At 41.8% G+C, this 144,179-nt stretch overlaps 1 protein-coding gene, 2 long non-coding RNA genes and 1 pseudogene across 4 annotated transcripts; 3 read left to right on the forward strand and 1 right to left on the reverse strand.

Moving 5' to 3' along the window:
* Positions 1–2,844: 2,844 nt before the first annotated feature.
* LOC310820242 (uncharacterized protein) lies at positions 2,845–3,634 on the forward strand (the record flags this gene model as incomplete). Its single annotated transcript, XM_083691826.1, has 2 exons — positions 2,845–2,956; positions 3,158–3,634. The coding sequence occupies 2 exons, from the start codon at positions 2,845–2,847 to the stop codon at positions 3,592–3,594; spliced, it is 549 nt and encodes a 182-aa protein (XP_083547952.1). The 3' UTR covers positions 3,595–3,634.
* Positions 3,635–5,997: 2,363 nt separating this feature from the next.
* On the reverse strand, positions 5,998–89,254 carry LOC310820243 (cytochrome P450 3A27-like; annotated as a pseudogene). The gene is made up of 13 exons: positions 89,243–89,254; positions 86,861–86,916; positions 29,187–29,286; positions 28,940–29,053; positions 28,358–28,446; positions 28,099–28,247; positions 27,650–27,777; positions 27,452–27,527; positions 27,105–27,265; positions 24,133–24,352; positions 23,767–23,929; positions 20,653–21,255; positions 5,998–6,018 (listed from the first exon to the last, which is right to left on the reverse strand). The product of its transcript is annotated as a cytochrome P450 3A27-like (transcript).
* Positions 89,255–119,348: 30,094 nt separating this feature from the next.
* On the forward strand, positions 119,349–122,764 carry LOC310820645. The gene is made up of 4 exons (XR_014554824.1): positions 119,349–121,037; positions 121,312–121,412; positions 121,794–121,871; positions 122,098–122,764. It is a non-coding gene; the product is annotated as an uncharacterized lncRNA (long non-coding RNA).
* A 1,264-nt stretch (positions 122,765–124,028) lies between these two features.
* Positions 124,029–126,970, forward strand: LOC310820193. The gene is made up of 3 exons (XR_014554804.1): positions 124,029–124,122; positions 125,127–125,188; positions 126,853–126,970. It is a non-coding gene; the product is annotated as an uncharacterized lncRNA (long non-coding RNA).
* The last annotated feature ends 17,209 nt before the right edge of the window (positions 126,971–144,179 follow it).

The raw sequence follows: 144,179 nt of genomic DNA on the forward strand, positions 1-144,179 counted from the left end.
CCTCTGCAGACTCCTATATAGTACTATTCATGTGGAACAGGAAATATGATAGTGACAGTATTTTAGAGGGTACTGATGAGTGTGTAACCCCTGTGCACTGTAGACTCCTACAGTATATATTACTGTTGCTTTGGAACAGATGGTTAGATAGGTGACAGTATTTTGCAGTGTGCTAATGTGTCTGTAGCATCCCTGTGCAGACTTCTGCCCAGTGCTATTCATTTGAAACACGAAGTAGATAGGTGTTGTTGGAATCTTCAGAATAGTTAAAAGGCCAGTACCTGAGGACCTGAGGGATCTACAGGGTATATACCTTAAAAGCATGTCTGACATGCAGTGGTGTGCGTGACCATAGACTCTAGAATCTAGATCAAGAGAAGGCTGAGTGAGTCACCAATTCTTAGCAGGTGGGTTTGGAGCAAATTGGATAAACTGTTCAAAATAGCAATATGAAACTGGAGCTGTGTTCACACTACAGCACTGTTATAACTACAGTGGTGATACAATAGTACACCCTACTGGTCGAAATGAGGAAAAGCTTACGGCACCGGATCCTCAACCGACCAATGGTTGAGCGCCGTTGAGCGCCGTTGAGCGCTAACCCACCAATGACTTTGTCTTTTCTATTCCTAAATGAACCAGCTGATCAGGTTTTTTTGTTGAATTGAAAGATGTTTTAATATTTTGTAGCGCTCAACTCACCAATCATTGAGCGAGGAATTTCAAACGTCATCTAATGTATACGGCTCCGGCGGTCACTATCGGTGAATCTCATGTACGATGTCCCTGTTACTCAGGTAAGTTTTATCCTCTTCATCCTTCGCTAGTTAGACATTTGTTAGGCATGTATAAAGCTGTGCCGATTTTGTCAAAAGATAAAAGATTGTCTGGAAATCAGCAACTGACCATACCATCGTTGACATATGCGGGATTTGGCTTGTTAATGTGTAATGACAACGTATTGACAACCTGTCAGTAGGCTAGCTGGCTAGCGCTAGCAGCTAATGGGTCTGGTGACACGGAGTTGAGAACGAACAAACATCCCATAAAAAGTGTACCCACACACTTAGAACAAGCGCATGGCGAGAGGTCTCATTGCCCGGTTTCGACGTGCCAATGCTCCTGCGCCAAAAGTCTTATATGCAGACAACAACTGCTGTCGGTAAGTTTAATAACAATTCCATTGAAACCTATGATGAAATTGATAATCCAAGTGATGTACATATCAGTTAACTTCATATAATTTTTTTGCAAGACACACATGGATAACACAGTTATAAAAACATGTAACACACGTACACAAAATGTTGATATAATTTCAGTGACAGCGGTTCATCCTTCCTGGAGAATCTGTTTGGTGACTGGGTGCAGAGGGGTACTGTGGTCAGGCTGGACATCCGACACTGGCTGCACCGCTGGGATACTGTTGTCATCAAACAGAGCCACGCCAAGTACGGGGTGTTCATGAGTGCCTTGGCAGGTGCAGTGCTCGCCTACAACAAGGCGGACATGATGCTCCTAGTCCAGGCGGTCAGGAGTGGCAACCAAGAGCTGTACGCCAGGTATTCGGACGAGGAGATGATGGCGTTCCTCAAGCCTCACCAGGTCAGGTCGTATGTCAGGCGCATTACCCGCGGGGTTGTGGTAAGTGTGATATTGATCCATGTATGAATTTCATGAATAAGAAGCAAACATACTTGTTTATTTGTCAATATGGATTCAACTGTACTGGACTAAGGTGCCACTCAGATCTAGTTTTGAAAATAAATGTAAGATCATTAGGAGTAACGACTGATTTAACACTGTGACGGCCCGCTGGCCTGTGCCTTTCCCTTCACCATATTTAACCCTCTGTTTGTCCTCGTTGTTTCTGTGAGTATTCCAGGTGTGCAGACTCTACCTGTGTCATGCTGTTTCCTTTGTTTTGCCTTTGCTATCTTTTGTCTTTGTCATTTGGATTTGGTGCAGACGTTTTGCCCATTTGTTTGTTTGATAATTGCACCATATGGGAAAATAAAGCCAGTTTTGTTATTGGTAAAACCTACTCCGTCCATCAATTGTGTTACACTCATTCTAGTTGTGACAACACTCAAAGCTGAGAATATATATGTTACAGGAGACCGCTTTGGTGATTGAGTCCATCATTGCAGAGTTCAGGGGACCAGCAGGCCTTGACATTGACGGAATCCACCTGTTCAAGTCGACAGAGGCAGTTGATGCTCACTGGGCAACTGCAAGCAAGCATCTCAGTTGCATGCAGGTGGGTTAATGTCTTTGCAGTCATCGTGTGTCATTATAAAACCATTCAAACTTGTATGGCAACATTTCAAAGGACACCAGAATAAATAAGGAACTTGCAATTCGTTGTGCTTTACAGGATCCCCCTGGCATACAGCTGTATGTTTCTGTGAAGGTGGTGGTGCTGAATGGCGTTCGGCTGAACAAGCACAGGTGCCGGCGAGGCAGTAACTCTTTGGAGGGGTTGCACGCACACCTGTACAATGCCATTCCTTCACAGAGATGTGGGATTATGCCATTCCAAGTGAGTAATTAAAAAAAACAAAAACACTTCGATATAGCGTAGTTTCAATGATGCATTTTATTTCACAGCTTTAGTCATCGCTTCTAAGCATATACAATAACAGTCAAAATGGTCATGTGTTTCAGGTATACCTGATGGCCTTTGCTGTGCAGTGGAACAACCGCATGGCATCACTCCGGGTTGCTGGTGGTCAGGGTCGGCAGACGTCGTGCATGGACGTGCGACAGATCCAGCGCATCAATCAGCAGGCCGAGGTTATCTTCGGCAAGGATCACATCCTGGAGCCCAACTTTGCTGCTCCAATGCCCGTCCCTGATGCGTACGAGCACCCAGACGAGGAGGAGCTCCTTGGCGTGGAGTATGCCATGTGCCAGTCCACCAGCTTCACTGCTAGGGACTACTATGTCCAGAAAGGTACAGTACTTAATCACACACTTACGCAAGGTTATCCTTAGTTATCCATAGTTTTTCATGCATATTCTAGCAATGACGACAAACATGGTATAAAGTTAAGTTTTAAAAGCAAAGAAACCGTGCATATTATTGAATGAATCCACAAGTGGTTGTTGTAACTACGCAGACACATTTGTGATTAGTACAATTACATATTTGCAGTTGAGGAAGAGCAGTCTCGTGAGGAGTCGGAGTCGGAGTCGGTTGAACAGGAACAAGGTGAAGATGAGGAGATGGCAGACGAGGGTCTTGGCATGTCTGCAGAGTCAGAGGAGGATCCTATCGACAGCGTCTGTAGGAAGCATGCCATCCTAACCCAGGCAGAACAGGTGGAGGAGGAGGATAGTCCTGCTCTGCAAGATGTGCTCATGAGCCAGAGACATCTGCATCTGCCAGGAATAGAGGAAGTGGAGACACTGGCCTTGCTGCTTCTAGAACTGGCAGACAACAGCGACCTCCACCTAGTGCCAGCCGACCTCAGGCAGAAGATCACCACCGCCGCCAGCTCTCTTCACGAGCACGACAAGACCGCCGCCCTATTCGTCAAACAGTATGAGTCCAGGTGGGGCTACACCTTGTTTGGTCGGTGCCTTGTTTGAGTCAGTGTTTCAAAGTGTTTTAGCAAGTAGAGCAATACAGTCAGCCTATTTATTTATATTGTAGTTAAAAATGCACTTTGTAGTTTAATTAAAGAATGTCCTTGTCTTTTTTTATTATTTATATTGTAGTTAAAAATGCACTTTGTAGTATTTTTTTATACAAACATGTTCTGGTCTATGTCCAATATCCGGTCCAATCTAACCTCTGTTTCAATCTAACACAATTCATTTACATACCCTTTATTGTTAGTTTATGTTCAATTAATCGGTGTTTTTGTCATGCGTGTCCTCGTGCCGTTTTTTTGTGTGCATGTCCTTGTGATGTTTGTATGTCTTTGTCAGCTCCATGTTTAACTAAATGTTTGTAAATGTTTGTCTCTCGTCATCTCACTCATGGCCTGTACCTTGACGTGGTGAGTGGGCTTTCAACTAAACAGGTCTGCCTACTTGTGTTTGTGTGTCATAAAAATTATATATCTGTGCCCCATACATGGAATCTGAGTGCATATGTAGTAAATGGAAAAATGTGCATGTTGAAACCTTTACATTGGGTTCTTTGTAAATTTTGAATGCATTTTCGTTTCACAAAATGCACTGTTCTCATGTCTTATTCAGTAACTGTTGGTGACCATCTGCGGCATTTTAGCAACCACACTCTCGCAGTTCGTTGGGACGAAACACATTCTAGTTAAAGAATAAAACTGTAATACTATTTGGTAATTTGTGAATAACACTTTTAAGTAATAGTATAAATAAAAGTATTATAAAAGTATTTCAAGTATTTTGGAGTCTCTGTATGCTTGGGTTTCAGAAAAAAAGAGGAGGGTGGGACATGTCAAAAATGATTGTAGGTGAAACACCTAGAGTATAAGCTCTAAGAAAATACTTTTACCAACACCCAGTTTATTAATTATGGGCTGCATGGTAAGTAGGATGGTGGGGCATATCTCATGTCACACATCATAACACGAGGTGCAAGCATTCAGAAATGGTATGGTTTGTATGATCAGTTTCCCCTTTTAAAGGGGAAATACACTATGGTATTTTTTGGTCAAAGCAATGCATCAATGGTGATCAAGTATTATAGACTACAATTTAATCTGACTCCAATAAGATTAGTAGGTTGACCTCGAATGTAGTTTATCAACTAATAACACATGAGTAAGGCTAAGAAGGGCTACGGAGGAAAGAGATATGAATGGTGGTTTATTTAACAGTTACCAATAACCTTAAATGTAACCAAGTAAACCAAATGAAAGAAATCAAGTTACATAGGTTAAAACCAGATAAAACAGAGAAGTTGTCTTTGTGTCTTCTCCCAGACTCTGAAGTGTCAATATGCATTGCTAATTAGATTGTGCTGACTGCACCCCCTGGGTGGTCATTACAATGAGTCGTGTGAATGGCTCAGATGTCTTCCAGACAAAGTGAGAGTGCATTAAATACATTCTTACACCCTTTATAGTTCAGGCCAAAAATGTTATAATTGTACACTTTTCCACCTAAATATATAAATCTCATCAATCTACATACCTGTTTATACCTGTTTATACTGTTCATACGGCATTCCATTTTTATATTTATTCTGCTATCTACCCTATTGTTACTGTTAATACATATATACTGCTAGACTGCATTGCCTATACAGCTCATATGCTGATACACTGTTCATACTGTAACCTATTTATTCTGCTTATAATGCTACTGCTATTCATTTACTGCTTACACTGCACTACTATACTATACTGCACTACTTACTGCTCACATACTGCACTACTTGTATATACTGTTCATTGCATTTTCTGCTTTTTGCACTTCTGGTTAGACGCTAACTGCATTTCGTTGTCTCTGTACTTGTACTCTGCACAATGACAATAAAGTTGAATCTAATCTAATCTAATCATCTACATCAACTCAAACTATGCAAATAATGCAAACAACATTCAGCAGCCAAGTGGATTTCAATCAATTCTTATACATGACATTTCTGTAAATAGAACTTCAGGCCAGTGAACACCAGGGGGCATCCTTCTTTCTGATCAATTTTCATCCGATCCCAGGTTGAGCAATAGGGACTTGGGGGGGTCATGGGCCATTCCCAGGCGGTCTCCCATCCAAGTACTAACCCGGCCCGACTCTGCTTAGCTTCCGAGATCGGACGAGATCGGGCGTGCTTTTTTTTATTTTTTTATTTATCTTTTTATTATCAAAAATACATATTACAAAGCATATTTTACATTATTTACAAAAGGTGTTCAATACATCTAACATGGACATGACATAAACACACTACATTAAACGTGACGGACATAACACACACAGAACATTTGTGAAATTGTATTCAAAACCCCCAAAACAAATCAAAGAACTAAAAAAAAAGTGCCCAATGCTACACATTAAAACCTAAATCCCCAAATCCAGTTGCTGATATCAGAGTGCTGTTTTTTACAAAGTGTTTTTCAAAATCCACCCTCCCAAAAGTGTACACTAATCTAATATTCTTTTTAAAAAGTGACACAAACAGATCCCACACCCTCATAACTCTCACCTCATAATGTGCTACATTCCTCCTACATACAATAGCATACCTTACATTGCTCATTATTACATTCACCAAATTAACATTAACATTTTTCTTTATTCCACACATTCCAAACAACAATAGTTTCTTCCATTCCCTTTCATTTCCGACTTTCACCCCACAGTGTACATTCAACAAATTTTTCACATTCTCAAACAGTACAGACAACATTGAACATTCAAAAAATAAGTGATCAAAATTTACATCTTCCATTTTACATACATCACATTCCCTACATACATTCTTGTCAATTTGGTGCAAAACAACATTTGTGAAAACCCTATTGTGCCTAATTTTAAAATCATTGTGCTCACAGTCAATACTATTATATTTTACATTCAAATTTCCCCAAACCTCTTTGACATTTAACCCCTCAAAAACCTTTTCCCACACCTTTTCCGATGCTGGCCTCTCCATCCCATCACCCAGTAAATCCGTGTATATACATTTAGTTGTGACATTTTCAAATTTAACCCTAAAACCCTTCCTCTCTACACTCAACTCTACCATCCTGTTTGATTCACCTACCTCTCCCTGTCCTAACATTAATATTTTCCACCCATTACTAATGCTGTCCCTAATTCTCTTGTACATTCCTATAATAACCTGCCTTCTTACATCCTTATCTACTCTTCTTATTCCCTGTATGATTTCCTGTTCTGATTTGAAATTGTTATTGCTTTTGGATATTAAATGTTTGACCTGTTTTATTCCTGCTTTTTCAAAATGTTTATTTACCAGAATTGCATTGTTATGAGTTATTTTTGTGTTGTGAAAGATTGGTTGATTTAACACCTCCCCCTTGTCCACACACTCATACTTTACATGTTTTAAATATTTCCCCCACGCTTCAAAAACCTCCTTATAAAAATCTGATACTCCCTCACACCTTGGTTTGTTAAAAATCATACAAAGACCATTCACACCACATCCACCACACCTGTGCAAGTAATCCTCAAAAAAACCCATCCAACAATACTCATCCCTACTATATAAATATTTTTTAATCGTTTTAACCCTCAAAGCCCTTTTTTTCACCTCTACATCTATCAATTTTAACCCTCCATCCTTAAACCCATTCATTAATACCCTGTGCCTAATTTTTGCCTGCTTCCCATCCCACAAAAAACTATTAATGGCCCTATTTAACTCATTCACAACCCACAACGGCAGCTCTAGTGCACTCAACACGTGATTCACCCGTGACAAAATTAAACAATTTACTACTATCACCCTGCCCCTCAACTTTAACTTCCTCATTTTCCATAAATTCAAATTCTGCTTTACCTTATTCACTACCCCTGCCCATGTAACATCTCTTGCTTCCTTTTCATTCTCACCTACATTCACTCCTAACACTTTTATCATCCCTTTCGCAACTTTCATTGGTACCTGAAATTCCCTCATATCTACATTCCCTACACACATAATTTCTGATTTCTCTATGTTCATTCTCGCCCCTGATGCTTTCCCATATTCCTCTAATAAATACATAACCCTATTTAAACTGCCTACATTTTTCACTGTTATGTTTGTGTCGTCTGCATATTGATGAATTAAACTCCTCCCTCCCCCTGGAATATTGATGCTTTGTATGTGTTGATCTTTTTTTAACATGGTGGCTAATGGTTCTGCTGTTATGCTGTATAATAAAGATGATAATGGACACCCCTGCCTAACTGATCTTTCTAAACTAAAACTATCTGTCACTACCCCATTACACTTCACCCTACTCTTTGCGCTACTATACAATAATCTAATCCAATTCACTAATCTATTTCCAAACCCAAATCTCTCTAATGTCCTAAACATAAACTCATGTTCTACTCTATCAAATGCCTTGTTGAAGTCTACACTCAAAACTATACCTCCCTCTTCCTTCATATGCCTCACTACATCCCTGACTGACCCTATCGTATCTGCTATATCTCTCCCTGGAATACTGTATGCTTGTGTTGATGAGACTATGGACCCTACTACTGACTTAATTCTATTTGCTAATACTTTTGCTAATATTTTGTAATCCGTATTTAATAAGCTAATCCCTCTGTAATTCCCTAACTGCAACTTGCTACCCTTATTCTTATATAATATTGTAATTAAACCTGTTGACATTGTTTCACTAACCTTCCCTATCCTTTCCATTTCCCTATATACCTTTAACAAAATTGGACTAAATAACTCGCTAAAACATTTATAAAACTCGCCTGGCAGGCCATCAGAGCCTGGGCTTTTGTTGTTAGATAGACTTCTGATGGCCGCATTCACTTCAAATTCTGACAACTCACTCTCACAGACTCCCCTATCACTATCTGATAACCTATGCTCAACTGTCCCTAATACCTCATCTACACTATCTTTATCTACACTACCTTTCTTAAATAAATCGCTATAAAACCCCTGTACTGTTTCCAATATCCCTACATAATCATTCACTATCTCTCCTCTTTCATTCTCTATTTCTTCTATATAACTCCTACACTGTGTCCGTTTCTCTAACCCCCAAAAAAAAGATGTGCATTTTTCCCCTTCCACCGCATATTGTGCCCTACTCCTAACTATTGCTCCTTTACATTTTTCTTTTTCATGTGCTTCTAATTCTCCTTTGATACCTATATATTCTACTATGTTTGTATTCGGATTCCTATCTATTTGTCTTAGTTCTTCAGCCATTCTTTCTCTCAATACCCATTCTTTTCTCTTTCTTGCTTGATTCCTTTTCCTACAATACCTCATACTTAAACTTTTCACTTGCTTTTTTACACATTCCCACCATTCACACACATCCTCCTCATACTTTTCACACATACTTTGCTCCACAACACACTTCATCACCATCTCTCTATACTCCTTTTCTGCTAACACACTCGCATTCAAACACCACACTCCCCCCCCTTTCCCTTTCTGCCTGTTTCCTAATTGAAATGTGATTGCTGCATGATCGCTATATCCTGTAAATGTGTACTGTATATTAGTTATTTCTTTTGTGATTTCTTGAAAAGCTAAAACTAAATCTATCCTACTCTGTTTCAAAACCCCATTAACTATCTGCCTCCTTGAAAATTCCCTTTTACTCGCATTTCCCTCCCTCCATACATCTATCAAATTCCTAACCTCAATCATTTCTAATAAGCCCCTCCTCCCTGAATCCTGCCTAAAACTATCTACCCTATATGTATCTAACTTGGTGCAACATACATTGAAATCCCCCACCAGAATACAATTACCCTTACAGTGCACACCCAGTGAAACAAAAAACTCTCTCTTTTCAATCTCCCTATTTGGTGCATACACATTTATCAATCTATACTTTACATTATTGACATCAAACTCTACACCTAGCACTCTCCCTTTCCCATCATTCAAAACCTCTGTTATATTTTGCACCACATTTTCTTTTACAAATATTGCAACCCCACATGATTTCCCCAATCCACAATTTACAAACAACAAACCCCTCCATTTTCCCTTGACTTCTGTGATTTTTTCTGTTGACCACTTCGTTTCTTGTATTAACAAAATGTCTGTTGTAAATCTTGCCAGAACTTCCTCTACTTTCTCCATGTCATTCAAACCATTGACATTAAGTGAGGCAATCGTGACCATCATAAACAAGTGAATTAAAGTGTATGTCATTTTCAACATCATCTTTTCTTTTTTCCTTTCCTCCTTTCTTTGATTTTCTGCCAGCTGGCCATTTTGTTCGGTTGTCCTACAAATGCCCTCTTTCTCATTCCCTTTCCCATCAACATTTCCTCCTCAGACCCACTGTCACTCTTCTCCTCCTCAGTTACCATTAACACCATCGAGTCAGACATTTGGGGTGGGGGAGTTATAGGTATTCCACCTCGCCAGCTAGCCGTTTCGTCTAGCGTGGGTGTATGGGTCGCCTCTCTAGACTCCATAGCTGCTTTCTTTCCTTCATTCGGGCGCACAGTTCTCGGAGGCAAAGGCTCCCATAGTTTAAGAGGAGACTTAGGGCAAAACATCCTAAAAAAACAACAACAGTCACTGCAACATAGGTCTGGCAGAGCATTACCAGAGAAGATACCCAGCGTCTGGTTGGGTCAATGGGTCACAGACTTTTGCACTTTTGCATACAAAGGATTGGGGACCAAATACTAAACATGAGTGCTTAATTTAGACATTTGATAATGCAAAAGAAGGAAAAATGCTTGGGCACCAAAATGGCTAGAGCCAACCCTGATTAACAGAACCTTTATCGAGCGCACAACATCACATTAATGCCCATAGGAAGAATGAGAATAGAGTATCAACAAAATAACCAATTTAACACAATTTAAAACAACATACGTCTGTAAGTTTTAACCATACGTTAACGTGCGTCAAGGACAACGCGGGAGAATGATGCCCGTGATGGGCCTAACCCAAAACTCAAAGAATATCTCGCTGTCCCTCTCCTTAAATATCATTCCCAACAAAGGACAAGGTGTGAGATACATTACAATAGCAAAGGAATTGACAAATGGTGAAAGCTGAAAAATCTGAAACATAGTCAAAACCTTAGACTTGCCAAAATCAAGCACTGATGAGCTCAGCAATTGCAAATGGCTGAGGCTTCACTGCAAGATGCAAACCACTAGTTATTCTTAAAAAGGATAGTCAGGTTACAGTTTGCTAAGAAGTACCTAAAAAGCCTGCAGAGGTGTGGAAAAAAGTCTTGTGGACAGATAAGATGAATATTATCAGAGTGATTGCAAGAGGAAAGTTTGGAGAAAAAAGGATCTGCCCAAGGTTTACAGCATACCATCTCATCTGTGAAACATGGTGGAGGGGATGCTATGGTTTGGGCATGTATAGCTGCCACTAGAACTTGCTAACTTATCATAATTGATGATGTTACTGCTGACAGCAGCAGCAGAATGTATTCTGAAGTGTACAGAAATATCTTGTCTGGTCGAGTAAAAGCAATGCTTCCAAATTCATTGGATGGCGCTTCATCATACAGTAAGACAATGACCCAAAACATACTGCCATTGGAGCTAGGGAGATTTTCAGGGCGAAAAAGTGGAAAGTTCTTGACTGGCCATGTCAATGTTTGGATTTAAATCCTATTGAACATGCATTTCATTATCTGATGGTAAGATTTTGGGCAAAAAGACCTGGCAAAAAGATGGCTGGCCTGGCAGAATATCACCAGAGAAGATACCCAGCACCTGGTGGGGTCAATGGGTCCCAGACGGTTATTGCATACAAAGTATTGTCGACCAAATACTAAATATGAGTGCATAATTTCGACCATGTATACCAATACTAGACAAAAGAAAAGAAAAGAATCTAGCAAAAGCAAACTATGTTCTGACAGGGTTTGACTCATCTAATACGACATCAGATTTGGATAGGTTCCTTGATTTCCTCTGAAAGGTGACATAGGCTTTAAAACATGTACACAACATCAAGAAGAAACCATTGATTAAAGCCAAATCAATTGACAGAGGCATGGCAGAAAATGTGTGTTGTCTCTTTAAAAGAAATGTTAAAAATCTCTTTGTTTTCCCTGAATGAAACAAAGCACAGGTGTTTAAAAGGCCAGCCCCACCCCTGATTACAATGATCCACACATGGAGACAGCCAAAGCAACATAGATCAATAAGACATCCCACATGTCACACCAGAATGTGTGTTGGCAAGAGTGTGCCCTTATAGCCAGGATCCACTCTCTGGTCACATCTCCCTGATGTTGGTTATGAAGAACTTTATCAAACGTTTGGATTTGAAATTAAACAATTACTACAAGGTTAAAGTAGAGATTCTCAGCTTTTATTTGATGGTATTTGTATACACATTGGTTTCACCATTTAGAAATTACCCCACTTTTATGCATAATCCCCCTATTTCAGTGTACCCAAAAGTAATGGGACAGACTTATCAAATGTCTAAATGAAGCAGTCATGTTTAGTATTTAGTGGACAATCCACTAGTATTTAGTGGACAATAACTGCCTGAAGTCTGCAACCCACTAACCCCACCAGACGCTGGGCATCTTCTTTGGTGATGCTCTGCTAGGCCTGTACTGCAGCCATCTTTAGTTGTTGTTTGTTTTGAGGTCTTTTTGCCTAAATTCTTATCATTAGGGAAATGTAATGCATGTTCAATTGAATTTTAATCTGAAGATTGACTTGGCCAATCAAGATCTTTCCACTAGTTGCTATGGCAGTGTTTTGGGTCATTGTTTTATTGTATGGTGTGGCTCCATCCAATGCATTTGGAGGCATTTGCTTGCACTCAAGCAGACAAGATGTTTCTGTGCACTTCAGAATACATTGCTGCTGCCATCAGCAGGTACAATCATCAATTAAGACAAGTTAGCAAGTTCTAATGGCAACTATACATGCCCACACCTAACACCCCCTGCACCATGTTTCACAGATGAGGTGGTATGCTGTAGATCTTGGGCAGATCCTTTTTTCTCCAAACTTTTGTCACTCTAGTCCATGATAATATTCATCTCATCTGTCCACAATATCTTTTACGAGACCTCTGCAGGCTTTTTAGGGACTCTTTTTTTAGCAAACTGTGACCATCCTTTTTGATGATAACTAGTGGTTTTTGATGATAAATGTGTCTTCCTCTTAGTTATAAACAAACCAGAATTAAATGCATAGGTCTATGTATGTATGGATGGATGGATGTTCTCATTGGAACAGCTGGAAGACTTTCTCTGCATCCCCGAAAAAACACATGTACGCAAGCACGCACAAACACACACACACACGCACGCACGCACGCACGCACGCACGCACGCACGCACACACACACACACACACACACACACACACACACACACACACACAGAGGCATGTTTAAGATATGCGTAGCCCATGTTTATTAGTTGACTTAGTTGTGGGGTTAGTTTAGATACAGCGCACGATGCAACAAACAGGTATAATATCAGCACACCTCAGCATTGCTACACCCACGTGCCACCCCAGGGAACTGGTACCCGTATAGTTAGATATGGTGCTGGTCCCCGTGAGAATCATAGGCTGAGGTGTAGCCAGCTACAACAACACAACTACAGTACACTTTTCAACCTAACGCCCCATGAGAATCATAGGCTGAGGTATAGCCAGCTACAACAACACAACTACAGTACACTTTTCAACCTAACGCCACATGAGAATCATAGGCTGAGGTGTACCCAGCTACAACAACACAACTACAGTACACTTCAGACAGTCAGAGAGTGAAGAGTGGAAAGGATGAAATGGTGCGCTTGTAGCATCCCTTTATTGGGACAGGTGATAGGCGTTGCTATCACTTGCAAGTGTGTACGAGGTGTGATTCTGTGAATCAAGATGTAAGTACAGTGCTCTCGGAAAGTATTCAGACCCCTTCACTTTTTCCACATTTTGTGATGTTACAGCCTTTTTCCTCATCAATCTACACACAATACCTCATAATGACAAAGCAAAAACAGGTTTTTAGAAATTGTTGCTAATTTATTCAAAATAAAAAACTGAAATATCACCTTTACATACGTATTCAGACCCTTTACGTTTTTTGTTGAAGCACCTTTGTCATTATTGCGTATTGTGTGTAGATTAATGAGGAAAAAAAATAATTTCATCTATTTTTGAATAAGGCTGTAACATAACATAATACGGAAAAAGTGAAGGGGTCTGAATACTTTCAGAATGCAGTGTATGTGCCTGTTATAGTCCCATTGTGTGATTGGTGTGTGTACTGATTTCTGGCACAGGCCTTAACTGATCCAACAAGTTCACCAATCATCAATGGTGTGATATGAAGTTGATGGATTTTAATGTTACATGCTACACCAGTGCGTGTGTAAAGTGTTGACATTGCACGGCTGCTGCAGCAGCAACGCAAAATGATTCTTGGAGTGCTGGTATCAATGCTTTTTGGACGCTTAAAAACATATTCAATTAGTTTCATAGTATGGTAAAGTAATAGAAACATAGATTATAGAAATACATACAATAGTGGTACCTGTATGAAAAACAAAGTGATTGTCCTCGTTTATATTTGGAGGTAGAGGACAAACCCCAACTCTAAGATATTCAGACTTGACAAGACTCTCAACATAAAACAATGTACAGAATCCATAAATTAGAAGTTCCTTGCAGAAACAGACTGGGAGGCTATTTCTTCTGCATCCACACGTGCAACTGGTCACGTTTCTGGTGTAAGAGTAAATACTGCCATCTAGGGTTTAGAGATGGTTAACAGGAAATGGATACATTATTTTACGGATGTACTTCAGGCCTACGTTTGAGTAATTTAGCAGAAGCTCTTATCCAGAGCGACTTAAAATAAATAGCTACATCACGGTCATCACAAGTAAGACTTTCTATAATAATAAATGCCACAAGCAGTCACAGTGGTAGAGAAAGGAAGTCAATTTAATTTAATGTTCAACTTAATTTATTGAACTTAAGACAACTATATAAATTGATTTGCTATGTATCCCTAAATAGCGGCCAATTGTGTTGAGGTTTCCAGGCTAACGGTGTCGGCATGTGCAGTCCCCTGTCTTATCTCTGCACCCCCACACGCTCTCAGCCAGGGCCACATCAACAAGGCTTTTGACAGAAAGGCTCGTCCCCTGGTTTGCCTGATTGTGTACCAGCTGAGCCATCAGAGGAGTCGCTCTCAACGAGAACATGAGGGTTGTGGCATATCTGGAGCCATCGTTCATCTGAAATTAAAAAAGTAACATCAGAGGGGAGTGCAAGGTGAGACAAGAATTGGACAAATTCAACTGAGAGTTGAAGGTCATGGACTAAATGCTATAGTAAAACTAGCAACAATCACCTTCATCTACTTAGTCTATAGGTTCTCTACCATCTCTCTAATCGTCACCATGCTCACCTTCTTCAATGTCTCCCTCTCCTGTTCTAGCTTCTCTTTTTCCAGACTCTGTTTCGCTCTTTCTTCAGCCACCATCACCAGGGCCTCTCTCCTCTTGATGGCCTCTATCTCTTTTTCCATCTGTTTCTTATCCTTTTTAAATGTCTCCTTCTCCTTCCACATCTTGAGCATTTCTCGCTCCACATCCTGCCCGTCTCTTTTGATTTTCATCCACTCCTTCTTTATCATTTGCAACTCTGCTCCGACCTTCTCTGTCTTTCTAAGCATCTCCATTGAGGTCTCCTTTTCCTCCTCTAGCGTCTCCTTTTCCTGGCTCAGTTTAAGTCTTTCTTCGGCCTCCATCACCAGGGCCTCTCTCCTCTTGACTGCCTCCATTTCTTTTTCCATCTGTTTCTTGGCCTTGAGAAATGTCTCCTTCTCCTTCCACATCCCGAGCATTTCTTGCTCCACCTTCTGCCCGTCTCTTTTGATTTTCATCCACTCCTTCTTTATCATTTGCAACTCTGCTCCGACCTTCTCTGTCTTTCTAAGCATCTCCTTTGAGGTCTCCATCTCCTGCTCTTCCTTCTCTTTTTCCTTGCTCAGCTTAAGTCTTTCTTCGGCCTCCATCACCAGGGCCTCTCTCCTCTTGACTGCCACCATATTTTTCTCCATCTCTTTCTCCATCTGTTTCTTGGCCTTGAGAAATGTCTCCTTCTCCTTCCACATCCTGAGCATTTCTTGCTCCACCTTCTGTCAGTCTCTTTGGATTTTCACACTCTCCTTCCTCATCATATTTAACTCTGCCTCTGCCTTCTCAGCCTTTCTAAGTATCTCCTTTGAGGACTCCTTCTCTTTCTCAATCTCCATCATGAGGATCTTGATCCCACTGTCCATCTCCTCCCTCTCCCTATTGAACTCATTCCTGTCCTCCTGCAGTCTTTCTGCCTTTCTGGCCAGGATCTCCTCCTCCCTCTGCCTAACTTTTTGGTCCCTTCTCTTTTGTTTCTCATATTCCTCTATCTTTTTCTCAAACTCTGCCTTCTCTGTCTTAATCCTCTCATGCTCCTTCCTAATATCCTCAATACTCATATATATTTTCACCTCCATTGTTTTTATGCACCTACAGTAGATAGAACACAAACAAAAATGATTGAAATAATCTCCACACACCCATACTATAATGCAACAGGAATGTCAGAAAGATTCCCCAAATGAGAAAGGGATAACAATCTTTGAGTTTGCCCTTCTGAATCAGTCAACAAATACCAGTACACCGATTGGCAGCAAAGAAATGTTATTATCTATAATGTGCGTTCGGCTGGCGTCATAATGGGTTTGGAATGACTATCATGGTAATTCACTGGCTAACAACTCTTATCAGCGTTCGATGCAATGGTTCGAAGTGACTTGGTCCTGTCAGAGGCCTATGTTAGAGTCAGCAAAAGCTTCCAGTGTGGGTTGGCTGGCTATGTTTGTTGACACGCCTTGAAATATAGCCTACAATTGTGGTCAACAGGTCAAATATCAGTGGCCATATAATGGGCACATTTTATTAACTGGAATCGGCCTGGTACAGGTAGGAGCCTATAGGCAAAGAAGCAGAAGACCTCCGCAAAATTAAAATAGCCCTAATTCAATTCATGCATTTAGGTCTCTAATAATAATAAAAAATATATTTGATTTGGAATGTGTTTTTCATTTGTAGCCGACAATTTCAAAGCCTGTGCAGTTGAGTGCAATAGACACACAAACAAAAACACAAACAAAACACTAACAACAACAAGAGGACAGGACCTAAAGGAAGGCCTTTCTAAAGATGTGAGTTTTTAGGCATATAGAAATATCCAACGCTGAATTCGACTTAATGGGAATATCATCTCCTAGTGACAGATATCTCTCAGTGACATTTTTACGCGTCCCTTGTCCAAATGCTGTAAAGGTAGTCGGCCTATGCCGTCTCAAGTATTTACAAATACAAGTGTTATAAAACTATACTATATGTCAACTATACTACATCTCTGGCCTACATTAGCCTACCTCAGTCAGTAGGCTGTGTATAAGCGCCGAATCTTCCGGTTATAATCTCTTTATATCTCACTCTGGTAATACTGATTGCACAGGTTCAGGTTGCGTCTTAGCTCGTTATGCCACTGAACTAAAAGTTCAAGAACTTTGTGTATTATTGCAGAACATTCTCAATTCTGTGTACATAACAACGTCATAATGATACCAATAGCAACGCATTTTGGGTGGAATCCTAACTCCAAATCCGCGCGCGTAAATCTTGCATTCATGTCAATGGGAAATTGATTCGATTTACACGCGGATCTCGAGTTAGGATTCCACTGCAATACACATTTAAGTTTAAGTTCATTTGAATTTATAGTGCATTTTACCCACAATATACGGCTTACACAAAAGTAGCCTACAAGACAAATACAACATTTGAAAAAACATATTGCATAGAATCAAATTTGGGGATATACAGGTTTTTTTTCTTTATAAAGTACATTACAAACATAAAGTCTCATAAAGTACATTACAAATACGAAACAATTATTAGTCATATTTTTTATTAGTAATAATAATAAGTATTTTATATTTAATACAAAATAGATTAAATGGTGAAATTGGTGTGTATAAATATAATAAACTTGACTCATAATCCGTATAGTGCTGTTTTTGGAGTAATTACTAATTACTAGTAATTACTAGTGTGTGCGGACTGCGCTCCCTGTCCCGTCTTTCTGCTGTGGGGCAGCGGAGCACTATGCCCCATCGTTGCGAGGGGAACAACGTGAGCGTGATTGGCGTAAGCAGGGAAAACCTCACGCAAATTATATTGGGTATGAATTCTGCCTAGCAACAGGTGGCGAAAAACTATTAAACGCTAATGTCGTTAACGTGGTCTGACATGACAGGAAATAATCACAAAGCAATTCAGTTCATCTACTGTACGTCTATCGCTAATGCTAGCTAGCTAAAGTTTTCACAATGAATCGTGTAGATTATTTGTTGACCATGCGGTTCAGTACATTGCCTTTGGAAGAGAAGTTGGAGATAAAACGTTTAGGGCCAACAGGAATGGTTTGACAAAAAGAGATGGCTAACCGCTACCACCTCGAAACATGCGCTGTTCTGTTTCCCATGTATGATTTTTGGTGGAGACTATTTGGGCATCGGCTGGATTCAAAGACATTATACATCTGTCAGAACAGAACAGACACCAGCGACTGAACGGCCTTGACATGCTTTCCATTGAAAATGCATTGATCCAGGGACAGATGGATTTCAACAGTAAAGTCATCGAGAGGTTTGCTGAAGCAACGAACCGCCGCGCTACTTTCCTATTCAAGTGATTCAAGATTCAAGATTCAAGATTCAAGATGGTTTTATTGTCATATGCACAACAGTTACAGAGCAATCGCTGGCAATGAAATTCTTAAGTCTTGGGCTCCTCCAACAGTGCAATAAGAAGTGTAAATAATAAAAATAAGAAACAACAACAATAACAATATTTACCTAAATATAAAACTAAATAAATGTAAATGTAAAATGTAAAAAGTGAAATGTAAACAGACGTTTTTATCCAGATGTCGACTGGTCTAAAGTGGCATTTTATAGTGGCATGTTATAAAGTGGCATAGTTAAAGTGTCATTGTGGTGAGCTAAGTAGCTCAGGAGTTCAACAGTCTTATAGCCTGTGGGATGAAACTGTCCCTGAGTCTGGTGGTGCGAGACCGGATGCTGCGGTAGCGTCTGCCAGACGGGAGCAGCCGAAACAGTTTGTTGCTGGGGTGATGAGGGTCTTTAATAATCCGGTTAGTCTTCTTCCTGCAGCGCTGAGTGTAGAGGTCCTCCATGGATGGCAGCTCCGTCCTGGTAATGTGCTGGGCAGCTTTCACCACCCTCTGTAATGTCTTACGGTTGAGGGCGGAGCAACTGCCGTACCAGGCGGTGATGCAGCCAGTCAGGATACTCTCTATGGTGCACCTGTAGAAGTTGCAGAGTATCCTGGAGTCCATGTTGAACCTCCGCAGCCTGCGGAGGAAGAAGAGCCGCTGTCTTGCCGTCTTTGTGATGGCGTCGGTGTGGTGAGTCCAGGTCAGGTCCTCGCAGATGTGGACCCCGAGGAACTTGAATCTGCTGACTCTCTCTACTGCCGTCCCGTTGATGGTGATAGGGGCGTGCCCGGCTCCCTGCCGCTTCCTGTAGTCCACAATCAGCTCCTTAGTTTTGCTGAGGTTGAGCTGGAGGTTGTTGTCCTGGCACCAAGATGTCAGGACTCTCACCTCCTCTCTGTACGCCGTCTCGTCGCCGTCGGTGATCAGGCCGATGACGGTCGTGTCGTCAGCAAACTTGATGATGGTGTTGGAGCTGTGTGTGGCCACGCAGTCATGTGTGAACAGGGAGTAGAGGAGAGGGCTGAGCACGCAGCCCTGGGGTGCGCCGGTGTTGAGAGTCAGGGTGGATGATGTGGCGCCTCCTATCCGCACTGCCTGGGGTCTGCCCGTCAGGAAGCTCAGGATCCAGTCACAAAGCGTGGTGTTGAGCCCGAGGTCCCTGAGCTTCACAGCGAGCTTGGAGGGCACAATGGTATTGAATGCTGAACTGTAGTCAATGAACAGCATTCTCACATATGTGTTCTTCTGGTCCAGGTGGGAGAGGGCAGTGTGGAGGGCGAGGGCGATGGCATCGTCTGTGGACCTGTTTGCCCTGTATGCAAACTGCATGGGGTCCAGTGAGTCAGGGAGGGAGGAGGTGATGAATGATTTGACTAACCGCTCAAAGCACTTCATGACGATGGAAGTCAGTGCTACTGGTCGGTAGTCGTTGAGGCAGGATGTTTTTGACTTCTTTGGGATGGGGATGATGGTGGACTTTTTGAGACATGTGGGGACCACCGACTGGAGCAGTGACAGGTTGAAAATGTCTGTAAACACACCTGCCAGCTGATCTGCACACACCCTGAGAGCCCGGCCAGGTATGCCATCCGGACCAGGGGCCTTGTGTGGATTGATCCTTTTGAAGGATTTGCACACATCTGCCCTTGTTATTGCTAGTGTGCAGGGGTCCTGGTCCATCTGTACTTCCTCAGCCGGAGAGTAGCTCTCAAAACGTGCGAAGTAGGTGTTAAGGTCATCTGGGAGAGATGGAGACACTTCCTCAGTCACACTCGTAGTCCCTTTAAAGTCTGTAATTGTTCTGAGTCCGGTCCACATGTGCCTTGAGTTGGAGCCCTCAAAGTTGGACTCCATTCTGTCCTTGTATTGTCTCTTAGCAATGTTAATAGCTTTCCTGAGTGCATACCTGGAATTGCTGTACTCCTCCAAATCACCTGAGTTGTAGGCGGCAGTCCGTGCCTTAAGTTTGGCTCGGACTTCTCCATTAACCCAGGGCTTCTGATTGGGAAATGTCCGTACAGCAATCCGCGGCACGACGTCATCAATGCATTTGCCAATGTAGCAAATCACCGAGTCCGTGTGTGTGTTTAAATTGTCGTCCTTAAACACATCCCACTCCGTAGTGCTGAAACAGTCCCGTAATGCGGAGTCTGATTGGTCAGACCAACGTTGAATGGTCCGCGTCACCGGCCTGTCACGTTTGAGTATCTGCCTGTAGGAAGGCAGAAGCAGTACTGAGCTGTGGTCTGATTTGCCGAATGGGGGTCGTAGGAGGGCCTTATATCCGTCGCGGAAGGGAGAGTAAACATGGTCGAGCGTGTTTGCGCCTCGCGTGGGAAAGCTGATGTGCTGGCGGTATCTCGGCAGGACTTTCCTCAAGTTGGCTTTATTAAAATCCCCAGCCACAATGAAAGCAGCCTCGGGCCGTGAGGTCTCCGTCCTGTCGATAACTCCATACAGCTCGTGCAGCGCTTGGTTGGTATCAGCGTCTGGTGGTATATAGACAGCTGTAAGCACAACCGATGTAAACTCCCTGGGCGAATAATAAGGTCGACATCCGATCATGAGGTGCTCTAAATTGGGAGAACAGTCCGATGAAAGTATCTCCACGTCTGAACACCACTTGTTATTCACCATGAAGCAGACACCTCCCCCCTTGCTCTTCCCCGATGTCATTGTCCTGTCCTGGCGGTGAATGGAGAATCCGTGTGGAACAATGGCGCAATCTGGGGCCGAAGGGTCGAGCCAAGTCTCCGTGAAAACCATAACGTTACAGTTCTTAATGTCCCGTTGAAACGCCATCCTGCTCCGGAGTTCATCCAGCTTGTTGTCCAGTGACTGGACGTTCGCCAGAAGAATACTGGGGAGAGGAGGCCGGTTCTCACGTTTCCTCAGCCTGACCAGCACTCCCGCCCGCGAGCCTCGCTTCCTCCGTCTCCTCCATTGTCCAGGTGAGGCAGCAGGTAGCCAGGGTAGATTGCCATTGTTTGCGGGTGGTGGTGAAAAAGTGTTTTCCACCGACGATCTAATGCGCCTAAGTGAGCATCCTACTAAGTGAGCAGGTCTGTTTGGACATGTATGACAAATGGACAATGCGCCGTTCACTGTAGACTATATTGCTTTTGTTTTGTAGTCATTTTAAACATTATACTGGCTGTGATATAAAGTGGAGGACTAAATGTTACGTATAGGCCTAATATCTAGACAGTTGATGGGCACACTTGTTACTTGTCGCTTTCAGAACCCTGGACTGGGCTCGGGCTGTATATTCATATAGTTCCGTTAATTAGCCTAGCCTACTTTCCGTGATTTAATGTGACTTTTGTAGTGTGTTATAGCCTCTGCACTGATGCTATTTATTTCACATTTAAAATAATACAATTGATAAAACCTGATTAAACTTTCCTACAAGTTAACGATGTGCCGAATGCTTGTATTTTGATTAAACATGCAAGTTATTGAAGACACGTGTCTGTCTCATCTTTTTACTTTGTTGCAGTATAGGCGTTCTGTGTCGCGCTGAAGCGTATGAAGTGTATTCAGTTATGGGGTTTACTGTACATACTTTTTCTCTGCACTGTTCCTGCTGCAGAGGATGCGTAAACGATTTTCCCATGTTGTTTTTTGGTTGTGGTCTGTGTTTATACATTTATGCTATTAGTTGTATCCTACTTTTCAGTTTTACAAGTCAAATCTTATGACAGATGAGATGGCACTTCAACCGATAAAATGCAGGTACATTTTGACTACTGCTGCACTACGATACCCATAGATAGACCCAATACATTGGTAACTGCACTACTTATACAGCTCATATACTGCTTATACTGTTCATACTGCATTCTATATTTATTCTGCTTATAATGTTACTGTTAATACATATATTGCTTATACTGCACTACTTATACTGCTCATATACTGCTTATACTGCTCATATACTGCTTATACTGCACTACTTATACTGCTCATATATTGCTTATACTGCTCTACCTGTATATATTGTTCACATTGCACTTTTCTGCTTTTTTGCACTTCTGGTTAGACGCTAACTGCATTTCGTTGTCTCTGTACTTGTACTCTGCACAATGACAATAAAGTTGAATCTAATCTAACACCTATTTATTGTCATGTTTTGATGGCATGTTGTTCATTCTCATGTTATGATTTAGTTTGTGATTATACACACGTTTTTAGCGTGATGATAGAGACCCACTACCAGACGAGTACAAAACATACACAAGTCACATGCAAATCCCTGCACTGCAGACGACAGACAACAACTGTCTCTGTACAACGAGTCCTGGACCTCCACTAATAGACAGATACAAAGAGAGCAGCATACAGTAGCAGCAGAGCCCAGAGGCAAGGCAAGGCAAGGCAAGTTTATTTATATAGCACATTTCATACACAGAGGCAATTCAAAGTGCTTTACGTAAAATAGATAAAAAGGAAAGAGCATGAAAGAAAAATTAGAATAAAAACGCATAAAAGACATAAAAAAAAGAAAATAAGTCACAGTGCATTTTAGGGTCACAGTGCAATTATTAGCGCCAATTTAGTTTCAATTTAAGGCAAAAGCGAAGCCCTTTTTTTTTTATTTTTTCCCATTTTTGAAAGTAGCCAGTGTTGGGGCTGATCCTAGATCTATGTGTAACATAATAACTGAGAGACCTGCAGCAGGGCAGGTCCTCATCACTGGCTGTCTGCTTTGAGCTGGTTGTCGTTGGACTCCTGGCAGCGGAACAGGTCCATCTCAATGGGGATCTGGTGAGAGTTGACACACAGTTAAAGTATGAAGGAACGAGTAAAACAGATGTCAGCGTTACACTATGAATGTTACCTAACACAGTGTCACTGTTACGTTCGGGTAGCATTGCACTATAAATTCAAATAAACTCAAACTCCTGGACAACCTCTCTTGGGTCGACATACATTAAAATGGCCCTATGAAGTCTCGAGGGAGTTTTGCAGAAATACAAATAGCTTTTTTTTAAATCTCACACTTCCATCATTTAGTAGGTAGCCTATACTGAGGATGATTGGCGCCTAGTACTGAAAAATGCAATCTGGGAAATTAAATGGGGAGTACATACTCATGCAGTACGCAAGTACAGAATTGTAGTATGGGGGTTCAAACCCGGGTCTCCCATGTGGAAGACACAAACGCTACTATTAAGCCAAGAGGACATCCTCAAGGTCTGAGGGCGACACTTCAGTTTACATGTCTCAGGCAGGGCTACCTCATCACGCGAGTGTGATTCCAAAATCACCTCTGCTACATATAGAAACGCAACAAAGTCATAGGTACAAAATTATATTTACAATCATTGTATCATTATTTTGTCTCACCTCTGTCTCTTTGCAGACGGTGAAGTTGAACCTCTGTAGAATCTCCACCATCGCCAGTTTCATCAATACCAGAGTGAATCGCATCCCGATACAGTTCCGTGGGCCCAACCCGAACGGCATGTAGGTGTATGGGTCGATGCTCTCCTTGTTCTCCTTACTGAACCTACACACGGAGAGTTCAGAGGAGGAGGGGTTAAAGAACATATCAATTAAATCACAGTAATATGATGGTTATACATGGTTGAAGAAACCTGTTTGTGTTTGGTCGTCGCATTTAGGTTTGTTTTATGGTTGTTTGTGGAACACTGCTCTTATCGTTGCTGTTGTGATTGATATTGTGGTTGTGGTTAAGATGTGGCCCATTACCTCTCTGGTTTGAACTCCTCTGGGTCTTCCCACACATCGGGGTCACGGTGCAAGGTCCAGATGGGTATCATGACGACCATACCCTTGGGGATGGTGATGCCGCTGATCTCAACAGATTTCTTGGCGACTCTTTCAAGTCGATGGGGTACAACCTGAGAGACTCGTTGATCACGCTGTCTAGATAGTCCATCTGCATCAGAGCCTCGTACTGGATAGGAGCCTGCACAGGGATATTACACTCACATGAGCACTAGTGATTGGTCGTTCACGTAGCCGTAGCCCAGAACTAACTCTTTTTCGTCGCAAATCTGAAGAGCTGTTAGTTTTTTGTGTTTTTTGGGGGGGAAATGAACACAGTACTATACTTATTCTAATCTGCATAGCCTAATTTCATGACACCCGCATACAGAACGCCATTACTTTCAATGTACGTGTGTAATAGTGTCTTGCTTTTTTGTTATACATGAATAAACAAAAAAATCGCTAAATAATGTTATCTTGATAGTTAGAAGAAAATACATTTAGATTCCACTGAACAATGTAAATGATAGATGTACACAAGGATCAATCAGAAGTCAAAATGCCACTAAACTGGGCTGCTTTTAGTGGATTGACTGCTTGGAATACTGAATGTGCTACAGTCTATTATTTCCTATCACAGTCGACAGACTACAAGAAAACTGTCAGGTGGTTCAAATGTGAATAACTTGGTATCCATTCCATTAACTGTGGCCGGGCAGCACCGAACAGCCCAGAGAACATTACCATGGTGCTTTTGAATATTAGGTCCCTATCTGGCAAAACCTTTATTGATCTTATCTCAGAGCGAAAGCTGCACTGTAATGTTTTTATCTGAAACCTGGCTAAACATGAATGCATGTCAGTCTATTAGAAGTGGGGAAAAATATATTTTCACTCTATTATTTATCTAGCCATGTCGCTGAGCAGATGAGAATTTCATGATGAATATGAATATGAATAGTACACCATCAACAGCTTCCTCCTGTGATAATGATTTAGCAACCAGCTTCAACACCAAACTAAGGGCAACTATCGACTCTGTAGCACCAGTCAAACTGAAAAAGGCTGTGGCCAAATTTAAAAGAATTTGCAGAAAGTCTGAGCGGACAAAAACTGCAGGTCCACCTTGATATTCTTCGAGAGCATCTTTCTGCTTTTAATAAGGCAATAAAAAAACGCCAAGACAGACGGGATCATTTCTCAAAATTGATAATGAATCATAACAACTCAAACAGTGCTCTTTTCAACGATTGACAGCCTTATAAATCCCGCCCACAAGACACCTGGTGATCTGCTCTCCACCTACAAATGTGAGGAATTTGCAACATACTTCTGAGATAAGAGAACCAATATTAGGTGAGGAGGATCACTCAGGCAAGACCTGAAGATGTGTTTGATGACTTGTTACCCCACCTTCCACCACATGGAAGCACTATGAACTCTTTTGCAGTGGTCATACAGAAATGCTCAGCAAAGTGGGGGTCTGTTCATCTGCACCTAAAACTACCATGGTGAAACCCCTCCTGAAGAAAAGTAACTTAGACTCTTCAGTCCTTAGCGATTTTAGGCCAATCTCCAACCTTCCCTTTTTAAGCAAAAAAATAATAATTCTTGAAAAAAAGGTGTTCAAACTGTTAAATAATCTCCTTCTTCCCAACTGTACCTTTGACATGTTCCAATCTGGCTTTTGTGCCGATCATAGCACTGAGATAGCACTATGTTGTTAAGTTATTAACTAGGTTCTTAATGACCTTAGAATTAATTAATTAATGCTGATGCCAAAATGCTCTTTGTCCTTGTCCTGGTCAAACTGTCTGCACACTTAAAGACACTACTTACAGTAACACTAAGCACCAGGCAAAAAAACAAGGTGTTACCATTGACTCAGATCTTAATTTTGAAACCCATATCAAGAATGTGACTAAAACATATTTGTATCACTTAAAGAAGAGTAAGTAAGTTTGCCGGAAATCTGCCATCGTGGAGAAATTATGTCTGAAGTTGTCCAAACAACAACATCCTCCCTAATAATAATATATCCCCCCGAAATGAACTTGCAGTGTTGGACATTAGCTGTTGTGTTTCTACATGCGCACACGATTGGGAGAGGCAGCCACCAGAGAAAGGTCAGTCTACTCCCCTAGAACACCCCTGGCACTCACAACATGTTTATATGCAAACCGAATGTCAGGTAGGACACTGCATTTTAAAAAGCGTGTTTTTATTCATAAGGGATTTATTATAAGGGATCTTGTTCCTTGATCGCTACCGATTAAAGATAGTCATTACAACCGTTAGGAAGCTTTTAGAACGCTTGAATATTACATGGACCTTTACAGAACACAGCTGTAAAGGTGCAACCTTTCCTCTCACAGGCTGACACTGAGAGAGGAATGCATGCTTGTATTACTAGCAACCTTGATTACTGTAACACTCTCCTGTCTGGTCGACCAAAGAAAGCTCTTGGCAAATGATACAAAATGCAGCAGCACGAGTCAGATGGAGAGCACATATCATAAAAGTCTCTGCACTAATAACCTGTTCGTTTTATAATTTATTTTAAGATAATTGTATTAGTTTAGAAATCACTCTATGGTCACGCACACCACTGCATGTCAGACATGCTTTTAAGGTATATACCCTGTAGATCCCTCAGGTCCTCAGGTACTGGCCTTTTAACTATTCTGAAGATTCCAACAACACCTATCTACTTCCTGTTTCAAATGAATAATACTGGGCAGAAGTCTGCACAGGGATGCTACAGACACATTAGCACACTGCAAAATACTGTCACCTATCTAACCATCTGTAGGAGTCTGCAGTGCACAGGGGTTACACACTCATCAGTACCCTCTAAAACACTGTCACTATCATGTCACTATCACACTGTCACTGTCACTATCACCTGTTCCACATGAATAGTACTATATAGGAGTCTGCAGAGGGGTTACCTTGTTGGGAAACACAGTGTCTATCTCCTCCTGCAGCTTGGTCATAATGTGAGGGTTGGTTGCCAGATTGTAGGCCAGGAAGGACAGAGAGCTACTGGTGGTCTCATAGCCAGCAAAGATGAACATCATTGCCTGGGACAAGATCTCATGGTCACTCAATCCTATGATGATGGGAGAAATGGGGTGGTAGGTGTGTTTGTAGGTATAGGTGTTTGAGGCAGGTACTGTATGTGTGTGTGTTAGATGCTAGTATACAGTGTGTGTGTGTGTGTGTGTGTGTGTGTGTGTGTGTGTGTGTGTGTGTGTGTGTGTGTGTGTGTGTGTGTGTGTGTGTTTAAGGCAGGCACCTTTACTCTGCTCCTCTCCCTTTGAGTTGCTGTCTTTCTGCGAGTCTATCATCAGCTGCAGGAAATCTACCCGACTCTGGAAGCAGGCTTACGTCAGATCAAAATCACATGAGAACTACCAGATGCTACCAAATCTCTACAATTGTATTACACAATACTGGCTGAAGATCGTATATTTGATCAGATATATTTACATACCTTCCTGGTGCTAGCCACGCGATTGGACTTGATCTTCTGAAAGACAGCGTAGAAGAAATCTGTGACCGAGGCAGGGAATAGGGATACCTCCTTGTTTGCCATAACAGGACCCATGAAGGGGAAGAATGCTGGACGGACAGGAAATGCCACGGTTACAAACAGGAACAGGAAATACCATGATACGTGACTCCAATCCTATTCAATGCACAGCCCTGTCCAGAAACAACTCCTAGGCTCTATCCCTAGACACTTCTGTATCCAATCCACTCAGATCTCCAAGTGTCCAGCATTTAGGAACTAGAGGTTGGTTCTGGACAGGGCCCATGTGTTTGTCAAATGAGTAGAGCGCAAACCATTGGCAGTGTGGTTTATGTCAGTCTAATCAATGAAATCAATAGCTTCATTTATTAAGCACAAAATGACTGAAAGTTATATGGGGGCAGTTGTACCGACTGTGAGGAACAGTGGGCTGAAGATGTCAAACTTGAGCATTTTCTTGATGTTGGTCACAAAGGGGTCGGAGGGGTTGTTGAGGGAGTCGATGTCGACACTGAATGAAGTACTGACGACCACATCCATACTGTATGGTCCAAAGAACCTGGAACACAACCACACAATCTCTGACTACCAGAACCACAACCACAAAATTAAAGGGGGAGTTCACTGAAATTACAAATTCACCTTATCGTCTCGGAGATAAATACTCACTCCTTTAGTTCAATGGGCTCATCGTTATCAGCCGTCTTCTTCAGATTGCTGACCAAGTTACCAGAGTGCTGCTTCATGATCCCGAACATCTGAGTTGGGAAGGATACATGGAAAAATATCATGATTGATACGTGGATTAATATGTGCAAAACATATATTAATATCATGTTTGAAACAGGAATTATTTTAATGTTTATATAGCCTGAGAATATACATCCATACAGGATACATTATGTCAAAGAATAAGTGACTCCAAAGATGAACTATTATTCTATACTCTGTCATCTGACCACTGAATTTATCGAAGATAAGATCAAATATACTTTATTGTCCCGGATGAAAATTTGTCTTGGATTAATTAATTAAAGTTGCTGCTTCACACAACAACAAACAACAATGAATACACACTATACACATAGTACAAATCACACACACACTCTCACACACACACACACACACACACACACACACACACACACACACACACACACACACGCGCGCGCATCAGAGTTGTTAGTCATTCATTTATTTGTGTTGTATAAAGGAATGAATGAAAGAAGGAGAGGAGAGATGGGACTGTACCTCTTTGATCCGCCCACTGGTGAAGGAGGGAGACAGGACACTGCGGATCCGTCTCCATGCATCATCCTCAGCGATAAACACGGCGTCATACAGAGGCCCGTTGAGATAGATATTCTAGAAAAATAATAATAATTATATACTGCAAGATTAACCTACTATTAATAATGCTATAATAACAATGATATTATCTATTTAAGGAGTCCTTATGTTTTTTTCCCCATACAACAACTTCAATTCAGCGTATTACCCTCCTGTTAGTGAAAAGGGAGTTGCATTCCTTGATGAGGATGGTTTTGATCATGGCTGTGTCCATGATACACAGGATGGGCTGACGGCCATCATAGATCCTACAGACCAGCAAAAACAAAGATAGCCTCAATTCTTCGTGGCATTGATTCCACAAGATGTTGGAAACATTCCTTTGAGATTCTGGTCCATGATGACATGATTGCATCACTCAATTCCTGCAGATTTTTCAGGTTCACTTTCAAGATGTGAATCTCCCGTTCTATCACATCCCAAAGGTGTTCTATTGGATTCAGATCCTGGGAAGGCCACTGAAGAACACTGAACTCATTGTCATGTTCATGAAACCAGTTTAAGACAACTTTTGCTTTGTGACATGGTGCATTATCATGCTGGAAGTAGCCATTAGAAGATGGGTCAATTGTGGCCATGAAGGGATGCACATGGTCAGCAACAATACTCAAATAGGCTGTGGCATTCAAGCGAATATACCGTAGATAGAGACAGACAGACCCATCACAGATCCTGCACTCTTAGAAAAAAAGTGCTACCTAGAACCAAAAAGGGTTCTTCTTCCACTCTCCCTTTGAAGAAACCTTTTGGGTTCCATGTAGAACCCTTTTCCACAGAAGGTTATACAGTACCGTGCGAAAGTAATGGGACAGTGAAGCATTTTTTCTTCTTTTTGGAGTTGAAATGAGAACGTAGAGATTCTCATCTTTTATTTGATGTTATTTGTTATTGGTTTATCATTCAGAAATTACAACATTTTTATGCATAATCCCCCTATTTCAGGCTACACTAAAGTGATGGGACAATTGGCTTGACAGGTGTGTTCGTCAGGTGTGTTCCATCACATAATTTGTGCAGTCTGCTATTGGTGTCTTGTCAACATGAGGACCAAAGAGATGTTATTGAAAGTCAGGGAAGCCATTATGATGCTGAAATATCAGAAAAAAATTAAACATAGCCAAAACCTTAAACCTACCAAAATCAACAGTTTGGAACTTCATTAAAAGGAAAGAAAGCACTGGTGAGCTAAGAAATCGCAAATGGCAAGGAAGACTTCCAGTGGATAACCAAAAAATGCTCACCATAATAAAAAAAAAAAAATATGAGTCAGAGACTACCATCCGCAGAAGACATCACCAGCAGAACTACAGAGGCTACACTGCAAGGTGCAAACCACTACTTGGTTACAAAAACAGGCTGGCCAGGTTACGGTTTGCTAAAAAGTACCTAAAAGAGCCTGCAGAGTTCTGGAAAAACATGTACCAGAGTGATGGCAAGTGTAAAGTGTGGAGAAAAAAAGGAACTGCCCAATATCCACAGCATCCCACATCATCTGTGAAATATGGGGGAGGGGGTGTTATGGCTTGGGCATGTATGGCTTCCACTGTAACTGGCTCACTTGTCTCCTTTGATGAGGATGAATTCAGAAGTGTTCAGAAACAGCTTGTCAGTCCAAGTACAAGTTAATTGCTCCAAACTCATTGGACGGCATTTCACCATACAGCAGGACAATGACCCAAAACATACTGCCATAGCAACTAGGAAATTATTCAGGGCCAAAAAGAGAATCCTATAGAATCCTATAGAACATGCATTTAATTTGCTGAAGAGGAGGGCAAAACATCCTAAAAAAACAAACAACAATCGCTGCAATATAGGTCTGGCAGAGCATTACCAGAGAAGATACCCAGCGTCTGGTTGGGTCAATGGGTCACAGACTTTTGCACTTTTGCATACAAAGGATTGGGGACCAAATACTGAACATGAGTGCTTAATTTGGACATTTGCATAATGCAAAAGAAGAAAAAATGCTTGGCCCATTACTTACGCAGGGCACTGCAAATGGAACCCATAAGAGTTATTCAACCAAAGAATCCTTTTAGAACCCTTTTTTTCTTTATTTTTTTAATTACATTTTTGCCCTTTCAATGACATGGAGGGAAGACACAATCACTTCCGATTTGAATTCTGACATGTCGTGGCTCCTCTTTATTCATGCAGTTTGAGACGTGCTCAGAGGCAATATAGGAGCCTCAACCAATGAGAATCCAGGATGTTGTCAAACATTGGCAACGCACAAGTTGTGTTTGGGACCATACTACAGAATACTTAAAAGCTTAAAACTTAAATCGCTCAATAACAGATTCAAATTATTAATGTGGAAGCATGAAATTGTTGCTTGGGCAGTGTACTTGCATCAAGACAGATCATTTGTCTTGGTGTATGAGACCATTTCGTCGGTTGGATCGTCTGTGTTTGTGAAAATCGCACGGTGTCCGCCTGGTTTAAGAGTGTATACTGTAGACACTGAGAGATATATATATCCATCATAGTTAACAATAACCAGGATCAGTTTAGCAGACTCACCCCCACAGTTTCCCATATTTCTGGAAGCTTTATTGCCCATTTTTCTGGGTAAAACAATTCATATTCAGCTCCCATGGCTTTCACCACAACAACACACATCATGGATGAGTCTACAATGTTGTTGTTTATGGGCTTAATCTCTACAAACCTTCTTATATCCCATTATCGTCCCGAGGAAAGGGATGGGTTTAGGACTAGGAATGCCTAGTTTTTTGAATATTCCATATGGCCAGTATCCATACCTGGTCAGAATAAATATAAATCAACAATCTGACTTGAAACAAAAGCAAAACGATCAAGTCATAGGTATCATTGAAACTGTTAGATAACTGTAATTATCAATACTATCATTTGTATGTATTATCACAACTAACTAACTAACAAATAATATTTTTTATTAAAACTTCTTACACTACGATCAGAGAGATGAGTAAGACAAGGAGAGTCCATGTCTCGGTGGAGAAGTACGGAAGGTAACCCATCTTTACAGGTTCAATCGCTTCTTCTGAGTAACCCCGGACACGTCTGCTGAAGTGATTATTTTATCCCGTCATGACACCTGTGTTTCAGATCATGAAACACAGGCGAAAGAGTATGTGAGAGGTGAAGTTGAAGCCATGGCTAGTGAATGATTGAAAGGGGATCCCTGCGCAGAGGGCAAAACTCAGTGATGTTATTGTCGGCCTTTATCTTAACATCCTGCTAATAGTTGCTGCCTGTTTGATCCCTATCGGGTTTTAATAGTTTGCAGACCCATTGATTCAAGAAGGACTATGGGGCAAATATTTTTGGCCAAATATTTTCTTTCGAGTAATACTGAATTTTACATATTTGAACTCCTCTAAAAATGTGTTATGTTCTTTACATGTATGCACTTGATTTATATCATTGGCTCCTAAAAACAGTATTTCAAAATACTAGTTCAAAACACATCACATATTACAGTAATGAAGCAACTGATTAACATGAATACAGTGCTCTTCATAAGTATTGGAAAGAGGAAGCATTTTCTGTTCTTTTAGCTCTACACTTGGATTTGAAATCAAACAAATATTATGGGGTCAAAGTAGAGATTCTCAACTTTAATTCAATGGGTTTTTAAAAAAACATTTGTAAACATACTCCCACTATTTCAGGGCTTCAAAAGTATCATATAATGTCCAAATAAAATACTAATGTTTCGTATTAGGTCAACAATCTGCCTGAAGTCTGCGACCTCACCAGGCACTATCCACTATCCACTATCCACTATCCACTCATCTTTAGAAAATCATTGACATTTCCACATGGTATTGTGTCATAGACTAGCCTCCCTACAGCAATATTATCTTGACATTGGGATCCTTTGTCCAAACCATATTTCAGGGTGTATGTTTGGTTGCAGGGGCCCAGGCTGTGCTCTCTGACTGCTCCAACTGTAGTAGACCCTGCAGTGAGGAAGAGGTCAACATGCTGCAGTACCGTCAGCCAATCACACACAAGAACCAACAGATCGCCAAGACCTCCATTGCACCATGCACGCACGCACACACACACACACACACACACACACACACACACACACACACACACATACACACACACACACACACACACACACACACACACACACACACACAAACACTGTCTCAACAGCCCCTTCCTTCACTCTCACTCTCTCTCTATGTAGGTGGGTCAGGCTGCGTATTCAGCCTCTAAGGGGGGTATTGTTGGGATGACTCTACCCATCGCCCGAGACCTGGCACCCATGGACATCCGTGTGGTCACCATCGCACCCAGTCAGTAAACACACACACATACATACGCACTCTTTCACACACTCCTCCCCCCCCCCCCTTCCTCTCCATATCAGACAACCTCTCTCTCCCTCTCCTTAGGTCTGTTCTCCACTCCTCTCCTGGCGGGTTAACCTGAGAAGGTGCGTTCATTCGTGGCCCGCCAAGTGCTCTTCCCCTCGCGCCTGGGAGACCCTGCAGAGTTTGCCCACCTGGTGACATCACTGGTCGAGAACCCCATGATCAATGGAGAGGTCAACAAACTGGATGGAGCTATCCGCATGCAGCCCTGAGAGAGAGTGAGTGTGTGTGTGTGTGTGTGTGTGTGTGTGTGTGTGTGTGTGTGTGTGTCTGTGTGTGATCCAAGGTATGGATCTAATAGGACAAATGAAGGTACACTTGCCTCATAAGGCTCATTCTTGTTTCATTTGTCCTATTAGAAGTGAATAGAACGCCTGGACACAGGAAATGCTAAATGCTAAAGCTCTCATAACATCACACCTGCACCAGTGTATAGCTTTATGTACATGTCATCCACAACATTTGAGTGAAGGGAAAGGGAAGCACACATTTCTTTTGGAATGGAAAGGAGTCGAGGTACAGTATCTTGGTATACACACGTTTGCTCCAGTTTTGTACCCATTGACTGTGACCCTGTTTGTGTAAGAGGCTAGGGCTGACCCATTCTGATTCAAGATGTTTGTGTAAAAAAGGTATTTATTGCATATATTGTCCACTAAAAAGCAGATGATGGTACAAGTGTAAGGGACCAAGTGCTCCAACCTCAGTCTAGCCTGAAGATCATTCCATATCTAAGGAGCACAGCAGCTAAAAAGTTCTTCTCAATTCTGTAATCACTTGAAGGACATTAAATAGTAACAAGCTGCAAGTTTGATCGCCACTAAGTCGCCATAAAAGCAATGATGTGAGGTAAAATGGGAGTTTTAAAAGAACTGCTTTATATACAGATGAAATCCAATGATAAGCCCTTCTCAACGTCAAAGAATCCCAACCCACAGACTGATACAAAAGACAATGGTGGGTACAGAAAACATGCCTACAAATGAACTGATAAATGAAGTGATAAATCGGGTCTAGTGGTTTAAGAATTGAGGCTGTCGTGTGATTTTAAATTGTGTCACCATAATCACGGACAGGGAGGAGCGTTGCCAAGACAATCTTCCTCCTATTATCAAAGGTGAAGCAAGACATTTCTTTACAAAACAAGTACAAGTCTAACTCGCAAACTCTTGATCACTTTTTCAACATGTATTTTAAAAGTGTATCATCTATCTAAATGCCCAGGTACTTATAATGGGGAACTTGTTCAGTTTGGGTTCTTTTCAGGGTACAAATATGTTGATCATTGTAATCAATATTATGGGATATAGAGAAAAACATAACAGACCTCATGCATACCTCTTCAAATTAAGGTTTACCCAGATTGTTTCTAATCTAACCCATGTGCATACATGTGCCATGTTTTTTCTTCCTCAACTTGTAAATGTAAAAAACACAAACACCACCACTTTGTCTTTTTGTGGTGTTAGGAATACAGACCTCACAGATAAAAATGTTTTGATAAAGGTCATAAACCGAAATGTCGACACAATAAATAAGCAGAGGTAACAATCGTGTGTGCAGGAGTATTAATTTTTTTACATACCTTTTCTTCCTAAACTCATCATCACTCAACATAGTTTACAGCTATGCAACTTGTAAAATACAGCATTTCAAACATGACACACAGTTTGCCTTTGAATATGACTTTAATGAAAGAGAATTGAAACGGCAAGTGTAGTTATAGTGGTAGTATGCAGGGTAGTTATTGTGGTAGTAAGTTCGGGATAGTTGTGGATTTCCAGAATTGTCTCTGTGTTGAAATATCTGAAAGAGAAAAATTGTCTTATCATTTGTATAGATAAAATCAAAATTATTTTGAGGTGATTTGAGAAGCCAAAAGGATCATGATTAGAATGCTCTGTAAGCAGATAATGGAGGGCATACCTGTATTTTGTTTCCCTTTATGGAAAGCCCTCTCCATGCTCTCTCTGGCAAACTCCAGGTTCGCCGCCATTACTCTTTTCTTTTCAGTCTTCTCCTTCTCTCTCTCCATTTCTGTCTTCATCCTCTTCACGACATCTTCTGTAATCTTTGTCATCAACTCTTTCACTTCCCTCTCCCTCCTTTCCACCATATTATTTATCATCCCATCCATCTCTTCTCTCATGCGTTTAACGTCATCTTCTTTCTCCTTCAGGATTTTCTCCATCTCTTTCTCGACCACTTCTACTCTCTTCATTGCCTCCAACTCCTTTTTCATCCATTCAATATCCTTTTCTTTCTCCTGTTCATTCCTGTTTCTCTGTCTCTCCTCCTCTGCCCATTTCATCACCCCCATCCTCTCTTTCACTTGTTTCACCTCCATTTCTTTCTCCTCCAGGATTCTCTCCATCTCTTTCTCGGCCTCCTCTACTCTCTTCATCGCCTCCAACTCCTTTCTCATCCATTCAAAATCCTTTTCTTTCTCCTTCTCACTCCTGTCTCTCTCTCTCTCCTCCTCTGCCCATTTCATCACCTCCATCCTCTCTTTCACTTGTTTCACCTCCATTTCTTTCTCCTCCAGGATTCTCTCCATCTCTTCTACTGTCTTCATACCCGCCTCCATCTCCTTTCTCATCCATTCAATATCGTTTTCTTTCTCCTTCTCAATCTTCTCCTTCTCCCTCTCCATCTCTGTCTTCATCCACTTCACGACATCTTCTGTAATCTTTCTCATCTCCTCTTTCACTTCACTCTCCCTCCTTTCCAACATATTCTTTATCACATCCATCTCTTCTCTCACTTGTTTCACCTCCCTTTCTTTCTCCTCCAGGATTCTCTCCATCTCTCTCTCCATCTCTTCTACTGTCTTCATACCCGCCTCCATCTCCTTTCTCATCCATTCAATAACCTTTTCTTTCTCCTTTTCAATCTTCTCCCTCTCTCTCTCCATCTCTGTCTTCATCCTCATCTCCTCTTTCACTTCCCTCTCCCTCCTTTCCACCATATTCTTTATCATCACATCCATCTCTTCTCTTACACGTTTAACGTCGCATTCTTTCTCCTCCAGGATTTTCTCCTTCTCTCTCTCCACCTCCTCTACTCTCTTCATCGCCTCCAACTCCTTTCTCATCCATTCAATATCCTTTTCTTTCTTCTTCTCATTCCTGTCTTTTTCTCTCTCCTCCTCTGCCCATTTCATCACCTCCATCCTCTCTTTCACTTGTTTCACCTCCATTTCTTTCTCCTCTAGGATTCTCTCCATCTCTCTGTCAACCTCTTCTACCCTTCTCTTCATCACCTCCATTGTTTCGGTCTCCTTCTCACTCATCTTTAATCTCTCTTCGCTCTTCTTTACCTCCTTCTCTCTCTCCTGCACCACCCTCTCTCTCTCCTCCACCTCCTTCTCTCTCCTCTTCATCTCATTTCTTGTTTTTTCCATCTCCCTCTGGAAAGTCTCCTCCATCTCCTTTGTCACTTTCTCCACCTCCTCCACCTCTTTCGCCTTTATTTCCAACTGGACAATCCTCTCCTCCAAATCCTTTTTGTTATTTTCCTGCGTCTTTTGAATGCGACTGAGTATTGCATTGCATTCATTCACTTTCTCAGTGTCTCTATCCAACACTTTCCTCTTCCTCTCCATATTATCTTTAAGATGGTTGACTATCTTCCTCTTCCTCTCCACCATTTCTCTGTCCTTGTCCACCATTTCTCTGTCCTTGTCCACCCTCTCTCTCTCCTCCATCAGCCTCTCCTTCTCTGCATCGGTGTGCTCCTTCACCTTATGCAGAAGGTTTTGGGCTCCCTCCACCTCTTCCGCTCTCTCCTCCATCTCCCTCCTCCAACCCTCCTTCTCTTCCTTTCTTTCTTTGGCCACTCTGGCCCTCTCTCTCGTGTGCCTGGCCCGTCTTGATGTCCTCTGTGGGAGTGGGGTGTAGGCTGCGAAAGCTGCCGGTCCTGCTGCCTCCATCATCAGGGCAGCCTGATCCTCTTTACACTCCTGTGGACATACAGTGAACACACTACAGGTGCAGTCTCGAGAATGTCTCTATGAATGTATTTGTCTTTTCTGAGTATAAAACCATTCAATTGTCTCCAGTGATCTTTACATATTGTCTATGTTTAGCCATCCTGAATGGGGTGAGTGGGTAGTTATCAAATACAGTAGCATAGGGCTTTGAAACTTCCTGATGGAGATGACAGACACAATGACAGGGAAACGTCAAGAAATATGATTGCGTTAGATAACAGGCTTCCCTCGCAAAGAGATTGCGGTACCTCACAATGTTCTCAAGAATAGGCTGTTGCGTTCCCAATTTCCCAAAAGGGGCTCTCTAGTTTTGCCTTTAAAAAAGGCCTACATCTACCTTTTATTCAACATATCGGACACAATTTATATTGCAAATCATGTAGGCCTGTACAGTAAGTAATTGTAGGCCCTTTGCAAAGTCAACTTACGACTTACTTAAGGAAAGGTCCTGTCGATTAAGACCTATTAGTGCCAACTATGTTTGGTTATATTTTAGATAGGGCCTACCTGAAAACATCAAATTAACCATTTTGATATTGTTCTGTCAATCATCTTTCTTCGATAGTCCATCCTCTATAGGTTATTTATAAAGCTGTCTCGTTTTAATGTTGATCTTTAAAATGGTTGATTTTGCAGCCACATTTCTCTCTGTAACAACGATTGAGCTCGTCCCGTTTCACTTTTTAGGCTGTTACACTGCTCTTTCACTGACAAACAGCTGTTTTTGGAATTAAGCGCTCACCGAAATTACCGCGATTTGACTTGATGTTGGGATCAAACTGTCTGCCGAGTCGGATGAATTACTTCCCAGAGATCTAACAACAAAGAGTAGCCAATTAAGGGTATTTCTTTGCAGTAGGTCTAGGTCCTGATTGTGGGGGAAATGTTGCTTTGAATTGTAGGCTACTTTGACTGGACGATAACATACGAATACAAACAAGTGTACAGTAACATGTTGTCACCACGGATGATAGAGCTTGATTTGATTAAATTTGATTAATTTTCAGCCCTGCTTCTTACAGCTTTGCGTTTACTTGAAGGCAGTTCACGGACTTGAGGTAGGCTGAAAATATACAGGAGCTTGTCGGCCTAGTGCTTATTCGATTAAGGTAGGGGGGATCTGCGCGAAGCCCACACATCGTGTCGCTCACCGGCCCCGCAGCCCACAGATCGACCGGCCCACCAGCAGCCATGGCACAGCCCTTTACACAACATTTAGGCAGCACCCCCTCTCGAAAGATACATCCTACGTCCTTGGACATTTGGCCCAAGTATTGGGGCAATTTAATGTAAAGTATTCCCGTTTATTTAAACTAAAATAGAGCAAGGCAAACTTACCTGCGGCGGGTCCCACCAGTTTTTCTCCATTGTGTTGAAATGTAATTGAATCTATTTCCACTAATGAGCGTACCACATTACAAATGACAATCAGCAAAGGCTATTTGACAACAACTGGAGGTTCAAGTGACCAAAGTGACTTTTACATAAATTTACGTCATTGCTAGCAGCGTCATCAAGACAACAGCATTATGACGCAGGAGATATTTATTTGATTACAGATATGCTCATGTTGTTTCTTGGAAAATATACGTCGTTGGGATTAATCATCATCATATTATTAATTAATAGACAAAACACAGACATAGATATAGGTATATAGATCAGTGGTAGGGGCTCGGGGTCGTTTCTGGACATGGCCCTCCATTGTAATTTACATTTACATTCATGGCATTTAGCAGACGCCTTTATCCAAAGCGACTTACAACAATACATTTGTTTAAGAAATTGAATCATCTATCCAACAGTCATCATAAGACAAAGTAATCAATGCTCACACCAGGGGCCATAGGCAGTCGGCTATTTCATTTTATTTGTATTAGCAGGAGAGAACTTGTACAAGGGGGGTAGCGGGGATGAAGAGGTCTCTGGGTGGGGTTGGGGTTAGGGTTAGTATAGGGGGGGGGGGATAAATGGAAAACATACTCGTGGTTCAGGTATTAACTGCCAACTGAACTTAGTTGGAACAATACAAATTACAATGTAAAACAATAACAATATAATATCAACATTTCAGTATTATATCAAAATAATGATTTAGAAATATGGTACAACCTGTGAGCTGCCTGGTTGCCTTGGCAACGGTAAACTACAGCGCTGTTCATCAGCGGTTCGGGCTCTGGCTCTAACCGTCTACCTTCTCTTAACCGTTAGGAGAAAACGAAGAAAAACAAAGAAAATGTAAACTACAAAACACTCTAACATTAAATCCTACACATACATCTGTATCAGTGGAGTCAGGCAAACGTTACACCAGACTCCCTTCGACATGTTTTGTCAGGTGTCATTTGACAACAACCACTCATCGTAAACGGCAAACTAGTGCTAACTCGTCCTCGTTTAGGATACCAAGCTAGCGCAATTACCGCTAACAGACTACAAACGTCATATGCTACTATGCATAACGGTACACTAAATAGAAAGCCTACATTAATGACAAACTGTATTAATGCTTATGCTTAAGAATAAATGGAAAACACACTAGTGAGTCGTCTGGTCCTCAGTCTTTACTGGTTCAGGTATTAACTGCCAACTGAAGAACGCAGCGCAAGCCACAGCTTATATACCCGCAGGTGATCTAGTGCCTTTTATACTCCAAATAGAAATGCGTGAAATTGAATGGGGGGAGTCTGTAAACATGCAAGATAAAGTGCATACATATAAAATAACACATTTGGGCGATTCTTCAACTACAGGCACTTTTGGCCTTGTGAACTTGAGGGGAAAAAAAATGTTCAAATCTAAATTGTCACAGTCTAACAGGTTAATATAACTAGTCTAGTTTCATGATCCATAAGAGAACGCACTAACATTACAAGACAAATTGGTGTTTTTTTACATATTGTCCGACCCGCATTGAACAAATGTAATTTCCATCACATGTAAACATTTGATTATTATTTAAAAAAAGTATGATATACATAATTTCTCAACAGTGTAAGACCACTTTCACACATAGTTTTACCAGTTTATACCTATATTGCAATTACCATACATTTGTGGATTAGGTACATTAATTGAGATGAGGACCAAACACAAAGCTTACATCAACCACAACCTGAAATATAATATTGGATTGGTTAGATACATTTCAGGAAATAACTACTTGTGTTATTACATTAAGTGGAACATTATCCCATAAACTATGCAGAAGTTTTTAATGAGTGATTAGAATTTTGTAACTATTTTTTAAAAAAGGTATGAGGTGGTGGAAATGACTGGGTCATTTCTGGGTCATTTCTGGGTCAACCCCTCTTTCTTTTTTCCTCAGGTATCTCTCCCTGTCTCTTTTCAGTCGCTCTTCATATTTGACAGGGTCCTCTTTTATTCTGTCCCTATAGGCCTGAGACCTTTCTGCAGTAGAGGTCCGTGGCATCTTAAAAATAGATGAAAATGCATTTCAACAAATATGCATTTGAATAAAACATTAACATTGTACATTTTAATAAATAAATGACACATATGTAGTCTCACAATCTATGAATTGCACCTTGTAAGCATAAATGTAATTTCCACCTCACCTTTGTCATTTCCACCCAAGAAGGTAATGTGTTGGAAATGACGGAGGTGGAAATGACAATCTTACAGTATTTTGTAAGAAAATCCAAGCTAGCATCACAGATTAGCTATGAATTGGTACCTAGCATTTCATGCATGCAAAATACATCTATGTACGTTAAAAAATCGATTTATTTACAAACTCAATTGATGTTACGTCATGTTTGGAAATGACATACAATAAAAATATTTTCATTTCAAGCAATATTTACCTTGAGTTTTCTTCAAAAGTTGGTGAAGAAATCCAAAATATCCTCCATATCAGACATGTGCTGTGATGTAACTGTTCATCTCCATAGAAACTACCCAAACCATCTTTCACACAAACCTTTTAAAGGGACATTACAGTGTTGTGGTGGAAATGATGGCAATACTGTGGGACAACTACATTTTGTATATAAAATCACATAAATAGTTGTTTGACCTTAAATACCCCAATTATGTGTTAATTATTTTACTGATACTTTATTCAGTCACATTTAAAAAAAATAGATAAATCATTTTTTTACACTTCATTTTCATTATTGAAGATCAGAAGTCTGGGTGTGGGACAGGCACAAAACAGCAATATTTGCATCTATAACGATGTTGAAAAAGGTGAAAAAATCATCATAGACTACCGGTAAAAAGTTCCTAAAGTACTTTCATTGTAAAGATAACTATGAAAGTGTGAATATTCCCTTTTTTTTTTTTTTTTTATAAAATATGATCAAAGGACATGAAAGTGCCCGTAGTCTAAGAATCGCCCATTTACGTAAGTGGCCAATTACATATAAATATCCTATGTGCCACATAAACAGTGGAAAAAGCAGTGAAGCCCTTAGCAGACATAGGGGAAAATGTACAGTATATACAAACATGTACAGGAGCAGGACGTATTGTGTCTCTGTTAACACAGTTGTGTCATATGTAATTGTGTTAAATGATCCATAATAAGTGCTGTCCAGTTTCCTCTATATTATATATAACATGGTGAATAACTCTTCAGATATTTCTTTAAGGCCAATATCAGATATATCTGTCAAGCTCTAATTACAATGAGCTGTCCTCCCATTTCTACCTCCATCAGCCTCCTGTTGCACAGTAATGAGTGATAAAGACACCTGATGACAAGGATGAGAAATGTAAAGATCACAGTTTCATCCAAGGCCCATCTACCTTTCATTCAAATTATGCTAAGATTATTATCATTGGTGATTTTAACCTACATGTGGACAATGAGACTGACTCGACAGCCATGGATTTGATGAATCTCTTGAATTCTACGGACTTTATTCAGTGAGTTACTGGGCTCACCCATAACCACTGCCACACCCTGGACCTAGTGATTACAAAGGGTCTTACTCCTGTTGCATCCTCTTTATCTAGCCATGTCGCTGAGCAGATGAGATTCATGATGATGAATATGAATAGTACACCATCAACAGCTTCCTCCTGTGATAATGATTTAGTAACCAGCTTCAACACCAAACTAAGGGCAACTATCGACTCTGTAGCACCAGTCAAACAGTTTGATTGATTTCCTGGTGAAATGCATTGCGGACATATGGATGTCACAGAACTAGTCATTGGAGCAAAAACCGAAAGAGAGAAACTGTCTGCATACTTAAAGACACTTCTACTTACAGTAACACTAAGCACCAGGCAAAAAACAGAGGTGTCACCATTGACTCAGATCTTAATTTTGAAACCCATATCAAGAATGTGACTAAAACATATTTGTATCACTTAAAGAAGAGTAAGTAAGTTTGTCGGAAATCTGCCATCGTGGAGAAATTCTGTCTGAAGTTGTCCAAACGACAACATCCTCCCTTATAATAATATAACCCCCCGAAATGAACTTGCAGTGTTGGACATTAGCTGTTGTGTTTCTGCATGCGCACACGATTGGAAGAGGCAGCCCTCAGAGACAGAAAGGTGAGTCCACTCCCCTAGAACACCCCTGACAGTAACAACATGTTTATATGCAAACCGAGTGTCCAGGTAGGACACTGCATTTTAAAAAGTGTGTTTTCCGAACCAAAACAGCGTTTGTAAATGAAATATTTATTTCAAGGGATCTCGTTCCCTGATCGCTACCGATTAAAGATAGTCATTACAACCTTTAGGAAGCTTTTAAAAAGGTTGAATATTACATGGACCTTTACAGAACACAGCTGTAAAGGTGCAACCTTTCCTCTCCCAGGCTGACACTGAGAGACGAATGCATGCTTGTATTACTAGCAGCCTTGATTACTGTAACACTCTCCTGTCTGGTCGACCAAAGAAAGCTCTTGGCAAATGATACAGAATGCAGCAGCACGAGTCAGATGGAGAGCACATATCATACAAGTCTCTGCACTGATAACCTGTTAGTTTTATAATTTATTTTAAGATAATTGTATTAGTTTAGAAATCACTCTATGGTCACGCACACCGCTGCATGTCAGACATGCTTTTAAGGTATATACCCTGTAGATCCCTCAGGTCCTCAGGTACTGGCCTTTTAACTATTCTGAAGATTCCAACAACACCTATCTACTTCCTGTTTCAAATGAATAGCACTGGGCAGAAGTCTGCACAGGGATGCTACAGACACATTAGCATACTGCAAAATACTGTCACCTATCTAACCATCTGTTCCAAAGCAATAGTAATAGATACTGTAGGAGTCTGCAGTGCACAGGGGTTACACACTCATCAGTACCCTCTAAAATACTGTCACTATCATATTTCCTGTTCCACATGAATAGTACTATATAGGAGTCTGCAGAGGGGTTACCTTGTTGGGAAACACAGTGTCTATCTCCTCCTGCAGCTTGGTCATGATGTGAGGGCTGGTTGCCAGATTGTAGGCCAGGAAGGACAGAGAGCTACTGGTGGTCTCATAGAGTGTTTCCACAGTGTATGTCAGTCTAATCAATGAATTCGATAGCTTCATTTATTGAGCACAAAATGATTTAGACTGAAAGCTATATGGGGGCAGTTGTACCGACTGTGAGGAACAGTGGGCTGAAGATGTCAAACTTGAGCATTTTCTTGATGTTGGTCACAAAGGGGTCAGAGGGGTTGTGGAGGGAGTCGATGTCGACACTGAATGAAGTGCTGACGACCTTATCCATACTGTATGGTCCAAAGAACCTGGAACACAACCACACAATCTTTGACCACCAGAACCACAACCACAAAATTAAAGGGGGAGTTCACTGAAATTACAAATTCACCTTATCTTCTCGGAGAGAAATCCTCACTCTTTTAGTTCAATGGGCTCTTCGTTATCGGCCGTCTTCTTCAGATTGCTGACCAAATTACCAGAGTGCTGCTTCATGATCCCGAACATCTGAGTTGGGAAGGATACATGGAAAAATATGATGATTGATACGTGGATTAATATGTGCAAAACATGGGTTAATATCATGTTTGAAACAGGAATTATTTTAATGTTTATATAGCCTGAGAATATACATTCATACAGGATACATTATGTATATAGTCAAGGAATAAGTGACTCCAAAGATGAACTATTATTCTATACTCTGTCATCTGACCACTGAACTTATCTAAGATAAGATTAAATATACTTTATTGTCCCGGATGGAAATTTGTCTTGGACAATTAAAGTTGCTGCTTCACACAACAACAAACAACAATGAATACACACTATACACATAGTACAAATCACATAAACACACACACACACACGTCAGAGTTGTTAGTCATTCATTTATTTGTGTTGTTGGAATGAATAAAAGAAGGAGAGGAGAGATGGGACTGTACCTCTTTGATCCGCCCACTGGTGAAGGAGGGAGACAGGACACTGCGGATCCGTCTCCATGTATCATCCTCAGCGATAAACACGGCGTCATACAGAGGCCCGTTGAGATAGAAAATCTAGAAAAATAACAATGATTACATACTGCAAAATTAACCGAATATTAATAATGCTATAATAACAATGATATTATCTATTTAATAAGCCCTTATGTTTTTTTCCCCATACAACAACTTCAATTTAGCGTATTACCCTCCTGTTAGTGAAAAGGGAGTAGCATTCCTTGATGAGGATGGTTTTGATCATGGCTGTGTCCATGATACACAGGACGGGCTGACGGCCATCATAGATCCTACAGACCAGCAAAAACAAAGATAGTTAGATATACACTCACCTAACACTTTATTAGGAACACTATACTAATACTGGGTAGAGCCTCCCTTTGCTCTCAAAACAGCCTCAATTCTTCGTGACATTGATTCCTTTGAGATTCTGGTCCATGATGACATGATTGCATCACGCAATTCCTGCACATTTTTCAGGTGCACTTTCAAGATGTGAATCTCCCGTTTTGCCACATCCCAAAGGTGTTCTATTGGATTCAGATCGGGTGACAAGGAAGGCCACTGAAGAACACTGAACTCATTGTCATGTTCATGAAACCAGTTTAAGACGACTTTTGCTTTGTGACATGGTGCATTATCATGCTGGAAGTAGCCATTAGAAGGTGGGTAAATTGTGGCCATGAAGGGATGCACATGGTCAGCAACAATACTTAAATAGGCTGTGGCATTAAAGCAAATATACCGTAGATAGAGACAGACAGACCCATCACAGATCCTGCACTCTTTGAAAAAGTGCTACCTCGAACCAAAAAGGGTTCTTCTTCCACTGTCCCTTTGAAAAAACCTTTTGGGTTCCATGTAGAACCCTTTCCACAGAAGGTTATACAGTACCATGCGTAAGTAATGGGACAGTGAAGCATTTTTTCTTCTGTTTGGATTTGAAATAAAAACGTAGAGATTTTTATTTTTTATTTGATGTACATATTGGTTTATCATTCAGAAATTACAACACTTTTATGCATAATCCCCCTATTTCAGGCTACACAAAAGTGATAGGACAATTGGCTTGACAAGTGTGTTCGTCAGGTGTGTTACGTCACATAATTTGTGCAGTCTGCTATTGGTGTCTTGTCAACATGAGGACCAAAGAGATGTTATTGAAAGTCAGGGAAGCCATTATGATGAAAAAAAGTAAACATAGCCAAAACCTTAAACCTACCAAAATCAACAGTTTGGAACTTCATTTAACTTCATTAAAAGGAAAGAAAGCACTGGTGAGCTCAGAAATTGCAAATTACCTAGTAGGCCAAGGAAGACTTCCAGTGGATAACCAAAGAATGCTCACCATAATTGAGAATCATTTATTTACATCTTGTCAGTCCAAGTACAAGTAAATGGCTCCAAACTCATTGGACGGCATTTCATCATACAGCAGGACAATGACCCAAAACATACTGCCATGGGAACTAGGGAATATTTCAGGGCCAAAAAGTGGAAAGTTGTTGACTGGCCAAGTCAGTCTCCAGATTTAAATCCTATAGAACATGCATTTCATTTGCTCAAGAGGAGACTTAGGGCAAAACATCCTAAAAAAACAACAACAGTCACTGCAACATAGGTCTGGCAGAGCATTACCAGAGAAGATACCCAGCGGGGTCACAGTGGGTCACAGACTTTTGCACTTTTGCATACAAAGGATTGGGGACCAAATACTAAACATGAGTGCTTAATTTAGACATTTGATAATGCAAAAGAAGGAAAAATGCTTGGGCACCAAATGGCTAGAGCCAGCCCTGATTAACAGAACCTTTATCGAGAGCACAACATCACATTAATGCCCATAGGAAGAATGAGAATAGAGTATCAACAAAATAACCATTTTAACACAATTTAAAACAACATACGTCTGTAAGTTTTAACCATACGTTAATGTGCGTCAAGGACAACGCGGGAGAATGATGCCCGTGATGGGCCTAACCCAAAACTCAAAGAATATCTCGCTGTCCCTCTCCTTAAATATCATTCCCAACAAAGGACAAGGTGTGAGATACATTACAATAGCAAATGAATTTACAAATGGTGAAAGCTGAAAAATCTGAAACATAGTCAAAACCTTAGACTTGCCAAAATCAAGCACTGATGAGCTCAGCCATTGCAAATGGCTGAGGCTTCACTGCAAGATGCAAACCACTAGTTATTCTTAAAAAGGATAGTCAGGTTACAGTTTGCTAAGAAGTACCTAAAAAGCCTGCAGAGGTGTGGAAAAAAGTCTTGTGGACAGATAAGATGAATATTATCAGAGTGATTGCAAGAGGAAAGTTTGGAGAAAAAAGGATCTGCCCAAGGTTTACAGCATACCATCTCATCTGTGAAACATGGTGGAGGGGATGCTATGGTTTGGGCATGTATAGCTGCCACTAGAACTTGCTAACTTATCATAATTGATGATGTTACTGCAGCAGAATGTATTCTGAAGTGTACAGAAATATCTTGTCTGGTCGAGTAAAAACAATGCTTCCAAATTCATTGGATGGCGCTTCATCATACAGTAAGACAATGACCCAAAACATACTGCCATTGGAGCTAGGGAGATTTTCAGGGCGAAAAAGTGGAAAGTCCTTGACTGGCCATGTCAATGTTTGGATTTAAATCCTATTGAACATGCATTTCATTATCTGATGGTAAGATTTTGGGCAAAAAGACCTGGCAAAAAGATGGCTGGCCTGGCAGAATATCACCAGAGAAGATACCCAGCACCTGGTGGGGTCAATGGGTCCCAGACGGTTATTGCATACAAAGTATTGTCGACCAAATACTAAACATGAGTGCATCATTTCGACCATGTATACCAATACTAGACAAAAGAAAAGAAAAGAATCTAGCAAAAGCAAACTATGTTCTGACAGGGTTTGACTCATCTAATACGACATCAGATCTGGATAGGTTCCTTGATTTCCTCTGAAAGGTGACATAGGCATGAAAACATGTACACAACATCAAGAAGAAACCATTGATTAAAGCCAAATCAATTGACAGAGGCATGGCAGAAAATGTGTGTTGTCTCTTTAAAAGAAATGTTAAAAATCTCTTTGTTTTCCCTGAATGAAACAAAGCACAGGTGTTTAAAAGGCCAGCCCCACCCCTGATTACAATGATCCACACATGGAGACAGCCAAAGCAACATAGATCAATAAGACATCGCACATGTCACACCAGAATGTGTGTTGGCAAGTGTGTGCCCTTATAGCCAGGATCCACTCTCTGGTCACATCTCCCTGATGTTGGTTATGAAGAACTTTATCAAACGTTTGGATTTGAAATTAAACAATTACTACAAGGTTAAAGTAGAGATTCTCAGCTTTTATTTGATGGTATTTGTATACACATTGGTTTCACCATTTAGAAATTATCCCACTTTTTATGCATAATCCCCCTATTTCAGTGTACCCAAAAGTAATGGGACAGACTTATCAAATGTCCAAATGAAGCAGTCATGTTTAGTATTTAGTGGACAATCCACTAGTATTTAGTGGACAATAACTGCCTGAAGTCTGCAACCCACTAACCTCACCAGACGCTGGGCATCTTCTTTGGTGATGCTCTGCTAGGCCTGTACTGCAGCCACCTTTAGTTGTTGTTTGTTTTGAGGTCTTTTTGCCTAAATTCTTATCATTAGGGAAATGTAATGCATGTTCAATTGAATTTTAATCTGAAGATTGACTTGGCCAATCAAGATCTTTCCACTAGTTGCTATGGCAGTGTTTTGGGTCATTGTTTTATTGTATGGTGTGGCTCCATCCAATGCATTTGGAGGCATTTGCTTGTACTCAAGCAGACAAGATGTTTCTGTGCACTTCAGAATACATTCTGCTGCTGCCGTCAGCAGGTACAATCATCAATTAAGACAAGTTAGCAAGTTCTAATGGCAACTATACATGCCCACACCTAACACCCCCTGCACCATGTTTCACAGATGAGGTGGTATGCTGTGGATCTTGGGCAGATCCTTTTTTCTCCAAACTTTTGTCACGTCCATGATAATATTCATCTCATCTGTCCACAATATCTTTTACGAGACCTTTGCAGGCTTTTTAGGTACTCTTTTTTAGCAAACTGTGACCATCCTTTTTGATGATAACTAGTGGTTTTTGATGATAAATGTGTCTTCCTCTTAGTTATAAACAAACCAGAATTAAATGCATAGGTCTATGTATGTATGGATGGATGGATGTTGTCATTGGAACAGCTGGAAGACTTTCTCTGCATCCCCGAAAAAACACATGTACGCAAGCACGCACAAACACACACACACACACGCACGCACGCACACACACACACACACACACACACACAGAGGCATGTTTAAGATATGCGTAGCCCATGTTTATTAGTTGACTTAGTTGTGGGGTTAGTTTAGATACAGCGCACGATGCAACAAACAGGTATAATATCAGCACACCTCAGCATTGCTACACCCACGTGCTACCACAGGGAACTGGTACCCGCATAGTTAGATATGGTGGTCCCACACCAGAGAGAACTGGTATGTTCCAGATCATTATACGAGGTAAGTAGCTAGTAAATTATTAATTACTAGAAAGTGCTCAGTAGTCCTAGGGCTACAAACACAAGCTGACCAACCCTCCTGCAAACAGGGTGCTAATATTTCTCAATATTACCTTGTCAAAGCTAGCCAAGGTTCTCAGCTGTCCGGAAACAACAAGTAACTTAGTTAGCCGTCCGTCCCAAGTGCTAGCTGTAGCCTACACATGTGACCTTGCAAGTTCTAATAATAACCTGAGGAATTATCGTCGAGCTAGGGTTCAACAATAACAAAAAATTGAGAGCTCACAGGTTAGCCTGCTAGCTCAGAGAGTTAACAGGTGCTCAGAAGGTGAAAATCATCGTTGAGCTGAACCGTAGGATTCTATCAGAGACAATCTAACGCCCCGTGAGAATCATAGGCTGAGGTGTAGCCAGCTACAACAACACAACTACAGTACACTTTTCAACCTAACGCCCCATGAGAATCATAGGCTGAGGTGTACCCAGCTACAACAACACAACTACAGTACACTTCAGACAGTCAGAGAGTGAAGAGTGGAAAGGATGAAATGGTGCGCTTGTAGCATCCCTTTATTGGGACAGGTGATAGGCGTTGCTATCACTTGCAAGTGTGTACGAGGTGTGATTCTGTGAATCAAGATGTAAGTACAGTGCTCTCGGAAAGTATTCAGACCCCTTCACTTTTTCCACATTTTGTGATGTTACAGCCTTTTTCCTCATCAATCTACACACAATACCTCATAATGACAAAGCAAAAACAGGTTTTTAGAAATTGTTGCTAATTTATTCAAAATAAAAAACTGAAATATCACCTTTACATACGTATTCAGACCCTTTACGTTTTTTGTTGAAGCACCTTTGTCATTATTGCGTATTGTGTGTAGATTAATGAGGAAAAAAATTAATTTCATCTATTTTTGAATAAGGCTGTAACATAACATAATACGGAAAAAGTGAAGGGGTCTGAATACTTTCAGAATGCACTGTATGTGCCTGTTATAGTCCCATTGTGTGATTGGTGTGTGTACTGATTTCTGGCACAGGCCTTAACTGATCCAACAACTTCACCAATCATCAATGGTGTGATATGAAGTTGATGGATTTTAATGTTACATGCTACACCAGTGCGACAGTGCGACATTGTTGACATTGCGCGGCTGCTGCAGCAGCAACGCAAAATGATTCTTGGAGTGCTGGTATCAATGCTTTTTGGACGCTTAAAAACATATTCAATTAGTTTCATAGTATGGTAAAGTAATAGAAACATAGATTATAGAAATACATACAATAGTGGTACCTGTATGAAAAACAAAGTGATTGTCCTCGTTTATAATTGGAGGTAGAGGACAAACCCCAACTCTAAGATATTCAGACTTGACAAGACTCTCAACATAAAACAATGTACAGAATCCATAAATTAGAAGTTCCTTGCAGAAACAGACTGGGAGGCTATTTCTTCTGCATCCACACGTGCAACTGGTCACGTTTCTGGTGTAAGAGTAAATACTGCCATCTAGGGTTTAGAGATGGTTAACAGGAAATGGATACATTATTTTACGGATGTACTTTAGGCCTACGTTTGAGTAATTTAGCAGAAGCTCTTATCCAGAGATACTTAAAATAAATAGCTACATTCATCTTCAGCTACATACATCACGGTCATCACAAGTAAGACTTTCTATAATAATAAATGCCACAAGCAGTCACAGTGGTAGAGAAAGGAAGTCAATTTAATTTAATGTTCAACTTAATTTATTGAACTTAAGACAACTATATAAATTGATTTGCTATGTATCCCTAAATAGCGGCCAATTGTGTTGAGGTTTCCAGGCTAACGGTGTCGGCATGTGCAGTCCCCTGTCTTATCTCTGCACCCCCACACGCTCTCAGCCAGGGCCACATCAACAAGGCTTTTGACAGAAAGGCTCGTCCCCTGGTTTGCCTGATTGTGTACCAGCTGAGCCATCAGAGGAGTCGCTCTCAACGAGAACATGAGGGTTGTGGCATATCTGGAGCCATCGTTCATCTGAAATTAAAAAAGTAACATCAGAGGGGAGTGCAAGGTGAGACAAGAATTGGACAAATTCAACTGAGAGTTGAAGGTCATGGACTAAATGCTATAGTAAAACTAGCAACAATCACCTTCATCTACTTAGTCTATAGGTTCTCTACCATCTCTCTAATCATCACCATGCTCACCTTCTTCAATGTCTCCCTCTCCTGTTCTAGCTTCTCTTTTTCCAGACTCTGTTTCGCTCTTTCTTCAGCCACCATCACCAGGGCCTCTCTCCTCTTGATGGCCTCTATCTCTTTTTCCATCTGTTTCTTATCCTTTTTAAATGTCTCCTTCTCCTTCCACATCTTGAGCATTTCTCGCTCCACATCCTGCCCGTCTCTTTTGATTTTCATCCACTCCTTCTTTATTATTTGCAACTCTGCTCCGACCTTCTCTGTCTTTCTAAGCATCTCCATTGAGGTCTCCTTTTCCTGCTCTAGCTTCTCCTTTTCCTGGCTCAGTTTAAGTCTTTCTTCGGCCTCCATCACCAGGGCCTCTCTCCTCTTGACTGCCTCCATTTCTTTTTCCATCTGTTTCTTGGCCTTGAGAAATGTCTCCTTCTCCTTCCACATCCCAAGCATTTCTTGCTCCACCTTCTGCCCGTCTCTTTTGATTTTCATCCACTCCTTCTTTATCATTTGCAACTCTGCTCCGACCTTCTCTGTCTTTCTAAGCATCTCCTTTGAGGTCTCCTTCTCCTGCTCTTCCTTCTCTTTTTCCTTGCTCAGTTTAAGTCTTTCTTCGGCCTCCATCACCAGGGCCTCTCTCCTCTTGACTGCCACCATATTTTTCTTCATCTCTTTCTCCATCTGTTTCTTGGCCTTGAGAAATGTCTCCTTCTCCTTCCACATCCTGAGCATTTCTTGCTCCACCTTCTGTCCGTCTCTTTGGATTTTCACGCTCTCCTTCCTCATCATATTTAACTCTGCCTCTGCCTTCTCAGCCTTTCTAAGTATCTCCTTTGAGGACTCCTTCTCTTTCTCAATCTCCATCATGAGGATCTTGATCCCACTGTCCATCTCCTCCCTCTCCCTATTGAACTCATTCCTGTCCTCCTGCAGTCTTTCTGCCTTTCTGGCCAGGATCTCCTCCTCCCTCTGCCTAACTTTTTGGTCCCTTCTCTTTTGTTTCTCATATTCCTCTATCTTTTTCTCAAACTCTGCCTTCTCTGTCTTAATCCTCTCATGCTCCTTCCTGATATCCTCAATACTCATATATATTTTCACCTCCATTGTTTTTATGCACCTACAGTAGATAGAACACAAACAAAAATTATTGAAATAATCTCCACACACCCATACTATAATGCAACAGGAATGTCAGAAAGATTCCCCAAATGAGAAAGGGATAACAATCTTTGAGTTTGCCCTACTGAATCAGTCAACAAATACCAGTACACCGATTGGCAGCAAAGAAATGTTATTATCTATAATGTGCGTTCGGCTGGCGTCATAATGGGTTTGGAATGACTATCATGGTAATTCACTGCCTAACAACTCTTATCAGCGTTCGATGCAATGGTTCGAAGTGACTTGGTCCTGTCAGAGGCCTATGTTAGAGTCAGCAAAAGCTTCCAGTGTGGGTTGGCTGGCTATGTTTGTTGACACACCTTGAAATTTAGCCTACAATTGTGGCCAACAGGTCAAATATCAGTGGCCATATAATGGGCACATTTTATTAACTGGAATCGGCCTGGTACAGGTAGGAGCCTATAGGCTAATAAGCAGAAGACCTCGGCAAAATTAAAATAGCCCTAATTCAATTCATGCATTTAGGTCTCTCATAATAATAATAAAAAATATATTTTATTTGGAATGTGTTTTTCATTTGTAGCCGACAATTTCAAAGCCTGTGCAGTTGAGTGCAATAGACACACAAACAAAAACACAAACAAAACACTAACAACAACAAGAGGACAGGACCTAAAGGAAGGCCTTTCTAAAGATGTGAGTTTTTAGGCATATAGAAATATCCAACGCTGAATTCGACTTAATGGGAATATCATCTCCTAGTGACAGATATCTCTCAGTGACATTTTTACGCGTCCCTTGTCCAAATGCTGTAAAGGTAGTCGGCCTATGCCGTCTCAAGTATTTACAAATACAAGTGTTATAAAACTATACTATATGTCAACTATACTACATCTCTGGCCTACATTAGCCTACCTCAGTCAGTAGGCTGTGTATAAGCGCCGAATCTTCCGGTTATAATCTCTTTATATCTCACTCTGGTAATACTGATTGCACAGGTTCAGGTTGCGTCTTAGCTCGTTATGCCACTAAACTAAAAGTTCAAGAACTTTGTGTATTATTGCAGAACATTCTCAATTCTGTGTACATATCAACGTCATAATGATACCAATAGCAACGCATTTTGGGTGGAATCCTAACTCCAAATCCGCGCGCGTAAATCTTGCATTCATGTCAATGGGAAATTGATTCGATTTACACGCGGAACTCGAGTTAGGATTCCACTGCAATACACATTTAAGTTTAAGTTCATTTGAATTTATAGTGCATTTTACCCACAATATACGGCTTACACAAAAGTAGCCTACAAGACAAATACAACATTTGAAAAAACATATTGCATAGAATCAAATTTGGGGATATACAGGGTTTTTTTCTTTATAAAGTACATTCCAAACATAAAGTCTCATAAAGTACATTACAAATACGAAACAATTATTAGTCCTATTTTTTATTAGTAATAATAATAAGTATTTTATATTTAATACAAAATAGATTAAATGGTGAAATTGGTGTGTATAAATATAATAAACTTGACTCATAATTCGTATAGTGCTGTTTTTGGAGTAATTACTAATTACTAGTAATTACTAGTGTGTGCGGACTGCGCTCCCTGTCCCGTCTTTCTGCTGTGGGGCAGCGGAGCACTCTGCCCCATCGTTGCGAGGGGAACAACGTGAGCGTGATTGGCGTAAGCAGGGAAAACCTCACGCAAATTATATTGGGTATGAATTCTGCCTAGCAACAGGTTGCGAAAAACTATTAAACGCTAATGTCGTTAACGTGGTCTGACATGACAGGAAATAATCACAAAGCAATTCAGTTCATCTACTGTACGTCTATCGCTAATGCTAGCTAGCTAAAGTTTTCACAATGAATCGTGTAGATTATTTGTTGACCATGCGGTTCAGTACATTGCCTTTGGAAGAGAAGTTGGAGATAAAACGTTTAGGGCCAACAGGAATGGTTTGACAAAAAGAGATGGCTAACCGCTACCACCTCGAAACATGCGCTGTTCTGTTTCCCATGTATGATTTTTGGTGGAGACTATTTGGGCATCGGCTGGATTCAAAGACATTATACATCTGTCAGAACAGAACAGACACCAGCGACTGAACGGCCTTGACATGCTTTCCATTGAAAATGCATTGATCCAGGGACAGATGGATTTCAACAGTAAAGTCATCGAGAGGTTTGCTGAAGCAACGAACCGCCGCGCTACTTTCCTATTCAAGTGAGCAGGTCTGTTTGGACATGTATGACAAATGGACAATGCGCCGTTCACTGTAGACTATATTGCTTTTGTTTTGTAGTCATTTTAAACGTTATACTGGCTGTGATATAAAGTGGAGGACTAAATGTTACGTATAGGCCTAATATCTAGACCGTTGATGGGCACACTTGTTACTTGTCGCTTTCAGAACCCTGGACTGGGCTCGGGCTGTATATTCATATAGTTCCGTTAATTAGCCTAGCCTCCTTTCCGTGATTTAATGTGACTTTTGTAGTGTGTTATAGCCTCTGCACTGATGCTATTTATTTCACATTTAAAATAATACAATTGATAAAACCTGATTAAACTTTCCTACAAGTTAACGATGTGCCGAATGCTTGTATTTTGATTAAACATGCAAGTTATTGAAGACACGTGTCTGTCTCATCTTTTTACTTTGTTGCAGTATAGGCGTTCTGTGTCGCGCTGAAGCGTATGAAGTGTATTCAGTTATGGGGTTTACTGTACATACTTTTTCTCTGCACTGTTCCTGCTGCAGAGGATGCGTAAACGATTTTCCCATGTTGTTTTTTGGTTGTGGTCTGTGTTTATACATTTAGGCTATTAGTTGTATCCTACTTTTCAGTTTTACAAGTCAAATCTTATGACAGATGAGATGGCACTTCAACCGATAAAATGCAGGTACATTTTGACTACTGCTGCACTACGATACCCATAGATAGACCCAATACATTGGTAACTGCACTACTTATACAGCTCATATACTGCTTATACTGTTCATACTGCATTCTATATTTATTCTGCTTATAATGTTACTGTTAATACATATATTGCTTATACTGCACTACTTATACTGCTTATACTGCTCATATACTGCTTATACTGCACTACTTATACTGCTCATATATTGCTTATACTGCTCATATACTGCTTATACTGCACTACTTATACTGCTCATATACTGCTTATACTGCACTACTTATACTGCTCATATATTGCTTATACTGCTCTACCTGTATATATTGTTCACATTGCACTTTTCTGCTTTTTTGCACTTCTGGTTAGACGCTAACTGCATTTCGTTATCTTTGTACTTGTACTCTGCACAATGACAATAAAGTTGAATCTAATCTAACACCTATTTATTGTCATGTTTTGATGGCATGTTGTTCATTCTCATGTTATGATTTAGTTTGTGATTATACACACGTTTTTAGCGTGATGATAGAGACCCACTACCAGACAAGTACAAAACATACACAAGTCACATGCAAATCCCTGCACTGCAGACGACAGACAACAACTGTCTCTGTACAACTAGTCCTGGACCTCCACTAATAGACAGATACAAAGAGAGCAGCATACAGTAGCAGCAGAGCCCAGAGGCGAGGCGAGGCAAGGCAAGGCAAGGCAAGTTTATTTATATAGCACATTTCATACACAGAGGCAATTCAAAGTGCTTTACGTAAAATAGATAAAAAGGAAAGAGCATGAAAAAAAAATTAGAATAAAAACGCATAAAAGACAGAAAAAAAGAATAAAAGTCACAGTGCATTTTAGGGTCACAGTGCAATTATTAGCGCCAATTTAGTTTCAATTTAAGGCAAAAGCGAAGCCCTTTTTTTTTTAAGCCCATTTTTGAAAGTAGCCAGTGTTGGGGCTGATCCTAGATCTATGTGTAACATAATAACTGAGAGACCTGCAGCAGGGCAGGTCCTCATCACTGGCTGTCTGCTTTGAGCTGGTTGTCGTTGGACTCCTGGCAGCGGAACAGGTCCATCTCAATGGGTATCTGGTGAGAGTTGACACACAGTTAAAGTATGAAGGAACGAGTAAAACAGATGTCAGCGTTACACTATGAATGTTACCTAATACAGTGTCACTGTTACGTTCGGGTAGCATTGCACTATAAATTCAAATAAACTCAAACTCCTGGACAACCTCTCTTGGGTCGACATACATTAAAATGGCCCTATGAAGTCTCGAGGGAGTTTTGCAGAAATACAAATAGCTTTTTTTTTAAATCTCACACTTCCATCATTTAGTAGGTAGCCTATACTGAGGATGATTGGCGCCTAGTACTGAAAAATGCAATCTGGGAAATTAAATGGGGAGTACATACTCATGCAGTACGCAAGTACAGAATTGTAGTATGGGGGTTCAAACCCGGGTCTCCCATGTGGAAGACACAAACGCTACTATTAAGCCAAGAGGACATCCTCAAGGTCTGAGGGCGACACTTCAGTTTACATGTCTCAGGCAGGGCTACCTCATCACGCGAGTGTGATTCCAAAATCACCTCTGCTACATATAGAAACGCAACAAAGTCATAGGTACAAAATTATATTTACAATCATTGTATCATTATTTTGTCTCACATCTGTCTCTTTGCAGACGGTGAAGTTGAACCTCTGTAGAATCTCCACCATCGCCAGTTTCATCAATACCAGAGCGAATCGCACGGATACAGTTCCGTGGGCCCAACCCGAACAGCATGTAGGTGTATGGGTCGATGCTCTCCTTGTTCTCCTTACTGAACCTACACTCGGAGAGTTCAGAGGAGGAGGGGTTAAAGAACATATCAATTAAATCACAGTAATATGATGGTTATACATGGTTGAAGAAACCTGTTTGTGTTTGGTCGTCGCATTTAGGTTTGTTTTATGGTTGTTTGAGGAACACTGCTCTTATCGTTGCTGTTGTGATTGATATTGTGGTTGTGGTTAAGATGTGGCCCATTACCTCTCTGGTTTGAACTCCTCTGGGTCTTCCCACACATCGGGGTCACGGTGCAAGGTCCAGATGGGTATCATGACAACCATACCCTTGGGGATGGTGATGCCGCTGATCTCAACAGATTTCTTGGCGACTCTTTCAAGTCGATGGGGTACAACCTGAGAGACTCGTTGATCACGCTGTCTAGATAGTCCATCTGCATCAGAGCCTCGTACTGGATAGGAGCCTGCACAGGGATATTACACTCACATGAGCACTAGTGATTGGTCGTTCACGTAGCCGAAACCCAGAACTAACTATTTTTCGTTGCAAATCTGAAGAGCTGTTAGTTTTTTGTGTTCTTTTTTTGGGAAATGAACACAGTACTGTACTTATTCTAATCTGCATAGCCTAATTTCATGACACCCGCATACAGAACGCCATTACTTTCAATGTACGTGTGTAATAGTGTCTTTCTTTTTTGTTATACATGAATAAACAAAAAAATCGCTAAATAATGTTATCTTGATAGTTAGAAGAAAATACATTTAGATTCCACTGAACAATGTAAATGATAGATGTACACAAGGATCAATCAGAAGTCAAAATGCCACTAAACTGGGCTGCTTTTAGTGGATTGACTGCTTGGAATACTGAATGTGCTACAGTCTATTATTTCCTATCACAGTCGACAGACTACAAGAAAACTGTCAGGTGGTTCAAATGTGAATAACTTGGTATCCATTCCATTAACTGTGGCCGGGCAGCACCGAACAGCCCAGAGAACATTACCATGGTGCTTTTGAATATTAGGTCCCTATCTGGCAAAACCTTTATTGATCTTATCTCAGAGCGAAAGCTGCACTGTAATGTTTTTATCTGAAACCTGGCTAAACATGAATGCATGTCAGTCTATTAGAAGTGGGGAAAAATATATTTTCACTCTATTATTTATCTAGCCATGTCGCTGAGCAGATGAGAATTTCATGATGCATATGAATATGAATAGTACACCATCAACAGCTTCCTCCTGTGATAATGATTTAGCAACCAGCTTCAACACCAAACTAAGGGCAACTATCGACTCTGTAGCACCAGTCAAACTGAAAAAGGCTGTGGCCAAATTTAAAAGAATTTGCAGAAAGTCTGAGCGGACAAAAACTGCAGGTCCACCTTGATATTCTTCGAGAGCATCTTTCTGCTTTTAATAAGGCAATAAAAAAACGCCAAGACAGACAGGATCATTTCTCAAAATTGATAATGAATCATAACAACTCAAACAGTGCTCTTTTCAACGATTGACAGCCTTATAAATCCCGCCCACAAGACACCTGGTGATCTGCTCTCCACCTACAAATGTGAGGAATTTGCAACATACTTCTGAGATAAGAGAACCAATATTAGGTGAGGAGGATCACTCAGGCAAGACCTGAAGATGTGTTTGATGACTTGTTACCCCACCTTCCACCACATGGAAGCACTATGAACTCTTTTGCAGTGGTCATACAGAAATGCTCAGCAAAGTGGGGGTCTGTTCATCTGCACCTAAAACTACCATGGTGAAACCCCTCCTGAAGAAAAGTAACTTAGACTCTTCAGTCCTTAGCGATTTTAGGCCAATCTCCAACCTTCCCTTTTTAAGCAAAAAAATAATAATTCTTGAAAAAAAGGTGTTCAAACTGTTAAATAATCTCCTTCTTCCCAACTGTACCTTTGACATGTTCCAATCTGGCTTTTGTGCCGATCATAGCACTGAGATAGCACTATGTTGTTAAGTTATTAACTAGGTTCTTAATGACCTTAGAATTAATTAATTAATGCTGATGCCAAAATGCTCTTTGTCCTTGTCCTGGTCAAACTGTCTGCACACTTAAAGACACTACTTACAGTAATACTAAGCACCAGGCAAAAAAACAAGGTGTTACCATTGACTCAGATCTTAATTTTGAAACCCATATCAAGAATGTGACTAAAACATATTTGTATCACTTAAAGAAGAGTAAGTAGGTTTGCCGGAAATCTGCCATCGTGGAGAAATTCTGTCTGAAGTTGTCCAAACAACAACATCCTCCCTAATAATAATATATCCCCCCGAAATGAACTTGCAGTGTTGGACATTAGCTGTTGTGTTTCTACATGCGCACACGATTGGGAGAGGCAGCCACCAGAGAAAGGTCAGTCTACTCCCCTAGAACACCCCTGGCACTCACAACATGTTTATATGCAAACCGAATGTCAGGTAGGACACTGCATTTTAAAAAGCGTGTTTTCCGAACCAAAACAGCGTTCGTAAATGAAATATTTATTCATAAGGGATTTATTATAAGGGATCTTGTTCCCTGATCGCTACCGATTAAAGATAGTCATTACAACCGTTAGGAAGCTTTTAGAAAGCTTGAATATTACATGGACCTTTACAGAACACAGCTGTAAAGGTGCAACCTTTCCTCTCGCAGGCTGACACTGAGAGACGAATGCATGCTTGTATTACTAGCAGCCTTGATTACTGTAACACTCTCCTGTCTGGTCGACCAAAGAAAGCTATTGGCAAATGATACAGAATGCAGCAGCACGAGTCAGATGGAGAGCACATATCACACAAGTCTCTGCACTGATTACCTGTTAGTTTTATAATTTATTTTAAGATAATTGTATTAGTTTAGAAATCACTCTATGGTCATGCACACCACTGCATGTCAGACATGCTTTTAAGGTATATGCCCTGTAGATCCCTCAGGTTCTCAGGTACAGGCCTTTTAACTATTCTGAAGATTCCAACAACACCTATCTACTTCCTGTTTCAAATGAATAATACTGGGCAGAAGTCTGCACAGGGATGCTACAGACACATTAGCACACTGTAAAATACTGTCACCTATCTAACCATCTGTTCCAAAGCAATAGTAATAGATACTGTAGGAGTCTGCAGTGCACAGGGGTTACACACTCATCAGTACCCTCTAAAATACTGTCACTATCATATTTCCTGTTCCACATGAATAGTACTATATAGGAGTCTGCAGAGGGGTTACCTTGTTGGGAAACACAGTGTGTATCTCCTCCTGCAGCTTGGTCATGATGTGAGGGTTGGTTGCCAGATTGTAGGCCAGGAAGGACAGAGAGCTACTGGTGGTCTCATAGCCAGCAAAGATGAACATCATTGCCTGGGACAAGATCTCATGGTCACTCAATCCTATGATGATGGGAGAAATGGGGTGGTAGGTGTGAGAAAGGGACGAAGTAGAGTATTTCCACGGTGTGTTTGTAGGTATAGGTGTTTGAGGCAGGTACTGTATGTGTGTGTGTTAGATGCTAGTATACAGTGTGTGTGTGTGTGTGTGTGTGTGTGTGTGTGTGGATGTGTGTGTGTGTGTGTGTGTGTGTGTGTGTGTGTGTGTGTGTGTGTTTAAGGCAGGCACCTTTACTCTGCTCCTCTCCCTTTGAGTTGCTGTCTTTCTGCGAGTCTATCATCAGCTGCAGGAAATCTACCCGACTCTGGAAGCAGGCTTACGTCAGATCAAAATCACATGAGAACTACCAGATGCTACCAAATCTCTACAATTGTATTACACAATACTGGCTGAAGATCGTATATTTGATCAGTTATATTTACATACCTTCCTGGTGCTAGCCACGCGATTGGACTTGATCTTCTGAAAGACAGCGTAGAAGAAATCTGTGACCGAGGCAGGGAATAGGGATACCTCCATGTTTGCCATAACAGGACCCATGAAGGGGAAGAATGCTGGACGGACAGGAAATGCCACGGTTACAAACAGGAACAGGAAATACCATGATACGTGACTCCAATCCTATTCAATGCACAGCCCTGTCCAGAAACAACTCCTAGGCTTTATCCCTAGACACTTCTGTATCCAATCCACTCAGATCTCCAAGTGTCCAGCATTTAGGAACTAGAGGTTGGTTCTTGACAGGGCCCATGTGTTTGTCAAATGAGTAGAGCGCAAACCATTGGCAGTGTGTTAATATGTGCAAAACATATATTAACATCATGTTTGAAACAGGAATTATTTTAATGTTTATATAGCCTGAGAATATACATCCATACAGGATACATTATGTATATAGTCAAAGAATAAGTGACTCCAAAGATGAACTATTATTCTATACTCTGTCATCTGACCACTGAACTTATCGAAGATAAGATCAAATATACTTTATTGTCCTGGATGAAAATTTGTCTTGGATTAATTCATTAAAGTTGCTGCTTCACACAACAACAAACAACAATGAATACACACTATACACATAGTACAAATCACACACACACTCTCACACACACACACACACACACACACACACACACATACACACGTCAGAGTTGTTAGTCATTCATTTATTTGTGTTGTATAAAGGAATGAATGAAAGAAGGAGAGGAGAGATGGGACTGTATCTCTTTGATCTGCCCACTGGTGAAGGAGGGAGACAGGACACTGCGGATCCGTCTCCATGCATCATCCTCAGCGATAAACACGGCGTCATACAGAGGCCCGTTGAGATAGATATTCTAGAAAAATAATAATAATTATATACTGCAAGATTAACCTAATATTAATAATGCTATCATAACAATGATATTATCTATTTAAGGAGCCCTTATGTTTTTTTCCCCATACAACCACTTCAATGTAGCATATTACCCTCCTGTTAGTGAAAAGGGAGTAGCATTCCTTGATGAGGATGGTTTTGATCATGGCTGTGTCCATGATACACAGGATGGGCTGACGGCCATCATTGATCCTACAGACCAGCAAAAACAAAGATAGTTAGATATACACTCACAGAGCACTTTATGAGGAACACTATACTAATACTGGGTAGGGCCTCCATTTGCTCTCAAAACAGCCTCAATTCTTCGTGGCATTGATTCCACAAGATGTTGGAAACATTCCTTTGAGATTCTGGTCCATGATGACGTGATTGCATCACTCAATTCCTGCAGATTTTTCAGGTTCACTTTCAAGATGTGAATCTCCTGTTCTACCACATCCCAAAGGTGTTCTATTGGATTCAGATCCTGGGAAGGCCACTGAAGAACACTGAACTCATTGTCATGTTCATGAAACCAGTTTAAGACAACTTTTGCTTTGTGACATGGTGCATTATCATGCTGGAAGTAACCATTAGAAGATGGGTCAATTGTGGCCATGAAGGGATGCACATGGTCAGCAACAATACTCAAATAGGCTGTGGCATTCAAGCGAATATACCGTAGATAGAGACAGACAGACCCATCACAGATCCTGCACTCTTAGAAAAAAAGTGCTACCTAGAACCAAAAAGGGTTCTTCTTCCACTCTCCCTTTGAAGAAACCTTTTGGGTTCCATGTAGAACCCTTTTCCACAGAAGGTTATACAGTACCGTGCGAAAGTAATGGGACAGTGAAGCATTTTTTCTTCTTTTTGGAGTTGAAATGAGAACGTAGAGATTCTCATCTTTTATTTGATGTTATTTGTGTACATATTGGTTTATCATTCAGAAATTACAACACTTTTATGCATAATCCCGCTATTTTAGGCTACACAAAAGTGATGGGACAATTGGCTTGACAGGTGTGTTCCGTCACATAATTTGTGCAGTCTGCTATTGGTGTCTTGTCAACATGAGGACCAAAGAGATGTTATTGAAAGTCAGGGAAGCCATTATGATGCTGAAATATCAGGAAAAAATGAAACATTAAAACCTTAAACCTACCAACATCAACAGTTTGGAACTTCATTAAAAGGAAAGAAAGCACTGGTGAGCTAAGAAATCGCAAATGGCAAGGAAGACTTCCAGTGGATAACCAAAGAATGCTCACCATAATAAAAAATAAAATAAAATAAAAACTGCCCCATAGATTAGGAACACTCTCCAGGAGGTAGGCGTCAATGAGTCAGAGACTACCATCCGCAGAAGACTTCACCAGCAGAACTACAGAGGCTACACTGCAAGGTGCAAACCACTACTCAGCCACAAAAACAGGCTGGCCAGGTTACGGTTTGCTAAAAAGTACCTAAAAGAGCCTGCAGAGTTCTGGAAAAACATGTACCGGAGAAAGTGTGGAGAAAAAAAGGAACTGCCCAATATTCACAGCATACCACATCATCTGTGAAATATGGGGGAGGGGGTGTTATGCCTTGGGCATGTATGGCTTCCACTGGAACTGGCTCACGTCTCCTTTGATGAGGATGAATTCGGAAGTGTTCAGAAACATCTTGTCAGTCCAAGTACAAGTTAATTGCTCCAAACTCATTGGACGGCATTTCACCATACAGCAGGACAATGACCCAAAACATACTGCCATAGCAACTAGGAAATTATTCAGGGCCAAAAAGTGAATCCTATAGAATCCTATAGAACATGCATTTAATTTGCTGAAGAGGAGGACAAAACATCCTAAAAAAACAAACAACAATCGCTACAATATAGGTCTGGCAGAGCATTACCAGAGAAGATACCCAGCGTCTGGTTGGGTCAATGGGTCACAGACTTTTGCACTTTTGCATACAAAGGATTGGGGACCAAATACTAAACATGAGTGCTTAATTTGGACATTTGCATAATGCAAAAGAAGAAAAAATGCTTGTCCCATTACTTATGCAGGGCACTGCAAATGGAACCCATAAGAGTTATTCAACCAAAGAATCCTTTTAGAACCCTTTTTTTCTTTATTTTTTTAATTACATTTTTGCCCTTTCAATGACATGGAGGGAAGACACAATCACTTCCGATTTGAATTCTGACGTGTCGTGGCTCCTCTTTATTCATGCAGTTTGAGACGTGCTCAGAGGCAATATAGGAGCCTCAACCAATGAGAATCCAGGATGTTGTCAAACATTGGCAACGCACAAGTTGTGTTTGGGACTGTAACAAGTCCGTGACACAGAGGCGGAGTCGAGGTACTGTTTTCTGGGAGTATCCCGTTTATTTTCATAAAATGTTAGTAATAATTCCAATGTTCGTAATAATTTCAATGTTCGTAACACAACTTTCCAGTCGCCCTCCTTCTCCCTCGAACGCCGAGGCACACACATCTTAAACCATCTAGTCAACGAGGCTTCATTTGCAACAGGTGTGCAACGGAGCCTCGCCGACGTCACCCTGGCCACGGTCCTGTAGCTCCCTCTACAGGCCGAACGCTGCATGTCCCCCCACATACCCCCACCACCCGACACAGGCCGGGGACACGACGGCTGACAACCTACTCCCCCCCCCCCCTGCACGGGAGAGGAAGTCTGCCACGACCATCTGCGCCCCCGGTCTGTGCACGACCGAAAAGTTGAAGGGCTGCAACGCGAGATACCACCGGTGGAGCCACTGGAGGGGAGCATGGTCGGAGTAGAGGGTGAAAGCGCGACCCAGCAGATAGTAGTGGAGGGCGCCGACCGCCCACTTGATGGCCAGGCACTCCTTCTCCACCGTGCTGTACCGGCCCTCCCTCTCCGATAGTTTGCGGCTCAGGTACAGCACCGGCCGGTCAGCCCCCTCCACCCGCTGGGTCAGCACTGCTCCCAGGCCTCTATCCGACGCGTCCGTCTGTAGGGAGAAAGGGAGGTTAAAATCAGGCGCATACAGGACCATTTCTCCACAAAGAGCTCCCTTCAGGGCCTCGAACGACCCCTGGCACTGGCCCGACCATTGGACCGGATCCGGGGCACCCTTCCGGGTGAGGTCCGTCAAGGGACTGGCCAGCTCTGAAAACCCCGGCACGAACTGCCGGTAATAGCCAGCCAGCCCCAGGAAGGCCCTCACCTCCTTCTTTGTCTTGGGCCGCGGAGTGGCTGCGATGGCCGCAGTCTTTTCAATCTGTGGCCGCACCTCCCCCCGACCCAAGTGGTACCCCAGATACCGGATCTCCCTCCGCCCGATCAAGCACTTCTTCGGGTTGGCCGTCAGCCCCGCCTGCCTCAGGGACCTCAGGGTCCATGAGGCGCTGAAAAGTGGCTGGGGCTCCGAACAACCCGAAAGGGAGCACCGTGAACTGGAATAGCCCGAGCGGAGTGGAGAATGCAGTTTTCTCCCGGGATACCGGCGAGAGTGGAATCTGCCAGTATCCCTTCGTGAAATCCAACGTCGTGAAATACTTGGCCGTGCCAAGCCGGTCCAAGAGCTCGTCAACCCGGGGCATCGGGTAGGCATCGAACTTGGAGACCGCATTAACCCGTCTATAATCCACACAGAACCGTATAGCCCCATCCGGCTTGTTGACAAGCACGATGGGGCTACACCAGTCACTGCGGGACTCCTCGACCACACCCAGCTCCAGCATGGCTTCCAATTCCCTGCACACAATGTCTCGTTTGTGTACCGGCAACCTATAGGGACGCGTGCGCACCGTTAAACCCGGCTGCGTTTCTATGTGGTGGTCGATAAGCGTAGTCCGACCGGGCAAGGGAGAGAACACGTCCGCGAACTTAGCTTGCAAATCTGCAACGTCCGTGGCCTGGCTAGCAGAGAGATGGTTATCAATACCGACCGGAGTGCTAACTTTTGATTTTGGGACTTCCGGACCGAACTCATCTCTCTCTGGAATTATTGTAGCCAGAGCAACAGTGACCACGTCGTTCCATTTTTTTAGGAGATTTACGTGATACACCTGCAAGCTATCCCCCCGGTCCGAGCGTACTACCTCGTAATCCACGTCCCCCATGCGACGTGTGACCACACCTGTAAATTCTCGCAGGTTAGTTCCCCTGTCGTACAGTCACTTTTGACGCTCCTGGGCTTGCAGCAAATGCTCGCGTGAGATAACCCCTAGGGCGTGGAGCTTTGTGCGCAAGTCCAGGACGTATTGAATCTCATTTTTACTGTCGCTAGACCCTTCCTCCCAATTTTCTTTAAGAAGGTCTAGGACACCCCGAGGCTTACGCCCGTAGAGTAATTCAAACGGGGAAAACCCGGTGGAAGCTTGGGGGACTTCCCGTACCGCAAACAACAGGGGATCTAGCCATTTATGCCAATTCCGACTATCTTCGTGTACGAACTTCCGGATCATTGACTTCAAGGTCCGATTGAACCGCTCACAAAGGCCATCAGTGGCCGGGTGGTAAACACTGGTTCGAATCGCCTTGATGTTCAACAAGCCATACAGTTCCTTGAGGGTGCGTGACATAAAATTAGTGCCCTGATCGGTGAGAATCTCTTTCGGGATTCCCACGTGGGAGATTACTTGAAACAATGCCTGCGCTACACTCCTGGCAGAGATATTGCGCAGCAGTATTTTGCCTCGGGGTATTGGGTTGCGTAATCTATCAAGACCAACACAAATCGATATCCCTGTGTACACCGATCAAATGGCCCGATAATATCCATCGCAATGCGGTCGAATGGGTTCTCGACCAATGGTGAGGGCCGCAAGGGGGCTTTACCAACTGACATTCGCGCACCACCTACGCACCTCTGCCCGAATTCCCGGCCAATAAAATCGAGCCATTATACGGTTTAGTGTCTTATCATAACCTAAATGGCCCGCCATGGGGTTGAAATGAGCCGCCTGGAAGACCATTTCCCGGCGGCTACGGGGAACCAACAACTGGGTTACTTCCTCCTGGCTATGTGAGTCACGACTTACTCGGTACAACCTGTCGCTGATAATCGCGAAATAGGGGTGGGCGCGTACTGCGTCTGGCCGTACCAAAGTACCATCAATCGCTATCACTTGGTCATAGGCCGATCGTAGGGTCTCGTCACGAGACTGCTCGAGGGGGAAGTCACCTAGCAACGGATAGTTCGGCGGGGGAATCTCGGGTTGAGACCCCCCCGCCGGCTCCGGCTCCTCGGCAGCGTCGCGAGGCGCCGCCTCAGCACAGAACACATTACCCGCCTCACACCTCCCTCTCTGTCGTGCACGCACCCCGGTAGCCCTGCTTACCGCTTGAGGAAACCCCTCCCAATCTACACCCAGAATAAGGGGATGCGTGAGGCGCGGGCTAACCGCCGCCTGTACACTATGCTTTTTCCCTTCAAAATGAATCTTGATCGTGACCACAGGATATTCGTGAATGTCCCCATGCACACACTTCACCAACACCCTCGATGCCTTTAACAATGCCCCCGGTCGAACCAGGCGCTCCTGGATCATGGACTGCATGCAGCCCGAATCCAAGAAGGCCTGGTGCATATCATGTTGTATCCTTACCGGAACACGATACGCCGCTCCTGGTCCGGGGGGAGGGCCCGGTATGTCGCCGATGCGGACGACCTGCCCCACCTCCCTCACTGGGCACTCCGCCTGTACATGGCCCGGCCGTCCGCATCGCCAACACACCCCCCCTGTCGCTCGGGGTGCTTCCTGTGGGGCCAGGGCTGGTTCTCGACATGCCTGCCCCTGCCATCTCGTCCTCGGGGCGGGCGCCGGTCTCTCCTCCTCCGTCACCATGGCTCCTTCCGGGCGCCGGACCGGGCGTTGGTCATCGGGGCTCCTGTGGCGGGAAGGAGAGATGGTCCTCCACCAAGGTAACGGCGGCCGCGAGATCCTGGGGCCGGTGGTACTGGACCCAGGCGGCGGTCCGGGCCGGGAGCCCCGTGGGGAATTGCTCCAACACCACCCGGTCCCCGACCTCCTCCGACGAGCTGTTCCCTGGGTCCAGCCACCGCCGTGCGCTGTCCCGCAGCTGCTGGGCGTAGGCAAAGGGCCGGCTCCCCTCCTCCATCATCAGGGCCCTGACGAGCTCCAGGAGGAGGGTACGGTCCTCAGCCCTTGCCGTCACCATCTCCCTCACCGCGGTCTGGTGCTCCTGCTGGAGGTGGGCCTGCTGCTCCAGTATAAGGGCCATCCTTCCGATAGCCGCGCTTAACGCCTCCATTCCCTTTTTTTCTCCGCCTTCGCTGTGCCCCACGTTGGGCGCCACTGTAACAAGTCTGTGACACAGAGGCGGAGTCGAGGTACTGTTTTCTGGGAGTATCCCGTTTATTTTCATAAAATGTTAGTAATAATTCCAATGTTCGTAATAATTTCAATGTTCGTAACACGCCACTCTGCGACTTTCCAGTCGCCCTCCTTCTCCCTCGAACGCCGAGGCACACACATCTTAAACCATCTAGTCAACGAGGCTTCATTTGCAACAGGTGTGCAACGGAGCCTCGCCGACGTCACCCTGGCCACGGTCCTGTAGCTCCCTCTACAGGCCGAACGCTGCATGTCCCCCCACAGGGACCATACTACAGAATACTTAAAAGCTTAAAACTTAAATCGCTCAATAACAGATTCAAATTATTAATGTGGAAGCATGAAATTGTTGCTTGGGCAGTGTACATTGCATCAAGACAGATCATTTGTCTTGGTGTACGAGACCATTTCGTCGGTTGGATCGTCTGTGTTTGTGAAAATCGCACGGTGTCCGCCTGGTTTAAGAGTGTATACTGTAGACACTGAGAGATACATATATCCATCATAGTTAACAATAACCAGGATCAGTTTAGCAGACTCAGCCCCACAGTTTCCCATATTTCTGGAAGCTCTCTGTGTCAAAATTGGTGAAACCACCCTGGGAACAAAAAACAAAACAAAGAAATAGCCAGTTCATAAATGCTTGTCATAAACCTGAATTGTGGCTTAGTTTATGATGGCCCTTTTCCACTACAGACCGGCTCCCACTCCTCTCTTTTCGTTTTCGTTCAAAAGCTTTATTGCCCATTTTTCTGGGTAAAACAATTCATATTCAGCTCCCATGGCTTTCACCACAACAACACACATCATGGATGAGTCTACAATGTTGTTGTTTATGGGCTTAATCTCTACAAACCTTCTTATATCCCATCATCGTCCCGAGGAAAGGGATGGGTTTGAGACAAGGAATGCCTAGTTTTTTGTATATTCCATATGGCCAGTATCCATACCTGGTCAGAACAAATATAAATCAACAATCTGACTTGAAACAAAAGCAAAACGATCAAGTCATAGGTATCATTGAAACTGTTAGATAACTGTAATTATCAATACTATCATTTGTATGTATTATTACAACTAACTAACTAACAAATAATATTTTTTATTAAAACTTCTTACACTACGATCAGAGTGATGAGTAAGGCAAGGAGAGTCCATGTCTCGGTGGAGAAGTACGGAAGGTAACCCATCTTTACAGGTTCAATCGCTTCTTCTGAGTAACCCCGGACACGTCTGCTGAAGTGATTATTTTATCCCATCATGACACCTGTGTTTCAGATCATGAAACACAGGCGAAAGAGTATGTGAGAGGTGAAGTTGAAGCCATGGCTAGTGAATGATTGAAAGGATCCCTGCGCAGAGGGCAACACTCAGTGATGTTATTGTCGGCCTTTATCTTAACATCCTGCTAATAGTTGCTGCCTGTTTGATCCCTATCGGGTTTTAATAGTTTGCAGACCCATTGAATCAAGAAGGACTATGGGGCAAATATTTTTGGGCAAATATTTTCTTTCGAGTAATACTGAATTTTACATATTTGAACTCCTCTAAAAATTTGTTATGTTCTTTACATGTATGCACTTGTTTTATATCATTGGCTCCTAAAAACAGTATTTCAAAATACTAGTTCAAAACACATCACATATTACAGTAATGAAGCAACTGATTAACATGAATACAGTGCTCTTCATAAGTATTGGAAAGAGGAAGCATTTTCTGTTCTTTTAGCTCTACACTTGGATTTGAAATCAAACAAATATTATGGGGTCAAAGTAGAGATTCTCAACTTTAATTCAATGGGTTTTTAAAAAAACATTTGTAAACATACTCCCACTATTTCAGGGCTTCAAAAGTATCATATAATGTCCAAATAAAGTACTAATGTTTCGTATTAGGTCAACAATCTGCCTGAAGTCTGCGACCCCACCAGGCACTATCCACTATCCACTATCCACTATCCACTATCCACTCATCTTTAGAAAATCATTGACATTTCCACATGGTATTGTGTCATAGAGTAGCTTCCCTACAGCAATATTATCTTGACATTGGGATCCTTTGTCCAAACCATATTTCAGGGTGTATGTTTGGTTGCAGGGGCCCAGGCTGTGCTCTCTGACTGCTCCAACTGTAGTAGACCCTGCAGTGAGGAAGAGGTCAACATGCTGCAGTACCGTCAGCCAATCACACACAAGAACCAACAGATCGCCAAGACCTCCATTGAACCATGCACGCACGCACGCACACACACACACACACACACACACACACACACACAAACACTGTCTCAACAGCCCCTTCCTTCACTCTCACTCTCTCTCTCTGTAGGTGGGTCAGGCTGCGTATTCAGCCTCTAAGGGGGGTATTGTTGGGATGACTCTAACCATCGCCCGAGACCTGGCACCCATGGACATCTGTGTGGTCACCATCGCACCCAGTCAGTAAACACACACACATACATACGCACTCTTTCACACACTCCTCCCCCCCCCCCTTCCTCTCCATATCAGACAACCTCTCTCTCCCTCTCCTTAGGTTCTGTTCTCCACTCCTCTCCTGGCGGGTTAACCTGAGAAGGTGCGTTCATTCCTGGCCCGCCAAGTGCTTTTCCCCTCGCGCCTGGGAGACCCTGCAGAGTTTGCCCACCTGGTGACATCACTGGCTGAGAACCCCATGATCAATGGAGAGGTCATCAAACTGGATGGAGCTATCCGCATGCAGCCCTGAGAGAGAGTGAGTGTGTGTGTGTGTGTGTGTGTGTGTGTGTGTGTGTGTGTGTGTGTGTGTGTGTGTGTGTGTGTGTCTGTGTGTGATCCAAGGTATACCACTGTGACAGCTCCGATGTGTGTGTGCATGTGAGGTGTGTGTTCATGTCTGGTACTCCAAGCTCTGCTGTACTGTACGCTCCATGCAGTTTTGTTTTGTTTTGTAAACTGATCCAGTAATAAACTTCTAATGAGTCTGAGTCTCTCCTCCTCTGTGTCTGTGTAAAGTGAGGTCAGTAGGAGCTAATAGGACAAATGAAACAAGAATGAGCCTTATGAGGCAAGTGTACCTTCATTTGTCCTATTAGAAGTGAATAGAACGCCTGGACACAGGAAATGCTAAATGCTAAAGCTCTCATAACATCACACCTGCACCAGTGTGTAGCTTTATGTACATGTCATCCACAACATTTGAGTGAAGGGAAAGGGACACATTTCTTTTGGAATGGAAAGGAGTCGAGGTACAGTATCTTGGTATACACACGTTTGCTCCAGTTTTGTACCCATTGACTGTGACCCTGTTTGTGTAAGAGGCTAGGGCTGACCCATTCTGATTCAAGATGTTTGTGTAAAAAAGGTATGTATTGCATATATTGTCCACTAAAAAGCAGATGATGGTACAAGTGTAAGGGACCAAGTGCTCCAACCTCAGTCTAGCCTGAAGATCATTCCATATCTGAGGAGCACAGCAGCTAAAAAGTTATTCTCAATTCTGTAATCACTTGAAGGACATTAAATAGTAACAAGCTGCAAGTTTGATCGCCACTAAGTCGCCATAAAAGCAATGATGTGAGGTAAAATGGGAGTTTTAAAAGAACTGCTTCATATACAGATGAAATCCAATGATAAGCCCTTCTCAACGTCAAAGAATCCCAACCCACAGACTGATACAAAAGACAATGGTGGGTACAGAAAACATGCCTACAAATGAACTGCAGAGCAGAGTGATAAATCGGGTCTAGTGGTTTAAGAATTGAGGCTGTCGTGTGATTTTAAATCACCTGACAGGGAGGAGCGTTGCCAAGACAATCTTCCTCCTATTATCAAAGGTGAAGCAAGATATTTCTTTACAAAACAAGTACAAGTCTAACTCACAAACTCTTGATCACTTTTTCAACATGTATTTTAAAAGTGTATCATCTATGTAAATGCCCAGGTACTTATAATGGGGAACTTGTTCAGTTTGGGTTCTTTTCAGGGTACAAATATGTTGATCATTGTAATCAATATTATGGCATATAGAGAAAAACATAACAGACCTCATGCATACCTCTTCAAATTAAGGTTTACCCAGATTGTTTCTAATCTAACCCATGTGCATACATGTGCCATGTTTTTTCTTCCTCAACTTGTAAATGTAAAAAACACAAACACCACCACTTTGTCTTTTTGTGGTGTTAGGAATACAGACCTCACAGATAAAAATGTTTTGATAAAGGTCATAAACCGAAACGTCGACACAATAAATAAGCAGAGGTAACAATCGTGTGTGCAGGAGTATTCATTTTTTACATACCTTTTCTTCCTAAACTCATCATCACTCAACATAGTTTACAACTATGCAACTTGTAAAATACAGCATTTCAAACATGACACACAGTTTGCCTTTGAATATGACTTTAATGAAAGAGAATTGAAACGGCAAGTGTAGTTATAGTGGTAGTATGCAGGGTAGTTATTGTGGTAGTAAGTTCGAGATAGTTGTGGATTTCCAGAATTGTCTCTGTGTTGAAATATCTGAAAGAGAAAAATTGTCTTATCATTTGTATAGATAAAATCTAAATTATTTTGAGGTGATTTGAGAAGCCAAAAGGATCATCCTTAGAATGCACTGTAAGCAGATAATGGAGGGCATACCTGTATTTTGTTTCCCTTTATGGAAAGCCCGCTCCATGCTCTCTCTGGCAAACTCCAGGTTCGCCGCCATTACTCTTTTCTTTTCAGTCTTCTCCTTCTCTCTCTCCATTTCTGTCTTCATCCTCTTCACGACATCTTCTGTAATCTTTGTCATCAACTCTTTCACTTCCCTCTCCCTCCTTTCCACCATATTATTTATCATCCCATCCATCTCTTCTCTCATGCGTTTAACGTCATCTTCTTTCTCCTTCAGGATTTTCTCCATCTCTTTCTCGACCACTTCTACTCTCTTCATTGCCTCCAACTCCTTTTTCACCCATTCAATATCCTTTTCTTTCTCCTGTTCATTCCTGTTTCTCTGTCTCTCCTCCTCTGCCCATTTCATCACCCCCATCCTCTCTTTCACTTGTTTCACCTCCATTTCTTTCTCCTCCAGGATTCTCTCCATCTCTTTCTCGGCCTCCTCTACTCTCTTCATCGCCTCCAACTCCTTTCTCATCCATTCAAAATCCTTTTCTTTCTCCTTCTCACTCCTGTTTCTCTCTCTCTCCTCCTCTGCCCATTTCATCACCTCCATCCTCTCTTTCACTTGTTTCACCTCCATTTCTTTCTCCTCCAGGATTCTCTCCATCTCTTCTACTGTCTTCATACCCGCCTCCATCTCCTTTCTCATCCATTCAATATCGTTTTCTTTCTCCTTCTCAATCTTCTCCTTCTCCCTCTCCATCTCTGTCTTCATCCACTTCACGACATCTTCTGTAATCTTTCTCATCTCCTCTTCCACTTCACTCTCCCTCCTTTCCAACATATTCTTTATCACATCCATCTCTTCTCTCACGTGTTTAACGTCACATTCTTTCTCCTCCAGGATTCTCTCCATCTCTCTCTCCATCTCTTCGACTCTCTTCATCGCCTCCAACTCCTTTCTCATCCATTCAAAATCCTTTTCTTTCTCCTTCTCACTCCTGTTTCTCTCTCTCTCCTCCTCTGCCCATTTCATCACCTCCATCCTCTCTTTCACTTGTTTCACCTCCCTTTCTTTCTCCTCCAGGATTCTCTCCATCTCTCTCTCCATCTCTTCTTCTCTCTTCATACCCGCCTCCATCTCCTTTCTCATCCATTCAATAACCTTTTCTTTCTCCTTTTCAATCTTCTCCCTCTCTCTCTCCATCTCTGTCTTCATCCTCATCTCCTCTTTCACTTCCCTCTCCCTCCTTTCCACCATATTCTTTATCATCACATCCATCTCTTCTCTCACACGTTTAACGTCGCATTCTTTCTCCTCCAGGATTTTCTCCTTCTCTCTCTCCACCTCCTCTACTCTCTTCATCGCCTCCAACTCCTTTCTCATCCATTCAATATCCTTTTCTTTCTTCTTCTCATTCCTGTCTTTTTCTCTCTCCTCCTCTGCCCATTTCATCACCTCCATCCTCTCTTTCACTTGTTTCACCTCCATTTCTTTCTCCTCTAGGATTCTCTCCATCTCTCTGTCAACCTCTTCTACCCTTCTCTTCATCACCTCCATTGTTTCGGTCTCCTTCTCACTCATCTTTAATCTCTCTTCGCTCTTCTTTACCTCCTTCTCTCTCTCCTGCACCACCCTCTCTCTCTCCTCCACCTCCTTCTCTCTCCTCTTCATCTCATTTCTTGTTTTTTCCATCTCCCTCTGGAAAGTCTCCTCCATCTCCTTTGTCACTTTCTCCACCTCCTCCACCTCTTTCGCCTTTATTTCCAACTGGACAATCCTCTCCTCCAAATCCTTTTTGTTATTTTCCTGCGTCTTTTGAATGAATGCGACTGAGTATTGCATTGCATTCATTCACTTTCTCAGTGTCTCTATCCAACACTTTCCTCTTCCTCTCCATATTATCTTTAAGATGGTTGACTATCTTCCTCTTCCTCTCCACCATTTCTCTGTCCTTGTCCACCCTCTCTCTCTCCTCCTTCAGCCTCTCCTTCTCTGCATCGGTGTGCTCCTTCACCTTATGCAGAAGGTTTTGGGCTCCCTCCACCTCTTCCGCTCTCTCCTCCATCTCCCTCCTCCAACCCTCCTTCTCTTCCTTTCTTTCTTTGGCCACTCTGGCCCTCTCTCTCGTGTGCCTGGCCCGTCTTGATGTCCTCTGTGGGAGTGGGGTGTAGGCTGCGAAAGCTGCCGGTCCTGCTGCCTCCATCATCAGGGCAGCCTGATCCTCTTTACACTCCTGTGGACATACAGTGAACACACTACAGGTGCAGTCTCGAGAATGTCTCTATGAATGTATTTGTCTTTTCTGAGTATAAAACCATTCAATTGTCTCCAGTGATCTTTACATATTGTCTATGTTTAGCCATCCTGAATGGGGTGAGTGGGTAGTTATCAAATACAGTAGCATAGGGCTTTGAAACTTCCTGATGGAGATGACAGACACAATGACAGGGAAACGTCAAGAAATATGATTGCGTTAGATAACAGGCTTCCCTCGCAAAGAGATTGCGGTACCTCACAATGTTCTCAAGAATAGGCTGTTGCGTTCCCAATTTCCCAAAAGGGGCTCTCTAGTTTTGCCTTTAAAAAAGGCCTACATCTACCTTTTATTCAACATATCGGACACAATTTATATTGCAAATCATGTAGGCCTGTACAGTAAGTAATTGTAGGCCCTTTGCAAAGTCAACTTACGACTTACTTAAGGAAAGGTCCTGTCGATTAAGACCTATTAGTGCCAACTATGTTTGGTTATATTTTAGATAGGGCCTACCTGAAAACATCAAATTAACCATTTTGATATTGTTCTGTCAATCATCTTTCTTCGATAGTCCATCCTCTATAGGTTATTTATAAAGCTGTCTCGTTTTAATGTTGATCTTTAAAATGGTTGATTTTGCAGCCACATTTCTCTCTGTAACAACGATTGAGCTCGTCCCGTTTCACTTTTTAGGCTGTTACACTGCTCTTTCACTGACAAACAGCTGTTTTTGGAATTAAGCGCTCACCGAAATTACCGCGATTTGACTTGATGTTGGGATCAAACTGTCTGCCGAGTCGGATGAATTACTTCCCAGAGATCTAACAACAAAGAGTAGCCAATTAAGGGTATTTCTTTGCAGTAGGTCTAGGTCCTGATTGTGGGGGAAATGTTGCTTTGAATTGTAGGCTACTTTGACTGGACGATAACATACGAATACAAACAAGTGTACAGTAACATGTTGTCACCACGGAAGATAGAGCTTGATTTGATTAAATTTGATTAATTTTCAGCCCTGCTTCTTACAGCTTTGCGTTTACTTGAAGGCAGTTCACGGACTTGAGGTAGGCTGAAAATATACAGGAGCTTGTCGGCCTAGTGCTTATTCGATTAAGGTAGGGGGGATCTGCGCGAAGCCCACACATCGTGTCGCTCACCGGCCCCGCAGCCCACAGATCGACCGGCCCACCAGCAGCCATGGCACAGCCCTTTACACAACATTTAGGCAGCACCCCCTCTCGAAAGATACATCCTACGTCCTTGGACATTTGGCCCAAGTATTGGGGCAATTTAATGTAAAGTATTCCCGTTTATTTAAACTAAAATAGAGCAAGGCAAACTTACCTGCGGCGGGTCCCACCAGTTTTTCTCCATTGTGTTGAAATGTAATTGAATCTATTTCCACTAATGAGCGTACCACATTACAAATGACAATCAGCAAAGGCTATTTGACAACAACTGGAGGTTCAAGTGACCAAAGTGACTTTTACATAAATTTACGTCATTGCTAGCAGCGTCATCAAGACAACAGCATTATGACGCAGGAGATATTTATTTGATTACAGATATGCTCATGTTGTTTCTTGGAAAATATACGTCGTTGGGATTAATCATCATCATATTATTAATTAATAGACAAAACACAGACATAGATATAGGTATATAGATCAGTGGTAGGGGCTCGGGGTCGTTTCTGGACATGGCCCTCCATTGTAATTTACATTTACATTCATGGCATTTAGCAGACGCCTTTATCCAAAGCGACTTACAACAATACATTTGTTTAAGAAATTGAATCATCTATCCAACAGTCATCATAAGACAAAGTAATCAATGCTCACACCAGGGGCCATAGGCAGTCGGCTATTTCATTTTATTTGTATTAGCAGGAGAGAACTTGTACAAGGGGGGTAGCGGGGATGAAGAGGTCTCTGGGTGGGGTTGGGGTTAGGGTTAGTATAGGGGGGGGGGGATAAATGGAAAACATACTCGTGGTTCAGGTATTAACTGCCAACTGAACTTAGTTGGAACAATACAAATTACAATGTAAAACAATAACAATATAATATCAACATTTCAGTATTATATCAAAATAATGATTTAGAAATATGGTACAACCTGTGAGCTGCCTGGTTGCCTTGGCAACGGTAAACTACAGCGCTGTTCATCAGCGGTTCGGGCTCTGGCTCTAACCGTCTACCTTCTCTTAACCGTTAGGAGAAAACGAAGAAAAACAAAGAAAATGTAAACTACAAAACACTCTAACATTAAATCCTACACATACATCTGTATCAGTGGAGTCAGGCAAACGTTACACCAGACTCCCTTCGACATGTTTTGTCAGGTGTCATTTGACAACAACCACTCATCGTAAACGGCAAACTAGTGCTAACTCGTCCTCGTTTAGGATACCAAGCTAGCGCAATTACCGCTAACAGACTACAAACGTCATATGCTACTATGCATAACGGTACACTAAATAGAAAGCCTACATTAATGACAAACTGTATTAATGCTTATGCTTAAGAATAAATGGAAAACACACTAGTGAGTCGTCTGGTCCTCAGTCTTTACTGGTTCAGGTATTAACTGCCAACTGAAGAACGCAGCGCAAGCCACAGCTTATATACCCGCAGGTGATCTAGTGCCTTTTATACTCCAAATAGAAATGCGTGAAATTGAATGGGGGGAGTCTGTAAACATGCAAGATAAAGTGCATACATATAAAATAACACATTTGGGCGATTCTTCAACTACAGGCACTTTTGGCCTTGTGAACTTGAGGGGAAAAAAAATGTTCAAATCTAAATTGTCACAGTCTAACAGGTTAATATAACTAGTCTAGTTTCATGATCCATAAGAGAACGCACTAACATTACAAGACAAATTGGTGTTTTTTTACATATTGTCCGACCCGCATTGAACAAATGTAATTTCCATCACATGTAAACATTTGATTATTATTTAAAAAAAGTATGATATACATAATTTCTCAACAGTGTAAGACCACTTTCACACATAGTTTTACCAGTTTATACCTATATTGCAATTACCATACATTTGTGGATTAGGTACATTAATTGAGATGAGGACCAAACACAAAGCTTACATCAACCACAACCTGAAATATAATATTGGATTGGTTAGATACATTTCAGGAAATAACTACTTGTGTTATTACATTAAGTGGAACATTATCCCATAAACTATGCAGAAGTTTTTAATGAGTGATTAGAATTTTGTAACTATTTTTTAAAAAAGGTATGAGGTGGTGGAAATGACTGGGTCATTTCTGGGTCATTTCTGGGTCAACCCCTCTTTCTTTTTTCCTCAGGTATCTCTCCCTGTCTCTTTTCAGTCGCTCTTCATATTTGACAGGGTCCTCTTTTATTCTGTCCCTATAGGCCTGAGACCTTTCTGCAGTAGAGGTCCGTGGCATCTTAAAAATAGATGAAAATGCATTTCAACAAATATGCATTTGAATAAAACATTAACATTGTACATTTTAATAAATAAATGACACATATGTAGTCTCACAATCTATGAATTGCACCTTGTAAGCATAAATGTAATTTCCACCTCACCTTTGTCATTTCCACCCAAGAAGGTAATGTGTTGGAAATGACGGAGGTGGAAATGACAATCTTACAGTATTTTGTAAGAAAATCCAAGCTAGCATCACAGATTAGCTATGAATTGGTACCTAGCATTTCATGCATGCAAAATACATCTATGTACGTTAAAAAATCGATTTATTTACAAACTCAATTGATGTTACGTCATGTTTGGAAATGACATACAATAAAAATATTTTCATTTCAAGCAATATTTACCTTGAGTTTTCTTCAAAAGTTGGTGAAGAAATCCAAAATATCCTCCATATCAGACATGTGCTGTGATGTAACTGTTCATCTCCATAGAAACTACCCAAACCATCTTTCACACAAACCTTTTAAAGGGACATTACAGTGTTGTGGTGGAAATGATGGCAATACTGTGGGACAACTACATTTTGTATATAAAATCACATAAATAGTTGTTTGACCTTAAATACCCCAATTATGTGTTAATTATTTTACTGATACTTTATTCAGTCACATTTAAAAAAAATAGATAAATCATTTTTTTACACTTCATTTTCATTATTGAAGATCAGAAGTCTGGGTGTGGGACAGGCACAAAACAGCAATATTTGCATCTATAACGATGTTGAAAAAGGTGAAAAAATCATCATAGACTACCGGTAAAAAGTTCCTAAAGTACTTTCATTGTAAAGATAACTATGAAAGTGTGAATATTCCCTTTTTTTTTTTTTTTTATAAAATATGATCAAAGGACATGAAAGTGCCCGTAGTCTAAGAATCGCCCATTTACGTAAGTGGCCAATTACATATAAATATCCTATGTGCCACATAAACAGTGGAAAAAGCAGTGAAGCCCTTAGCAGACATAGGGGAAAATGTACAGTATATACAAACATGTACAGGAGCAGGACGTATTGTGTCTCTGTTAACACAGTTGTGTCATATGTAATTGTGTTAAATGATCCATAATAAGTGCTGTCCAGTTTCCTCTATATTATATATAACATGGTGAATAACTCTTCAGATATTTCTTTAAGGCCAATATCAGATATATCTGTCAAGCTCTAATTACAATGAGCTGTCCTCCCATTTCTACCTCCATCAGCCTCCTGTTGCACAGTAATGAGTGATAAAGACACCTGATGACAAGGATGAGAAATGTAAAGATCACAGTTTCATCCAAGGCCCATCTACCTTTCATTCAAATTATGCTAAGATTATTATCATTGGTGATTTTAACCTACATGTGGACAATGAGACTGACTCGACAGCCATGGATTTGATGAATCTCTTGAATTCTACGGACTTTATTCAGTGAGTTACTGGGCTCACCCATAACCACTGCCACACCCTGGACCTAGTGATTACAAAGGGTCTTACTCCTGTTGCATCCTCTTTATCTAGCCATGTCGCTGAGCAGATGAGATTCATGATGATGAATATGAATAGTACACCATCAACAGCTTCCTCCTGTGATAATGATTTAGTAACCAGCTTCAACACCAAACTAAGGGCAACTATCGACTCTGTAGCACCAGTGAAACTGAAAAAGGCTGTGGCCAAATTTAAAAGAATTTGCAGAAAGTCTGAGCTGACAAAAACTGCAGGTCCACCTTGATATTCTTCGAGAGCATCTTTCTGCTTTTAATAAGGCAATAAATAAACGCCAAGACGGGATCATTTCTCAAAATTGATAATGAATCATAACAACTCAAACAGTGCTCTTTTCAACGATTGACAGCCTTATAAATCCCGCCCACAAGACACCTGGTGATCTGCTCTCCACCTACAAATGTGAGGAATTTGCAACATACTTCTGAGATAAGAGAACCAATATTAGGTGAGGAGGATCACTCAGGCAAGACCTGAAGATGTGTTTGATGACTTGTTACCCCACCTTCCACCACATGGAAGCACTATGAACTCTTTTGCAGTGGTCATACAGAAATGCTCAGCAAAGTGGGGGTCTGTTCATCTGCACCTAAAACTACCATGGTGAAACCCCTCCTGAAGAAAAGTAACTTAGACACTTCAGTCCTTAGCGATTTTAGGCCAATCTCCAACCTTCCCTTTTTAAGCAAAAAAATAATAATTCTTGAAAAAAAGGTGTTCAAACTGTTAAATAATCTCCTTATTCCCAACTGTACCTTTGACATGTTCCAATCTGGCTTTTGTGCCGATCATAGCACTGAGATAGCACTATGTTGTTAAGTTATTAACTAGGTTCTTAATGACCTTAGAATTAATTAATTAATGCTGATGCCAAAATGCTCTTTGTCCTTGTCCTGGTCAAACTGTCTGCACACTTAAAGACACTACTTACAGTAACACTAAGCACCAGGCAAAAAAACAAGGTGTTACCATTGACTCAGATCTTAATTTTGAAACCCATATCAAGAATGTGACTAAAACATATTTGTATCACTTAAAGAAGAGTAAGTAAGTTTGCCGGAAATCTGCCATCGTGGAGAAATTCTGTCTGAAGTTGTCCAAACAACAACATCCTCCCTAATAATAATATATCCCCCCGAAATGAACTTGCAGTGTTGGACATTAGCTGTTGTTTTTCTGCATGCGCACACGATTGGGAGAGGCAGCCACCAGAGAAAGGTCAGTCTACTCCCCTAGAACACCCCTGGCACTCACAACATGTTTATATGCAAACCGAATGTCAGGTAGGACACTGCATTTTAAAAAGCGTGTTTTCCGAACCAAAACAGCGTTCGTAAATGAAATATTTATTCATAAGGGATTTATTATAAGGGATCTTGTTCCCTGATCGCTACCGATTAAAGATAGTCATTACAACCGTTAGGAAGCTTTTAGAAAGCTTGAATATTACATGGACCTTTACAGAACACAGCTGTAAAGGTGCAACCTTTCCTCTCCCAGGCTGACACTGAGAGACGAATGCATGCTTGTATTACTAGCAACCTTGATTACTGTAACACTCTCCTGTCTGGTCGACCAAAGAAAGCTCTTGGCAAATGATACAAAATGCAGCAGCACGAGTCAGATGGAGAGCACATATCACACAAGTCTCTGCACTGATTACCTGTTAGTTTTATAATTTATTTTAAGATAATTGTATTAGTTTAGAAATCACTCTATGGTCATGCACACCACTGCATGTCAGACATGCTTTTAAGGTATATACCCTGTAGATCCCTCAGGTCCTCAGGTACTGGCCTTTTAACTATTCTGAAGATTCCAACAACACCTATCTACTTCCTGTTTCAAATGAATAATACTGGGCAGAAGTCTGCACAGGGATGCTACAGACACATTAGCACACTGCAAAATACTGTCACCTATCTAACCATCTGTAGGAGTCTGCAGTGCACAGGGGTTACACACTCATCAGTACCCTCTAAAACACTGTCACTATCATGTCACTATCACACTGTCACTGTCACTATCACCTGTTCCACATGAATAGTACTATATAGGAGTCTGCAGAGGGGTTACCTTGTTGGGAAACACAGTGTCTATCTCCTCCTGCAGCTTGGTCATGATGTGAGGGTTGGTTGCCAGATTGTAGGCCAGGAAGGACAGAGAGCTACTGGTGGTCTCATAGCCAGCAAAGATGAACATCATTGCCTGGGACAAGATCTCATGGTCACTCAATCCTATGATGATGGGAGAAATGGGGTGGTAGGTGTGTTTGTAGGTATAGGTGTTTGAGGCAGGTACTGTATGTGTGTGTGTTAGATGCTAGTATACAGTGTGTGTGTGTGTGTGTGTGTGTGTGTGTGTGTGTGTGTGTGTGTGTGTGTGTGTGTGTGTGTGTGTTTAAGGCAGGCACCTTTACTCTGCTCCTCTCCCTTTGAGTTGCTGTCTTTCTGCGAGTCTATCATCAGCTGCAGGAAATCTACCCGACTCTGGAAGCAGGCTTACGTCAGATCAAAATCACATGAGAACTACCAGATGCTACCAAATCTCTACAATTGTATTACACAATACTGGCTGAAGATCGTATATTTGATCAGATATATTTACATACCTTCCTGGTGCTAGCCACGCGATTGGACTTGATCTTCTGAAAGACAGCGTAGAAGAAATCTGTGACCGAGGCAGGGAATAGGGATACCTCCTTGTTTGCCATAACAGGACCCATGAAGGGGAAGAATGCTGGACGGACAGGAAATGCCACGGTTACAAACAGGAACAGGAAATACCATGATACGTGACTCCAATCCTATTCAATGCACAGCCCTGTCCAGAAACAACTCCTAGGCTCTATCCCTAGACACTTCTGTATCCAATCCACTCAGATCTCCAAGTGTCCAGCATTTAGGAACTAGAGGTTGGTTCTGGACAGGGCCCATGTGTTTGTCAAATGAGTAGAGCGCAAACCATTGGCAGTGTGGTTTATGTCAGTCTAATCAATGAAATCGATAGCTTCATTTATTAAGCACAAAATGACTGAAAGCTATATGGGGGCAGTTGTACCGACTGTGAGGAACAGTGGGCTGAAGATGTCAAACTTGAGCATTTTCTTGATGTTGGTCACAAAGGGGTCGGAGGGGTTGTGGAGGGAGTCGATGTCGACACTGAATGAAGTACTGACGACCACATCCATACTGTATGGTCCAAAGAACCTGGAACACAACCACACAATCTCTGACTACCAGAACCACAACCACAAAATTAATTAATTCTTCTTCAGATTGCTGACCAAGTTACCAGAGTGCTGCTTCATGATCCTGAGCATCTGAGTTGGGAAGGATACATGGAAAAATATCATGATTGATACGTGGATTAATATGTGCAAAACATATATTAATATCATGTTTGAAACAGGAATTATTTTAATGTTTATATAGCCTGAGAATATACATCCATACAGGATACATTATGTATATAGTCAAAGAATAAGTGACTCCAAAGATGAACTATTATTCTATACTCTGTCATCTGACCACTGAACTTATCGAAGATAAGATCAAATATACTTTATTGTCCCGGATGAAAATTTGTCTTGGATTAATTAATTAAAGTTGCTGCTTCACACAACAACAAACAACAATGAATACACACTATACACATAGTACAAATCACACACACACTCTCACACACACACACACACACACACACACACACACACACACACACACACACACACGCGCGCGCATCAGAGTTGTTAGTCATTCATTTATTTGTGTTGTATAAAGGAATGAATGAAAGAAGGAGAGGAGAGATGGGACTGTACCTCTTTGATCCGCCCACTGGTGAAGGAGGGAGACAGGACACTGCGGATCCGTCTCCATGCATCATCCTCAGCGATAAACACGGCGTCATACAGAGGCCCGTTGAGATAGATATTCTAGAAAAATAATAATAATTATATACTGCAAGATTAACCTACTATTAATAATGCTATAATAACAATGATATTATCTATTTAAGGAGTCCTTATGTTTTTTTCCCCATACAACAACTTCAATTCAGCGTATTACCCTCCTGTTAGTGAAAAGGGAGTTGCATTCCTTGATGAGGATGGTTTTGATCATGGCTGTGTCCATGATACACAGGATGGGCTGACGGCCATCATAGATCCTACAGACCAGCAAAAACAAAGATAGCCTCAATTCTTCGTGGCATTGATTCCACAAGATGTTGGAAACATTCCTTTGAGATTCTGGTCCATGATGACATGATTGCATCACTCAATTCCTGCAGATTTTTCAGGTTCACTTTCAAGATGTGAATCTCCCGTTCTACCACATCCCAAAGGTGTTCTATTGGATTCAGATCCTGGGAAGGCCACTGAAGAACACTGAACTCATTGTCATGTTCATGAAACCAGTTTAAGACAACTTTTGCTTTGTGACATGGTGCATTATCATGCTGGAAGTAGCCATTAGAAGATGGGTCAATTGTGGCCATGAAGGGATGCACATGGTCAGCAACAATACTCAAATAGGCTGTGGCATTCAAGCGAATATACCGTAGATAGAGACAGACAGACCCATCACAGATCCTGCACTCTTAGAAAAAAAGTGCTACCTAGAACCAAAAAGGGTTCTTCTTCCACTCTCCCTTTGAAGAAACCTTTTGGGTTCCATGTAGAACCCTTTTCCACAGAAGGTTATACAGTACCGTGCGAAAGTAATGGGACAGTGAAGCATTTTTTCTTCTGTTTGGATTTGAAATAAAAACGTAGAGATTTTTATTTTTTATATAATGTACATATTGGTTTATCATTCAGAAATTACAACATTTTTATGCATAATCCCCCTATTTCAGGCTACACTAAAGTGATGGGACAATTGGCTTGACAGGTGTGTTCGTCAGGTGTGTTCCATCACATAATTTGTGCAGTCTGCTATTGGTGTCTTGTCAACATGAGGACCAAAGAGATGTTATTGAAAGTCAGGGAAGCCATTATGATGCTGAAATATCAGAAAAAAATGAAACATAGCCAAAACCTTAAACCTACCAAAATCAACAGTTTGGAACTTCATTAAAAGGAAAGAAAGCACTGGTGAGCTAAGAAATCGCAAATGTCAAGGAAGACTTCCAGTGGATAACCAAAAAATGCTCACCATAATAAAAAAAAAAAAAAAAAAAAAACTGCCCCATAGATTAGGAACACTCTCCAGGAGGTAGGCGTCAAAGAGTCAGAGACTACCATCCGCAGAAGACTTCACCAGCAGAACTACAGAGGCTACACTGCAAGGTGCAAACCACTACTTAGCCACAAAAACAGGCTGGCCAGGTTACGGTTTGCTAAAAAGTACCTAAAAGAGCCTGCAGAGTTCTGGAAAAACATGTACCAGAGTGATGGCAAGTGTAAAGTGTGGAGAAAAAAAGGAACTGCCCAATATCCACAGCACATCTGTGAAATATGGGGGAGGGGGTGTTATGGCTTGGGCATGTATGGCTTCCACTGTAACTGGCTCACTTGTCTCCTTTGATGAGGATGAATTCAGAAGTGTTCAGAAACATCTTGTCAGTCCAAGTACAAGTTAATTGCTCCAAACTCATTGGACGGCATTTCACCATACAGCAGGACAATGACCCAAAACATACTGCCATAGCAACTAGGAAATTATTCAGGGCCAAAAAGAGAATCCTATAGAATCCTATAGAACATGCATTTAATTTGCTGAAGAGGAGGGCAAAACATCCTAAAAAAACAAACAACAATCGCTGCAATATAGGTCTGGCAGAGCATTACCAGAGAAGATACCCAGCGTCTGGTTGGGTCAATGGGTCACAGACTTTTGTACTTTTGCATACAAAGCATTGGGGACCAAATACTGAACATGAGTGCTTAATTTGGACATTTGCATAATGCAAAAGAAGAAAAAATGCTTGGCCCATTACTTACGCAGGGCACTGCAAATGGAACCCATAAGAGTTATTCAACCAAAGAATCCTTTTAGAACCCTTTTTTTCTTTATTTTTTTAATTACATTTTTGCCCTTTCAATGACATGGAGGGAAGACACAATCACTTCCGATTTGAATTCTGACATGTCGTGGCTCCTCTTTATTCATGCAGTTTGAGACGTGCTCAGAGGCAATATAGGAGCCTCAACCAATGAGAATCCAGGATGTTGTCAAACATTGGCAACGCACAAGTTGTGTTTGGGACCATACTACAGAATACTTAAAAGCTTAAAACTTAAATCGCTCAATAACAGATTCAAATTATTAATGTGGAAGCATGAAATTGTTGCTTGGGCAGTGTACTTGCATGAAGACAGATCATTTGTCTTGGTGTATGAGACCATTTCGTCGGTTGGATCGTCTGTGTTTGTGAAAATCGCACGGTGTCCGCCTGGTTTAAGAGTGTATACTGTAGACACTGAGAGATATATATATCCATCATAGTTAACAATAACCAGGATCAGTTTAGCAGACTCACCCCCACAGTTTCCCATATTTCTGGAAGCTCTCTGTGTCAAAATTGGTGAAACCACCCTGGGAACAAAAAAACAAAACAAAAAAATAGCCAGTTCATAAATGCTTGTCATAAACCTGAACTGTGGCTTAGTTTATGATGGCCCTTTTCCACTACAGACCGGCTCTCACTCCTCTCTTTTCGTTTTCGTTCAAAAGCTTTATTGCCCATTTTTCTGGGTAAAACAATTCATATTCAGCTCCCATGGCTTTCACCACAACAACACACATCATGGATGAGTCTACAATGTTGTTGTTTATGGGCTTAATCTCTACAAACCTTCTTATATCCCATTATCGTCCCGAGGAAAGGGATGGGTTTAGGTCCAGGAATGCCTAGTTTTTTTTATATTCCATATGGCCAGTATCCATACCTGGTCAGAACAAATATAAATCAACAATCTGACTTGAAACAAAAGCAAAACGATCAAGTCATAGGTATCATTGAAACTGTTAGATAACTGTAATTATCAATACTATCATTTGTATGTATTATCACAACTAACTAACTAACAAATAATATTTTTTATTAAAACTTCTTACACTACGATCAGAGAGATGAGTAAGGCAAGGAGAGTCCATGTCTCGGTGGAGAAGTACGGAAGGTAACCCATCTTTACAGGTTCAATCGCTTCTTCTGAGTAACCCCGGACACGTCTGCTGAAGTGATTATTTTATCCCGTCATGACACCTGTGTTTCAGATCATGAAACACAGGCGAAAGAGTATGTGAGAGGTGAAGTTGAAGCCATGGCTAGTGAATGATTGAAAGGGGATCCCTGCGCAGAGGGCAAAACTCAGTGATGTTATTGTCGGCCTTTATCTTAACATCCTGCTAATAGTTGCTGCCTGTTTGATCCCTATCGGGTTTTAACAGTTTGCAGACCCATTGATTCAAGAAGGACTATGGGGCAAATATTTTTGGGCAAATATTTTCTTTCGAGTAATACTGAATTTTACATATTTTAACTCCTCTAAAAATGTGTTATGTTCTTTACATGTATGCACTTGTTTTATATCATTGGCTCCTAAAAACAGTATTTCAAAATACTAGTTCAAAACACATCACATATTACAGTAATGAAGCAACTGATTAACATGAATACAGTGCTCTTCATAAGTATTGGAAAGAGGAAGCATTTTCTGTTCTTTTAGCTCTACACTTGGATTTGAAATCAAACAATTATTATGGGGTCAAAGTAGAGATTCTCAACTTTAATTCAATGGGTTTTTAAAAAAACATTTGTAAACATACTCCCACTATTTCAGGGCTTCAAAAGTATCATATAATGTCCAAATAAAGTAATAATGTTTCGTATTAGGTCAACAATCTGCCTGAAGTCTGCAACCCCACCAGGCACTATCCACTATCCACTATCCACTATCCACTCATCTTTAGAAAATCATTGACATTTCCACATGGTATTGTGTCATAGACTAGCCTCCCTACAGCAATATTATCTTGACATTGGGATCCTTTGTCCAAACCAGGGTGTATGTTTGGTTGCAGGGGCCCAGGCTGTGCTCTCTGACTGCTCCAACTGTAGTAGACCCTGCAGTGAGGAAGAGGTCAACATGCTGCAGTACCGTCAGCCAATCACACACAAGAACCAACAGATCGCCAAGACCTCCATTGCACCATGCACGCACGCACGCACGCACACACACACACACACACACACACATACACACACACACACACACACACACAAACACTGTCTCAACAGCCCCTTCCTTCCCTCTCACTCTCTCTCTCTGTAGGTGGGTCAGGCTGCGTATTCAGCCTCTAAGGGGGGTATTGTTGGGATGACTCTACCCATCGCCCAAGACCTGGCACCCATGGACATCCGTGTGGTCACCATCGCACCCAGTCAGTAAACACACACACATACATACGCACTCTTTCACACACTCCTCCCCCCCCCCCCCTTCCTCTCCATATCAGACAACCTCTCTCTCCCTCTCCTTAGGTCTGTTCTCCACTCCTCTCCTGGCGGGTTAACCTGAGAAGGTGCGTTCATTCCTGGCCCGCCAAGTGCTCTTCCCCTCGCGCCTGGGAGACCCTGTAGAGTTTGCCCACCTGGTGACATCACTGGTTGAGAACCCCATGATCAATGGAGAGGTCAACAAACTGGATGGAGCTATCCGCATGCAGCCCTGAGAGAGAGTGAGTGTTTGTGTGTGTGTGTGTGTGTGTGTGTGTGTGTGTGTGTGTGTGTGTGTGTGTGTGTGTGTGTGTGTGTGTGTGTGTGTCTGTGTGTGATCCAAGGTATACCACTGTGACAGCTCCGATGTGTGTGTGCATGTGAGGTGTGTGTTCATGTCTGGTACTCCAAGCTCTGCTGTACTGTACGGTCCATGCTGTTTTGCTTTGTTTTGTAAACTGATCCAGTAATAAACTTCTAATGAGTCTGAGTCTCTCCTCCTCTGTGTCTGTGTAAAGTGAGGTCAGTAGGAGCTAATAGGACAAATGAAACAAGAATGAGCCTTATGAGGCAAGTGTACCTTCATTTGACCTATTAGAAGTGAATAGAACGCCTGGACACAGGAAATGCTAAATGCTAAAGCTCTCATAACATCACACCTGCACCAGTGTATAGCTTTATGTACATGTCATCCACAACATTTGAGTGAAGGGAAAGGGAAGCACACATTTCTTTTGGAATGGAAAGGAGTCGAGGTACAGTATCTTGGTATACACACGTTTGCTCCAGTTTTGTACCCATTGACTGTGACCCTGTTTGTGTAAGAGGCTAGGGCTGACCCATTCTGATTCAAGATGTTTGTGTAAAAAAGGTATTTATTGCATATATTGTCCACTAAAAAGCAGATGATGGTACAAGTGTAAGGGACCAAGTGCTCCAACCTCAGTCTAGCCTGAAGATCATTCCATATCTAAGGAGCACAGCAGCTAAAAAGTTCTTCTCAATTCTGTAATCACTTGAAGGACATTAAATAGTAACAAGCTGCAAGTTTGATCGCCACTAAGTCGCCATAAAAGCAATGATGTGAGGTAAAATGGGAGTTTTAAAAGAACTGCTTTATATACAGATGAAATCCAATGATAAGCCCTTCTCAACGTCAAAGAATCCCAACCCACAGACTGATACAAAAGACAATGGTGGGTACAGAAAACATGCCTACAAATGAACTGATAAATGAAGTGATAAATCGGGTCTAGTGGTTTAAGAATTGAGGCTGTCATGTGATTTTAAATTGTGTCACCATAATCACGGACAGGGAGGAGCGTTGCCAAGACAATCTTCCTCCTATTATCAAAGGTGAAGCAAGACATTTCTTTACAAAACAAGTACAAGTCTAACTCGCAAACTCTTGATCACTTTTTCAACATGTATTTTAAAAGTGTATCATCTATCTAAATGCCCAGGTACTTATAATGGGGAACTTGTTCAGTTTGGGTTCTTTTCAGGGTACAAATATGTTGATCATTGTAATCAATATTATGGGATATAGAGAAAAACATAACAGACCTCATGCATACCTCTTCAAATTAAGGTTTACCCAGATTGTTTCTAATCTAACCCATGTGCATACATGTGCCATGTTTTTTCTTCCTCAACTTGTAAATGTAAAAAACACAAACACCACCACTTTGTCTTTTTGTGGTGTTAGGAATACAGACCTCACAGATAAAAATGTTTTGATAAAGGTCATAAACCGAAACGTCGACACAATAAATAAGCAGAGGTAACAATCGTGTGTGCAGGAGTATTCATTTTTTTACATACCTTTTCTTCCTAAACTCATCATCACTCAACATAGTTTACAGCTATGCAACTTGTAAAATACAGCATTTCAAACATGACACACAGTTTGCCTTTGAATATGACTTTAATGAAAGAGAATTGAAACGGCAAGTGTAGTTATAGTGGTAGTATGCAGGGTAGTTATTGTGGTAGTAAGTTCGGGATAGTTGTGGATTTCCAGAATTGTCTCTGTGTTGAAATATCTGAAAGAGAAAAATTGTCTTATCATTTGTATAGATAAAATCTAAATTATTTTGAGGTGATTTGAGAAGCCAAAAGGATCATGATTAGAATGCTCTGTAAGCAGATAATGGAGGGCATACCTGTATTTTGTTTCCCTTTATGGAAAGCCCTCTCCATGCTCTCTCTGGCAAACTCCAGGTTCGCCGCCATTACTCTTTTCTTTTCAGTCTTCTCCTTCTCTCTCTCCATTTCTGTCTTCATCCTCTTCACGACATCTTCTGTAATCTTTGTCATCAACTCTTTCACTTCCCTCTCCCTCCTTTCCACCATATTATTTATCATCCCATCCATCTCTTCTCTCATGCGTTTAACGTCATCTTCTTTCTCCTTCAGGATTTTCTCCATCTCTTTCTCGACCACTTCTACTCTCTTCATTGCCTCCAACTCCTTTTTCATCCATTCAATATCCTTTTCTTTCTCCTGTTCATTCCTGTTTCTCTGTCTCTCCTCCTCTGCCCATTTCATCACCTCCATCCTCTCTTTCACTTGTTTCACCTCCATTTCATTCTCCTCCAGGATTCTCTCCATCTCTTTCTCGGCCTCCTCTACTCTCTTCATCGCCTCCAACTCCTTTCTCATCCATTCAAAATCCTTTTCTTTCTCCTTCTCACTCCTGTCTCTCTGTCTCTCCTCCTCTGCCCATTTCATCACCTCCATCCTCTCTGTCACTTGTTTCACCTCCATTTCTTTCTCCTCTAGGATTCTCTCCATCTCTCTGTCGACCTCTTCTACCCTTCTCTTCATCACCTCCATTGTTTCGGTCTCCTTCTCACTCATCTTTAATCTCTCTTCGCTCTTCTTTACCTCCTTTTCTCTCTTCTGCACCACCCTCTCTCTCTCCTCCACCTCCTTCTCTCTCCTCTTCATCTCATTTCTTGTTTTTTCCATCTCCCTCTGGAAAGTCTCCTCCATCTCCTTTGTCACTTTCTCCACCTCCTCCACCTCTTTCGCCTTTATTTCCAACTGGACAATCCTCTCCTCCAAATCCTTTTTGTTATTTTCCTGCGTCTTTTGAATGCGACTGAGTATTGCATTGCATTCATTCACTTTCTCAGTGTCTCTATCCAACACTTTCCTCTTCCTCTCCATATTATCTTTAAGATGGTTGACTATCTTCCTCTTCCTCTCCACCATTTCTCTGTCCTTGTCCACCATTTCTCTGTCCTTGTCCACCCTCTCTCTCTCCTCCTTCAGCCTCTCCTTCTCTGCATCGGTGTGCTCCTTCACCTTATGCAGAAGGTTTTGGGCTCCCTCCACCTCTTCCGCTCTCTCCTCCATCTCCCTCCTCCAACCCTCCTTCTCTTCCTTTCTTTCTTTAGCCATTCTGGCCCTCTCTCTCGTGTGCCTGGCCCGTCTTGATGTCCTCTGTGGGAGTGGGGTGTAGGCTGCGAAAGCTGCCGGTCCTGCTGCCTCCATCATCAGGGCAGCCTGATCCTCTTTACACTCCTGTGGACATACAGTGAACACACTACAGGTGCAGTCTCGAGAATGTCTTCCTGACGCCTTTACGCATACAGCTTTGTGATGCTTAGACAGTAATGACATAATTCATGTTTACATTTCTTTAATTTTCGACGCATTGTCGTTATTCGTGACGCATCAATGACCAATTGATTATCTGGCAATGCAATGAAAAAAGCGTGTGGAAAACAGTCGTTAATGATGTAGTGGAATTTAAATCATGGTATTTTGAAATAACATACCGTTAACCAGAGCTGTTGATTCATTCAGAGACTTTATTCACAGAGAACAAAGCCGGGTCAGGTTTGCAAAGTTGAACACAGTTTTCACTTCCGTTACCTGTCTTTTTATAGACTTCACATAGGTCAACACCCTTCATTCAACAAACGTCTACTTCCTGTTTACATACACCAATAATATTCAAGAACTACATTTCGTCATCCCGGGGCTACGCCCCCTTTGGCTTGGCGCCGATCAGTCTACTGTAGAGATCAATTGATCTAGGCTGTTTTCTAAAGCCCTTTTGCCTTGGCTGTTTACAACTGTGTTTATCACCCATCCATCCTGTCCCCAGATCACCTGATCATGTTTACACAGCTGTATACCACTCTACTTCAAAGCATCCATACCCCCTAGTCAGCCCCCACCTAAGTGATCTCACCCCTCTGAGATGTTCCAGGACCATCTGGTGTCCTTGTGACCTTTTCCCCTAGGTGTGGGATTACTAAGGCTAGTATTTGTCTTTAAATTTACTATATATTCCCCCCTTTGGGACTTAATAGTCCCACATCAATGACACAGCAATAAAACATATAAGTGATTTCAAGACAACATACATAGGCGACTCACAGAAGTAAACATAACCTGTATGACATCAACAGCATGACATTCTATTAGCTCCTGGGGACACGCCTCCTTTACAGGTGGGGGCGAAAAACCCATTCTTTCATTAGGGAAAATTCCCCCACGGTTCTCACCATATCCAATCATTGAGCAACCACGTTACAGGTCTGCAAACGAGCACCCGTCCCCATGAGCAACAACTAAACTACATTTAAATGATTACACAAATTGTTAATAAAAATAAAACAACACACAACACATCAACCTATAATGGGACTTTATGTCCAACACAGGGGACCATCCCCTGTCTCTGATCCATAGCCATCCCATTGTGTCTCTATGCATACATTCAACATGGTCATTCTATCAGTACTACACACAATAATTGTCACACATAACACTTTAAAACACGTCAATGTCCATTCAAATTGTCAATATTCCCAAAGGGAATATAGTCCTTGTATGGCCAGGGTTTCGTCTTTCTTGAGGATTGTAGCAATGCTTCTCCCATGTAGGTGTTGCTGTTAGCGCTTGCTAGTCCTGGCTGGGAGTGTAGACGATCTCGTCATCATCGGATGAGGGGGCAGAAGACTCACTGCTGCCTTCCCAGTCGAGAACAGGATATAGGTCTAGTTGGCCTCCCATTCTGTTGAGTGCCATTGGAGCTATCCCTCTGGTTACACTCATCTGCTTAATTGTGCTCTGTATAAAAAAGGATCTCAAAACAGGCATTATACAACAAAATAACAGTCCTAACACTACAATCACTATCACAACCATTATTCCCATTTTCGCCAACATTCCTCCCCATGATCCTAGGATGTTGTCAAACCAGTCTAATTTCCCAAAGTCTGTGCCCTCATTCCTTCTGTGCTCCTGTACGATCTCACCCATTCCTTCGTCTTCTTCTCTGGTTTGCCTGAGTTCTTGCCTCGGGACCCTGGTGCTGTGGTTCTAGTGGTACCAGGTTAGGCTCCCTCGATCTTGTATTGCAGTGGGGGTGGCTCTCACTACCTCGTACAGTCCCTCTCTCCTTGGCTCGTTCCACTTCCTTCTGAAGACTTTGATGTACACCTGGTCTCCTGGAGTTCTCGGATTGGGCAGGGGTGTCTCCGGCTCCAGCTGCTTGTCTTTTTCCTGTGAACATATAACTTTGTGTATCTCAGTTAATCAATTCATATATTGTATCAATTCTATCTGGCGTTGTTCAAGCGGTGGTCCTTTGTAAGGTCCTCTTATTGTTAGCAATGGCATGGGTCGACCCGTAAGCATTTCATGCGGTGTTAAATTCGTGTTTCTGTTAGTCTGCATGCGATAGTTCATTAATACAAGTGGCAAGGCATTTACACAATTAAGCTTTGCGCTGGCACATATCTTATTCAGCTTTGTTTTGAGGGTACCATTTATTCATTCTACCATTCCTTGTGATTGTGAATGGTAGACACAACCCAATCTTTGCATTATTCTTAACTGCTGTATGACTTGTTTCACAGTTTTCTGAATAAATACTGCACCATTATCTGAGCTAATCTCATTAGTTATTCCAAATCTGGGTATTTCTTCTCTTGTTAGAAATGTAACCCCTGTTCCCTGCTTCTACCCATCTTCTGAATCTATCTATATCAACAAGCATGTATCTCTTCCCAATTACCTTTTTTATCATGTCTCCATATTCCATTACCAAATTTGTAATTTAAATGTTTTTAATAAATTAACCTATAAGTTTAAATGCATTTTCTACCATTGCCTGTACATAGGGTGCCCAATACCCTTGGATTTTTATCTTTCTCACAACTTCCCCCCTTGCGCAGTGATCAAAAATCCCCAGTAGCCCAGTAGGCGCTACTATAGTACCCTCATATGATCTCCACAATCCTGTAGAGTCCACCTTCGCCCCCCTTCAGAGCCACATGGATTGCTCAAATGGCCCTGCAATCCGATGCATGCGTATCATATCCTCTAGTTGCGTTATTGGTTCTATTTAATTGATTATCTGACTTTTCTTTCATCTGAACCTGTTGTTCAACCAATATGGCTACTTCCTGTGGTATATATTATTTTTATGAATTCCTTATCCGCAAAATGTTTTACCAATGGGTTACTTGTTTCTTTCCAAATACTTTTTAATGTGGTTCTCATCATTGGTCCCAAGACTCTTGCTCTATACCCTTTATTTACCATTTATGACCCATGATGAGCAGCATTAGGTCTATTATACCACTTTTGTACGAATTCTAATTCATCTATTTGTATAGCTGCTCCCTGTTTTCCCCTATAATATATTGTGACATTAATGGGACAACCAGATTTTTGGTTTGCTCCTGCCAGATTTGTTCTTGGCAGGAGTTGCAATTTAAGTCAAATCGTGGTCTCCTTGCATCTGGCAATTGGGCTTCAATACATTTTCTCCATCTTAACCAATTTTGCTCTATTTCATAATTTATTTCCCTTAACCAGTAAACATTTGCGCTTGCAGTTATTGGTATTTCTTGTATCTTTATTACCATATTATCTACATATACACCTTCTGGGGAACACCATATTTTCATCCCCAGCATGCATATTGCATCCCTCCCCAAGAGATTCACCGGAGTCCGGTCAGAGATCAGTATGGGCAGGGTTGTGGCTCTATCTCCTATCTTCTATTTGAACCTACAGCATTGGTTCTTGATCAGCTTCTGTGGTTAATACTGGAAGCTAGTAACCATAATTTAGTCCCCTATATGGATTGGCCGGTCCTTGTGGAGGCCTCTGCTGTTGCTGACTATAGCCCTGTTTACTATTCTCCCTCGATTTCGGATTAGTACAATCCCTTTGGAAATGTCCAGCACATGTCAGATGGACCTTTTGGGTTTGTTCTTTGGAACCGTCCTTGGGGTCTCTTTCTGCCCTTCCCTGGCTTAAACTGCTGGGGCTGCTGCGTATGCACCTGAACTACAAGTACGGTGGGTTGCTCTTGTCCCTGAGGTCTCAGCACTGGAAGTGGTTCTGGTATGGCTCTGTATGGAACTGGTTTCTTGGTTTCGGCGCCCATTACGCCTTGTTTTCGTTTTGTGAGTTCCCCCAGCTGGAGCTGTGTTAACCTTCTCTGGTCCCCCTTTTCTTGCTCCTTTAGCCTTGACTCATCCTTGTGTGTTTTGGACGTGAGTCCCACCACATCCTCTAACCTGCTTTTCACCGGAGGGGACATGGCATCTACCACTGCGGTTCTGAACAGAGTTGTCATCAGTGGGTCTCCCTCTGGGTCGACTTCAGTCTCTAGTTTCCACTTCTTTGGTTGCTGGTGCAGGTATGTGGCAGGATCCTCAGTCTCTCCCAGTGGGTCTCCCTTCAGGGTCTTAATATCCATCCTTTGTGGATATTCTTCTCTCAGGGTTGTCCACCTCTCATTTCTGGTCTGGTCAAATGACATCCCATCGGCTCTGGTATTGTCCTTTGCTTCTTTCAGTCCACAGCTTATGAGAACGTCTTCCATCTTTGCCTCCCCCAGTACCTTGGCCAACAGGGCTATGAGGTCTCCCACCGCCAGCAGTTTCCCTGCAGTCTCTTCCTCAAGGCTTCTAATCCCTTTACCTGCTCCATCATGTATGTTAAGTAATCCGCTAACTATTCCCTGCACATCCTGCATACCCCAGGGCACATAGTGTCCTTGATTTCCTTTTATCAGGATGGGGCAATGATATCTATCTGGGTGACCTATCTTTTCCCTATTCCTCAACTCTCGTTCAGTATTCCTGGATCTTTCCTCATGTCTTCTCCTAATATTTCTCTCTTACTCCGGCTTCCAATGGTTTAGTCCTCTTCTCTTGCCTTGACTCTGACCTCCACACACCTTCTTCTAATTTTGCATAACAATCCAGCTCTATAGGGCTTCTAGATCCCTTTCTCACTTCACTTCCCTTCTCTTCTTTTAACATTGCTTCTCCTTCTGTTTTGAACAATTTTAACATATCTATTTCTCTCTTTCTTGACTTTACTCGAGTTTTGGGGTTTCTTATCAGTGTTCCCATTTCCTTACCCACTGCAACATCAAATGTCCCTTCTTTTGGCCACTTAGTATAATTCTTACTGGTTAGTTTTTCCCATTTTTCTGACATCTCTTTTATTTGGTTATTTAAAAGAGGGTTTTTATTCTCTAATATTTCTACTGGAGTTACCAGGGTAATCCCTTTCTCCATTTTTCCTTTTGCAGTAATTATTTTTTAGGGTTATTGTAAAATGTCTTACTTTTCACTCTTTTCTGTAATTTGTCAAAAGAGAACAATATTGTATTATTGGTTATCTAGGATTCTACTGTATAATTAAAGAAATATGTTAGGCAACCACTTTGGACTCAACTTGAGATATCCTAATCACAATTGGTGTCTTACACCTTGGGAATCAAATATAGATATAACCAACAACTTATGTACTTGCATGTATGTATATGTGTTTGAGAATGTGGTTGTATGTATGACAATGTATGAATGAGTATGTGTCTATATTGGTATAATTATGTGTATGTGTCTATGTCTTTATGGGTAAGACTCATGTACGTGTTCCACCGCGGAGGCCAAAGGTCCAGGGCGATCTATACAAATTTTCTATACTAAAAGCACGAATTCTGCTTACTTTGTTTTTGAGCTCATTAAATTTGTATAAATTGTCCGGTCCCCTTCTCAACGATAGTTCACGATGCGAGCCTTATTTATCCATCCTGTTCGTGACGCCAAATATGTAGTGGAATTTAAATCATGGTATTTTGAAATAACATACCGTTAACCATAGCTGTTGATTCATTCAGAGACTTTATTCACAGAGAACAAAGCCGGGTCAGGTTTGCAAAGTTGAAAACACTTTTCACTTCCGTTACCTGTCTTTTTATAGACTTCACATAGGTCAACAACCTTCATTCAACAAACGTCTACTTCCTGTTTACATACACCAATAATATTCAAGAACTATGTAACCTAGGTTAAAATAGCCATAAACAGATACTTGAATAAATAACAGTAAAAATATTTCTGAATAAATATTCTGACATTAGAAATAAAAGTCCATGATTTAGTCTAATAAATAGGATTAAAAATAATTCGTTTCAATATAGATTTTTACAGGAAGTTTTGTCACTTAAACTAGTCAGCCAATCAGAATGGCTGGTTGCAACTTCCTTTTTCATTGAGAATGCTAGTCAGAGACGAAGCAAGTTGAGCGAAAGCTAGTGGAACTAACCAGTGAGCAAAATAACAGCAAAACCGAGTGAAAACGTTTATTTTCTTTGATTTGAAAGTGTTTTATGTTGTATTCTGTCTGCAAAGGTAGACTGTGGTTTATTTAGACATTATATAAGAGAGTAAAACCGTGTATTATCCGGAGCCACGCTCCCGCTGGCGAGCCTCCTACATTTTTGAGAAGAACCATCAGATCATCATCACGTTGCATCCACAAGATTCATCTACATTCTGGAGAAGAACAAGGACTCTTTCATCGGATTTGCGGTAGGACTGTGTAAAGCCTTCGTTATTTCGTTGCAAGAGGATTCGTTTGGACTTTAATTTGCGGTAAGCGTGGACTCAATGAAAACTAAGTTCGCACGTGGCATTCGCTGGACTGTTTCGCCTGGTTGCTAGCAAGGTTGAATTCGTTGACCGTTGTATACGGTCTATGATTGAATTGCATTGTTGCCTGAAAAGATTGATTAGCATTTAACTTGATACTTGATAGTTATTCACTATACGTTCATAGCCTTGATGTTAATGTTGAATGGTGAATGTTTTAATTGATGTTTGATGGTATTATTGTTATCCTACTGGTTTCATGCTAATGCCAAACTGATTTTGATTTTGTTCTGAACTCGCTAAACATAGTAGCTCACTGGTTTATATTGCTAAAATAGGAGATTAATACTTGATACTTGATTCTAAATAGGCCTAGTGAAAATATTGATTTAATGAAGATTTAAAAGATCTTAATGATACTTAGATAGAATAATCTTATGGAAAAGTAAGATAGCCATTGAACTTAAAATAGTTAACTATTGAAATTAGAAACCAAATAGAACTTTAAAAGAAACTTTAACCGAGACTTCACTTTAGAAATATTTTCTTGAACTGAGAGACTTTGTTTTTCTTGATATTCCTTAAAGAAGAGGTTTATTATTGACTCATTTGCATTTAGATGCAATTGTTTTCAGTATTCAATGTATGTATGTGTAATGTAAACTGTCTTATGGTACCAATTTTCTACATCTAACTTTTTCTACAAATGTGTATAAACAAGCCGGCATTTAAAACTTACTTGATGGTCTGTGGTGTGTCTGATTATTATTTTGCTATTATTACTGTTTTAACTACTACTGCTCCCTACGAGCCTAGTCACTGGTCCTAACATAGCATACTTATCTACAACTCAAGGTAAGTGTTACAATTAATGGCGAGCCAGCCAGGAGTAGTTGATTGTTAAAATATAGTGAATTATTAGCCAATAAAGACATCTGAACACCCAGACCTTAAATAGAACCAAGTCCGGCCAAAATGGAAGTGGTAGATAGAGAAAACGTAAAAGTGCCTAACTCAGTCATTGTTAGTGGACTTACTGACACAGAATCAGACCAGGATGTCACTGACTTCTTGACCAGATATGGACGCATTGCAAGAACACTCAAAGTAGATGACCCAGAATCTCCATACCACAAAAATGCCATTGTAGAGTATGAGAGTGGAGATGCATTGAAAGCCCTTAAACCCCTGCTTCCATACGATTATGCAAGTCCCAGTGAAGAGACATACGTAATCAAAGATCTGTCAAGTGAATATGTCCCCACTGTGACTGATAGCGTCACCCAGAGCTACATAGTTGAACTCCAAAAGATTGCTAAGTTAAGTGGCATATCCTTTGAAGACGTACTGCGACTACAGCTAATTAGATCACCCGTGCTAACTCCACCACCCGTGACTCAACCACAAGAAGCTTCTCCTGTTAAGACAACAGTGCCTGCTGAAACACTCAAGCGTACCACAGTAACCAGAGTGCACAGTCAGATTAAAGAGAATGAAGCCCCTATCACAACTGTGAGCTTTGCAACCCCTGCAGAGGTGCAACGAGTGATTGTAGAACACGTGGAAAGTGATGCCCCAGCGTCATCAATGTATGCGTCATTCAGACTCCGACAATTCTCGGGCAAAACCTCTTGCCCCAGTCACGAAGTAGATTTTGACACATGGCGCAATAGCGTTGAGCTCATCCTCAAAGACCCAGCTCTGTCTGACTTACATCGTTCAAGAAGGATTCTGGAAAGCTTAGTGCCACCAGCGGCCCACATTGTCAAACCCTTAGGCCCACAGGCCTTGCCTACAGCCTACCTTGAACTACTAGACTCAGCATTCGGAATCGTACAAGATGGTGACGAACTGTTTGCTGTGTTCCTCAGCACATTCCAGAACACTGGAGAGACACCCTCCCAGTTCTTACACAGGCTACAGACAGTTCTCACCAAAGTACTGAAGAGAGGCGGGTTATCTGCCAACGAAGCTGACCGACACCTCCTGCGCCAGTTTTGCCGGGGGTGTTGGGATAATGTACTGATAGCTGACCTGCAGCTTGAACGAAAGAGAGACAACCCACCTCCATTCACTGAGTTGCTACTGCAGCTACGCATAGAAGAAGATAAGCAAGCTGCCAAAGAGAACCGAATGAAGAAGCACCTTGGTGCATCAAAGCAGAGAGCCAATGTTCACCTCTTGGCAGCAAGCTCTCTTGAAACTGACACCTCAGCAGATAGTGACATCACTGAATTGAGAAAGCAGTTGACTCAGCTGCAGAGTCAACTCACCCGACAAAAGGCAAAGAAAGCGGAGTCAAATGCATCTCCTCGAGAAATTGAAGTTGCTGAATTAAAGAAAGAAGTTACAGAGTTGAAAAGCCAGCTTGCAAGCAGAAAAACACAGAACCCTACAAAGACGAAGGCCAATGTGATACAATATAGTGCAAAGCGTCAAACGAAGACCAAAGCATCTGATTGTCATTCAACTTCAGACCCAGGGCCTATTAACAGACCAAAGCCATGGTACTGTTTTTGTTGTGGCGAAGATGGCCATATTGCCCCCACCTGTGACAATGAGCCAGATCCAGCATTAGTAGCTGAGAAGAAGACACAGCTGAGAGAGAAACAGTCTTTGTGGGACAGTCAAAACGGTTCAGCCTCTCCCCAGCGTTTAAACTGAAGTCAGCCCTCATTGCGGGACAAATGAGAGCTGAAGACAGTGTTAACCGTCCCAACTTTAAATGCAAAGGAAAGGAAAAGTTTCCAAGCAAGAGATCCAGCCATGTGAACCTACCAAAGGGATTAGTTGGAGCTAAATACACAGCTTGTGTGCTCATTGAAGGACAAACTTGTAACTGCCTTCTCGACACAGGATCCCAAGTGACCACAGTCTCACAATCATTCTATGAAGACAACCTTCCCAACTTGGAGATCCATTCCTTGAACGAGCTGTTAGAAGTTGAGGCTGCAAATGGTCAAACTGTGCCATATTCAGGATTCATAGAGGTAGACATCACCTTCCCCAAGAACTGTTTCGGCTCTAAGACCACTGTGCCAACTCTAGCATTAGTTGTCCCTGATACAGGCTCTAGTGCCCAGTCAACACTCCTGATTGGCACTAACACACTAGATTTAGTGTACGAGAATTGCTCCAGAGCAAACACAGACCTCCAAGCTCTCTCCTATGGCTGCAGAGTTGTTCTTAAAGTGATGCAACAGAGAAACAAGCAAAAAGAAAACAGCAGCTTAGGTCTACTGAGGTTACCAGGAAAAGACCCCACAGTTATCCCTGCTGGTGAAAGCTGTTTGATAGAAGCAATAGCTCATGTTAATAGCCAAGCTTCAGACCGATGGATTGTAGTTGAAGCCCCCACATTGTCTTCCTTACCCGGAGGCATGTTAGTCACTAGTTGTTTACTTAGTCTGCCTGACAATCCATCCAAGATGCTGCCTGTGGTGATGCGTAATGAGAGCAAACACGACATAATCCTTCCAGCAAAAAGTGTCATAGCTGAAGTACATGCACTGCAGGAAGTTGTCCAGAATAAGCACAGAACATCCAATACTGCACACCAAGGTAGTCCCCCAAAGCCCTCCAAAGATGTAAAGCTGAACTTAAACTTCGATGGCTCACCACTTCCAGCTGAATGGAGAAAGAGAATAGAAGGAAAGCTACGTGCTATGCCAGAAGTGTTCGCTCTACAGGACTCAGACTTTGGTCGAACAGACAAAGTGAAGCACCAGATCAAATTGAGCAATGAGACCCCCTTCAAGCACAGACCACGACCCATTCGTCCACAAGATCTCGATGCAGTACGGAGACACCTGCAAGAGCTGAGTGAGGCAGGAATAATTCGTGAGTCGGAGTCACCGTTCTCCTCACCTATAGTGGTGGTCAGAAAAAAGAATGGAGATGTGAGACTCTGCATTGATTACCGCAAGTTAAATCTGCAGACAATAAAGGATGCTTATGCCTTGCCTAACCTAGAGGAGACCTTCTCTGCACTCACAGGCTCAAAATGGTTCTCTGTCCTAGACCTCAAGTCAGGCTATTATCAGATCGAAGTCGAGGAAACTGACAAACCCAAAACAGCCTTTGTGTGTCCATTGGGGTTTTGGGAGTTCAATAGAATGCCCCAGGGCATAACTAACGCTCCCAGCACATTCCAAAGGTTGATGGAAAAGTGTATGGGGGATATCAACCTCAAAGAAGTCCTTGTCTTCCTAGACGATCTCATAATCTTCTCAGAAACTCTTGAACAGCATGAAACCCGTCTTCTCAATGTCATGAACCGTCTGAAAGAGTATGGCCTAAAACTGTCAATGGAAAAATGCAAGTTCTTCCAGACGTCCGTGAGGTACTTAGGACATATTGTGTCTCAACATGGTGTTGAAACAGATCCCGAAAAGATTGAGGCCCTGAAGACATGGCCTAGCCCAAAGAACCTCAAAGAGTTACGCTCATTTTTAGGTTTTGCTGGGTATTACCGGCGATTTATCCATAACTATTCTAAGATAGTAAAGCCGTTAAATGACCTCACTGCTGGGTACCCACCCCTTAGAAAGAGCGACAAATCGAAAGAGAACACAGGCCAGTACTTCAAAGCAAAAGAACCTTTTGGAAAACGGTGGACTGACAGCTGTCAACATGCATTCGAATCCATCATTGACAAACTCACCACTGCTCCAGTGTTAGGATTTGCCAACCCAAAGCTGCCATATGTGTTACACACTGATGCAAGCACAACTGGATTAGGAGCAGCCCTATATCAGGAGCAGGAGGGAGCCATGCGTGTTATAGCTTATGCAAGCCGTGGATTATCGAAGAGCGAATCTCGTTACCCAGCTCACAAACTTGAGTTCTTAGCCCTCAAGTGGGCTGTAACTGAAAAGTTCGCTGATTACCTGTATGGAGTCCCATTCACAGTGCTCACGGACAGCAACCCGTTAACTTACTTGCTTACAACAGCCAAATTGGACGCAACAAGCTATCGGTGGTTGTCTGCCCTCTCCACCTTCAGTTTCCAGCTGCAGTACCGAGCAGGGAAACGCAATCTCGACGCAGATGGTCTCTCGCGACGTCCCCATGCTGAACCTGTGAATGATCTGGTCTCTCAGAAAGAAGAGGAGCGAATCTGTCAGTTCATACACCACCACTTACCTGAGTCTGACGAAGTCACTCGTATCTCCTCCAGCACTGTCGATGCAGTTTGTGAAAGACATCTCGTCTGCCGTCCTGTAAACATGAATGAGAATGGTCCCATCAATCCTGTAGTTGCATCTCTTGCCATGATGGCAAAAGCAGTTCCAGACAGCTTTGAACACTGCGATGGATTTCCTGTCATTTCCAGTATATCAGAAGATTTGAAACAACAACAGAGAGCCGATCCCGCCATCTGTGAAATCCTCCGTCTGATGGAAACTGGGGAAACCCCTCCTCCAGCTGTTAAGAAAGAGCTGCCAGAGCTTCCCATCTTCTTGCGAGAGATGAACAAGCTTGAGTTGAAGGATGGCATTCTCTACAGGAAAAGGCAAGTCGGAGAAGAAACTCAATACCAGATCGTTTTGCCTGTGAATTTTAGAGACATGGTACTGAGAAGCCTTCATGATGACATGGGTCACATGGGTTTCGACCGAACCCTTGACCTCACACGATCCAGATTCTTTTGGCCCAGAATGGCTACTGACGTTGAAAGGAAGATAAAGAGTTGCAGCCGCTGTGTACGTCGCAAAACACCACCAGAGAGGGCAGCGCCCCTGGTGAACATCCAAGTCACAAGACCTCTGGAGTTAGTCTGTATGGACTTTCTATCAATAGAACCAGACAGAAGCAATACAAAGGATGTGCTTGTGATAACTGACTTCTTTACTAAGTACGCACTGGCAATTCCAACTCCTAATCAGAAAGCTCGAACAGTAGCCAAATGCCTGTGGGAAAACTTCATAATTCATTATGGCTTTCCTGAAAAACTACACAGCGATCAAGGGCCAGACTTTGAGTCTAAGACAATCAAAGAACTCTGTGATCTAGCAGGCATTACAAAAGCTAGGACAACACCGTACCATCCCAGGGGAAACCCTGTTGAACGATTTAACAGAACTTTACTAAACATGCTAGGAACTCTCAAAGCCCAAGACAAAACTCACTGGAAAGACTTCGTCAAGCCACTAGTGCATGCGTATAATTGCACCAAACACGAGACGACCGGGTTCACGCCATACGAACTCATGTTTGGGAGACAGCCTCGGTTGCCTATTGATCTTGCCTTCAATGTCCCATTGAACAGTAGCAATCAGAAGTCTCACTCTGAGTATGTAAGAGCTTTGAAAACCCATCTTCAAGAGAGTTACCAGATTGCTAGTAAGAATGCTGCCAAGACTGCAGCGCGGAACAAAGTCAGATTTGACAGACGTGTCACTGAATCCACCTTGGACGTGGGTGATCGTGTATTGGTCAGGAGCGTTCGTCTGAGAGGAAAACACAAGCTGGCTGACAAGTGGGAAGAAACTGTGCATGTCGTGGTTAGCCGGAAAGGAGACCTTCCAGTTTACACCGTCAAGCCCGAGAACAAAGACGGTCCCCTCAGAACGCTGCACAGAGACCTCTTGTTACCATGTGGTTTCTTACCAGTTTCTGAAGAAGAATCTCCAGCTGTGTCAGACAAACCTACAAGGCCAAGAACATGTCAACACCCACAACCAGATCCTGACGAGCAAGAGACAGAGTTTTACTCGGTTGAAGATGACTTTGTGTTGTATTCCTTTTACGATCCAGTCTCAGAACCCATAAGATTCACTCGGGAGTACACTAGGAATGTGCCTTCCAGAGAGCAGCCCAGTTCTTCTGTTGAGCCTACCTGTACGGGCACTGCAGCAGTCTCCAACAGCGCTCCAGAGGAATCCGGTGAGGCCTCATCTGGAAGCCCATCCGTACCTGACACGGAACACTTACCTGACATGGAATCCGTCACCACAAGTGACCAACCTGAAAAAGAAAACTTGCCGGGACAATCAGCAGACCCACCTGTGGAAAGAACAGAACCTGAAACCGAAACAATTGATGCTGAATACTTACCTGAAACTTCCAACAAAACAGATACAGAAGGATGTAGTGAGTCAGAACCTGTAGAAAATGGTGAGGCCACACATCAAGACGAAACTGAGATTGATGAAGAGGATGGAAATGAGATTCAGAATTCAGCAAGAAGATCCTCAAGACAAAGAGAACCGACAAGACGACTGACATATAATGAGTTAGGGAATCCCTTAGTGACTATTGTACAAACACTATTTCAGAGTTTGAGTACAGCTATCACTAAATCTCTTTTAGAGCCTAGTTTTACACCATTATCCAAACCAAGAATAGTTTAAGGAAACCATTAAAATATGCAAAGGGACTTGCATAGATTCAAGAGGGGAGGGTGTAACCTAGGTTAAAATAGCCATAAACAGATACTTGAATAAATAACAGTAAAAATATTTCTGAATAAATATTCTGACATTAGAAATAAAAGTCCATGATTTAGTCTAATAAATAGGATTAAAAATAATTCGTTTCAATATAGATTTTTACAGGAAGTTTTGTCACTTAAACTAGTCAGCCAATCAGAATGGCTGGTTGCAACTTCCTTTTTCATTGAGAATGCTAGTCAGAGACGAAGCAAGTTGAGCGAAAGCTAGTGGAACTAACCAGTGAGCAAAATAACAGCAAAACCGAGTGAAAACGTTTATTTTCTTTGATTTGAAAGTGTTTTATGTTGTATTCTGTCTGCAAAGGTAGACTGTGGTTTATTTAGACATTATATAAGAGAGTAAAACCGTGTATTATCCGGAGCCACGCTCCCGCTGGCGAGCCTCCTACATTTTTGAGAAGAACCATCAGATCATCATCACGTTGCATCCACAAGATTCATCTACATTCTGGAGAAGAACAAGGACTCTTTCATCGGATTTGCGGTAGGACTGTGTAAAGCCTTCGTTATTTCGTTGCAAGAGGATTCGTTTGGACTTTAATTTGCGGTAAGCGTGGACTCAATGAAAACTAAGTTCGCACGTGGCATTCGCTGGACTGTTTCGCCTGGTTGCTAGCAAGGTTGAATTCGTTGACCGTTGTATACGGTCTATGATTGAATTGCATTGTTGCCTGAAAAGATTGATTAGCATTTAACTTGATACTTGATAGTTATTCACTATACGTTCATAGCCTTGATGTTAATGTTGAATGGTGAATGTTTTAATTGATGTTTGATGGTATTATTGTTATCCTACTGGTTTCATGCTAATGCCAAACTGATTTTGATTTTGTTCTGAACTCGCTAAACATAGTAGCTCACTGGTTTATATTGCTAAAATAGGAGATTAATACTTGATACTTGATTCTAAATAGGCCTAGTGAAAATATTGATTTAATGAAGATTTAAAAGATCTTAATGATACTTAGATAGAATAATCTTATGGAAAAGTAAGATAGCCATTGAACTTAAAATAGTTAACTATTGAAATTAGAAACCAAATAGAACTTTAAAAGAAACTTTAACCGAGACTTCACTTTAGAAATATTTTCTTGAACTGAGAGACTTTGTTTTTCTTGATATTCCTTAAAGAAGAGGTTTATTATTGACTCATTTGCATTTAGATGCAATTGTTTTCAGTATTCAATGTATGTATGTGTAATGTAAACTGTCTTATGGTACCAATTTTCTACATCTAACTTTTTCTACAAATGTGTATAAACAAGCCGGCATTTAAAACTTACTTGATGGTCTGTGGTGTGTCTGATTATTATTTTGCTATTATTACTGTTTTAACTACTACTGCTCCCTACGAGCCTAGTCACTGGTCCTAACATAGCATACTTATCTACAACTCAAGGTAAGTGTTACAACTACATTTCGTCATGCCGGGGCTACGCCCCCTTTGGCTTGGCGCCGATCAGTCTACTGTAGAGATCAATTGACCTAGGCTGTTTTCTAAAGCCCTTTTGTCTTGGCTGTTTACAACTGTGTTTATCACCCATCCATCCTGTCCCCAGATCACCTGATGATGTTTACACAGCTGTATACCACTCTACTTCAAAGCATCCATACCCCCTAGTCAGCCCCCACCTAAGTGATCTCACCCCTCTGAGATGTTCCAGGACCATCTGGTGTCCTTGTGACCTTTTCCCCTAGGTGTGGGATTACTAAGGCTAGTATTTGTCTTTAAATTTACTATAATGACAGATTTGAGAAGCACATTTCTTCAATGGTGGCCGCATGGCATTCCTGTGCAGGTGACAATGGTCATTTTTCAAAACGACAAGGATATTTAAACACCTGATTATTTGTTTGGTATGCTCTATGGCCTCGGCTACAGACCTCATCGAAGTGACACTTAGATATCTTAGGGTGCACATATCACGTCTTGGTCTAGCGGATAGGAATCTGCCTTTTAACGCAGGGCGGCCCGGGTTTGATTCCCGTCATGGTAAATGATTCTTGTAGAAAAATAAAATGAGTCACAACGTGTGCAACAGAACAGTTCGAAATCTCTTTACATTTGCATCGTCATGAACATGAGCTAGCCCTATATCAGGCCAGCTCATTTTTTCTTTGTTCATTTTAAGTGTAGAAACAATATTTCGTTTGTGACCATTTTTTTCTGCCGTTTTGACAAGTCTCATGACTAAAGAACACAAGGCTGTCTGCTGAAGGACGCTTGACTGTAGATTTTTGCTTCGTGTCAAAAGCACTCCCTGACGCACACTTTTTCAAAGCAGGTGAATTCATCAGATCTGTTTGAAACATTGCATTTCATCCAGTCAATACGACTGCTTAGATACTCGCAGCACAGTTGCCCCCTATAAATTGCCCATGAGCGCGGAGCTTGTCTTTGTCAATGTAACAACTTTGCTCCATCAAGGGGAGCCGCCGGTTCGACGCCCCTGTAAGCACGTGTCTCCAATTTGTAGCCCTATGGAAAATTAGGCCTAACTATTAAAAGTTCTTTGATTAATAAATAGGAACTAATAAATAGTATAAATAGAATAAGTTCATTAATAGAATACATAGGACTTAAAAAGGGTAAAACTATTACTATGTTTGATATTGAATAGAGTTTCATGGGTTAAGTTCATGTATTGAATTATTTACCTGATGTAAAATGTATTTTGTTTTCTTAAATACTGTGTTCACAATGCTGGCAATATTGTAAAGGAATTTATTTTTGATTTCTGTGAGAAAAGATTCAAATGTAAAGTTTGTGCATTTTGTTTATTTTCATGAGCCAATGAAAAAGTGAGATGAAGGTCAGGTGTCAGGTGGATGAGAAGGAGAAGTTAGGTTCGGGATGGCGAAGAAAGAAAACGCATGGAATATGCTGCTGTGCTGAGTAAGGTTAATATTGTGGAAATAGGTAGCCCACTTATTTCTGTGTTTAGAACAAGGTAATAATGCGAGTGCACAACCCGTGCATCTTATAAGTTATTACGTTCGGCGTATGACCTGTTTTGGAACAATTTCTCTGCAGAGGAGTAACCGTTCCGACGGTCAACCACCTGGCTTAGCCTAGCCTACAGTGAGAGAGCTAGTTTTTCTTCGGAGGCTTATGGGCTGTGTGTTCTACCAACACGGGAGTTCAAAACGTCGATAGCCACCGGGAGAGACAGTGGCACAAAAGATTCCTGCCGTTTGAGAGAACTACCCCGGTTGCCGAGAGAGGAGTTTCGCGAGGCTGCCGGCTTAAGGAACTGGGAGTTTGGTTTTTGTCTTCTAGCTCGTGAGAGTGAAGGAGCCGCCATTTTAGGTGAGCTACAACGCACGCAAGCTACACGCGCCAGGCCTGCAACGCACTGGACTTTGGTATTGTTGTCGTAGTTATCATTGCCGGCTTTAGAATAGGTTTTATTTCTTTTCATTGAGGTTTACAGTGTTTACCATTTACATTTGGATATTTGTGTGTGCACGTTGTGTTACTGTATTTCATTTCATGCAATCTATTTTGGGGATTTAATATCAGTGAAAGAAGACTGATTTGAATAAAATAACAAAAGACATGTAATTGGTGGGACTGTGTTAATGTGAACAGACAAAGTAAAAATACAATAATAGTTAGAGATACCATTTTATTTAAAGAATTCAGGTTAGCCACCCCTATTAATTGCCCAGACCAGCAAAGGGGCGCTACAAATTCCTTTTTTTTTTTTTTCAGGCAAGTCACTGTGAGACGCCTTTACGCATACAGCTTTTCGATGCTTATAACATAATTCATGTTTACATTTCTTTAATTTTCGACGCATTGTCGTTATTCGTGACGCATCAATGACCAACTGATAATATGGCAATGCAATGAAAAAAGCGTGTGGAAACAGTCGTTAATGATAGATTCGAGAAGCACATTTATTCAATGTTGGCCGCATGGCATTCCTGTGCAGGTGACAATGGTCATTTTTCAAAACGACAAGGATATTTAAACACATGATTATTTGTTTGCTGTGCTTTATGGCCTCAGCTACAGACCTCATCGAAATGACACTTAGATCTTAGGGTGCAGATATCACGTCTTCCCAAATGGTCTTTAGGAGATTAAGTGCTACGTGGGCGAAAGTGCAAATATAGGCCTGCCTATATAAATAGATAATAACAATTTTAAGATAAAAAGAAAATGCTGGGGACATGTAATAAATTAGTAATACGCATAGTGATAAGACAATTAGAGATAACAGGACGTAAAACCCCCATAATAAAGTGGCCATGCGTAACTGTTGTGATATATTAACAAACATTTTAGAAAAAGGTAGACGGTAATAAGTGCTGATGTCCTACAATTCGAGAAAATCACACACTATATATACATACATATGTAAACCACACACAGAGACACAAATAAATATGAAAGTGATGAAGTATAATACATGCTGTAGTATAATAAATACAAATATATATATATATATATATTATATATACACTCAACAAACACTTTATTAGGAACACCTGTACACATTCTCATGGTGGAGGTGGTGTAATGGTGTGGGGAATGTTTATTTGGCACTCTTTGGGCCTGTTAATACCAATCAATCATATTGCTTGAATGCCACAGCCTATTTGAGTATTGTTGCTGACCATGTGCATGCCTTCATGGCCACAATTTACCCATCTTCTAATGGCTACTTCCAGCATGATAATGCACCATGTCGCAAAGCAAAAGTCGTCTCAAACTGGTTTCAGAAACATAACAATGAGTTCTGTGTTCTTCAGTGGCCTTCCCAGCCACCAGATCTGAATCAAATAGAACACCTTTGGGATGTGGTAGAACGGGAGATTCACAGCTTGAAAGTGCACCTGAAAAATCTACAGCAATCGCGTGATGCAATCATGTCATCATGGACCAGAATGTCAAAGAAATGTTATAAACATCTTGTGGAATCAATGCCACAAAGAATTGAGGCTGTTTTCAGAGCAAAGGGAGGCCCTACCGAGTATAGTATAGTGTTCCTAATAACGTGCTCAGTGAGTGTGTATATACAGTGCGGGAAAATAAGTATTCAACACATCAACAAATGTTTAATTCAACATATTTCCATTGCAGCCATTCACATGAAATTTAGATCAGACATAGGTATTAACTCAGTAAAACTACTCAGCTAAAGAATTTGTAACACCAATCTATAAAAAAAAGTTGTGCAATTCTCCAGGGGAAGGAGAAGGACTGGAGAGGAGGGGGAGCCCAACGGGCCTGCCGAGCCAGAGAAGAGCCACTCCAACAGCAGCACGCTGTCCGGCTGGCGGGACAACATCATCTTCATCAACGAGGTCTTCCACCAGGTGCAACTGACCCTGTATCCCTTGCTGCAGTGTTGACAGGAGGCTGCTGCTGAGGTTCCTCCACTGCTGCACTGCCTCACACATCCAGCAGGGGGCAGCAGCAGAGCAGCTCAGGGCTCTGCAGCACAGGCTGGATTTTTCCTGCTCCTCCTTTGTGGACCTGTCAGCATAGGAGCAGAGGGACACAGCACAGAGCTCATCCCACTTAGACACAGTCCGTCTGGGGTAAGGACAGACACACTGATCTCTGATGAGGAGGAGGGAGGAGGATTTCTCATTGTACAATGTACGCTCCCTCCTCTGTCTCCCCTCAGCTCCAGCAAAGCCCTCCTCCTGCAGCTCCTGTACCTGGTCCCTGTGGGAGGTGAGGCGTGCTGTGTCCCTCTGCAGTGCCCTTGGTGGAGAGCTGGACCTCAGTGAGACTACAAACCAAAGTTATACATAGTTAGTGTATAGCTGGTATATGATTCCAATTCTCAGAATGAGCCGTGAATCAGGAAATTTGGTGTTTCACATAATTACCAATGTTTTTTTTAATTGTTTTTTAATTACTGCCATGGGAGTGGCTGTGGACAAAATCTGCGATGGCCCTATATCCAATTACATTTTTGAAGTCCCTCTCTATCAGAAGAGGTTTTATGCTCTCACCTTTAAACCCAGATGAACATGTATTTTAATCTGAACTGTCCTAGACTATTAAATATAACTTGAAATGGTGACTGACTACTGCTTGAGTTTGTTTTGTGTGAATCTGTAATGACACCAACTCTCATTACAGACCATTATTGACCAATAAGACACTTTACTGAATTTCTATTTCTATCTCTCCACTGGACGAAAATCATTCCTATGGGATTTCCCATAGAGTGAAATAAGGCAGATTTCTTGACAGATTTCATGTTGACAGACATCAATAGCAGACTCCAAAGTCACTAGGTCTCAACTACCCAGCTTAAGCATATTGAACAACACTTATTGGATTTGTGTTCTAATGGCCTACTCTACGTTACCTAGTGATAGGTTTGGGAATTGTTATCTGGGTTTCGTTCTTCCTGGTACATCATCTAAGGACTACCTTCTGACTATGTACAACACTCACACACACATGCTAGATATTCTGCCTGATGGGAGGGCAGGACAGTGATGTCAGGTTTGTGTGGTCATTTGATTGTTGTTGTTGTAATGGCTTAATTACACCTTATTTGGCTCTGTTCTAACCTACCACTCTAGTCTTACACACACGTTGCTGGGGAAATGGCACAAGAAAGACGCAATCCTAGCAACGACAATTGTCAGTAGCACTAATTATTCTGTAATAATGATGCATGACATGTATTTTCAACACTTTTCAAAAATACGTCACTGTAATGTATTGGCATTATTACAACTTTGTGTTTCCAATGTATTAATAAGGGCTTTCCCTATTGGCTGTGTAAGAGTCCTTAGCTGTTGTGCACATGCGCTGTACTCTGTCTTAAAATTGATCAGTAAACGAGCATCCACGTAATGTTCGGTCTCCGTTATTGAAACCGTGAATATATATAACTCTAAATATATTACAATTTGGCGACGAGGATGGGATATCTAATGAAAGATGATCCCAGTGACGAGAGACAACTTTGCAGCAAGTAGAACGCAATAAACGAACTTTGTAGCTCGAAAGAAAGAGGCTAGCAAACGGAAGCTAAGTAGCTAAAGGCTACTAGTTTCCAAATCGGTGCGTTAGCTGAATACAAAGAAGGACAGGAAGATTTCGAATCTTACTTGGAAAGACTGGAACAGTGGATGATCGCAAACGAGGTGGACACTGACAAAAAGGTCAGCGTGTTTCTGTCGGTAATCGGAGCGGATGCCTACAGACTTAGCAAAGAATTTAGTCAGTCCTGAAAAACCTAGCACACAAACCTACGAGGAGCTAAGCGAGGCGCTCAGTGAGCATTACAAGTCGAAACCGCTTGTCATCGCGGAACGTTTCCGTTTTCAAAAAAAAAAATCAACAAGACGGTGAGTCTGTCTGATTACATAGTAGCTTTGAAGCAACTTTCAACTCATTGTGAGTTTGGTGCACATCTTAATGATGCACTCCGTGACCGTTTCGTTAGTGGGTTAAAAGCTGAGGCTGTGCAGAGGAAACTTTTATCGCAACCAAGACTAACATTCAAGACTAAGACTATTAAGTAATAAACAAAGTCAAACAGTCAGAACAAAAGGCCTGATTAGACACAACTTGATGACGAAATGTAGTTCTTGAATGTTATTGGTGTATGTAGATAGGAATCAGAAACACGTTGAATAGAAGGCGTTAACCTCTGTGAAATCTATAAAGACAGGTGACTGAGGAGAACGGGGTCGTCTACATGTTCTGCGGGAATAAAGTTTTTGAATGAATCAACAGCTCAGCTTATTTCAAAGTATTATAACTTAAATTCTACGACACTAGCATTAGCAAGGAAGGCCTGAAAAATGCCTTCGTGTTTTTCAGGATTGGCTGTGCGTGGACTGGGGCAGCCGTTTCTACGACAGGTTGTTGTTGTTTTTTTTCTTTTTTGCAGGGCTCTCGTTGGGAGGACAGCGAGAGCGACTTCGAAGCGGGTATGTGACGTTTAATTACATTTTACAGTAGTAGACACAGTCAACAAATGTATTTGGGTATGTGCCTGGTATGTGTGTGGGTTAGGTACAACTCGTAGTTTTTTAAGTGGTGATGGACTACACATGAGGCAATCTCCTTCTGTTACTGACTGGGCTGTAAACTCTACCCATTTATACCAATAATTTTGCTTTGCCTGTTCCCATAATGTATTTACCTTATATTCTCTGTCCCTATCTCTTTTGGTTTCAACCTGTGTTTGCTTCACTTCCTGACTCAATTCTCTAGTCAGGGCCTGTTCTATTTGGGACAGCATATAGATTAGTATTATTACTTTATATATCACTAGTCACTTCCCCAGGATCCCCCAGGCTCTACTGTCCTTCCCGTTCGGCTGGGGGCTGGATTTCCGGCCCCTGTTCAGCCTCTGTACCTGTTCCTTCATTTCCTCTGTGCTCCTGTACGATCTTACCCGTTCCTTCGTCTTCTTCTCTGGTTTGCTTTTTCTTCTTGCCTCGGGACCCCTGGTGCAGTGGTTCAAGTGGTACCAGGTTAGACTCCCTCGGACTTGTATTGCAGTGGGGGTGGCTCGCACTACCTCGTACGGTCCCTCTCTCCTTGGCTCGTTCCACTTCCTCCGGAAGACTTTGATGTACACCTGGTCTCCTGGAGTTATCGGATTGGGCAGGGGTTGCTCCGGCTCCGGCTGCTTGTCTTTTTCCTGTGAATATATAACTTTATGTATCTCAGTTGGTTGTTTCATGTACTGCTTTAGTTCCATCTGGAGTTGTTCCAGTGGTGGTCCTTTGTAAGGTATATATTATAAGGCACATATCTTATTCAGCTTTGTTTTGAGGGTACCATTTATTCTTTCTACCATTCCTTGTGATTGTGGATGGTAGACACAACTCAATCTTTGCTTTATCCTTAAGTGCTGTATGGCTTGTTTCACAGTTTTCTGAATAAATGCTGCACCATTATCTGAGCTAATCTCATTAGGTATTCCAAATCTGGGTATTACTTCTCTTGTTAGAAATTTAACCACTGTTCCTGCCCCTAATTCTGCCGATGGCGTTGCTTCTACCCATCTGCTAAATCTATCTATGACAACAAGCATATATCTTTTCCATTGACCTTTTTTATCCTGTCTACATAGTCCATTACCAAATGTTTAAATGGTCCGTCTGGAACCGGTATGTGTCCTAAGGGTGTTTTGATTCCCTTTCTCACATTGTTTTGTGCGCATACTGTGCATTCTGCCAATGCATTTTCTACCATTGCCTGTAAATAGGGTGACCAATACCCTTGGAGTTTTATCTTTCTCACAACTTCCCCCCTTGCCCAATGGTCAAAACCATGCGCATCAGCAATCAAAATCCCCAGTAGCACCGTAGGTGCCACTATAGTACCCTCATGCGATCTCCACAATCCTGTAGAGCAGACCTGGGCAAACTACGGCCCGCGGGCCACATCCGGCCCTTTGTACGTCCTGTCCGGGCCGCGTGAGGCCAATCATAAATTATAGGGATGCACCGAAAATTCGGCCACCGAAATACCTAAATCACCGAAACAACATGGCCGAAACACAATTGTAATGACGCAATTAAAAAGCGCAGCCAGCACACGGTTATTTGGATAAGAGCCAACATGTCTGCGGTGTGGACTTATTTCAATATCTCGGAGAAAGACCCACGGATAGCGATTTGCAAAACATGCAATGCTGAAATTTCAAGAGGGGGTGTATCTGCAAAGAGTTTCTCCACGTCGGGTTTAATTTATCACCTGAAATCCAAACATCCCGATTGCCATTCTAAATATGAGAAGAATGCGGCGCAGAAAAGAAAAGTCAATCCGAGCACGCCCACTCCGTCTGTAGCAGACGTTTTTGAAAAGGCAAGAAAGTTTTCCAGTGATGGTGCCAAGGCAAAAGGCATAACACAAAAAATTCTGGAATTCATTGCCTTAGATCAGTGGTCGCCTACCCGTCAATCGCGATCGACGGGTTGATCTTTGAAACATTCCCTGTAGATGCCGAAAATAAAAATAATTATAATATAATATTATTTATTACACGGCTCTCCTTAATGCTGTAGATTAGAACGTTCCATTCACTTGAATGGGCCTTCCAAACGTTCGGCGGTCAATTATTTTCGTATAACAGACCGTTGCTAATAATAATTGACCGCTGTCTGTCTGTCAATACTATGAATGGTAACAAATAAATAATAATATTTTAAATTTTAATTATTATTTATAATAATAATTAAATTTATAATAATAAATAAAAAACTTTTGTAATTGATTTATTCTTTGAATTGCAATGCATTGATTTTAGTGAGGTTAGTACACAGTCATAGCCATAAATGCAATGGTTGTAATAATTGACAACCATTTTCTTTTCTTTCGGTTTTCGGTTTTCGGCCTTGGTTTCCTCATTTTTGGTTTTCGGTTTCGGCCAAGAATTTTCATTTCGGTGCATAAATTAAACAAATATCTGTGTCGTGTTTTTATTTTGAAATTTGAAATTTTATTTTGAAAAGCGTTACGTTTGTATTACTTACGTATGGACGTATGTGCGTGCGTGAGCTGTGAGTGAAGGTGAACAGCGACAAGTGACGCTAGCCAGGTTACCCTCAAGATGTCGGCTCACGCGAAGAAAAGAAAAGTTGATAACGAATGCCGTGTTTTCAACAAGACATGGACTGCCAAGTATTTCTTTACAGAAATTAAAGGTAAAGCTATTCAAAATATATAATTTAGTGCATTTTACAATGGAAGAAAGTTGAGCAGAATTAAGTTCAAGTTATCATTGGTGTGGCCCTCTGACACAATTCAGGTTTCTCATGTGGCCCCTTGTAAAAATTAATTGCCCACCCCTGCTGTAGAGTCTCCTTTTGCCCCCCTTTGGAGCCACATGGATTGCTCATACGGCCCTGCAATCTGTTGCATGCGTATTATATCCTCTAGCTGCGTTATTGGTTCTATTAATACCATTGGGGCCAACACGGCCACCTCACACTTCGAGGCTCGCTTTGCCGCTTCATCAGCAGCATTATTGCCCTGAATAATGTAATCATTGCCTTTCTGGTGCGCCTGACATTTGATGATCGCTAACCGTTTTGGTTTCATCATAGTCGACATCAGTTCCTTAATTTGCTCACAATGCTGTATGGGTGACCCATCACTTTTCAAAAAGCCTCTCTGTTTCCATACTGCCCCAAACAGATGACAGACTCCATGCGCATACGCTGAGTCATTAAAAATGTTCACTGATTTGCCTTCTCCCATTTTACAGGCTTCTGTCAGTGCTCTTAGTTCTGCCAACTGGGCAGAACACGGTTGTGGACAGCTGAATGTCTGCCCTATTTGTTTGACTATGCCGTACCCTGCATGATTTCCTAAATGATCTCTATAACATGAACCATCTACAAAATATGTCTCTTCTGCATATAGTAAGGGTGTTGATTCTAAATCTGGTCTTAACCTGGTGAATGTTAGCGATTGTGCTATACAATCATGTTCTTCCCCTTCATCTGCCAGTGGTATTAACTCAGCTGGATTTACTGTGCTACATCTCGATAGTGATGTCTGGGTATGTTAATAACGACAAATATGACAGGTTCCTAGCTTGTGTTAGAACAAACCTTCCCTGTTCTAACAGTTCCACTGTCTTGTGATGTGTGTGTATATTGTTATTGGGTAGCCCGTTGTGATTGACGAGGCCTTCTCATAGGCATAGTGCATAGCTGCTGAAAACAGGGCAGGTACCCCTGGGCAACACTGTCTAGTTTGGTGCTATAGTAGGCTAACGCTTGCTTTTTCCTACCACTACACGTTTCCTGTACTAACACTGCTGAAGCATACCCACTCCTTCTGTTTGCCACATACAATAGGAATGGTTTGTTATAATCCGGCACAGCCAATGCTGGTGCCCGTTGCATTTCTTTTTTCAACATTTCAAATGCTATTGTAGCTTCTGTTGTCCATATTAAAGGGGCTCTTAAGTTCTGCTGACCCGCTGTTTTCATTAGCACCCTCAGAGCTGCTGTTTTTATCGCATAGTCCTCTATCCAATCTCCGCTGAATCCTGTCATTCCCAAGAATGTCATCATTTGGCCCACATTTACTGGTTTTGGTGTTTTACTTATGCCTTCTAATTGTCCTGGTGATATTGCTTTTGACCCATGCGCTATAGTTCTTCCCAGATAGTCAACCTGAGGTAAGCAATACTGCAATTTAGTTTTTGACACTTTGTGCCCCCCCTTTGCCAATTTTTGGAGAACTCTTATGGAGTCCTCATGACATTGTTCCAATGTGGTTGAACAAATGAGCAAATCATCTGTGCTGTTTATCTCCAGGTCTTCTAGATCTGCTTTTAGCACCTGGTTGAACACATGAGGCGAATGTTTGAACCCTTGAGGTATTCTAGTGTATGTGTATTGTTGTCCTCTGTAGGTGAATGCAAACAAGTACCAACTTTCTTCTGCTAACGGTACACTGAAAAAAGCTGAGCATAAATCTATCACTGTCTAGTATTTGGCTGTCGGAGGAACATTTGTTAACAGTGTATGAGGATTTGGTACTTCTGCTGGCCAATCCTGCACCACCTCATTTACTGCTCTTAAGTCATGCACCAATCTCCATTTTGACTTATCTGCTTTTAGAATTGGAAGAAGGGGGGTATTGCACGGGCTGTTTATTCTTTCTAAAACTCCCGCTGCTATCAAACCCTCTATTGTTTTGCTTATTCCTTCCTCAGCTTCAGGTTTCATAGGATATTGGGCTTTTCTTGGTAATACACTGCCCTGTTTTGTTCTTATAATTATAGGGCTTGCTGATTTTACTAAGCCCACGTCAGTGTCATGTTTTGACCAGAGACTTTCTGGAATCTGTTTTTCCATGTCATCGCTCAATTGATTATCAGATTTTTCTTTCATCTGAACTTGTTGTTTAACCAATATGGCTACTTCCTGTGGTATACCATTCATAGGCGTGGCACATATTATTTTTATGAATTCCTTGTCTGCAGAATGTTTTACCAATGGGTTACTTGTTTTTTTCCAGTCACTTTTTAATGCGGTTCTCATCATTGGTCCCAAGTCTCTTGCTCTATACCCTTTATTTACCATTAATGACACATGAGGAGCAGCATTAGGTATATTATACCATTTTTGTACAAATTCTGATTCATCTATTTTCATAGCTGCTCCCTGTTTTCCCACTATGATGTATTGTGACATTAATGGGACAACCACATTTTTAGTTTGTTCTTGGTAGGAGTCGCAATTTGAGTCAAACTGCATTGTGCAGTGGTAGTCAAATCGTGGTTTTCGTGCATCTGGCAATTGGGCTTCAATACATTTTCTCCATTTTACTCAAGTTTGCTCTATTTCATGGTTTATTTCCTCTAACCAGTAAACATTTGCGCTTGCATTTATTGGTATTTCTTGTGTCTTTATTGCCGTATTATCTACATATACACCTTCTGGGGAACACCATATTTTCATCCCCAGCATGCATAATGCATCCCTCCCCAAGAGATTCACCGGTGTCTGGTCAGAGATCAGTATGGGCAGGGTTGTGGGCTCTGTCTCCTATCTTCAGACTTACTGGAGTTGCCATTGGAATTAACTGCGCTTGTCCCGAGAATCCTACTGTTTTAACAATTTTAAAATCTAAAGGTCTATTTCTCTCTCTCTTTTCTCCTGTCTCTTTTTTGAATTAACTCAAGGTTTGTGTTTTTTTTTTTACCAGTGTTCCCATTTCCTTACACACTGCAACATCAAATGTCCCTTCCTTAGGCCACTTAGTATAATTCTTACTGGTTCGTTTTTCCCATTTTTCTGACATCTCTCTTATTTGGTTATTCAAAAGAGGGTTTTTATTCTCTAATATTTCTACTGGAGTTACTATGGTAATCCCTTTCTCCATTTTCCCTTTTGTCTTTCCTTTTGCAGTAATTGTTTTTAGGGTTATTGTAAAATGTCTTCATTTTCACTCTTTTCTGCAATTTGTCAAAAGAGAACAATATTGTATTATTGGTTATCTAGGATATCACTGTGAGATTAAAGAAATATGTTAGGAAGCAGCTTTGGAATCAGCTTGAGATATCCTAATCACAATTGGTGTCTTATACCCTGGGAATCAAACGTAGGTATAACCAACAACTGTGTGTATTTGCATGTATGTATGTGTGCTTGAGAGTGTATTTGTATGTGTGAGAATGTAAGAATGAGTGGGTGTCTATATTTGTATGATTATGTGTGAGTGTGTAAGATGTGTGAGTGTGTGATGTGTGTATGAGTGTATATGGAACCCTAGAATGTGAAATGAATCAGTCTGAGCCTAAACATGAAACTCTTCAATTAAGAATCACTTTTACTCAGCATATAGTAATACAGTAAAATGTTTTCGAAAATGTTTTAAAAGGTCAACTGTTTGTACCATGCTGCTGGTAAGATAAAGAAGTTACGGAACGGGTCGAGGAAGGTAGATTGGAAGGTTTGGGGATGGAAATCTGAGGTGACAATTAGACGGTCACAACAAGAAAAAGGCGGAGCAGCTAACGAGGAAGGGGGAAGGGGGAGCCAGGGAAGGTAAAGCAAGTTGAATCAAGAAGGTAGACACAAAGTTGAATCAGGAAAGTAACCGCAAGTTAGGTAGGCTAGGGTCTTCTAACCAGTGTCCTATAGTTTTATTGTCTGAGCAGGTTGATGTGGATTTCGACCGCCTCTCTGTCCGCCCACCACGGTACGGCGGAGAATAACCGAGAGTAACCGCCAGTGTCGCCGACTGCAGCTGAAGGACATCATTCCTGTGGAGATGCAGAGACTGACCAAGTATCCTCTACTGCTTGAGAGCATAGCCAAGTACACACGTACCATAGACTACTACGATTTCACAACGACTACAATACATGTATGTTCCTGTGGTGAGGTTCTCCTACAAGCCCCCTATGTGTTTTTCGCCTCACCTGCACACTTTTTAAACCTTGTCTTTTTAAAACTGCTTTCTCTTTCACCTCCCTTTTTTGCACCTCCGCCCCCTTTACCTAACACCCCCCAACCCACCCCCTCCAGCTCAAAACACTTGCTCACTTTCTGGTGTAGTGCACTTATCGGCCCACATTAACAATGAGATGATGAGTTGATGGATGACTGGTTGACGTTTGGTTGTTGTTTTTGACCCCTAGAGGAGATGGAGGAGAGGGACAAGGTGAAGAGGACAGGAGACTGCTGCAGGAAGATACTCAACTATGTTAACCAGGCCGTCAAAGAGGCAGAGAACAAACAGGTAACCAGGACCGTGTGAATAGACGCCATTGATTAGACCCAACATTGGTGGTCACATGCCGATGAGGGGTGTGCCGATCTCATATTACTTGTTTCCGTAAATTAGGACTTGATACTGGTAATCGGATAATACTTGTGATCGGACAACCAGGACTGTGATTTAAATGCTTAAAATGAAGGAGCAGGTCGTTTAGAATGCCACTGAGCTGCACAAGTTGGTCAGAATGCATATTAGCAAGCACCTGTCATTATTTTTGTGGTATGTTCAATGTTTTGGTTAGTAATATAATGATTCATGATTTACCACAGGACAACATGTGTGATTGTTCAGTGCTCATAAGTGTGTGTGTGTGTGTGTGTGTGCACGTTCCTATCCTTACAGGGACTAGAGGACTACCAGAGACGGTTAGACCTGTCCTTACTGAAGCAGAGTGAGAACCCCATGATCTCATAGTTCAAGGTGAGGAGGCGCTCCACTACTCTCCCATTCACTTCTAATCAGAAAGTTTCCCTTTAAGGTTCCTGTTTGATTATTTTGAATTTCTGTAAGTTATTCCCTTGCGTCTGTTATCCGTAGCCTTGTATTCTTGTTTGGCATTGTTACGTTCCCACTCCTACATGTGCGTTTCCTTGTTGTGTTTTGTGTTTCCTTCTGTTTTTCCCTTGACCTGTCACTCTACATTCAGGTGTCCGTCAGCAATTGGCCATTCGTCCCAATCAGTCATCACCATTCCTGACCAATCAGAGGGCTGTCCGTGTCATTTAAAAGCTCCGCTGGCCTTCCCCTCGGGAGTCGACCCAGTTGTACCGTAGCTTATGTTTGCTGTCGATTCGCTGTTGCTTAGTTGTTCGAAACCTCCGACGTACTTATTTACATTTAGTTCTCTTTTGGTATACTTGCGTCATTGTTTACGTATAGTTTTTTTCTCAATATTTGTCTGTCTGTTAAATGTACGCCATAGGGGTAAGGTGAATAGGTAAGAGACCCATGGGTTTACATTTCCAACACGAAGGCTCATCTCTGTTACAATTCACCAGGTTAGGAGTGGGTGCCGCCCCATGTATGTTCTAGTCTAGTGTAGCATAGCACTTTAGCATAGCCCTGGTAGTATAGATTACTATTGCACTAGTTTAGGACATCACCTTTGTTTATGATTTCTTTGCTTTGGCACCGCTCAGTTCCCTTTTCTCCTTGGCGTGTGTCTTGTGTTGTGTTTTCCCAGAGGAAATAAATAATTGTATATAGTTTACACTGTGGTTTGTGCCTGTTTAATTCCTGCAATAAGTCCGTGGCACTACCTTTTTGTTGCGACTCCTCTACCGCCCCTAGACGTAGACGAGTTGTCATCTGGAGTTGTAACAGGCATTATGATTGTTTTCTACTCTGTAAAAGCCAAAAATGTTCAGAAAAAGAAAAGAAGAAACTGAAGTTTTGATGATGATTTGATGATTCACATTCTCCTGTCGAATATGGATCTCACCAAGAGGAAGATGGTGCATGAGGGACCTCTCTCCTGGAAGGTCAACAAAGACAAGACAATCGGTACGTTGACATGAATGAAATGTGTTTTAGCGCAGAGAGAAAATACTGCATTTGAATTAATTCATTGTACTGTACACAGATTTTTACATTTTACAATGTTTTAAAGTTGTGAACGCCTCTCTGAAGGTATGAGCTTTAATTCTGACTTCTGAAAGAACATAGATTCCACCAACAACTTTGTGTCCCTTAGAAAAAGAAGTCACTTCCTCTCTGGGTCTGCAAGCCCCGCCCACAGGGTCCAATCCATTCCAAAATCAGAGGAGGAGGAAGAGTTGCCATTGCCAGATAGGGGAGAGGAGGAAGATTTGAAGGAGGTGGTGGTGGAGGAAAAGGAGGAGGAGGAGGTGGAAGAAGGAGCCTTCCTAGAGGGCGAGCTGGTAGACAGACTACCCTTCTTCCAGGAGAGGTCACACCAGGGCATCGCCGTCAACCACCAGGAACCTGACGCAGAGGAGGCCCTGAGGACCTGTGAGTTCACTGCCCTGGCCTACCCCAGTAGACTAACAAAGCACGGTGCTATACTGTACCATAACCATGTCTTACAGTCAAACTCTTCATGTACGGTCTACTACTCTACATCTATGCTTTTGTTCTGTCAAGAACCTGTGAATTCTTTTTTTTCTTTTTTTTCTTCGATTCTGGGTCCGCTATGGGAGGTGTCTATTTAATTGGTGGAAAGCCGCGGCACCTGTTTTTGGAGAGAATCCGAGTTAGACGGGGAAGTGGAACAGCTTTTTGACCACAAACAATCACCACAAGCTACTGCAAACTAACAAAAGTTATTGTCACAAATTGAAAGAAACAATTCGGGATCAATATATTTTGTTTATGGCATTGAAGAGCCACAGAGAATATTTTTGTTGAACGTTAATGCATAATAAATGCTATTTTGGTTTGAATTCTAACTTTTGATCTCCGCTTTTTTCTCTATCTTGGATTGTGTGTTATTAACCCCGCTCCAGCGTTTTTGTTATTTCGTTATGTTGTTAAAAGAAGCCACAATAGAAATTGTAACACTCCAATCTAGAAATCAAGTTATGTGCAATTCTCAGGAAGGAGAAGGACTGGGGAGGAGGGGGAGCCCAACAGGCCTGCCGAGACAGAGAAGAGCCATTCCAACAGCAGCACGCTGTCCAACTGGCGGGACAACATCATCTTCGTCAACAAGGTCTTCCACCAGATACAGATGTGCAGAAGTACCATGGGCTCACGTTGTTATTGTTTAATATTGTCTAAAAGTATGAAGAGTAATGTTTTTACACGATAAGGACCCGGACCAGATTAAACAAACGAAACGAACCTACAAACCTAGTATTTTCACTGTAGCAAGATATGATAGAAATACATATACATACTGTAATAATGTTTGTTCGTACGGAGGCAGACGCAGTATGGTAGTGAGGGAATGTAGCTCCCGTTTATTAGCACAGTGGTCAATTTGGCTTTTCAGCCCGTTTCAAAGTTCAGCGACTTTCCAGTCGTCTCTCTCTCTCGGAACCTGCTCCTTCGTTCCCAGCCCACCTCCTGAAAAAGCAGAGGCACACACATCTTAAGCATCTAGTCAACGAGGCTTCATTTGCAACAGGTGTGCAACGGAGCCTCGCCGACACAACCCTGGCCACGGTCCTGTAGCTCCCTCTACAGGCCGAACGCTGCATGTCCCCCCACACATACATAGTGTAATGCTTATTTGATTTCCTCCACTTGCTTTTGAATGGAGTGTTGATCTGAATGACCCTATGAGATGAGATGAGTTGCATTGGACTGCCCTCTAGTGGACGGACAGTATCACTCCATCGAAGACACATTCTTAGAAATTTGACTCGAACACACTCATTCTCAGGATGAAAATAGAGATTGTGTGTGTGCAGTCAGGAGAAGGAGAGGGACAATCTCCTGGAATTATATTATATAATTATAATTCTATAATAATGATAATTATGATGTATTATCTTAATATATTATAATACATAACACATATTCTCGTAAATCTCCTGATGTCTTTATCTTCCCCCTGCAGTCCTTCCTGTTGCCGTCCTGCGAGGCGTCAACCTCGGGCCTCTGTAGCAGCCATCTCTATCCCTTTAACAACCATGTGCACCCTTCAGCTACACAGTCACATCTCCATACACGCTGATGATGTCATCTCACCTTTCCTCCTTTCATCAACAGGTGACGCCAGTGTGAAGGAAAAATCAACTCCCTGGTAACACAAAGCCAGACTACAACATAAGGTGACAGATTGGAATTTTGAAGGCCACAAACCGACACTGATATTGGGGGATTGTAACCTGAACAAAATTCCTCCTTTCACCAACCCCAACATATAAATTGACAGTTACCCTGGGGCCTGCTTCTACCATTTCACCAATGTTTTGGAAAAGGGTGGACTGTGTGTGCTGCTGCCAAAAAATGGACACTAGAGGGAAGTCAAGAAGAATTTGTTGGAGCGCTATTGAACCATCAGGGTGTGAATGCTTTAGGAGAAGAAGTGCTACGTGGGCGAAAGTGCAAAGTAAGGTGTTGATTTTAAAATCATAGCAGGCCTGCCTATATAAATAGATAATAACAATTACAAGATAAAAAGAAAATGCTGGGGCCATGTAATAAATTAGTAATAAGAATAATGATAAGACAATTATAGATGACAGGACGTATAACCCCCATAATAATGTGGCCATGTGTAAGTGCTTCAGTTTTCTTCAGTGGCCTTCCCAGTCACTGGATCTGAATCCAATAGAACACCTTTGGGAAGTGGTAGAACGGGAGATTCACAGCTTGAAAGTGCACCTGAAAAATCTATAGGTATTGCGTGATGCAATCATGTCATCATGGACCAGAATCTCAAAGGAATGTTTCAAACATCTTGTGGAATCAATGCCACGAAGAATTGAGGCTGTTTTAAGAGCAAAGGGAGGCCCTACCCAGTATTAATATAGTGTTCCTAATGAAGAGCCCAGTGAGTGTATATGTGGTTGTTAATGGCGGCAGCTAATGGGGATCGATCCTAAAGATAGTGAGAAAGAAAGGAAGACAGGAGTGCTGGATCAGAGACCTTGAGTGGATGAGTGCTGAGACCTGTCCTGCTCAACACCTTCAGACAGGCCATGAGTGAATGACAACTACTACATAGTAGTAAATGATGCATCTGCATGTAGAAGATTATTTTCAAATACATCAAAGTAATTCTTCACATTGAGAGAGAGTCTGTCGAGGGAGAACCCTTCAACTTTAACAATAGATATTAATATGATTTATTTAAACTGTTGGGCCCCTTCATTGATCGCAGATCTGAAATGATGATATGCTGCCCTCTTGTAGACAGACAAGATTACTTGAAGTACACATATTTTAGTGTATGTGAAACCAACCTATTCACTTCCTAAAAGGCTGCAGTCACAGTGCAGATCAGCATTACCATACACAGACAGACTTCTATGAGAAACTCCTACCCTAACCCTCACCCTATGACTGAAAGGAGAGATGGAATTGAGATGGTTAACAGGTGTGCTTCTCCTAGGACTATTGACTACCCCAAATGTGTAGGACGTGGCATAAAATGATCTTTACCTGTGTATTGTTGCATCATACAACATCTGTAGCTATATGTCGCTATTTCTTTGTTAGGTCATCTCTGTGATGTATGGCAAGGCAATGTGTGGATGTGAAACCATATCATTGATTATTGTTTCTCTTTCTCAGTTTCACTCTTTCTAAATCAATAAACCTGAAGTCAGACTGGCATTCTGTCTCCAGACTCTTGGGAGGTGTTTAGAGGTGTTCAGCTATGTATGAGGACAGAGCAGGTGTCTATAAGTATTAACAGATGTTTGTTTCTTTGTCGCCACAGCCTACCTGAGTATTGCTGCTGACCATGTCCATCCCTTTATGACCACAGTGTACCCATCTTCTGATGGCTACTTCCAGCAGGATGTGGTGGAACGGGGGATTCACATCATGGAGATGCAGCCTACAAATCTGCAGCAACTGCGTGATGCCATCATGTCAATATGGACCAAAGTCTCTGAGGAATGTTTTCCAGCACCTTGGTGAATCTATGCCACAAAGAATGAAGGCAGTTCTGAAGGCAAAAGGGGGTCCAACCCGGTACTAGCAAGGTGTACCTAATAAAGTGGCCGGTGAGTGTATGTGTGTGCTCTACAAACATTCTAAACCATAACTCGTCTTACTGAATGAATACTTTATTCAGGTTTGGCCATTCAAAATAAATCTGGCTTCAGCCCCGCAGCCACACTGGTGACTTGGTTTTTTACCTTTTGAATTCTCCTGACTGTTAATACACAGTTCATTTCAGCAAATTACCATTGCCCAGCTGTGGATAGACATCTGAGGAAGGAACATAAAGGGAGAGGTCCTGCTCAATGTAAATCAATCAACCAACCTATCAATGAATCTACAATCTAAACTGTTGAATCTATCAAAACAGTTTTCCGTTAGCCCACCTTTGCATTGTGTTCGCTGTCTACTCTGCCAAGTGTGGCTGTTGGGTATTGAACTCGGGTCTGTTTACCCTTGGAAAAGATGGGAAAACTGTAGATAGATACAGAGGTAAGAAAGTGAACCAGATGAACAAAAAAGAAACACTAGAATTGTAACTAAAAATGATCAAAAAATCTCAAGTAGGTTTGATGGCACTTCTCTCCTGTTCACTAATTACCTTTTCACTGTGACTAAAGCTTTGTTCCCTTGTTTTCTCCACTCCCGTTATTACTTTCACCTGATCCTCCCCTTCACAGTATATTAAACAAAATGTCTCATTTCTATTTTTGGCATCTGTCCATTATTCTTCATCAGTCTGGGGAATCTCTTACTTTTCATCATACAATATTTTGGTTGTTTTCTGGGTCTTTTAAAGCCATAATTATCATTATTAAAGCAATCATTATTGTATGTTTTTCTTATTTTGGTTCAAGACTATGCATCTGTAACCTTTGATAAGCCTTCATCACTTTGTTACAGTACTTGGTTTTGTAATGGCAAAAAATATTTGTACTATTTTGTTTTAGTTTTATATTAAATGTATTGACCTTTCTGTGACCCAATGTACTTTGTTATTTTTAATTATGTGACTGAGGAAGAACCAAAACCGACTGCTCCTTCTCTTGTATCAAAGATGTTATGTGACCTTGGAACACTCCTAACTGCAGGCTGAGGTTTGAGATAGTGGCTCACAACGCCTACGCTTCTTTCCCAGCTTCTTGGTCAGCAAACAGGTGCAAGATATGTTTACCCCTAGACCTATGACGTATGAGCATTGGAGTTAAGGATGGTCTTCTCCTCAGCCACAGCATCAGTATCTGAATCCACACTGTTGGTGAAGGAATGCTGATCCAGCTGACCAACGTTGTATAATACTTTCTATATGCATTAAAACTCTCAACTGAGACCAAACATCGTTTGTTGTTGTTCACTGAAAGATTTCCATAACAATCTGAGGTTACTTTTGATTGACGTTGGCATGAAATATAATGTGGGAAACATTGATTTCCGTTGATGGCAGTGAATGACAATGTCGGCCAGCGATGGCTGTAGCAAAGTAAAGAAGGCTTATTATAGGTTGCAGTCACTCCTGGCCCACACCACGACTAGACTATTTCCATTATTAGACCAAGATGAACGAAAGTTCATCCAAATGTTGTCATTCTCTTTAATAGCTGCCTTATACTCCACAGACAGTTTTTCCTCTCCATGTTTTTGTTTTCTTTCGCTAGTATCTTCTTCATCTGCCCATGTTTCATCAGTGTGGAGATCCGCTTTCTTCTCCTCATCCCCCTTTTGATATTTTTCAGGTCACCTGTTTGGACACTTTCACTGTCATGACTATGATGCTGGCTGGAAATCGAGTGCAGATGCTTCAAGAAAATGGAAAAACAGACAAAGTGGTACTGTTGAACAAAAAAACAACTATTTTATCAGAAAAAAGTCTGATCATATTTATACATTTTTTTTCAAAGATATCTTATCTTCATCTGACCTCTTCGCAACAATGTTACTGTGCTAACTGCTAAACTCTGACCTTCTAGAATATCACAGAGCTGGCTTGGATTAGAAGAAGTTTATTTTTCCAGAAGGTACTTTGTTTATGGTGTCAGGTGCATAAAGGCATTTTTTTTTTTATTCCTCTGGGAACCTTGTCATTTTTCGCCTCAAACAGCGGAGCTCCACCCAACCCACACCCTTGTGCCGCCAGTCAGCGAAAACATTTTTTTTAGATTAGATTCAACTTTATTGTCATTGTGCAGAGTACAAGTACAGAGACAACGAAATGCAGTTAGCGTCTAACCAGAAGTGCAAAATAGCAGAAAGTGCAATGAACAGTATATACAGGTAGTGCAATATATGAGCAGTAAGTAGTGCAGTATAACATAAGTAGTGCAGTGTAAGCAGTATATGAGTAAGCAGTAGCATTATAAGCAGAATAAATAAGTTACAGTATGAACAGTGTAGCAGCATATGAGCTGTATAGGTAATGCAGTATATATGTATTAACAGTAACATAAGGTAGATAAATATATAAATATAAATATGGAATGCCATATGAACAGTATAAACAGGTATGCACAGTATGTACAGATATGTGCAGTGTACTAACAGTAGTATTAAGAAAATATGAACAGTATGGACATATGTACAGAAGAGCAGTGGTATTGAGTAAGAGCAGGGGAGGGGAGTAATAGTGCAATTGTCCGGGGGGGGGGGTGCAGGGGTTGCAGGGGTTGGTAGGTTGTCACGTAGGTGCAGTGTTCGAGTTCAGTAGGTACACTACTTTACGTTCCACAAACAGTCTACGTTCCAAGGTAAAGTCCGATCGTTTCCATTGAAATGGTTTTGGGTTCCTTGTTTTGTGAGGAACTCATTTTTATTCATTTTTCCTCTAGGAACCCTGTCTTTTTTCGCCTCAAACAGTGGACCTCTCCCGCGTATTCTCTTTGATCGTGTTAGAGCGGGCGCTGTTTTGAATAATTCCAAAGCCGCGCTCATGTGTCCGCTACGTTCCAAGGTAAAGTCCGATGTTTCCATTGAAATGGTTTTGGGTTCTTTGTTTTGTTAGGAACAATGGGATATTTCATTTTTATTTCGTTTTTATTCCTCTGGGAACGTTGTATTTTTTCGCATCAAACAGTGGACCTCTACCGCGTATTCTCTTTGATCGTGTTAACACATCTCCAAATGTTACGTACAGTGGGGGAAATAATTATTTGATCCCCTGCTGATTTTGTTAGTTTGCCCGATTACAAAGAAATGAGCGGTCTATAATTTTTATGGTACTTTTATTTTAACAAATAGACACAGAATATCAAAAAAAAAAGTCCAGAAAAACATATTATATAAAGTTATAAATTAATTTGCATTTGATCGAAGGAAATTAGTATTTGATCCCCAAGCAAAACATGACTTAGTACTTGGTGGAGAAACCCTTGTTGGCAAGCACAGAAGTCAGACGTTTCTTGTAGTTGGTCACCAGTTTTGCACACATCTCAGGAGGGATTTTGGTCCACTCCTCTTTACAGATCCTCTCCAAATCCTGAAGGTTTCAAGGCTTTTGCTTGGCAACTCGAAGCTTCAGCTCCCTCCGCAAATTTTCTATAGGATTAAGGTCTGGAGACTAGCTAGGCCACTCCATGACCTTAGTGTGCTTCTTCTTGAGCCATTCCTTTGTTGTCTTGGCCGTATGTTTTGGGTCATTGTCATGCTGGAAGACCCATCCACGACCCATCCTCAGTGCTCTGGCTGAGGGAAGGAGGTTCTTGTCCAAGATCTTACGGTACATGGCCCCGTCCATTGGCCCCTCAATGCAGTGAAGTCGTCCTGTACCCTTAGCAGAGAAACAACCCCAAAGCATAATGTTTCCACTTCTGTGTTTGACAGTGGGGATGGTGTTCTTGGGATTGTAGCATTCAGCATTTCTCTCCCTCCAAACACGAAGAGTCGAATTTATGCCAAAGAGTTCAATTTTGGTCTCATCTGACCACATCACCTTCTCCCAAGCCTTCTCTGAATCATTTAAGTGTTCATTGGCAAACTTCAGATGGGTCCACTGCTTCACATGTGCCTTCTTGAGCAGGGGGACCTTGCGGGCACTGCAGGATTTCAATCCGTTACGGTGTAGTGTGTTACCAATGGTTTTCTTGGTGACTGTGGTCCCAGCTGCCTTGAGATCATTACCAAGCTCCTCCCGCGTAGTTCTGGGCTGATCCTCACCCTTCTCATGATCATCCTTACCCCACGAGGCGAGATCTTGCATGGAGCTCCAGGCCGAGGGCGATTGATGGTTATTTTGTATTTCTTCCATTTTCTAATAATTGCACCAACAGTTGTCTCCTTCTCACCAAGCTTTTTGCTGATGGTCTTGTAGCCCATTCCAGCCTTGTGCAGGTCTACAACTCTTACCCTGATGTCCTTTGAATGTTCTTTGGTCTTGCCCATGGTGGTGGAGAGGTTGGAATGGAAGAGATTGATTCTATTGACAGGTGTCTTTTATACCCATAACAAGCAGAGATTAGGAGTACTTTCTTAAAGTGACAGGAGTAATCTGTGTGCCTCATGGGCATATAACCGGTCTGTATGAGCCAGAATTCTTGCTGGTTTGTAGGGGATCAAATTCAAATCAATTTATAACTTTATATAATGTGTTTTTTCTGGACTTCTTTGTTGATATTCTGTCTCTATTTGTTAAAATAAAAGTACCATAATCATACCATAAAGTACCATCAAATAATTATTTCCCCCACTGTATAGGCCTAATATCTAGACCGTTGATGGGCACACTTGTTACTTGTCGCTTTCAGAACCCTGGACTGGGCTCGGGCTGTATATTCATATAGTTCCGTTAATTAGCCTAGCCTACTTTCCGTGATTTAATGTGACTTTTGTAGTGTGTTATAGCCTCTGCACTGATGATATTTATTTCACATTTAAAGAAATACAATTGATAAAACCTGATTAAACTTTCCTACAAGTTAACAATGTGCCGAATGCTTGTATTTTGATAAAACATGCAAGTTATTGAAGACACGTGTCTGTCTCATTTTTTTTACTTTGTTGCAGTATAGGCCACCTCAATGTAGCGTTCTGTGTCGCGCTGAAGCGTATGAAGTGTATTCAGTTATGGGGTTTACTGTACATACTTTTTCTCTGCACTGTTCCTGCTGCAGAGGATGCGTAAACGATTTTCCCATGTTGTTTTTTGGTTGTGGTCTGTGTTTATACATTTAGGCTATTAGTTGTATCCTACTTTTCAGTTTTACAAGTCAAATCTTATGACAGATGAGATGGCACTTCAACCGATAAAATGCAGGTACATTTTGACTACTGCTGCACTACGATACCCATAGATAGACCCAATACATTGGTAACTGCACTACTTATACAGCTCATATACTGCTTATACTGTTCATACTGCATTCTATATTTATTCTGCTTATAATGTTACTGTTAATACATATATTGCTTATACTGCACTACTTATACTGCTCATATACTGCTTATACTGCTCATATACTGCTTATACTGCACTACTTATACTGCTCATATATTGCTTATACTGCTCTACCTGTATATATTGTTCACATTGCACTTTTCTGCTTTTTTGCACTTCTGGTTAGACGCTAACTGCATTTCGTTGTCTCTGTACTTGTACTCTGCACAATGACAATAAAGTTGAATCTAATCTAACACCTATTTATTGTCATGTTTTGATGGCATGTTGTTCATTCTCATGTTATGATTTAGTTTGTGATTATACACAAGTTTTTAGCGTGATGATAGAGACCCACTACCAGACGAGTACAAAACATACACAAGTCACATGCAAATCCCTGCACTGCAGACGACAGACAACAACTGTCTCTGTACAACGAGTCCTGGACCTCCACTAATAGACAGATACAAAGAGAGCAGCATACAGTAGCAGCAGAGCCCAGAGGCGAGGCGAGGCAAGGCAAGGCAAGGCAAGTTTATTTATATAGCACATTTCATACACAGAGGCAATTCAAAGTGCTTTACGTAAAATAGATAAAAAGGAAAGAGCATGAAAGAAAAATTAGAATAAAAACGCATAAAAGACATAAAAAAAGAATAAAAGTCACAGTGCATTTTAGGGTCACAGTGCAATTATTAGCGCCAATTTAGTTTCAATTTAAGGCAAAAGCGAAGCCCTTTTTTTTTTTTAAGCCCATTTTTGAAAGTAGCCAGTGTTGGGGCTGATCCTAGATCTATGTGTAACATAATAACTGAGAGACCTGCAGCAGGGCAGGTCCTCATCACTGGCTGTCTGCTTTGAGCTGGTTGTCGTTGGACTCCTGGCAGCGGGACAGCAGCTTGAGTTTGATGGGCCGTATGGGCATCAGAGTGTTCTGTAGGTCCATCTCAATGGGGATCTGGTGAGAGTTGACACACAGTTAAAGTATGAAGGAACGAGTAAAACAGATGTCAGCGTTACACTATGAATGTTACCTAATACAGTGTCACTGTTACGTTCGGGTAGCATTGCACTATAAATTCAAATAAACTCAAACTCCTGGACAACCTCTCTTGGGTCGACATACATTAAAATGGCCCTATGAAGTCTCGAGGGAGTTTTGCAGAAATACAAATAGCTTTTTTTTAAATCTCACACTTCCATCATTTAGTAGGTAGCCTATACTGAGGATGATTGGCGCCTAGTACTGAAAAATGCAATCTGGGAAATTAAATGGGGAGTACATACTCATGCAGTACGCAAGTACAGAATTGTAGTATGGGGGTTCAAACCCGGGTCTCCCATGTGGAAGACACAAACGCTACTATTAAGCCAAGAGGACATCCTCAAGGTCTGAGGGCGACACTTCAGTTTACATGTCTCAGGCAGGGCTACCACATCACGCGAGTGTGATTCCAAAATCACCTCTGCTACATATAGAAACGCAACAAAGTCATAGGTACAAAATTATATTTACAATCATTGTATCATTATTTTGTCTCACCTCTGTCTCTTTGCAGACGGTGAAGTTGAACCTCTGTAGAATCTCCACCATCGCCAGTTTCAACAATACCAGAGCGAATCGCATCCCGATACAGTTCCGTGGGCCCAACCCGAACGGCATGTAGGTGTATGGGTCGATGCTCTCCTTGTTCTCCTTACTGAACCTACACACGGAGAGTTCAGAGGAGGAGGGGTTAAAGAACATATCAATTAAATCACAGTAATATGATGGTTATAAATGGTTGAAGAAACCTGTTTGTGTTTGGTCGTCGCATTTAGGTTTGTTTTATGGTTGTTTGTGGAACACTGCTCTTATCGTTGCTGTTGTGATTGATATTGTGGTTGTGGTTAAGATGTGGCCCATTACCTCTCTGGTTTGAACTCCTCTGGGTCTTCCCACACATCGGGGTCACGGTGCAAGGTCCAGATGGGTATCATGACAACCATACCCTTGGGGATGGTGATGCCGCTGATCTCAACAGATTTCTTGGCGACTCTTTCAAGTCGATGGGGTACAACCTGAGAGACTCGTTGATCACGCTGTCTAGATAGTCTGCGTCAGAGCCTCGTACTGGAGAGGAGCCTGCACAGGGATATTACACTCACATGAGCACTAGTGATTGGTCGTTCACGTAGCCGTAGCCCAGAACTAACTCTTTTTCGTCGCAAATCTGAAGAGCTGTTAGTTTTTTGTGTTCTTTTTTTGGGAAATGAACACAGTACTGTACTTATTCTAATCTGCATAGCCTAATTTCATGACACCAATGATAGATGTACACAAGGATCAATCAGAAGTCAAAATGCCACTAAACTGCGCTGCTTTTAGTGGATTGACTGCTTGGAATACTGAATGTGCTATAGTCTATTATTTCCTATCACAGTCGACAGACTACAAGAAAACTGTCAGGTGGTTCAAATGTGAATAACTTGGTATCCATTCCATTAACTGTGGCCGGGCAGCACCGAACAGCCCAGAGAACATTACCATGGTGCTTTTGAATATTAGGTCCCTATCTGGCAAAACCTTTATTGATCTTATCTCAGAGCGAAAGCTGCACTGTAATGTTTTTATCTGAAACCTGGCTAAACATGAATGCATGTCAGTCTATTAGAAGTGGGGAAAAAATATATTTTCACTCTATTATTTATCTAGCCATGTCGCTGAGCAGATGAGAATTTCATGATGAATATGAATATGAATAGTACACCATCAACAGCTTCCTCTTGTGATAATGATTTAGTAACCAGCTTCAACACCAAACTAAGGGCAACTATCGACTCTGTAGCACCAGTCAAACTGAAAAAGGCTGTGGCCAAATTTAAAAGAATTTGCAGAAAGTCTCAGCTGACAAAAACTGCAGGTCCACCTTGATATTCTTCGAGAGCATCTTTCTGCTTTTAATAAGGCAATAAAAAAACGCCAAGACGGGATCATTTCTCAAAATTGATAATGAATCATAACAACTCAAACAGTGCTCTTTTCAACGATTGACAGCCTTATAAATCCCGCCCACAAGACACCTGGTGATCTGCTCTCCACCTACAAATGTGAGGAATTTGCAACATACTTCTGAGATAAGAGAACCAATATTAGGTGAGGAGGATCACTCAGGCAAGACCTGAAGATGTGTTTGATGACTTGTTACCCCACCTTCCACCACATGGAAGCACTATGAACTCTTTTGCAGTGGTCATACAGAAATGCTCAGCAAAGTGGGGGTCTGTTCATCTGCACCTAAAACTACCATGGTGAAACCCCTCCTGAAGAAAAGTAACTTAGACACTTCAGTCCTTAGCGATTTTAGGCCAATCTCCAACCTTCCCTTTTTAAGCAAAAAAATAATAATTCTTGAAAAAAAGGTGTTCAAACTGTTAAATAATCTCCTTCTTCCCAACTGTACCTTTGACATGTTCCAATCTGGCTTTTGTGCCGATCATAGCACTGAGATAGCACTATGTTGTTAAGTTATTAACTAGGTTCTTAATGACCTTAGAATTAATTAATTAATGCTGATGCCAAAATGCTCTTTGTCCTTGTCCTGGTCAAACTGTCTGCACACTTAAAGACACTACTTACAGTAACACTAAGCACCAGGCAAAAAAACAAGGTGTTACCATTGACTCAGATCTTAATTTTGAAACCCATATCAAGAATGTGACTAAAACACATTTGTATCACTTAAAGAAGAGTAAGTAAGTTTGCCAGAAATCTGCCATCGTGGAGAAATTCTGTCTGAAGTTGTCCAAACAACAACATCCTCCCTAATAATAATATATCCCCCCGAAATGAACTTGCAGTGTTGGACATTAGCTGTTGTGTTTCTGCATGCACACACGATTGGGAGAGGCAGCCACCAGAGAAAAGTCAGTCTACTCCCCTAGAACACCCCTGGCACTCACAACATGTTTATATGCAAACCGAATGTCAGGTAGGACACTGCATTTTAAAAAGCGTGTTTTCCGAACCAAAACAGCGTTCGTAAATGAAATATTTATTCATAAGGGATTTATTATAAGGGATCTTGTTCCCTGATCGCTACCGATTAAAGATAGTCATTACAACCGTTAGGAAGCTTTTATAAAGCTTGAATATTACATGGACCTTTACAGAACACAGCTGTAAAGGTGCAACCTTTCCTCTCCCAGGCTGACACTGAGAGACGAATGCATGCTTGTATTACTAGCAGCCTTGATTACTGTAACACTCTCCTGTCTGGTCGACCAAAGAAAGCTCTTGGCAAATGATACAAAATGCAGCAGCACGAGTCAGATGGAGAGCACATATCACACAAGTCTCTGCACTGATTACCTGTTAGTTTTATAATTTATTTTAAGATAATTGTATTAGTTTAGAAATCACTCTATGGTCATGCACACCACTGCATGTCAGACATGCTTTTAAGGTATATACCCTGTAGATCCCTCAGGTCCTCAGGTACTGGCCTTTTAAGTATTCTGAAGATTCCAACAACACCTATCTACTTCCTGTTTCAAATGAATAATACTGGGCAGAAGTCTGCACAGGGATGCTACAGACACATTAGCACACTGCAAAATACTGTCACCTATCTAACCATCTGTAGGAGTCTGCAGTGCACAGCAGTTACACACTCATCAGTACCCTCTAAAACACTGTCACTATCATGTCACTATCACACTGTCACTGTCACTATCACCTGTTCCACATGAATAGTACTATATAGGAGTCTGCAGAGCGGTTACCTTGTTGGGAAACACAGTGTCTATCTCCTCCTGCAGCTTGGTCATGATGTGAGGGTTGGTTACCAGATTGTAGGCCAGGAAGGACAGAGAGCTACTGGTGGTCTCATAGCCAGCAAAGATGAACATCATTGCCTGGGACAAGATCTCATGGTCACTCAATCCTATGATGATGGGAGAAATGGGGTGGTAGGTGTGTTTGTAGGTATAGGTGTTTGAGGCAGGTACTGTATGTGTGTGTGTTAGATGCTAGTATACAGTGTGTGTGTGTGTGTGTGTGTGTGTGTGTGTGTGTGTGTGTGTGTGTGTGTGTGTGTGTGTGTGTGTGTGTGTGTGTTTAAGGCAGGCACCTTTACTCTGCTCCTCTCCCTTTGAGTTGCTGTCTTTCTGCGAGTCTATCATCAGCTGCAGGAAATCTACCCGACTCTGGAAGCAGGCTTACGTCAGATCAAAATCACATGAGAACTACCAGATGCTACCAAATCTCTACAATTGTATTACACAATACTGGCTGAAGATCGTATATTTGATCAGTTATATTTACATACCTTCCTGGTGCTAGCCACGCGATTGGACTTGATCTTCTGAAAGACAGCGTAGAAGAAATCTGTGACTGAGGCAGGGAATAGGGATACCTCCATGTTTGCCATAACAGGACCCATGAAGGGGAAGAATGCTGGACGGACAGGAAATGCCACAGTTACAAACAGGAACAGGAAATACCATGATACGTGACTCCAATCCTATTCAATGCACAGCCCTGTCCAGAAAGAACTCCTAGGCTCTATCCCTAGACACTTCTGTATCCAATCCACTCAGATCTCCAAGTGTCCAGCATTTAGGAACTAGAGGTTGGTTCTGGACAGGGCCCATGTGTTTGTCAAATGAGTAGAGCGCAAACCATTGGCAGTGGGGTTTATGTCAGTCTAATCAATGAAATCAATAGCTTCATTTATTAAGCACAAAATGACTGAAAGCTATATGGGGGCAGTTGTACCGACTGTGAGGAACAGTGGGCTGAAGATTTGAAACTTGAGCATTTTCTTGATGTTGGTCACAAAGGGGTAGGAGGGGTTGTGGAGGGAGTCGATGTCAACACTGAATGAAGTGCTGACGACCACATCCATACTGTATGGTCCAAAGAACCTGGAACACAACCACACAATCTCTGACCACCAGAACCACAACCACAAAATTAAAGGGGGAGTTCACTGAAATGACAAATTCACCTTATCGTCTCGGAGATAAATACTCACTCTTTTAGTTCAATGGGCTCATCGTTATCGGTCGTCTTCTTCAGATTGCTGACCAAATTACCAGAGTGCTGCTTCATGATCCCGAACATCTGAGTTGGGAAGGATACATGGAAAAATATCATGATTGATACATGGATTAATATGTGCAAAACATGGGTTAATATCATGTTTGAAACAGGAATTATTTAAATGTTTATATAGCCTGAGAATATACATTCATACAGGATACATTATGTATATAGTCAAGGAATAAGTGACTCCAAAGATGAACTATTATTCTATACTCTGTCATCTGACCATTGAACTTATCGAAGATAAGATCAAATATACTTTATTGTCCCGGATGAAAATTTGTCTTGGATTAATTAATTAAAGTTGCTGCTTCACACAACAACAAACAACAATGAATACACACTATACACATAGTACAAATCACACACACACTCTCTCACACACACACACACACACACACACACACACACACACACACACACACACACACATACACACACACACACACACACACACACACACACACACACACACACACACACACACACACACACACACACACACACACACACACACACACGCGTCAGAGTTGTTAGTCTTTCATTTATTTGTGTTGTATAAAGGAATGAATGAAAGAAGGAGAGGAGAGATGGGACTGTACCTCTTTGATCCGCCCACTGGTGAAGGAGGGAGACAGGACACTGCGGATCCGTCTCCATGCATCATCCTCAGCGATAAACACGGCGTCATACAGAGGCCTGTTGAGATAGAAATTCTAGAAAAATAATAATTATTATATACTGCAAGATTAACCTAATATTAATAATGCTATAATAACAATGATATTATCTATTTAAGGAGCCCTTATGTTTTTTTTCCCATACAACAACTTCAATTTAGCGTATTACCCTCCTGTTAGTGAAAAGGGAGTAGCATTCCTTGATGAGGATGGTTTTGATCATGGCTGTGTCCATGATACACAGGATGGGCTGACGGCCATCATAGATCCTACAGACCAGCAAAAACAAAGATAGTTAGATATACACTCACAGAGCACTTTATGAGGAACACTATACTAATACTGGGTAGGGCCTCCCTTTGCTCTCAAAACAGCCTAAATTCTTCATGGCATTGATTCCACAAGATGTTGGAAACATTCCTTTGAGATTCTAGTCCATGATGACATGATTGCATTACTCAATTCCTGCTGATTTTTCAGGTTCACTTTCAAGATGTGAATCTCCTGTTCTACCACATCCCAAAGGTGTTCTATTGTATTCAGATCCTGGGAAGGCCACTGAAGAACACTGAACTCATTGTCATGTTCATGAAACCAGTTTAAGATGACTTTTGCTTTGTGACATGGTGCATTATCATGCTGGCAGTAGCCATTAGAAGATGGGTCAATTGTGGCCATGAAGGGATGCACATGGTCAGCAACAATACTTAAATAGGCTGTGGCATTCAAGCAAATATACCGTGGATAGAGACAGACAGACCCATCACAGATCCTGCACTCTTAGAAAAAAAGTGCTACCTAGAACCAAAAAGGGTTCTTCTTCCACTGTCCCTTTGAAGAAACCTTTTGGGTTCCATGTAGAACCCTTTCCACAAAACGTTATACAGTACCGTGCGTAAGTAATGGGACAGTGAAGCATTTTTTATTCTTTTTGGATTTGAAATAAAAACTTTTTTATTTTTCCCCAACGCGGGAGAATGATGCCCGTGATGGGCCTAACCCAAAACTCAAAGAATATCTCGCTGTCCCTCTCCTTAAATATCATTCCCAACAAAGGACAAGGTGTGAGATACATTACAATAGCAAAGCAATTGACAAATGGTGAAAGCTGAAAAATCTGAAACATAGTCAAAACCTTAGGCTTGCCAAAATCAAGCACTGATGAGCTCAGCAATCGCAAATGGCTGAGGCTTTACTGCAAGATGCAAACCACTAGTTATCCTTAAAAATGATAGTCAGGTTAGAGTTTGCTAAGAAGTACCTAAAAAGCCTGCAGAGGTGTGGAAAAAAGTCTTGTGGACAGATAAGATGAATATTATCAGAGTGATTGCTAGAGGAAAGTTTGGAGAAAAAAGGATCTGCCCAAGGTTTACAGCATACCATCTCATCTGTGAAACATGGTGGAGGGGATGCTATGGTTTGGGCATGTATAGCTGCCACTAGAACTTGCTAACTTATCATAATTGATGATGTTACTGCTGACAGCAGCAGCAGAATGTATTCTGAAGTGTACAGAAACATCTTGTCTGGTCGAGTAAAAGCAATGCTTCCAAATTCATTGGATGGCGCTTCATCAAACAGTAAGACAATGACCCAAAACATACTGCCATTGGAGCTAGGGAGATTTTCAGGGCGAAAAAGTGGAAAGTTCTTGACTGGCCATGTCAATCTTTGGATTTAAATCCTATTGAACATGCATTTCATTTTCTGATGGTAAGATTATGGGCAAAAAGACCTCAAAAACTGAAGATGGCTGGCCTGGCAGAATATCACCAGAAAAAATACCCAGCACCTGGTGGGGTCAATGGGTCCCAGACGGTTTGCATACAAAGTAGTGTCGACCAAATACTAAATATGAGTGCATAATTTCGACCATGTATACCAATACTAGACAAAAGAAAAGAAAATAATCTAGCAAAAGCAAACTATGTTCTGACAGGGTTTGACTCATCTAATACGACATCAGATCTGGATAGGTTCCTTGATTTCCTCTGAAAGGTGACATAGGCATGAAAACATGTACACAACATCAAGAAGAAACCATTGATGTGTTGTCTCTTTAAAAGAAATGTTAAAAATCTCTTTGTTTTCCCTGAATGAAACAAAGCACAGGTGTTTAAAAGGCCAGCCCCACCCCTGATTACAATGATCCACACGTGGAGACAGCCAAAGCAACATAGATCAATAAGACATCGCACATGTCACACCAGAATGTGTGTTGGCAAGAGTGTGCCCTTATAGCCAGGATCCACTCACCACCTCTCTGGTCACATCTCCCTGATGTTGGTTATGAAGAACTTTATGAATGTAGTTAAATGTATTTAATATTAATTATTGCCTTGGTTTATACTCGCTTCGGAATTGTAGGACTTTTGTACGAGCAAAGTGCTGAATATCTTCTCATAGATACACTGTGCTTAGCATGTACTGCTGAAGATTATGTTAATATTATGTTAAGATTTAAGTAGTCTCGTTCCCAGACACTTCTGCCCAAATGCCCAAAAGGTCTGTTGGACCAATGCGTTAAACTTCATTGGCCTTCATTAAGCCAAGAGCAAGAGCGTCAAAAATGGGGACGGGGCATAGCCATGGGCTTTACCTCGCATCAATCATCTTCCACAGCACATTCCACACATTTCTGATAAAAAGCTACACCTTGCAGCCGTGTGATTAGCTGAAATCAAATAATAACAAATACTTTAATCAGTAACCACCCTACGGCCAGGTTTGAGTCGTCGTTATTCCAGACTTATATGAGCTGTGAGCAATAGCCTGGGGACGAGGTTAACATTTAGGTAACCTGCGAATAACCTCATGCACTAGAAAATAAAACAAACTTAATTGCTACATGGCCTGTTAATTTCCATGCTCATCTTTGATGTCAAGTTTTTAGGTTGTTTTTTTTATCAGAGGGATATTTGGCTACTTTCAAGTGCCAATTAAAAATGGGTAGCCTTTTAAAAGGGGCAATCCTTCATATATCCCACAATTCAACACCAATCTGTTCTCTGGAAAAATTAATAAAACATGAAAATATTGGGTTTATGCCTTAACCATTTTTTTGTAAATTTGGGGCTAGACACTTCACCCATTTTCATCACATTTACATTTACATTTTTGACATTTAGTAGATGTTTTTATCCAAAGCAACTTACAACAAGTACATTTGTCTCAAGTAAGTGAATCATCTATACATCAGTCATCATAAGTGTGGGGGGACATGCAGCGTTCGGCCTGTAGAGGGAGCTACAGGACCGTGGCCGGGGTTGTGTCGGCAAGACTTTTGTTGCACACCTGCTGCGAATTAAGTCTCGTCGGCGAATGTTTAAGATGTGTGTGCTTCTGCCATTTCGGTAGCTAGGCTGGAAACGGCGAGAAAGGCGAGGAGAGCGGACAGTGGAGAGAGAGAGACGCTCTGACGAGGCTGGAAAGCCAACGAACTCTGATTGAACGATTACTGACTGTATGAATAAACGGGACCTTTCCCTCACTACACCGCTGCGTCTGCCTCTGTGTACACGGACACCACTACATTTGGCGCCCAACCTGGGACACAGAGGGAAGGCGGAATGGAGGCGCTAGCAGCGGCGATGTCGAGGATAGCGCTTGTCCTCGAGCAGCAGACGGCCCTGCAGCAGACCCAGCAGGCAACGCTGGAGGAGTTAACGGCGGCGAGGATCACGGACAGCGCCCTCCTCCAGGACTTCACCAGGGTCGGCGGGCCGGCGCCGGGGACCGGAGCGGCACCAGGTCCCCCCAAGGTCCAGTACCACCGCCCCCAGAACCTCAAGACCGCCGTGGGACTGGCTGAGGACCATCTCTCCCTCCCACCGCGGGGGCCACAACGACCAACCCCGGCCCCGCGGCAAGGGGGGGGGGGCCGACGCCCAGGAGGAACCGAGGGAGCGGAAGGAGAGAGGCCGGCGCCCGCCCCAAGGTCGAGATGGCAGGGGCGCACCTATCCAGAACCGACCCCGGCCCCACAGGGAGCACCTCGAGCGACAGGGGGGGTGTGTTGGCGGTGCGGACGGCCGGGCCACGTGCAGGCCGAGTGTCAGGCGATGGACGTGGGACAGGTCGTCCGCATCGGCGACATACCGGGCCCTCCCCCCGGACCAGGAGCGGCGTATCGTATTCCGGTAAGGATACAACATGATACGCACCAGGCATTCTTGGATTCGGGCTGCATGCAGTCCATGATCCAGGAGCGCCTGGTTCGGCCGGGGGCATTGTTGAAGGCATCGAGGGTGCGGGTGAGGTGTGTGCATGGGGACATTCACGAATATCCGGTGGTCGCTATCGAAATTCATTTTGAGGGGAAAAACCATAGTGTACAGGCGGCGGTTAGCCCACGCCTCACGCATCCCCTGATTCTAGGCGTGGATTGGGAGGGGTTTCCTCCCATGCGTGCACGACAGCTAGGGAGGTGTGTGGCGTGTAATGTGCTCTGTGCCGAGGCGGCGCCTCGCGACACTGCCGGGGAGCCGGAGCCGGCGGGGGCGCCTCACCCCGAGACTTCCCCGCCGAACTATCCGCTGCTAGGCGACTTCCCCCTCGAGCAGTCTCGTGACGAGACCCTAAGATCAGCCTTTGACCAAGTGATAGCAATTGATGGTACTTTGATACGGCCAGACACGGTGCGCGCCTACCCCTATTTCGCGATTATCAGCGACAGGTTATATCGAGTAAGTCGTGACTCACATAGTCAGGAGGAAGTAACCCAGTTGTTGGTTCCCCGCAGCCGCCGCAAAATGGTCTTCCAGGCGGCTCATTTCAACCCCATGGCGGGCCATCTAGGGTATGACAAAACACTGCACCGTATAATGGCTCGATTTTATTGGCCGGGGATTCGGGCAGAGGTGCGTAGGTGGTGCGCTTCCTGTCGGGAATGTCAGTTAGTAAATCCCCCGGCCATTCCACGGGCCCCCTTGCGGCCCTTACCATTGGTCGAGAACCCGTTCGACCGCATTGCGATGGATATTATCGGGCCATTTGACCGGAGCACACAGGGTTAT

Source organism: Argentina silus (assembly GCF_951799395.1).
Source record: "Argentina silus genome assembly, chromosome: 20".
Classification (NCBI taxonomy): domain Eukaryota; kingdom Metazoa; phylum Chordata; class Actinopteri; order Argentiniformes; family Argentinidae; genus Argentina; species Argentina silus.